Below are 144,179 nucleotides of genomic sequence, written 5' to 3'. Positions count from 1 at the left end.
GGGATGATAATGTATTTTTTAGCACAAAATTTGAGTCCATAGCTTTGGCACAAATCATTGGTTTGTGTAAGTCCCTCCTGAAGTATATTGACATTGTTTGGGGATTCAGTGATTGCACCTAATTTGCAGTCATCAGCAAACTTAAGTCAGCCACAACACCTCTGTTTTGGCCTGAACTTCTAAGAAGTATTTTCCATGGCACCTCACCGGTGAGAGGTTTGTTGGCTTGAGGTAAATTAGAAGAATAACCAGTCAACAAAGCTGAATCCAATAAAGTAGCAGTTCCAAAGTTTAATAAAACAGCATAAAAAATGTTAAAAGCATCCAAGAAAAAGACAAGCACTTTGACACCTATCCAGGTGCTTCTTCAGATCTAATAAAACAGCTATAAAATGCTGCTTAAATACCCACAGTTTCAGGTCTACCTCTTAAGATCATGTTGCCTAAGCAGTGGTCTTAAAGGAACATAATCATGTAGGCCCTTCTCTCTGTCACTTTGCAATTCTAAAATCCATTTAGTTTCAATAAATTATGTTTTAGTGCTGACATCACCACTTCTAATGCTGACATTAAAAAGTTGTAGCACAATAAACTTAAACTTATAGGTACTTCCAGCAACTAAAATATGTTTTGGCAGTGCATTTCTTTTATCTTTTCTAGACACATCAGAAATGTGTTCATGTCCACAGTCTTTCAAAGCCCTGTTAGTTTTACCAACATAAACACTTTTACAAACAGTGCAGCTAGTTAAATAAACAAGTTTGCAGCTCTTCCAATTTATTGAATTTATAAACCTGCTTAGTCTCAGGATGCTCAAATCTATCAGTAGTTTCAATAAACTGACGCATATTACAGTCTCTACAAGTGTGAGTTCATATTCTGTCAGTAATCCTTGTTTTTTTTAACAGGTTTATATATAGCACAACATTTTCCTCAAAGAAGTATTGTTCTTAAAACAAAAATTAGGAACCTCACCTAAAATAGTTTTGCTTTTATTATCACATGTAAGGATATGCCAGTGTTTTTTAATAATTTCACAGAGCTAATGTCCTATGAGAAGATAATGCTCATGCTCAAGAGTATCTCCTTGTGACATCCTAGAACTATTAGTCTCTGGGTCTTGATGAGAGAAACAAGGTTTGGACTGGGCATTCCTATTATATAGAACCCCTTGTCATACTACATCTATTTCATGCTGCTGGTAGCCTCTATTACTAAAATTATTATTTAACATTTTTTAACCGGGAAAATACGACTTGGAACAAAGCCAATTTTCAGCGGAGGCCAGGGGAGAAACACTTCAGATGCATGTCTTTGCAACTTGGGAGGAAACTGGAACACCCAGAGAAAACCCACAAGAATGAGGGAGGACATGCAGACTCCACACAGAAGGCACTCCAGCCGAGAATCGAACCAGAGAACCTCTTCTTGTGAGGCAACAATGCTACTGCTGCACCACTGCATCATCCAAAAAATCATGTGCCAGTTCATCAAAAGCAGATACCATACATTCATCATCTGTACTGAGCCTGGCATACCTAAGAGATTGTCCTTTCAAAACATTCCTAGGAATATGTTGTCAGTGCATACTTTGCCTATGTAAAATACTCCATTTTTAACAAGATTTTTGTAAACTTCAGTTTCTTGATGATATTAACATCTAAAAACTCAGTATTGTCAGCAGAGAAGCTAGGGGTAAATCATAGGAACTTGGTTGTCTGTTGCAGGTATTCAACAAAATCATGTAGCATAGAAACAGAACCTGCCCATACAAAAAATATGTCATCCACAAACCTGGCAAAGTATGGAATACACTGTTTAGAGAGGTATTCCTTAGGTATGCCAGGCTCAATGGAGATGATGAATGCATGGTATCTGCTTTTGATGAGCTGGCACATAATTTTAGTAATAGAGGCTACCAGCAGCATGAAATAGATCCAGCACAACAGCGGGTTCTAATAGGAATGCCCAGGCCAAATCATATTTCTGTCATCAAGACCCAGAGGCTAAGAGTTCTAGGGTGTCACAAGGAGACACTCTGAGAATGAGCATTACCTTCTCAAATGATGTTAGCTCTGTCTGTTCCTTACATGGGATGATAGAAACAAAAATATTTTAGGTGAGGTTCCTAAATTTTATTTTAAGAAAAATACTTCTCTGAGAAAAAATGTTGCACTATAAAGCTGTTCAAAAGAAAATAAGGATTACTGACAGAATTGGAACTCATCCTTGTAGAGACTGTAATGTGTATCAGGTTATTGAAACTACTAATAGATTTGAGCATCCTGAGACTAATCAGGTTTATAAATTCAATTTATTTGCAAATTTTAAGAGCTGTAATCTTGTTTATTTAGCTAGCTGCCCTGTTTTTAAAAGTTTTTATGTTGGTAAAACAAACAGAGCTTTGAAAAACCATGTATGTGAACATATCTATGATGTCTCTAGAAAAGATAAAACAAATGCACTGTCAAAATATATTTTAGTTGCTGGAAGTACCCATAAGTTTAAGTTTATTGTGCTACACCTTTTAAATGTTAGTATTAGAGGTGGTAATGTCAGCACTAAAACAGAATGTATTGAAACTAAATGGATTTTATAACCACAAAGTGACAGAGGGATGGGTCTAAATGACTATGTTCCTTTAAGATCACTGCTCAGGTCACGTGACCTTAAGAGGTAGACCTGAAACTGTGGATATTTAAGCAGCATTTTATACATGTTTTATTAGATCTGAAGAAGTACCTGGATAGGTGTGAAAGCACTTGTCTTTTTTGGATGTTTTTAGCATTTTTATGCTGTTTTATGAGATAGAAAACCTTTTCCATGTGCTAATATATGATTGTAGCAGGCTTTCTTGCCTCCATTATTATCTGCTGCATGTCCTCAGTAAATACATGCCTAAAAGAATTAAGACCCTATCATCCAGGCAGTGAGTTGAAGTTTATTGATGGGGAGTATTAAACTCCCCCATTCTGAGAGCAGATTGAGTCTGTGATGGAAGCTTGTGGTAACTACCCCTGACCATTTCTAAAAGAAGGGAGAATCTCAGTTGTCTGGGCCAGAAGGGAGTCACACAATGATCTTGAGAGATTCCTTTTGAATCTTCAGAATTACCCTGGATATTAGTAGAAAGGGTGGAAAAGTATACAAGAAAATTCCTGTGCAAGAAAAAGAAAAATCATCTGTCTTCCAGTTCTAATTGCATGGAGTCCTGAAACAGAATCTTGCCAGTTGATTATTCAGAGAGGAGGCAAAGAGGTGTATTCAAGGAACTCCCCACAGATGGATCAAATCTCAAAAGACTCCCTGATCTAGTTTTGTGAAGGTCTGCCTAGGTCCTTCTCAGCTTGTCTGCCATGCAGTTTTGATCTGACAGAATTTAGCCTTCCTGTAGGGTCATTCTTTGCTGAGAAAATATATCTCAAGCTAAAATGACTATTCTGCAAAGGGGATGCAAACTGGTTCTCCCTTGCTTGTTGATGTACTATGACTGTTGTATTGTCTGTAACCATTCAAAAAGATCCTGCGGACCAAAGATGGTTCAAACAGTTGATTACCATGATCAGGACAAGCATGTCCTTGCTATTTGTGTGTTTGTATCTGTCCTTAGTGTCCCACACCCCTGCACTTTTATCTCTCCTGAAATTGCTCTCCAAGCAAAGTCTTAGGCATCTGTGGTCACTGACTGCTTTGAAGGAAGGAGAGTGAAGGGTGCACCAAGATTTAATGATACCTGTCGTCTCCACCAAAAAATGTTTCTTCTGAGAAACCCCACCATTGGAATTTGAAAAAATAAAGTGTAGTGATGTTGAGATCAAAGAGATTTCAGATATCATTGCTATCTTACTCATGTGGATTCTTGCCAGGAGTATCAAGAGAACCATAGATGCCATCATAACCAAAATCCTGAGATATTCCCTCGCAGTGACAGACACCTGATTGGTAAACCTTAGAAATAGATTTAGATAAAGATCTACTTTTTCCAGTGGAAAAAAAAAGCATTTTGAACTAAGGTGTCTAGATTTCATCCCAGAAACACAATCCTGTGTGAAGGAGTCATGAAAGACTTTTGAATATTCTCTTGGATTCCCAGGTTGTATAAAAGATCTTTCAACCAAGACAGTGAGAGAGAGAAAAACAGACAGAATGATTCCTGACACTTTGCAAAAATAAGCAAGTCATCCAAATATGGAAAAATGTGGATACCCTGTAGCCTATAATGAGCTATAACTGGAGCTTGCTGCAGCAGATAGTCCAAAGGGTAAGGCAGAGAACTGATAATGTGATCTGAACACAAAAAGACTTAAGCGACTTCTGAGGTCTGGATGAATAGGGATGAGATGCAGCATCTTTTAAGTCTAGTGTTGCCAGGAAATTTGAAAGAGGAAGAAAAGGTAACTGGTTATGATGTGACATCATTTTGAATTTGGGCACTATTACAAATAAGTTTAGGAAAAATAGATCCAAAACATTCTTTCTTTGGCACTATGAATATCCTTGAGTAAAACTCTTCCCCACCTGGGAAAGGCTTGGCTCTGTCACTCCTTCGGACAGCATGTGATGAAGAACTGGTCAAAACACGATGAGTAATGACTTCCTGTAAAGGATGAATTTCCTCCAACTGCCATCTGCAACTTTGATGAATCATTTTCAGAACCCATTTTATCTGAAACTGTCTGTTGTCAAAAATGGAGATTCAGACTTTTTAGAAGAAAAAAGGGGCCAGGGTGGGAGGGGTTCACAAGGTCTCTTGAATAGTCACTCAGCACTGTCCTTGGTTTTGAGAAGTTCATGACTTATTTTTGGAACCCCTTGCCATTTCTTCTTAAATGTCTGTTTACTGTAGTTTTGAGAAGTTCAAAACTTAATTTTGGAACCCCTTGCCATTTCTTCTTAAATGTCTGTTTACGTATATTTTAGTGAGGTTCTTTATTCTGTTATTTTCTCAGAATTGGATGAGGAGATAGAAAACTCTTGTAGATTTTGAAAAAGGAGGGCTGAAAAGAGATTCCCTGGATCAGTTAGTTCCTTTCGTCACATTTTTAAACACCTCTATAACCGAGGAGCCAAACAATAAATTTCTATGCAAGGGAGAATTTAAAATCTCATTTTAACATAATCTGGGAGGTCCTGAGAATATAGCCATGCAGAACTCTTCAAAGCTGTACTGGCCATAGTCCTGGAAGAAGTATCAACAGAGTCATACACAAAGTGCAAACAATGAATAGCGACCTGTGCAATAGAAGAAACTAAGTTATTTTAAGATGATTTTTCCTCAAAAGAAGATATCGCCGATAAAATATTGTTCATATTGTTACAATTTGCCAGAAAAAATTAATATATAAACCTTTCAGTTCAAAATTCTCAAAATCGAAGTTGCAGAAGTATAAATTTTTCTCTCATACCTATCAATAATTTTTTCATCCTTTTCAGAAAAGTTGGATTGGAATTAACTAAGTGCTTAGCATCAGTGGGATCAACTAAAGCTACAACTGCTGGATCAGGTTTGAAAATAACATAAACATGTAAAAAGACTGACTAACTGTATACATCTTGTCTATCGTTTCAGGGACAGCTGGCTAACTATCAGGAAATTTGCAGGCAGTAACACACACACATAAACACATACAAAGGCTCTAAAGCAGACAGAAAAGTAGGAATGGGTATAGGTTCTGGAAAAGTGTTTTGTAACAAGTCATAGTATTTTCTTACAGACTGAGAAATGTTGTGTTGTCCCAGTGAAAACACAGGCATATTCTAACAATAGTCTCAGAGAAACAGATTGCCCCACAGGGAGAATCAGACACTGAGCTCTTTTCTGAGTCTAAATCAGGAATCTGAGGAAAAAAAATCACTGTATCTGTCTCTGCATCTTCTTGCTCAGATTCAGAATCTTGAATCTCTTCAGTTAAAGAGAATCCCCTCCTTCCTTTACTAGAAGCCACTTTACAAGAAGAATCAATAGCTTGAATTAAACCCTGAGCCAGATCCAGTAAACTACTCCTAACCAAAGAAAACTGAGGAGGTGTGGATGCATTCTTGTTTTTCTGTTTATTTTTAACAGGAGAAATGGGGCCAGCTGTGTTATTAATGGCAATAGCAGCTTCTCTAGGGATGGACACAGCATTCTGATACATCAGGAAACCTTCCCAACAACAGTGTTTCTGCCTTGCTCACTGAGGAGACCCCACAAGCTGCAAAGGACATGGCTAAATCCAGGTCCATAGTGGCTGGAGGTGCTACACCAGAGGGATCTAGGGTTAAAGATGAGTGGTCTGAGGTAAAATAAATGGCCACTGCAGAGTCACCCACCTGTAGCTGAGGCAAACTGCTAGGCTGCTGTGGTGACAAAGGTTGTTTCCTTTATTTTTATTTTTTCTGGCTAGAAGAAGGACTAATCATGGGACCAGTAGTCAGTTCTATGGTCAAGCTGAAAAATGGTGCCTTTTCCCAAGGGAAGATAAGCAGCAATTGCCAGTAAAAGCTATCAATCCACAACAAGTTATTTTTTTGATAGAAAAACACAGTAAAAAGCACTTTAATAACTATGACAGCTCCACAAAACTAAAATAAATACAATTTCTCCACAGAAAAAAATGTTTTCAGTTGCTTTACACCACTCTGTTTAAAAGTATGCTGCAGTCTTGAGCCACTCCATCAAAACACAACACTCCTAGCTTTAAAATAGTTTTCCTGAAGAGGAAAGTGATAAAACATCAACTTAATTAAGAAAATGGAAGCTTTTATTCCCCAAAGGGAACTTAATTGGCCAGAAAAGGAAATCACAAGCTGACCATTGATCCTCAAAAGCCTCAAGGAGCACTTCCAGGCCTGGAAGTGTTTACATAGGCATTTCTATACCCCAAGTAGACTCCAAAGAATAAAGCAGGAGGTAGCAGCCACGGCTATGTAGAATAACAGCTTTATTAGTAAAAGAGGTGAGCGCTTTGTTTTTACTGTTGATTTTATTGTTGTTGGAGGTAACTCTTGCCAGCACCATTTGGTTTTTACTGCAGACTCCAAAGAATGTTTCCTCAGTTGGATAGCAAGTGTTGGGCATGTGATGGGCAAGAAAGAGGTGGCTGGGAACATATTTTTGGTGAGTATAATATGCTGGCAGATTTTAGGGATTCCCTGCAGACTGCTCTGTTGGAGATGCTGGGCGAGCAGATTGGATTGACTTGGGAAATTATTTTTTTGAGTTATGATACAGAATCGAAATTGCCTAGATATAGTAAAGCCTTACTGAGTCTAATTATGGTGGTCACCAAAAACGCAATTACTAGAAAATGGAAATGAAAGTCTAGACCAACTTTACTAGAAGTAGTGAACATAGTAACAGAGATACATCAACTGGAATTGGGATTTTTAGGAAAGGGAGGGTGCAAACTACATAGGAAAGAATGGGAATTGTGGGAACAATATATACAGAGCAGGAACAAGGTTTAAGAGGTAGGATTTGAATGAGCCATATAATGCTTAACTGACAATGACTGGATAGATTGTAAGTGATGTATGATGCTTGCAACTACAGTTGTTTCAATGATGTCTATGAGGTATACTGTTTGCAACTAAAGTGGTGTCATGTTGTTTGCTTTTCATTTGCATAAATGTAAGTTTGCCTATGTCATGTGTGAAAATGTAACAAAGATGTTTGTTGGAAAAAAGCCTCAAGCTCAAGGAGCATACTGTTCTGTGGCAGTAAAGCTCTGAAGGGTTTTGTGGCCAAACTTGTCTTTTATTCAGCTCAGCTTGAGCTGCTGACAGTTTGGGTGCATGGAAGGTGCACTGAAGCTTTAGATACTGGACAGCTATAATATCCTTTGCAGGATATAACCCATAAAAGCTAAAGTTACTGCAGCAGTTATCAATATAATGGACATCCACTGTTGCCTGGGGCAGAAAGTAGTCAACACAATGAACCTTCAGAAGTGCCCAGGAAACAATTGAAAAGGGTAGAAAAGCATACAGGAACATTAATATACAAGAAAAAGAAAAGGCATCTGTCTTCCAGGCCTTCTTTCATAGAGTCTTTAAAACAGAATTTTGCCAGTTAATTGTTTAGTGAGAGGCAAAAAGCTCTACTTCCAGACCTGAAAGTCTGCCATAGTCTTCCTCATCTTGTCTGCCACACAGTTTTGCTCTGCAAGATGCATAGAGAGTGAGATTATGCTGTAATGGTATGTCCTAGGCTAACATGACTCGTCTGCTCAGGGTGTAAGATCTCGCTCCCTTGTGCTTGTTTATTTACCTCATCACTGTGGTGTTGTCTGTAGACACTTGAAAAGGTAATGGGGACCACAGATGATTCAGAGAGTTAAGAGGATTTGCAAGCATTAACATCTCTTTCAAACTTATTTGTTTTTGTCTGTCTTTTTTGTTCCAAAGACTCTGCCGTGTTATGCCCATTGATACTGCTCACCAAGCAAAGTCTGGGGTGTTTGTTGTGACTGACTGTGCTAGAGCAGAAGGGGAGAATGGGAGACCTGAATTCTGATAAATTGGACATCTCTGCCACATGAACTCCCTTTTTCTACATTCTAAGACTGGAATTTGAAAAGTTAATGGGTGTTGATGTTGGTCCATCAAGATTTTAGATATCATTATACATTTGTCATGTGGATTCCTGCAAAAGGTATCATGGGTATCATTCAACCCAGAATCCTGATTAACGTCTTTACTGAGATGGAGGTTTGAGTGGAAAACCCCAGAAATACATATATAGAGCTATGTTTTCCTGAGCAAGTCTCTGTCCAACTGGCACCACAGAAAAACCAATCTTGTGACAAAAAGAAAATAACTTCTGAATTTCCTCTTGGAATCCCAGCCTATGTAGCAGATCCAAGAGGTTCCTCACACTTTGAAAAAAGACTGCAAAAATAAGCATGTCATTTAAATAAGGAAATGTGGATACCCTGAAGTCTACAGTGGGTTATCACATGGGCTAGACATTTTGTGAATGCTTTTGAAGCAATATATAGCACAGAAGGTAAGAATGATAATGTTATGCAGACACCCAAAACCTTAAGAAACACCTGAAATCTGGATGAATGGGAATGTGATAATAGGCATCTTTTAAATCTAACTTCACTAAAGTAACCCAAATGAAGAAGAAGGGGTAAAAGATTCTGAAGTGACAGCATTTTGAACACTGGCACTATCACAAACTGGTTCAGGAAGGACATGTCCAGAACTAGTCACCAAGAAGAGTCTTCTTCCTGTGCACCAGAAACATTCTTAAATAAAACCCTTTACCTGGCAGAGTAGGAGGAACAGCTCCTATTATACTCAGAGACAGAATGTAATGTGAGACGGGAGGGAAAAGAAGAGTTCCGTCTGGTAGATGAGGAGGAATTCCCTGGAAGGGAGGGGGAGCCTCCCACTGCCATCTATAGCCAAGATATGGATCACATTTATGATCCATCTGTCTGAAACAACCTGTTGCCAAAAATAGGGGGAGAGAGAGAGAGAGAGAGAGTGAGATGGAGATTCGGTCTTTTTGGGAGATTAAAGGTTAAGGGATTGCCATTGTGGAAGAGGGGGCAGGGTCCTTCATATAGTCACTTTGACTTATTGGCTGTCTCTTGGCCTCCATTCTTCCAGATTATTTTTAGGAATCTCCCTGTCATTGCATTTTCAATGTTTGTTTACCAGCATTTTGCTGAGACTGTTCATTTTGCTTTTACTAAAGTTAGACAAGGGAGCCAAGTACCCATTGGAAAACTTAGAGAAGGAGGGCTGAAAAATCAGAGAGATTTCCTGAATCAGCTTTACCCTCCCATCACACTTTTTGATTAATTCTGAAGCAGAAGGTCCAAAAACTAGATCTCTGTCCAAGGAAGAATTTGAAATTTCATCCTTGACATCTTCTGGGAGGTTCAGAGAATGCTACCAGGCAAACATTCTCAAAACAGTGGTATCCAAGGAATCATAGGCACATTTTAAACAACCAGTAGTGACTTGCAATATAGAAGAAACCAAAAAATACAAAGCAGATTTCTCCTCATAAGAAGAAACTGATGTGAAAACATTCCTCATACTTTCATTTAGCCAGGATTAACTGCACATATGAGTCTAACAATTGAGAATTCTAAAAATAAAGATAGCAATAGCATACACCTTTTCCCAAACTTGTCAAAAACCTGTCCATCCCTGTCATAAGGAGAGAGATTACTATTAACAAAATGTTTACAATCAGTTGGATTCACTAAGGAAATAGCTTAAGGTGGACAGAACTGGAAGAAAAAGAAAAAGTTCTTGGAATTCCAGTTGTAACAATTGATAATATTTTGTGAGGGACTGAGAAACCTCATTGCTTTACCACTGGGAAAAAAAAGATTCATCCTGGAAATAGACTCAGAGAAAGAGAATCCTTCACAAGGAGAATCTGAAAACATGCACTCCTCACAATCTGAATCAGAAACCAGAGGAGAAAGAACTGCATCTGTCCCTTCACAATCCCTACAAGTTCAATCTCTTGAGCCTATAAAGAGAAAGAGTCCCTGTTTCTCTTAACAGAAACGGCTTTATAAGGGTCAAGAGCCTGCACTACACCTGGATCTTTTCCTGTTGTTTCTTCCAAGCCTGACAAGAGTGCCTCTCCCATGTTCGCTAAGAAGACTTTGACAGTCAAAGAGAATATGATTAACTCTCTTTTCTGTGATGACCGTAGGGGACTACTCCAGAGGGATCTGAAGAAAAAGATGATAGTCTGTGGAACCAGCTTTGGCCAAAGCAGAGTCACTCACCTGCAGCTAAAGAAAAGTACCATCCTGCTGTGTTGGCAAAGGCTGCTTAACAATCTTTTTCATTTTGTGGGTGGAAGAATGACTGACTGAAGAAATGGTATGTTGCTACATGGTCAAGACAAAAATGGTGCCTATTTCCTGTGGATGCCTAGCAGCAATAGTTGTTAAAACAGTTAAGTTGTAAAAAGTAAATTTTTTGCAAAAAAAAAAAAAAAGTAATAAAAAGCACATTAAACACTTAACCCAGCCACAAAAAGTAAATAAAATAACAGTTTATCAACAGTAAAAGTAGTTTTAAATAATAGTAGACATTAATAGTAGACATACTGTGTGTCACGAGATACTCAACACAAAACTTTTTCCTATCTTAAAAGTGCATCTTTTACAAAAAAAATAACTTTTCACTAATAAAAAGTAATGTGGAAGTTTTTAATCCCTGAAAGGAACTTACCTTCCCAGCAACCGAACAGCATTAGCCAACCATTGATCATCTAAAGCCTGTAGAAAATCTCTCTCTCTCTCTGGCATGATGAAAGCTCTGAAGTGCTGACTAATGGTTTGGGCACATGGAAGGTGCCTTGAAGCTGTGGAAGCTGGCCTATTTATCTTTTGTAGGCTATAATCCATGTATTTACAGCAGTGACTGTAATGATGAACATAGATTTGTCATTATATTTCTTCTTTTAAAAATTAAATTAGAAAATATTGTGCATAATTAATTCCTCTTCTCAAAAAAGGGTAAATATATACATTTTAAGTGATGTTGAGATGATATGAATATGACAATTGTTAATAATCTATGTGACTTGACAGCCTCCACAGATATGGTGGAGGATTCTGGCTAGGGTGTGAGAAGTTGGACAATGTAAATCTAACTGTGAATAAATGATCACATGACACTACTGATGGACAAAAAAAAGTATTGCAGGAGGTCTTGGAGGTTTTGGATGGTTTAGGGGATGTCAAGGTTGGAGTTTCATCAAAGGAAATTAATAACTATCCTTACAAGTAGGAAGGGGATTTGGGAATTAAGTCAAAGAGCAGACAGGGGCAAATATTTGAGGTTGTAACTGTACACTGGAGAATATTCAACAGAAAATTGACAAGAGTTTGAGGAAGGGGTCATGCTACAGTTTGAGAAGCAGACTGAAGGGTACTGATCTTACCAGGGAAGATCACTTTGGTGAGAATAACAGTTTTACTTAACTGTATATGCTGAAGCATATTATAGCATCCCCAGACAAATAAAATAATAATGAAAATACAAAGTCACATGACAATTTTGTGTAGAACCACAAGGGGAACTGGATGAGAAGGATAGATTAGGAATTAGGAAGGAGTGATGGAAGGGCTGATGGATGCCTGATTTTAAAAATACAAAGCTTGAGTTAGACACTGAGTCCTCTGGATATGTTCCCTGAAACTCCATGCTTCGCCCTCATCCCTAGACTTGTCTGGACAGTTATAGGTACTGTCAGGCACTCACTCTGTAAGTAGTAGTTGGACCTATAAAGGCAAAGGAAACTGTGCTCAGCTCCCTGTCTCACTCCTGAATAGTTCTCAGTATGATCATGAATGTGGAGCCATTGCTTTTCATTTTAATTAGTTCATCCATTTCTGAGAATATACATATACATGTAAAGAACTCTATGCTGTATCGCTTCTAATGCTGAATGGAAAAAAGTCCTGTACAAGGTATGGTGGGAAATGAACCTGTATCCTCTATAAAAGAAATTGTGATGTTGAGTATGGTGTGCTGTGGCAAGCCTGTCATTTAATCTAAAATATCTCACATTCTTAATTATCTGAAAACAAAATAAACAGCCTGGAAAGCAATCCTGTATTCAAGACTGAGAATTTCAGTAGCACCCAAGAATTTATTGGATATGTCAGAACAAAGGAAGACTTAGTATAGAGGAACAAAAAGATTGGAGTTTAGACTTAAATGGACTATCAGTTTTACTTTTTACGATTTGATCACTGTGCATTAAAATTAATAGAAGAATTAAATTAAGAAAGGATTACAAACAAGATGCTCACAGGAATTTGAACTGTGTCCACCTATAGTTTCTTTGGCTGTTCTCAGGATCACATATATGCTATACTGCAGTTACATGGACAGGCCTTCCCTATCCATGTGCACTAGTCAAATCCCCACAACCCCTTCCTTATTCAGCAACTGGAGTAGTATATTGTGATTTCTTTTTCATAATTGTTGCCTTCACTGTAGGCTGTAAGAAAATAGACAGAGAGTATCTTCAACATATCAGAATCTGTAACGTGGTCCTTGTGATACAGACCATGAAGTGCATGGACAGCTAGAGGTTTTCATTATGGTGGACAGTAAGTAAAAAACGAAAATAAAAGGCAGCTGCCATGAATAAAAGACATTCAAGTGCTACCATGCACCAAGCTACCTTTGCTCTCATTGATACTCAAGCTTCAGACAGCTCTTACCTCTCACAACTGCACCCGGTAACCTTCACCTGCTCTGTCAGTTTCTGTTTTTTCCAGAGACATTTTGAGGTGAAAATTGACAAGTCTACACAGGCATTGTCATGGGTGCAGCAAATGTGATCCAGCCAGAAATGCAACATGGACCATTCACCAATGTAATGCAGGCCTTAGTGACTATGGCTACTACAGTCACACCCACAGCCATGGCCACTGACCAAGTCTCCTGAGGTCTTGTCATTCAATATCCATAATGTTTATGTCTGTCAGTCCAAGAAGTGGCAGACAAACAGCTTCTACAAAAAGTGACACCCTGTTGTCTAAGTCTGTTATGCAGTGTGCCATTTTTTTATATTCAAGAAATGTGAAAGCAGTTACCTGATACAAGCAATGATGAAGAGATCTTCATTGCCCTCTCCCCCTTTATTTTAGTATACTCCATCTCAGCAGATGAGTGGGAGGAAAGTAAACTACTCTTCCAGAAAGTCTTAATCATGGGATTGTTTACTGAACTTAAACCTATCACCCAAACAACTGGTGTGATGTCATAGTAGACTTTTCTGTCCCTGTATAAGGTAGTGGTATGCAAACCATATTCTGGTTTCCAACTACAGACTGATCCATATATAAATGTTTAATTTATTGCATTATTCACTACAATAATTAAGGTATCATTTGTTTTAAAAAAGTATAGCTTGAAGCAGTAATGCTTTTAGTCATGGTACATCTGCAATTCTACCTTACTTGCATATTTTAAAAGATAGCTTGCATGTTACTGCTGGCAGACTTTAGGCTCCATTCTTTAACTTTCTAAATTAAAATACTTTGATTTCTACCTGTAGTTGGTACACAAATGACAATTTGAAAGTTACATCAACCTGTGCTGACAGTATTCAGTGGCTTAAGAGCAAAGTATATGGAATATTATGTTGCTTTATCAAATAAACTTTGGAGTTGATGCATGAGAATCTTTGGTTTACAAAACATCAGATAGTGCTGTAAAGCATAGTTTACCAACTACTTGAACAAGGTCATGTTAGGCCTGAGAATCCCCTTACTCTGAGGTGTAGTAATATTTGAGGTACAATATAATGTAAAGGAGAAGAGGAGGATAAACCCAAGAGCATGGGGTGTGTGAGAATTTTTATCTCCTCCCCCCACCCCAGAAAGCATGTCTTAAAATTAATATGCACTTTGATTGCAATGAAATGGGATCTGCAAACTCATTTTTGAAAAGATGATCTGCAACGGGTCTACTTCGTAAGAACGAAAGACCACAACACCGAAACCCACAACACTGAGACCAGTATCACAAAACCCCGGAACACCGAAAACCGCGTAACTGCAAAACACACACAACTGCCCCAAACTACCAAACACACAACCCTACACTAGAGATAGGCAAGGGGGAAAGCCCCCCTGCACCCCCTACACCCCCTACTTTAATGTTCTAACTCCGAGATCGCACAGATACACAAGGCAAACTCACACCCACACATTACAGTCCCACACACACACACACACACACACACACACACACACACACACAGTCACAACACCCACTTACACACAGCAATATCCCTCACAAATACACTTACACATACATACTTATCTACAGTAGAACACCAAAAGAGCTAAATCAAAAACCCATAATATCGGGATTTTGAATTTCGCACTTTTCGGTGTTCCGGGGTTTCGCCCTTCTGGTCTCAGTGATGTGGGATTCAGTGTTGTGGTCTTTTGTTCTTACGAAATAGACCCTCTGCAACACAAATGTGGGTCTATCTTCATTGGTGGTTCTAAATCTGAGGGTGCCTACAGGCCTTTTCTGGTAATGGTGTCCAGCTTGTTCATATACAGTGACTGGGTGAAGACACATTGGTAATACAGGTACTAAACTGGTTACTAGACATGAACTTTGCTCCTTACTTCCACACTGATCAGTTCGCTGCACTGCTAGAATCATTCAACATGTAAATAATTTACATGACTGTGAAAATAAGGTGCCCTGTTTCCTTATTAACAAACATTCTGAATCACCTTTTTATAAGAATAGTACCAATGACTAAACTAGAGGCCATCAGTTTTAGAACCACTTGAAAAGCCAGCTGGTCAAAAAACTGTTAAAACTAACACTGAATGGGAAAATTATCAAATAGCATTGGGTTTATAAACATCCTTCACAAAATACTGCTCACCACACACATAGAACTTCTAAAGCTGAGGCACTTAAGATAAAACTCTCCGAACCTGAAAGAATCCCTAAGCCATCAAACTGCAACAGCTACACTCAGCAATCACCGAAGCACACAAGCAACTCCTAACACCACATATAACCCTACATCCAATGACTCCCCCATGATCAAAGCCCATAAGGCAAGTAAACACTTCACCTAGTACTGTTGTTATAGGGAATCCTACTGTATAACACAGAGATACTCCTCTCACCAAGATGGACAAGAGGAAGATAATGGTTAGTTGCCTATCTGGAGCTACAGTACATGCACTCAGGTCACTGCACCACAGGTACCAATAGGATTCTATCATAGTCCATGAGGGTGTAAATGACCTGAGGTGTACCTTACTGGACTATTTAAAAAGAAACATTATGGATTTCTCTGAATCTGTGTCACAGACACGTACATGCCTTGCATAGAGTAGCATTCTACTTTCACCAAAGACGATGCCACAGTATAAAAAGCAAATGATTGATTTGAATAATTGGTTTAGTTTCTGGTGTCAGTCCAAGGGAATCCAATATGTATCTGCATGGGATGACATTGCTGACAGACCTCCTTGCTTTGCCAAGAATGGTCTGTATCTGTCCCCCCTGAGTTTCAGATATTGGCTTAACTTTATCCATCCTCATAAAGCCTTTTTAGTCAATGTCAAAATAACAAAAGCATCAGCAAAGCAAAAAAAAAAAAAAAAGCAATTTTAAGGAGTTACTGCTTGATGCTAGGAGCCTAAACAAGAAATTTCACACTCTATAAGCTCTCCTCACTCTGTGCTGTTACAACAACTTGGTTTAAAGCCACACAAAGTACTCTGGCAGTGTAAGGCTACAGTGCCTTACACACATTTAGACCAACAGCAGCACAGTTAGGCACTAAAGGTGGAGGTGTCTCTATCTACATTAGCAGCAAATATAGATCTAGGTTGGTTAAACAAGATGACACTCTGGAGTTCATCCACGTCCAAGTCTCCATAGACAAGGTGCCTTACTATGTCCTTGCCAGTTAAAGGTCACCCTTTATGACCTGTGAAGCTCACAACTATTACATAGACCTACTACAACTGTTCACCGTCCAACCAAATACTCTTTCATGGGAGACTTTATCTACTCCTCTATAGACTGGGAAATGTACACTGCCTCTAACACACAGGCACAATGTTTCCTGGACTTGGTCAACACAAACACCCAGGACCAGGCAGTGAACTCCTCAGTGAAAGGATCAAACATATTGGACCTCGTACTCACTAACATGGGAGAGCATTGAACCCCCCTTGTCACCTCCTTATTGGTGAACTCAGACCAAAATGCTGTACCCCTTGAAATTAAAAGGAACTCTTACTAAGTTGACCAGTGTTGTTTCACTTCACCAGTAGATTATACTGTACGTGCCAGTTACTTAGTCTCTCTAGCTGCCATGTTTCTGCATTCAGAAAATGAAAGAAAACCTGTTCTACTTTGTACCTCTCTGTTAATTACATTGTTCTGGCTATAAACTGATTACCAAGTGTTATAATTTGATGTGAGGGTGGAAGGGCACTACCCTACTCCCAATTCCCACCCACCCATACTTACTGTACTATTATAATTCCCACATACACATTTCACTTGTGACTTTTTTCCCCTAACTCTCACCAAACAACCTTACTACCATTATACAAACACTCCTGTTTCTTTTTACCTAATTCCAAACTTCCATTTTATCTTTTAGCACCATTCTCAACCACCTTTCTACCTCCTATACTGTGTTGCGCTATATTCATTCTTTGTCACACTCCTCCTTAACAGTGCCTATCTATTCTACATTGTATCTTCTACTTTTCCCAAATAAACCTTCACTACTTCCTATTTTAAATACATCCTCATACTCTAGCCTTTTAAACCTCCTATTTTGTACATTCCAGAGAAGACACTAGGACAGGCTTACTCTCTTCCTTCACAGAAAGTATTTATTTCCTACCTACCCACTATCAACTTTCAGACTCCATCTACACTAAATCCTACTGCTCTGCGCCTTCTCTTTCCTTCTTGATCTCTACTTCCCACCTACCTGCCAACAATAGGTTTCACTTCATAATCTCGAATTACTGAAATCCTGAAATTCAGTAACCCGAGACTATAAAGTCGAACCATTCACAATACCGAAATCTACAATCCCGAATCACACAATCACAAACATACATACACCATGCACCACATAACACACACACACCATTCCACCCACAGCACACAAACCACACAACCCTACACTACATATAAGCAGGGGGGCTGTGCCTCCCACATCCCCCCTACTTATATATACCAACTCAGAGGTCGCACATAACATATAAAAAAAAACTCACACCACGCCATCCTCCACTTGCTCGCACACAAATACACATCACACATACACAAACACCAACATATCCAACACTCACACTCACACATACACCTCCTTACCCTTACCTACACATAGAATGTACAAAAACACACACAAACACTCACTCACCTGCAATCTCAGGCACCATAACACTACACGCGATCTAACGGAAATGCATAAGCGCGGATTTGAGATATTCGAATTTGCTCTTATGCATTCTGGTTTTCGCCTTCATGGCTTCGGGTTACTGAAGTTTGGGATTTCAGTAATTCGAGATTATAAAGTGTAACCAACAATAACATATAGATCCAGTTACTTAATCATGCTACTCCTCAGGTTATCCTCTTTTCCTCTACTCCTACTGGGGCATGTCTCATCCTACCATGGCTCTATAATAGCTCTCAACATCTCTTCAACTCTGTCCCATCCACCTGTTCATACTTCCTCCCTGTACTTTCATGCATCACACCAAACCTATTTAATGAAGCCCCTCACCTTTAATCCAAATATAGACTGACAACTTACACCAAAACAAAATTAAGTGGAAAATACTCTCCAAAAACAAGTGTCAGTAATCTCTCAATATATAAAATCCTTCTAGCAAGAGAAAGTCACCTTAATTCTGTCCCCACCTATCATAATGAACATTAAGACAATTCTCTTCCACACACTACTCTAACCCTACAACAGTCAAAACCCAACCTCAGTAATATAACTTTTGCTGAAAGTTAGAAGCATTAGAAATAAAATTGTTGAACAACATGCTGGATTACCCAACATAAACTTGATATTCTTGTTGTAACTAAAAAATGGCTTAAATGCAGCATAAACTACTCAGAAATTATACTTCCCAGCTAGAATATAATCCATAATGACCATATAAAAAGGAAAGGTGATGGTACTGCTTTAATACTTCCCAACAGCTGCCACATTTCCCCTTACAACAAACCAATACCAAAATTCAATTCAGTGGAGCTTCTTATTACTTTGCTGAAACTAAAAACAATTATAAACAAATATGTATTACTGTCCTTTATATCCCTCCTGGTAACAATTCAGCTGTACTGGAAGATACCCTACATTGTATATGCATGACCATTCCACAAGAAAAAATACTACTAGGCGATGTAAATATCAATTGGTTAGACATAAGCTCAAATTACATCGAGCATGAACTTATATGGTCTCACACAACTAACTGATAATGCCACACATTATAGAAAGACATCAAATTCTGTATTAGATGGGATCTTAGTATCAGACCCTAGCAAATACACCACCACAGGTACAATGTCAGACTGTGTTAGTGATCAACTCCCAATTTATACAACCTGACAATCTGCATTGAGAGATGATAATATCATCAAGCAAAGGCGAGTACTATTACTGGACCTGAATTCATCATGAAGTCTTCATGAGTACCTTCACGAGATGGATCTTGTCTTTTTACAAAATCTCACCAAGATGACACTGATATATAGACTGTATGTCATTGAGTAAATATCATGGACAAAAGTAGATCTAAAAATAAAAAGACAGCTGGGGGCACAAGTCCCAAGATAAAGACCCCAATCCTGGAAGTCACACTGGTGCCAGGACTAGAAAAAATGATGGTGTAGAATCCTCAAAACACAGAAACATTCCTACAATGGGGTTAGGCCAGGCTCAGGGAGAGGATGCCCCCCCCTGTTATAAAAAGTAGTAGTCTACAATGAAAAAAGACAGACCAAACAAGATAAATAAAGATGATAGAGAGGACTTCTGAGGATAAAGTTTAACCCAGTAATGTTCATTACTATCCTATCATCTATTAAGTGGAACTTCCTAAAAATCTTATTAGAAATCCTTCAATAGAACCAATTAACCAATTAAACATAGCAAACAGAAATAAAGCAACAGTAACTAGATGTTACAACTATAGTACTGAATATAATAGATGCTTCATATACTTTAAAATATATGTATTGAAGGTTTCAAATAGGTGTGTCTTTGTATTGTATTTAAAAGTTTTTACTTCACTATTTGTCTTGGTTCTGAGGATGTCTTAATGTAGACAAAAGCGCTTAACCAAGTGGATTTGTTACTTAACCAAGTGGATTTGTTACTTTCAAGATTTTTAGATTAAAACTGTGTTTTAGCCTCCTGGCTGGCTTCGTCATCTTTATTATACTTTTATTAAGCAACAGTTTGTCAAAATTCATGGCTCCCCATACCCTGAGAACACAGCTACCTGTGCAGAATTATTTACAGAAACCACGTACAAACATGTAAATGGCTGCACTGAGACTGCTGTACCTACCAGAAGTAAGCTCATATCGAACACCAAAAACAAACCACACTGATGTAATGCTTACCTTAACAGGCTATATAACAAAGAAAAAAGTCATGGCCAAAATCAGAAAGAACAACTCTCACAGAGACAAGAGCTCTCTGATTCAACTAAACAAGAAACTAAGAAGCCCAATAAAGTCAAGCAAAGCCAATTATAACATCTGTATAGCCTCCTAGCATATGGATAATCACAAGGCCTTCTTCAGCTATGTCAGGAACCTTAAAGGTAATACTCAAGAGTGCACAGAACTGATGGTAATAAATAACTTCACCCCCACTAGCCACGTGAAATCTGTTCTAGCATATCCCCTCAGTTATCAACAGGGAGCAGGTCCTGGAGGTACTTGCTAAGGCCAAAAATACTGCTACACTGAACCCAGCAATATCCCATTTTTGCCTTCTAAGTAGCTTAAAACATGATCTCTCAGGACCACTTGAGGCACTCTTCAATTATATCCTTAAAGAAGGTTACATGACAGTTGAATGGAGGGTGGCAATGGTCATCCCTTTTCATAAGTGTGGACCATCAAATGACCCCATGAACTTACAGACCCATCAGTATGGCAAATCTAATATGCAAAGCTATGGAATAAATTATCATGGAAATGATCAACAAGGACAGTGGCAACCTACAGAATATGGATCCATCCCAGTTTAGCTTTAAGGGAAGGTCTTGCCTACTTAACCTGATAGACTTCTTATACATGGTCAACATGGTTATAGATGAGGGGAAAAAATGATGCATACCACCTACCTTGACCTGGTCAAGGTATTAGATAAAATACCATACTCAGGTATTGTTGACAAACTCTCAGAACTTGGTGCAAATCCCTAAATAACTCACTGGATCGCCAGCTGTCTCACAGATAGGACCCAAGAAGTCAGGATTGGTGAAACCACCTACAAGACACCAGTCATCAGAGGAGTACCACAGGGTTCTGTGGTGGTTCTGCTCCTCTTTGGCATCTACTTCTCAGAAGTCAAGGCTAATGTCAAATGCCTCTGGCTCACCAAGTTTGCATATGACTGTAAATTGTGGGCTATCACAGATTGCCCACACATCAACATCCTACAAGAGGGTCTAATATTAACAAATGATTGGTGTGAAAGCTGCAGATTAAAACTCAATGTAAAGAAATTCATTATACTGTTCTTTGGGAAACTGTCTACCCATGCTAATTACTTCATCAATAAAACACCTCTAAGAGTTGACCAGATAGTTAGGGATCTGGGAACATATATAGACAGTAATCCAGCATTCGATCAACATGTTGCCAACAGTGTAAGAAAATCATTCTATGTTGCCTAACTCATAAGCAAGGATATGGCATCCAGGTCCAAGGAAGTAACAGAACAACTCTACTCAGTCCTTATCAGACCCATGATTGAGTACAATGCCCCTTTGGCATGTCCCTAACCAGGTACTTGCAGCAGTTGGAATGCCCTCAAAGGTTTCTCACCAGGTGAATCCAGAAAGCTGGTCATCGTAAGGTCCTATCGGTGTACTCAGTCTCCTACAGGTTACTGAGAGTCAGTCTATGCTTAGCATATACGGCATCATCAGATCTAGCTCTGATAAATCTCTTACATAGCCACAAGACAAACAGCACCAGAAACACTAGATCCAAGGACCTACACTTTGTCTGTGACATAAATAGAACCTGCTTTAGGGATTAATGTGTGTGTGTCAAAGGATCTTTGTACTATGGAATAAGCTCCACATCCACATGAAGCAGAGTTCATCTCTGACTCTGTTCAAAATAAACCTTGATCATTGTATGGAAAATCCTGAATTCACCCCCAGGCTGGCCCCATGTCTCTGAAAGACACAGGTTGACAGTAAGTAAATTAATCCCAGACTAACATACCCTCCCCACATAACCCTTAGCCACATCATTACTAACATACCCCACCATATAGGTTTTCCAAGAAACTTTGGGATAAAACTGTGCTGGGTTGCACAGCTAGGCTTGTAGAGACACTGATGGTCATTAACCTAGTATAAATCTATGAACCTATGTATCAAAGGAAACAAATACCTGCTTTTTTATCTATATCCAACAAAATACCTTCAGACAGTGACAAATCCAGTGGATTTCAATAGAAGAAATGACCAAAAAACAAAAAAAACTACTGGCACCACTGCAGATTTGGAGAAAACTTTAACAAAAACTGCTAAAAAGACGCTAGTAAAAACTTTTGCCAAAAGGCTTCATCAGGGTCATATCAAACATAAAACAAACTGTGCTTTATGGTAAAATCATGTCACATGATCACATAATTAATTAAATTATATCTGTTAATGTAACGCTTGAAGTATTGGTTTTAAAGTGATACCACAGTTCAATCCCAGTTTAACATGACCTCTCAACTTCAAAATCCATCTAAGCTCTACATTGGCAGTTAAACATTTCATGTCCCCTCCATGTGGGGGTTCATAAATAACCTATGAAATCATAAATGTAAAAATGTGTAATCTGTTTCAGCTATATGCCTATGTAATACATTCATTAAACTCTTTCTGCTAATATCTGATATATGATTACTAATACGTTCTTTGAATTTCCGGTTAGTCATCCCTACATAGTATGCTTCACAAGAATTACATTTAGCCATATAAATATTTTGTATATTACAATTTCCATATGCTTGGAGAATAAACTCTCCACCATTAATGGGATGTATGAAAGATTTTTCAGTATAAATATAAACACATTGCATGCAGTTATTACATTTAAAAGTGCCCCTCTTGTTACTTTTAAAATATAAAAAAATGTGCTGTTCCTTATAACATAGTCTATGTTTTAAATTAGGGGCACTCTTATAACCAAATCTAGGTTGCTCAGTAATAACATTATCTAATTCAGGAATACCTCTTAGTGTAGAACAACATTTCCTTATAATGTTCTTCACTGTGCAAGTGTTTTTATTATATGCTAACATACATCTTTGTAACAGTGTGTTTGCTCTTTTTGCCCGAATGTGTTATTAGATCTAAAAGAAGGTCTAGCTAGTGTGCTACATGATTCCTTTATTAAATGTCCTGCATTTTGCACCTTTGTAATGTTATATCCTCTAGCATGAAAATCATGAGCCATCATATATAATTGTGTATCCATATTATTGTCAGATGTATTAAGTTTAGCTGTTCAAAGCATCTGATTCTTAACTACAAAGGACGGGTACATGCTTATCCTATGAAGGTATGAATTTCTTTTGATAGGCTTTTTGTATATGAGAGTAAGCTAAATAGCATTGCTCAATCTTCTTCAACTTTATATCCAAAAGTTAATTTCTTGAGATGACAGTTCACACTTGAAAAGTAAACTGTCTTGGATACATAATCAAAAATAGATTACATTCATCCTTGTTACCCAGTCAAACCAAAAATAAATCATCAACAACGTCTATAAAATACAACATTATCTCTGTAACAAATTGAAGGGACTTATTGTTTCTCTTTTTTTAATTCTCTCCAATTCTTTTTGGTTTCTAATACCATGATGAATGGACCCCCCCTAAGTCAAAAGTATATGAAAAGCTCATGAAATTAGTATATATTTTTTCGTCTTTGATGGCCGAAAATGCTGCATCCACAATGTGCAATGCCCTGTAATGACCACAATTATGCAAGTGTGCAGCACTTATGCAACTACATTGGTAATGTACATACATAATTAGTTTTGTAGAATTTTTTTATGAAACTATACTATTGGAACAATCTATACTTCTTTTTTTATCGATTGCTCCATTTCTTTCTGCCAAATCCTGATATTGTGTCTTTTGTCTCTGTGTGTACACAACACACAGTGTACTGGTGGCAATTGATCAATGCAACTTTTGTCTTCTTTTCCTGGACCACTATATTTGTTTTTTTAGTATCTATCTTTTGAACTGTTGATAATGGGTGATCCCATGTGATGTAGACTTCATCATTTTCTATGATGCTTTGTGGCTCATATTTCCAGTGTTTTTCGGCCACTTCAGTACCATAATGTTTGCACAATCCCCAGTGCAACACTCTCACCACATTATTATGCCTTTCAGTATAGAGTAATTTTGCCATTAGTGTCGTATTCTTTTACCTTAGAACAACTCCAAACTTTATTGACCGGCCAACATACCTTACAATACACCAACTTCCTGTCTCACAGCCCTTGCGTCATGCACTTTCCCCCGCCCCCAAAGAGCACTAGCTACGGCAAGACAACACAGTCCATTGAATACACCACATCTCCTTTTCCATAAGGCCCCTTTTCACTTAACACAAAACCCAGATCTATTCAATTTCTTCCACTTCACTACGAACTTGGTACATTGACACAAAATGCTCACTTAGCCACATTCAGATTACTATAAACCCCAATGACATTGTTATTTATACCCTGATCTTCACAGGTCCAAATGGTCCGGCTTGTTAATAACTCTTCCTGATCTGGTCCTCACAACATCACTATGTGCCTGGGGTTCGGGGAACCATCGCAAAATGGCAAGGCCTCATCGGTCTTACTTAGCACACTTTCCGGACACCCAGGGTTTGATTCACAGTCAGGCTCAAAGGAATCAAATGCAGCAACCCCCATGCCCCTTGATTATACCCCTTTTTCCCATGAGCCTTCTCCGGTCAGGCAGCACAGAGGTCCAACTCGAGAAGGATGAATCGGAAGAGGTCATAGCTGCCCGCGGATCCCATAGAGACCAGGGCTATAACCATTCTGCAATGGCAAAGAGATATCGCCAAGAGAGGCACTTTTTTAGCAGGTTTAGCAGGTTCTTCACCGTCTGCACCGTTCTGCCTCCCCTCCGTTACTCTGCGGGAACCTGGGGCTGCTTGCTTTTATCATTCGAAGCCATACAAAGAAAGACTGCCCTGAAAACTTCCATTATCAGACACAAGTACCTCTGGGATACCATTGACCTCGTTGGATTTGCTATGCTTCAACAATGCGATCTCAAGAAACCTGGATAAGTAGTCCACAGCAAGAAAGGTAAGTATGTCCTTTTAGTTCAAATAAATCGGGGTCAGGACATTCTGTTGGTTCCTTCTCTCTGAGATGCACGTCCTGCATCTTAAAACCATGTCATTTATCCTCTGGCTTTGCACTTCACAATGCCTTGATGTCCCTCATGCAATTTCAACAACACCTCATTCGCATGGCAATAACAAAGCTGAATCTTGCAACCCATCTTTCACTGTTAGTCTGGGTAGCTCTTCAGTAAGGGTTCTGGTTAGTTAGCGCCGGCCACCCAGGCTGCACAAGTCCCTCCACCAGCACACACACTGTCAGCTTTCAGCTGCTCCGTAGTGTTTGGAGGAAAGGATGGCCGCCTGCATGTTTTTTCCAAAACACTGTTCACGAAATATCCGGTCCCCTCATTACTCTGTTTCCTCCGGGGTTAGCAACTCATCAATCTCATCCTAGAAGATCCAGTCCCAACAATGAAACCAGGGGTTTGTGATCAGTCTCTAGACAGAGCGATTTGCCTAATAGGTAATCTCGCGTTCACATAAACCTCTTTCACACTTCAACAATCTCTCCCACAACCCTAACCCAAAGGATGATGCATCGCGGAAACCTTATCCCTCTTCATACACAGCCAAAACTGGAGGTGAGGTGATTGCCTCTCATTGAAGACCTTCTCCTGGCACTCCAGTACCAGCTGTTCTTTTTGATAATAATCTCTCAAAGCTCTGTCCCTCTCAAAATGAGGATGAACTTTCCCACCTGATTCACCATGCAAACTGGATCCTTGTGACCAATCACACCCTCTAACTTCAACCTCTCTAAACACCTTCCCAGCAAGCATCCAACCTTTCCCTGCAGTATTCATTTAGCTTAGATCCTTGTAGTCACACATCATCCTCCCCTTTGTATCTCTCACCACCACACAATTATATTACCACACGCAACCACAAAATTTCAACCCAACAACATTTTCAGATTCTTTAAAAGCAATCAACTGGAACACTCTTAGGACACTACCCTTAGAAGACGCTGTTTCTCACTTTAACTCTACATTCTTAAGAATACTAGATTCCCAAGCCCCCAAAGGACAAAACGAAAAAAATAATTCTGCTCCATGGCTTACCAGAGATACATTAGCAACCATGCCTTAGAGACAAAGCCTGGGCACTTTATCAGAAAAGAAAGTCCCTGATTCCCACATTGAATACCGAACCCTCCAAATAAAGTCAAAAAGCTTATTATCTCTGACAGACAAAATTACTTTTACCCTCCAAAACAATAATAATACAAATCCACAGAAATTCTGGAAAGGAATCTCCACCCTCCTTAACCCCAGCAAACCACACACCCTTCCCCGACCCAAATGCCCCAGATCTAGACCTGGCTAATGAATTCAACTCCTTCTTCATTGATTCTATTAGCAAACTAACTTCCTCTTTCCCTACTTCTACCATACCATCCAATACCCCTCACCCTCTCCTGCCAAAAGCCCACCCTGCACTTCTCTTCCTTCCTCATTCCCATCTTCTCTAACTACATCCCATAACTCTTCTCCTCTCTAACATCCTCATCATCCTCACCAACATCAAATACTTTCCCTCTTCACTCAGCTCCATTCTCATTAAAACCTATACCCATTTCTACAATAAAAAAACTACTTCATAAACTGAAGCCCGGCACTAATGCACCTGATGATATCCCCTCATATTTCCTAAGCGTTGCTGCTGATGCAATTGCCTATCCCATAAGCATCCTCATCAACCACTCAATCCTAGAATGTACAGTGCCCCAACTCTGGAAACAAGCCTTTATCATCCCCTTCATAAAGGCGGTAATAACTGCAGTGTTAACAACTTCCCCCATTGCTATCTTGTCCCCCATCTCTAAACTACTTGAAAAATGTGTTCAACTTCAACTACTACCACATCTTTTAGACAATAACCTTCTCACACCTACACAACATGGTTTTAGGCCAAATCATAGCACCATGACAGCCCTCCTCTCCTATCTAGAAACTGTAAATAAAGCTCGTGATTCCGCCATATTGTCTCTACCCTACTACTTGACCTTTCTAAGGCTTTTGATACCATTTCACACAGCCTGCTATTAACTAAACTTTCCAAACTTAACCTTTCTTCCTCCTCTGTGAACTGGTTTTCCAGCTACCTATCTAACAGACACCAAGCTGTAAAATGGAAAAAGGCCACTTCCTCTTTCTTAGTACCCCACCGGGTTCCCAAGGCTCCATACTTGGTCCTCTTCTCTTTAACATTTTTATAAACGACTTTCATAAATCTATTCCATTCTCTAACATCATCCAATATGCTGACGATTCCACCATTATCTGCTCTGCCTCATCTACTCCTGAGCTTCTAAAGCTCACACAAGCAGCTTTCTCAATTACTGAGCATTGGATGGAAATAAACCACCTTGCTCTCAATGCCTCCAAAACTAAACTCATGGTATTTACTCCCACTAAAACTACTCCCTTTGATACAAACACATTCCTGATCACTAGTCAAAACAATTCAACCCTAGAACTCGTATCTGAAACCAAGTTACTTGGTGTTCAAATTGATAACCAACTTAATTTCAATTCCCACGTACACCTAAATATTAAAAAAACCCACCAAAAGCTGGGTATGCTCTACCGTCAAAATCAATACCTCACAAAGACCTCTAAAATCACTCTGTCTTCTTCCTTTCTAATTCCCTCCCTTCTCTATGGTTCACCTCTCCTTACTAATATTCAGTCCTCTCTTAAAAAACAACTTTCCTCATGCTACAACAAAATCGCCAAGTTCGCCAATGGCCACAGGTCATTCACCCATCACTGTTCCTCTCTCCAAAAACTACATTGGCTTGAACTTCCACATCAGCTCAATTACATTCAGCTTACCCTAGCCCACAAACTCATTAACAACCCCTCTCTTTGTCCCTCCCTGTCTTCTGCTTTTAAGTTTCACTTACCTGATAGAATCTTAAGGTCAAACAATCAAAACCTATTAGAAATACTTAAACCAAAGCGCCCAGGCAAAACCTACTATCCTTTAACATAGCTCGTCTTTGGAACTCACTCCCACCATCTATTCGTACCATCTCTAATCTTTACTCATTCAAAAAATCTCTTCATACTCATCTTACGTCCCAATGGGAATGCTCTTGTTCCCATCCATCATAAAAATCTGGAACCCTTATCCTTCATCCTTCATCCTCCATTCATTCTCTTCCTACTCAACAAAGCCTGTATACTTATTACTTTCTTGAATTCTAACCACACCATATAACAATATAATCCTACCTCTTTAATGCCCTAACTCACCTCTCATTATTTGTATTTTATCTAATATTTCACATTTTCGAATGTACCTCAAATGCAAAAGTTATGACTGTATTTTTTTTTACATTGTATAAGTAGCTTAGCTCTGTTGTTTTCAACTTGTCTGTTAGTTTGCATTAAGAGCTTTTTTCAAGTGTATGTACTTATTCTGTTTGTCTGTTCTTTTTTGGAGCTTTTCTCCCCAGGACTCCATTGAAAATGGGTTCTTTTAGGCCCAATGGACTATCCTGGTAAACCAACTGCAAATAAATAAATAAATGATTACTAATACGTTCTTTGAATTTCCGGTTAGTCATCCCTACATAGTATGCTTCACAAGAATTACATTTAGCCATATAAATATTTTGTATATTACAATTTCCATATGCTTGGAGAATAAACTCTCCACCATTAACGGGATGTATGAAAGATTTTTCAGTATAAATATAAACACATTGCATGCAGTTATTACATTTAAAAGTGCCCCTCTTGTTACTTTTAAAATATAAAAAAATGTGCTGTTCCTTATAACATAGTCTATGTTTTAAATTAGGGGCACTCTTATAACCAAATCTAGGTTGCTCAGTAATAACATTATCTAATTCAGGAATACCGCTTAGTGTAGAACAACATTTCCTTATAATGTCCTTCACTGTGCAAGTGTTCTTATTATATGCTAACATACATCTTTGTATATATGAACAGTGTGTTTGCTCTTTTTGCCCGAATGTTTTATTAGATCTAAAAGAAGGTCTAGCTAGTGTGCTACATGATTCCTTTATTAAATGTCCTGCATTTTGCACCTTTGTAATGTTATATCCTCTAGCATGAAAATCATGAGCCATCATATATAATTGTGTATCCATATTATTGTCAGATGTATTAAGTTTAGCTGTTCAAAGCATCTGATTCTTAACTACAAAGGACGGGTACATGCTTATCCTATGAAGGTATGAATTTCTTTTGATAGGCTTTTTGTATAACGAGGTCTCTAAATAGCATTGCTCAGTCTTCATCAACTTTATATCCAAAAGTTAATTTCTTGAGATGACAGTTCACACTTGAAAAGTAAACTGTCTTGGATACATAATCAAAAAATAGATTACATTCATCCTTGTTACCCAGTCAAACCAAAAATAAATCATCAACAAAACGTCTATAAAATACAACATTATCTCTGTAACAAATTTGGGTTGAGAGGACTTATTGTTTCTCTTTTTTTAATGTCTCCAATTCTTTTGGTTTTCTAATACCATGATGGGAATGGACCCCATTTCTAAGTCAAAGTATGATTAAAGCTCATGAAATTAGTATTGTTTCAATCTTTGATGGCCAAAAGTGCTCTTTGCAGCATCCACAATGTGCCCTGTAATGACTCCTTATGCAATTTGTATGGCGGTACATACATTGGTAATGTAGTTAAATAGGATTGTAGACTATTTTTTATAAGACCCAGCCTACTGTTGGAACTATCTGGGTATCTTTTTTCCATATTGCTCTCATTTCTGCTTGCAAATCCTGATATTTTATGACTTTGTGTCTCTCTGTACACAGAGCACTGTAGTCACTGGGTGTGGCCATTGATCAATGCAACTTTTGTCTTCTTTTCCTGGACCACTATATATTTTTTTAGCATCTATCTTTTGAACTGTTGATAATAGGTGATCCCATGTGATGTAGACTTCATCATTTTCTATGATGCTTTGTGGCTCATATTTCCAGTGTTTTTCAGCCAATTCAGTACCATAATGTTTGCACAATCCCCAGTGCAACACTCTCACCGCATTATTATGCCTTTCAGTATAGAGTAATTTTGCCATTAGTATGTCACAACCAGCAACGAGGTGTGAAACTATTTCCAGTTCTGGTTTATAAAACCTACATTTGTTTCTCTCACATGTTCAATGGACTTTGCAAACCAACATGTACATAGCCCACTATCTTGGGCTGCCAATATTAACCTTTCATCTCTTGGTTTAAATTCACCTCTCCTTAACCATTCCTGCATTCGTTCCTGATCAACATGAGGTTCTTCCAGAACTTTTCTATACTTGCAACTATATTTATACTTTTTCCACATTGCTTGCCTTCTCATCTGGTCCTTCACCTTATATTCTTTCTTTTGTTTTTTGGCACATTCAGATGCTGCCTGATTTTTATCTCCTTGTGGTTTGGTTTCCATTCCTGCTTGACACTGATATACTTCTGCTAGCCTAAGCAGAGAAGTCATCTTAGATTTATTCTCCTCATGTTTAAAAACATTCACTACATTTGAGTCTTGTGAGGTCAGCAGATTGTAGAGTGTATACATGTAATCAGTTTTAAGAAGCCCCATCCCCCCTTCAGAATGGAGAATATATAATCTTGGTATGCACTGACTTTTATAAATCATTGGGTGAGCATGAAGCATCCTTCTTGTTTTCCTAGCCAATCTATCCAGCACATTTTGGGGACAGTCAATCACTCCAAATCATTAAGTTAGGATAGGAAGAGTAAATTGGTTTATACCTTGAACTTTTTTCCTAGATGTCAAAGCTGTTTCAGGGTTAATTTAAGTCTTCTAAAATATTCTTTACTGAGTTTTATTCACGTTTGTTCATATGTTATTGTTGATCCTTCATCAATTCCCAAATATTTATACACTCCCTCTTGCTCAAGTTCTTTTATATCACATTCTTGTCCAAACTGTTTTCTTGTGGTAGTTTTTATTGCATTGCCCCTTCACCAGGAAAGATCAGTCATGACTACATGGATTATTCCTCACAACAGTTTGACAGAAAGTAATTTGCTGGTGCTGCAGGTCGTGATACACAGAGGTACTGAATGCACAAAGTTCTAAATTTGTAGAAAAGTGTTACATAAACAGTGGAAAACTATTAGCGATTATGTGCACAAGTACACAACACTCACTTAAACTGGTATCAGTTATCATTTATTTCAAAATACATTTTTTCAAATACTCATCCTTTGTTTACTGTAGTGATTTTTTTTCTTTACTAAAGTAAATGCAAAATTAGAGAGTGACACATAGCTACACTTTACTCCCTTAAAATTTACTAAGGTAAATTCCCTGATGTTTGAATCAGCTGAGCCATAGTAGTTGAAGATTTAGTTTGAAAAAAAAAACACAAGAAAAAAACTTTTTACAGAGGGCAAGTCATTTTACTCTCAATCAGTGGTAAGGAAACCCCTTCTCTTACATACAGACAACAGTCACTCACTCTTATCAAGGTAGGCAGACTTAGGTAGGAAAAATGGAGCTTATAAAGCATATTTTCTTACTAGTTCCATATATATTAAGTAGATAAATCATTTGTGATAATGTTCAGTAGTAGAATTGTATTATCCTTTGAGGACCAGTGTGTATATCAAAACTTTAAGAAACTTTAAGACTGTATCTGTACTGCTAGAGCATTCTGTACTGATTTTTGGATAACAAATTATACAATATCAGACAGTATTCACATAATGTGTCACAGTATTACATTAAGACACAAGCACACTTTGATTAACAATAAATAAGAAAAGGATGGCCTCTTTCAAGATAACTCTCATTGTTGTAACAAAGTCCTTTGTTGCACGACTTGTAAACAAAGGGATTGTATCTAGATCTAAAGATGTCATTGTTCATAGGTTCATAGGTTCATAGGTAGGTACTAGGCTATTGGCCCTAGGGCCTATATAAGCCTAGACAAAAATGTACCCTGGCTTTCACCACCCAAGAAAATAATTTTCCTGTGCCCCTGTCGAGCAGAGCCTAAGAAGTGATCCCTGGGGTGAATTTCCTATTTCCCATCCAATCATCAAGATTTTACTTTAAGAGTGCTAATGAGGAGCTCTGTTTGGCATAGATAGTCTGTTCCAGACAGGAATCTATCCCTCCAGCATGTTCTGTTTATTGTGGTGACAAGGTTTAGGTCCCTAGAGTGTGTAGTTCGGTGGGATTGGGATTTCTTTAAGCAGAGCATGTCCAACAGCTCTGGGTTTGACATAGCTTTGTATGTTAGGCAGAGATCGTCTCTGAATAGGCGATAAGTGACAGAGTAAAGCTGGAGCTTTTTGAGACGGTCTGCGTAGGGCATCTGTTTGAAGCCAGTAATCCTCTTTGTGAGGTATTTCTGTGGCCTTTCCAGTTGTTCTAGATGTCTTGTGAGGTACATACTAAAAGGGGCGTTGTACTCTGTAATGGGTCTAATGAGTGATGAGTAGAGGGGAACAATGACCTCTTTTTTTCTGGATGAGAAACCTTTTGTGATGAGGTGATCTATGTAAAAGAATTTTCTGAAAACTGTGATGATGTGATTATCAAAGGAGAGACTACTGTCCACCTGTGTCCCAAGGTCTCTTATCACATTTTTGGCATTAAGTAGACTACCAGCTATGTGGTATTTCATGGGTACAGTGTTTTTACCAAAGGGGAAGACAATGCACTTTTTGGCATTGAGCTTCAGGCCATGGCTTTGACACCAGGCATCTGTCTCAGTGAGGCCCTTTTGTAGTATGTCCACATCGTTAGGAGTTTTGATTATGGCTCCTAGTTTGCAGTCTTCTGCAAACTTTGTTAGCCAAAGACCTTCTGTGTTAGCCTGTACTTCAGAGAAGTAGATACCAAACAGGAGAGGACCCAGGACTAAACCCTGTGGTACTCCACTTGTCACTGATCTGAAGTCGGATTTGGAGTCTGCTACTTTCACAGTGTGGGTTCTGTCCATGAGCCAGTTGGCAACCCATCTTGTGACATAGGGATTTATACCTGGTTTAGTGAGCTTATCTATAATTCCAGCATGGAGGATGGTGTCAAAAGCCTTGGCAAGATCTAGATAAGCTGTGTGAACCACCTTACCCTCATCTATGGCTTTGGTGACTGCTTCAAAGAAGTCAATCAGGTTTAGGAGACATGATCTGCCTTTTACAAATCCAAATTGGGTAGGGTCTAGAGTTTGGAGATTACTAGTGTCTTTGTTTATGAGTTCCATGATGATACGTTCCATGGCCTTGCAGACCAGGCTCGTCAGGCTAATGGGTGGTAGTTCCCAGGGTTCATTGTGGCTCCCCCTTTGTGGAGTGGGATAACTGACATGGTGCGCCATTCAGTGGGCACAAAGCCTGAGGTGAAGCTATGATTGAACATGGTGCTTTGGTAGGGTGCCAGTTCATTCTGTAGTTCATGTAGAATGCAGCCTGGGATATTGTCAGGTTCCATGGATGCTGTGTTCCTGGCTTTGGAGAGTGTGTTTTTTACCTGTGCAGCTTTGATTACAGGAACTTTGCATTCTTCCGGTAAAGAAATGGGCCCTCTAGGGGGTGAGAGGGGGGTAAAGTTAGCACTGAACCTATCTGCCAGAATGTTGGCAATATCACTTGGTTCTGTATATTTAGTGACATTGTGCTGTAACTCAGAGCAGATCTGAGTGTTGCCATTGAGATTCTTGACATAGCTATAGAATGCTTTGTGGTTGTCTTTAGAGTCAGTGGCAATTTTATTACTAGTTTTGGACGATTTTATGAGGGATCTCAGCTTCTTACTGAGGTTGACCAGGGAGTTCTTCCAGACATGGGATTTTACTCTTTTTTGCAACAGTTTATTTCTTCTGTTGTAGAGTTTGTTTATGGCAGAGGACCACCAGATTTTCTTCCTTTTTTGGAGGATAGCATCTTGGTTCTATTAGGGATAGCATGATCCATGCACTTGTGTAAGTACTTATAAAGTGCATTTGTGTAGGATTCAGCAGCCATTCCTCTATTGTCTGTCTGCATGGGTGTCATGAGGTTTGCCACTTCTGTCTTAAGAAGTGTGAAGCTGGCTTTGGAGAAGTTTTTTCTGGTGGTTTCCCTAATTGGGGGAGGGGGCGGGATGTGGATGTCTAGGGTGATTAGCTTGTGGTCGGATCTGATCAATGAGGAATTGACCCTCTGGTGTGGAACATCGGTTGCCCATGTTGGTAATGACCAGGTCTAGGATATTGCTGCCCCTGGTGGGGGTGTGAATAAGTTGATACAAGGCGTTGGAATTTATGAATTCCAGAAAATGTTGCGCAAAAGAGTTGGTACATGAGTAGTGTTCCCAGTTAATGGTGGGGTAGTTGAAATCGCCCATTATTAAAGTGTTGGGTTGTACCCTAATACTTTCCAGTGTATCAAGAAATGAGGAGGGGGAAACCTGGGGCATGGTGGGGGTCTGTAGCAAGTTACAATTTGGACTGTGGTCTTGCCCAGAGTTAGTTGCACTTGGATAATCTCGGATGCATTATGCTGTGCAACTAGCCTGGAGGTGTGGATATCCTTAATGAATATGGACACGCCTCCACCTTTCTGGGTTAGGTGGCCAAAAGGTGTGGTATGAATTTTAGCCTGGTAATGCAGGGGTGCTCTCTGGATCTTTGAACCAGGTCTCTGTCACTGCACAGATGTCTATGTTCTCCATTTTAAGGAGTGCCTTGAGTGAGTGCATTTTGAGGTTTAGACTTCTAGCATTGAGTAGCATTACCCTCAGATTTTGCTTGCTTGTACCTGTTACAGTGGTGAATTTGTCGTTTGAACCTTGCCTAAAAAAGGCACTATAGGGGTGGCAAGAGCTTAGACAGTATCCGGAATCCAAAGGGCGACAGCTGCAGACCATCTCTGGCAAAGCATTCTGGTCTGTCGATCATGTCGTCCCAGGCAGACAAATACTGGATCCCCTTAAAATGACACCAGAAGCTTAGCCAATTGAAGTCAATCATTTTGTCCTTGTACTGTAGTATCATTCTGGGTGATGGCAGGATGCTACTCAGGGCTAGGGTCATACCTGCCTAGGCTACAAGATCAGAGAGCTCCTCCATGTCTCTTTTCATGTAGTCCAGGGAGGTACGTCTCAGGTCATTCACACCAGCATGGACAATGACAGTGTCATATTTGTACTTGTTGTGGAATGACCTGAGTGCATGCATTATGTAGCAGATCCTGACACCTGACAGGCAGCTGACAGTAACTTTCTCCTTGTTTAGCCTGGTGAGTGGAACATCAGTGTGCCTGACTATAGAGTCACCTATGACTAGAGTGTTGGGTATGTTGTTATGCCTTATGGGCTGTGGTTGAGTGGCACACTGAGTTTGTAGGCTATGTGTTATTTGGGTTGTTTTGGGGGGAGGAGTTTGCTTGCCCCCTTGTCCCCCCTTTACACAGAACTTGTTAGGTCAGTCATTGAATATAATGCCCTCTTTGGCATGTATCTGTCCAGACACATGCAACAACTGGAACACCCACGAATATACCTTTCTAAAAGGACACAATGCCTAAACACATGTCTTACATGGACTGACTTAAAGCCCGGCCACTACACTCACTATTCTGCAGACTGCTAAGAGGTGACCTTTGTCTGGCATACAAGGCATCCTTCAACCCATTACTGATGGATTTACTGCATATCACTAAGTCAAATGGCATCAGAAATACTCAGTTTGGGGATGTAAATGTCTTCTGCAGCATCAACAGAAAGGTTTGGAGGGACAGGTGTATTTCTCAGAGGATACCGCTGCTGTAGAATAAACTCCTCATCCACATAAACCAAATTCATCACTGTCCATTTTCAAGTGCAACTTAGATGTATGGATAGGAAACAGAAAATTTACCCCAGGACTGCCCCTGTACTAATCATGGACAGAGGGAGCTCTTAAATGCTTTATCCATGCATGGGTTCCCCAAATTATCTTTGGTATGATCCCAGTTATTCTTATTAGGAGTGCTATATAATTATCAACCATGCAATGGGTAAGGCCAGTCTATAACCAAATGTGATAGGTTATTTCAAGCAAAAAAAGGAAAATTGGCTGCCCCAAAAGGGCAGTTAGCCTAGTTCTTACCTATGAACCTATATATTATTTACTTATACAGCTGACAGTGCACTGAAGTTGTTCTAGAATGTGAAGATGTGCATTTATGATGTCAATATCTATGAGATTCTAGAATATACTACGTAAGAATTCAGTAGGATCGCAAAGATCCATCACATTTAAGAGAAATACAAAAGCAGATGGGTGCTGGCTCTTTCCTCAGAAAACTTTCTATTTGTGCATCCCTGAAAGACTAAGGCATGGGAGAACCATCAACATCCCAGCTTCAGAAGAAGCACATGAAACAGGAAAATGAGTGCTGCATCTTGTAGCATCTTTAACCAACACAGACTTGAGGGTAAATTCTGTGATGCGATTATCAAAGTCGATAGAACAGAAATGAAAGTTTGCAAGATCATTATGGTTAGCTGCAGTTTCTATTTTAAGTAAGTATGCCTAGAAGTACGACTAAGAATTAAAACTAAATATTAAAAAGGTATGAAAGATTAATAAAAAGGAAATAAGTAAAGTTAATTCCTGACAATGTCAATTTTACACTATCTGTAACAAAGAGTTATATAAAGCTGTCACAGTGCCCCTATGACTAGGTAGGTGAGATTTTAAAACTCTTCATGTATGGGCATAGTAAATGAAACATTAGCAGGTGAACTTGCAACAGTTTTTTTCTTTGGAAATTGCTAAATGTATATACACTTAAGATATGGAATCTAGTATCCAGACAACTTGTACTACAAAGCTAATAGCTGATCTGACTAAACGTTTCCTATGTTAAATAAATTTAGTGGTGAAAGCAATTCGTTAAACTGCAGTGACTACATTTTCTTCACTTATTGCTTATTTCTTCTTGTTTCTGACCGATAAACTATATAGAACTAGTGACACCGATAAACTATATCGAACTAGTGACACCAATAAACTATATAGAACTAGTGATGAAGGATGTTTTAATTTGCTCACTTTGATTGCTGTTAAGGTTCAGAATGACAACAGCTGGAAATCTGATTAGTAACATTAGGCACGATAGATAAATTTAGAACTATGTTACAAACAAGATGATATTAAACAGTTCTTGGGCATTTTACAAAATTCTGGATAAGGCTTTTAGGAAGCAATTTTAGAAAACTGTGAAATGATACATGTTCTGAAAATGTTTAAATATGGGTTCATTACATGCACTTATTAAATTCATAGTTGAGATGGATTTTTTCTCTTTACACTCTTGTTTATTTCTTGCAAATGTAAATTATCCTTTTTAAGAAGTAATGTTGTTTCTGTACATGTCTACATTACTAGCCTCGAGACTACATTGTCATTTATTTATACTGTATGTAATGCAAATTACACAAACACTTAATGTATTCTGTCCAATGAAATAGGATACAACATTCCATATAAATTGTTTAATGTTCCTTAGTTTATACTTCTCACTGCATTTTCATGTTACTTTTACAGAGACTGTAAAAGGTTGTCTGGCAAACAAAATACATTTCTATATTTTTAGATGTCAACTGCTCTAGTTGTTCCTTATTCAGAGGAGTTAAAATTGTGAAATTTTATCACACTGAATTACCCGCCACAGTGCTAAAGGTCAAACTAATATATGCATATGTGTGTTCAGACACACACACACACACACACACACACACACACACACACACACACACACTTGCATGAAATTATAAATACACACACATTCACACAGATATTTCCATGAAATTATAAATACACACAAAAGGTATGTCAGCAGAGACATTGGCTAGGCCTTGCATACAATACAAGGATGCTCCGACTCCTAGTAACTGAACCAAAGCACTGTTCCAGGAAGCAGTAATGGTTTTAAACTGATATGTAAATACAGTAGTCTGTGGGGGGGGTATACTAATGTGGCTCTTTTAGCAGGTTAGTGCACTACTTAGGTTTGAGAGTTAAATAGAGGGAAGTAGGGTATATTTATATTATCCAAGCCATCCATCACTGTAGCACATAAACTATTTAACTGTTCAGCTGTATTTTTCAGCATTCTGCTATGCATTTCAGTAGGAGATAAGCTAAGCAGGGTGAACAAGAGCAGCTTCTTCTTGTATGAGTATGTGTGCACATGTGGGTGTCTGTCTATATGTGTGCATGTCAGTTTGTGTGTATACATGGACTCTGTGTGAATTGGTCTGTGCCTCACTGCATTGTTTGCATTGAGGTGTGTGTGTGTGTGTGTGTGTGTGTGTGTGTGTGTGTGTGTGTGTGTGTGTGTGTGTGTGTGTGTGTGTGTGAGCATGCCTGCACAAGCATGTGGAAGATGACCACTGCCTGACATATTGCTGATGTTATGAACAGGAAGATTGTGGATTCAGAAAGCGCATGTACTAGGTGTACCTATAGGTCTGTCTGTACGCATGTTTGTGTATCTTTGTGTGTCTGTGTGTGTATCCGTATGCATGAATGTGCCTGTGTACCTATTGTGATGACCTGCCACTGAACCAGTAATCAAGTAGCCTCAATCCTCAGCACTGGCAACAGTGGGGGACGTACACTAGGAGGATGACAAGGTACGCACATGATATTTCCAGATGCAGCTCTCTGCAATCTCTGCATCAAGTGCAATTTCCCTTAAGAGCACACAGAGACCACAGTCAATCCAGGGCTGGTTTCTCCCTCTTTCTCCAGCTATTTTTAAGGTCCTTAACAAAGGGTGTCTAGTCTTACTGTGTAATATTAATATTAATACAAATGGTAGTTTGAGTGCTCTCAAAACTTAAATATCTCTAGACAGATCAGCCACAATGAAATGTCTAAATATATTTAATAATAAATAGTAAAACAATTACTCAGTATATAATCACAGTGACATCAGAGTTCAAAATCACAGGAAATATTTAAAACAACATTGCAAGACGGTCTCAAATAAATAAAGAAAAGTATCTAAACTAAGCTTTGCTGTATTCCTGACTAATTAATCTTCTAGTTGTTGTCAGGTCAAAGACAGAATACAGAATGCTGTGTCTCTCTAAGAGACTTTTTAAATTAATATCTCAAATATTACTGGTGAGATATCTTGCAGAAAGACACCATTTTTTGTCATCTGACTCTATCCCAGGTGAAATGCCCATGGCTGGAAGCTACCAGTATTTAGCATCTACCTGTGAAAATACATAAACCTCAGATTTTTGGCAGATGCTGGAAGTCATAAAACAATTGTAGTAATTATTTCACTCCAAAAACAATAAAGAAAGCTTCTCAGTACAGACCTGTGTCTTGCTGCCATAAAGTACTTTAGTTTTAGCTATTTTTCTGAAGTTTTGCTGGACTGAAGTTACCTACCTACCCTGCTGAAAATCTCTAACAAGGCATTTACCACCTTTTTGCCTCTGTGCAGGACAGGACCACTGCTCAGGGTATCTGGTAGCATAATCTGCTACCACTAGGATATACCTCTCTCCTGTGGAATTTGGAGTACTCAGAGGCCCTACAATATCCATAGCCACTCTCTGAAATGGCTCCTCAATAACAGACAAATGCATCAAAGGAGCCTTGACTTTGTCTCCAGCCTTGCCTACTTTTTGACTCTGCTCACAGGTCCTGTAGTACCCTGTTACATCCATGGAAATCTCAGAACAATAAAAGTTCTGCATAATATGTCTCTTTGTATGTTTTATGCCCTTATGACCTGCAAAGGGAATGTCATGGGTTGTGGCTAGAAGTGCCAGATGGTAGGCACTGGGCACTACCAACTGCTAAATTCTCTCACTGTCTAGCCCTCTCTCAGGGGTCCACTCTCTAAACAGTAACCCTTTGTCCCAGTGTACAGATTCTACTTTTCCTTGAGAATCAGGTGCCTCTTCGGCTACCTTCCTTGAGCCCTGTAATGTAGGGTCTGAGAGCTGAACCTGTCTCAACTCTCTCTTTGTAACCCTTCCCAGTTCCCCTTCCACAGGAAGTCTGGTATTCTTTGACAGTGGTGCCTCACAGTCACTTTGTCCAAGGGTACATCAGTACTCACCAGCAGCTGTGGTTCACCTTCAGTCTTGCTGCTACAGGGTAGCTCCCTCCGTGAAGTAACCACCTCACCAGTCCTGGCTTCAAGTGTGTGGTCTGTCTGGGTCCCATCCAGGCTACCAGACCCACATGCTTGTCTCTAAGACTGACTGCATGTAACTGCATGCACACAAGGCATTGCATTATCAGAATCAGTCCCTGTCAGGACATCTGCAGGGATATCCTCAAAGACACCTACTTGTTTGCTTCCTTTTCTACCCTCTCAATCAAGGTGAACCCTAGCCAAAGGTATTTGGAATGGGGTCTCTCCTAAATCTCTGACTGGAGTAGACTGCCCAAGCAAGTAGTGCTCCTCTTTAATCATTGCAGGTTTTACAATGGTTATGTCAGAGGCTATGTCTGTCTTAGCAGTGACCTCTTTCCCATCTACTAAGATAGGATATAACCTCTTGTGGTAGTTTGGTACCCTTGCTGTCTTCAGACAACTTACTGCTGGCATTCTGTCATTCTCACTTACTGGCTCTCCCACCTTTTGTTCCCCACCTTGCCTCTGTGAACATCTATATGTTACATGGCCCCACTGGTTACATTTAAAACATTTAACCCTTGATCCTGGCCATGTACCTGAACCAGTGGCTTTCCCTGTTACTGGTGGACTCTGTTGGGGTGGTATAGGCTGCCCACAATAGGTTCTCTTAGACTCATGTCCAGCACTGGGTATCTCTTTCCTGCGCAGTGATACCCTGATTGCTAAGTATGGGTCACCCTTTTTCCCCAACTAATTTGCGTTGTGGTGGTAAATGCCTTGTTAGAGATTTTCAGCAGGGTAGGTAGGTAACTTCAGTCCAGCAAAACTTCAGAAAAATAGCTAAAGTTAAAGTACTTTATGGCAGCAAGATAGGATTCCCTGTTATCCAGATTCTCATGTCCTGAGACAAAGTGCTAAGGGCTTGTTCCCTCAACAAAAGGTCTGCCAGCCCTTCAAAAGTGGTGACCAGACACCCACTCACACATCTATGAAAATTAGTGCTTAACTCAGCAATATATCCACACACACTTTCTAACCAGATTCTCATGTCCTCAGACAAAGTGCTAAGGGCTTCTTCCCTCATCAAAAGATCTCCCAGACCTTCAAAACTGGTGACCTGACACCCACACACCCATCTATGAAAATAAGTGCTTAACTCAGCAATATATTCACACACACTTGCGTCGATGTTCACAAAACCTTTTTCTAAGCCTCAGGTGTTAGCTTAAAACACTCTAATAAATCATTTTTAACTATATTATAATTTAAGCAGTCAGTATCAGACAATTTAGAAACAGCAGTTACAGCTTTACCATGGAGTAAGGGGGTCAGGAACCTTACATTATACTGTTTACACACCCTTTCAAACATATGAATAAAACTATCAAAAGTATCACCCTCTGTAAACTGTGGAAGAAATTTACTGACCTTTATTGCTTCTGGGGCTTAGATGCTCCCTTCCCCATTACCTCCATGACCCTGGCAAAGAGTCAGCATCTCATTTTCATGTTGGCTCTGCACTCATTTTCTTCAGCCTACAAACATCTGTTTCTCCTTTTCTTCAGCCACCAAATGCCACCGTTTTTCATTTTCTTCAATCTTCAAATGCCGCAGTCTCTCTGCTGATTCTCCTTCCAAATGTTTGGTCTCCAGTTCAAGTCTCTTTATCTCCAGACAGATCTTTATGTCCTCTGTGGAAAGGTTGAACTGTCCATTTTCTGAGAGCTGTACATCCCCAAAGCCAGTCTGGTTGTCCTCCTGGTTGCTGGTCTGTGATGCAGCTGTGATTAAGGCTGCAACCATTTCTGCTTTAGTCATATTGGCATGCACCAGTCCTTTGGCATGGCACATCTCAGCCAACTGGCTTCTTGTCAGCTTCTCCATATGCTTTTGCTGACATCCTTGCCTGCTCTCCCAGACTAGCTAAGCTAACAAAAAATAAATAAAACTATTGTGTATGAAACTCTGAATGTTCACCATGTGGCTGCTTGAGAGTACAAACACCTTCTTTAGTGACCACAGTTTACAGGCTACAGGAATTCAATATCCACACCACTGAATCCCAATATGTGGATATCCCACCACTGCCAACCAATAAATGTGATGACCCACCACTGGACCAGTAATCAAGAAGCTTCATTCTTCACCACTGACAGCAGTGGGGGATGTACACTGGAAGGATGGCAAGGTACACACACAGTACTTCCAGATGCAGCTCTCTGCCTCAAGTGCAATTTCCCTTAAGAGCTCACAGAAACCACAGTCAGTCCAGAGCTGGTTTTTCCCTCTTTCTCCAGATCTCCAACAAGACTCCCCACTGGCACAGCTATAGAGTTGAGATCTCAGCTGAGTGGCCAAGCCAAGACCTCCAGCACCCTTTCTGTCCAACCAGTGATTTACACACACACACACACACACACACACACACACACACACACACACACACACACACACACACACACACACATATGGGAAGGGCTAGCACAGGTTTACTAACTATGTCCCATTTTGTCCATACTATAAGGTAATTATTACTGCCACCAAACCAACTCCTTATCAGCTACTTTAAAGCCCTTAACAAAGGGTGTCCAATCCTACTGTGTAATTTTAATATTAATACAAATGGTAGTTTGACCAACAGCAAGGCTATTAGGAGTGGCCTACACAGTGTAACCAAGTAAAGATGCAAGTACTCACAAAACTTAAATATCTCTAGACAGATCAGCTGCAATGAAAGGTTGAAGTATATTTAATAAAAGAACAAGAAAATACTCAGCATATAATCACAGTAACATCAGTGTTCAAACTCATAGGAAATATTTAAAACAACATTGCAGGACAGTCTCAAATAAATAAAGAAAAGTATCTAAACTAAGATTTGCTATATTCTTGACTATATCTAAGAGAATTATACTGTTCCCTAGAAACTTACTTCATCAGAGCAAGGCAAATGTGGTGAATGGATCTTCTAGTTGTTGTCAGGTCAAAGACAGAATACATAATGCTGTATCTCTCAAAGAAACTTATTAAATTAATATCTCAAATATTACTGCTGGGATAGCCTGCAGAAAGACATCATTTATTGTCATCCGACTCTATCCCAGGTGAAACCCCCACAGCTGGAAGCTAGCAGTATTTAGCATACATAAACCTCAGATCTTTGGCAGATGCTGGAAGCCATCAAGCAATTGTAGTAGTTCACTCCAAAGACAATAAAGAAAGCCTCTCAGCACAGACCTGTGTCACTTGCTGTCAAAAAGTAATTTAATTTCAGCTATTTTTCTAAAGTTTTGCTGGACTGAAGTTAACTTCCTGTATTCCAGTTTCCACTGTTAAAATATATACATTTAAATAGTTACAATAGTGCATGTGCATTTCTGCTCTCTTCCAGCAGGGCTCACTGTGGTTACATTTTAAACAGCACTTTCCAAAAACATTTTCAACACACACTTCTGTACCAGCAGTGGACATACAGTTCTAATACAGTTGTAATACAAGCATCTTATATAAATCATGTTGATATGCACAGTATCTCCCTTCATCACATGTATATTCTTGTGTGTGTGTGTGTGTGTGTGTGTGTGTGTGTGTGTGTGTGTGTGTGTGTGTGTGTGTGTGTCCACTTACATTTGTGTTTATCAAGAGACTAAATATGAATAGGTATGTGTATTTGTGTAGGTACATTGTGAGAGCTAGTATGTGGGCGGGGGGCACAGACAAGCATGTATAGTGGATTATCACTGCCTGACATGATTGTTGATAAGAATGGAGAGATGTGGATGCAGAGAGTCCAGGTACTTATATGTGTGTATGCCTGCATGCAAGTGTGAGGCTGTTTGTATGTGGGTCAGTGTGCATGTATGAGCATTGGGTGCCTAAATGTTTGTATGTGTGCATGTGTTTGTGCACTGGAAATTATCAAGAAAGGGGTAGAGAAGGTTACTGAGCCATTAGACCACCAAGAATAACTTCCCCTCCCACACAATGTGCTACATCTAAGGGGAAAGAAGCATTGGGATTTGGCAAGGGGTCAGGAAGGGATACTGGTGCAAAACACAGGACTGCTAGGACCATATCTATTTCATATTGATTCTATCCCTGCTTGTCTGGCTAGCCATTGCAGTGATGGTGGTGGTGGCTGGGCTAAAGATTTCAAGGATTACCACTTTGCTGTAACACTACCTATACACAGTGACTGTGGTATGTGTGTGTGTGTGTGTGTGTGTGTGTGTGTGTGTGTGTGTGTGTGTGTGTGTGTGTGTGTGTGTGTGTGTGTGTGTGTCTGTCTGTAAGGCTGTCTGTCTTGGCTGTGGTGGACAAATTCTGTGCCTGTGTGTGGTCTGCCAGTATCTCTACTGCTTTGTAGCATACATTGTAGGGCCCTCAACTGATTAATGCAAAACTACTCCATTTTACTAATTCCTAGTTATGCAAATTCCAGCTCAGTGAGAGGTTGCTGTAGTGGGAATATGCATAACTATAAATCGCAAAAAAGACAAGTAGCACTGCTTGAACTATTCAGTGCAGAACAAGTTGAACTTCTGTTTCAGTGTCTATGAGTCCCACTAAGAAGTACACACAAATGCACCACACAGACACACAAACACATGAGTGTATGTATGGCTATTCTGTATATTAACACACACTAATCTAGGGGCTATAATTCCAGAGGAGAACCAAATGAATCCCTAAGTACATATCTCATTATAGCTTGTTTTACATCTTAAAATATGTGCATTCTTCTTCTCAGACACACATATACATACACACACATACATGATAAATAATGACAAATAATATACACAATCAAGCACACATTGCTTCAGTGTCAGGATCTTGCTGACACCTGCCCAGTACAGTTTCAGCTTGAGACACAAGCAAAAATTAAAAAACATTTTTTTGCGGAGGGAGATACTCTACCCACAGACAGGTTTTGCCCTTACAATAATGTTCTTTACATCAACAAGGAAGAAGTATATTTAGTTTGGGGAATGTATTTGAATCTGTTCAGATCTGAACACACAGCTGAACACCATGTACGAGCAGTTAGCCAGTAAGAAGCCAGAACAGACTCATCTCAAGTAGCACCTAACAAATTTCAATAAAATAGAGCAGTAAAAAGGCAAACAATTCATTAATAAAACAGTAATCGTCAGGATTTAAATCATGACATCATTGTATACAAGCTCAAAGGTTGTTTTTAAAAGCTAAGTATATGGCTGTTACTTAAATGTACTCACAGAGGTGAATAGTTTTAAAGAGTAGGAACAGTGTATTAAAGGTCTGCATCTTCTCTCTGATCTTTGAGAACTCTATAAAACAAACCCGCTTTGTAATAGCAAGGCTGAATAATATATGAGACATTATTTTCCTCTCTTTAAATTAATAAAATGCACTGAAATATTCCAAAGCCACCAATGATCAAGTACCAGACTTAAAAGAAGAAAAAAAGCCACCTCTGAAGCACACAGCCCATCACTCCGCAAGTATCTGTTCCACTAAGTTTGCCATCTCAGCACAATTCTGTGATGTGCATTCACAATAAACAAGAAATAAAAATACATACATATATATATATATATATATATATATATATATATATATATATATATATATATATATATATATATATATATATATATATATATATATATATATATATATATATATATTGTGACAGACCAGTACTTTCTGTTCAGAAATACTGGAAAGTTATTTGTCCTACTAACAGCTATCAGACCCATTCTTGGTCAATCAACATATTCATTCCTACCGCTAGCCAGGAGCTGATTGAGTGGAGTCTTCATTCAGGTACCTATCACAGGTGCTTTGAACATGTTTTTCCTCCCAGTCCCTAACCTCACATGTGTGATGATATGAGGTAGTGCCATCTGTGCCAGCGAGAGTATGGCAGTGCATGTGTAACATATGCCAGCATAGCTAGCTGGAGTTTTGTAAAGAATTTTATGTCATTTCATTTAACTATTACACTAATTTGTACAGAGGGTTGTGTTAAAAATGTTTTTGGAAAGTTGCTTGTGTTAAAAATGCATCATCAGTGGGTCCTGCTGGGCAGAAAAGAGATGCACATGTATGGCAGACAATATTATTATAATTGATTAAATGCATAGGTTTTAACAGAGAATTCTGGAAGGGAAGAGGCTAATCTCAGCCCAGCTAATTTTGAAAAATAGGTTGAAAATTAAATGGGTTGGTTTAGGACATAAAGATTTTTATCTTACAGGTCTGACTGCAGTCAGAGATGAAATGTCTGGGAAAACCACATCTAGCAATCTTACTGTATTGCCCTCAGGGGAGAACTAATTGCTACCCTGGGAAGAGTGGAAGCTTTTGAAATTATTTTATAGCTTTCAGATGTTGCAACAGATCTTAACAAAGCTCTGGGTGTGTATTGTACCAGAGTCATGTGACCAGATGTGATGTCATTCTATAACCAGCAATGAAAGGATTTTTTAGATATTAGTGAGAGATATGACAGAACTCCCGCACCAGCATTTCGACTTCTGGAACTTGACAGAAAAGATCTCTCACAGATATCTTACACAACCAGACACCTCATCTTGCTTTGCTGTAGTATGCAATTTGACACTCAATATCTTGCTTTGCTATAGTAAGCAACTTAACTAGGGAACAGTAATTCTTTTCTCAGTCAGGAAAATATAGTGAGATTAGTTAAGTATTGCTTGTCTGCATCTGTGTGAATCTTTCCAATTGTGTTATTTTTTATATGTCCTGTGATTGAAACTGTGGTGTTTATTGTAACTAGATATTCAGTATTCTCATGTTTTCTATTTTATTATTTACTGTTAAATATTTCTATACCTTTCATTGTAGCTGGTCTTTTAGTGAATGCTTTTAACATCTTAAGAGTACTTATGCTTATTTTAGTAACACTGTGACCACTCCTGAAAGCTTTGCTGCATTGGTCAAACTCTACCATTTGTATTCACATTAATTTTACTCAGTATAATTGGGTATCATTGTAAGAGCCATAGAGTAGCTGACTGGTGGCACTACAGTCTGGGCAGAGGGGGCACAGATGGTAAATCTGTGCCAGCCTTTCCCGTGTGTGTGTGTGTGTGTGTGTGTGTGTGTGTGTGTGTGTGTGTGTGTGTGTGTGTGTGAAGATCAAATATCCAAGTGTGTGCATCAGCTACTTGGAACAGGGACACAGAGCTCCAAAGTGGTCAGTGTGGAGTCTTATTTGGGGCCTGGAGAGAGACACAGAGTCCAGCTCCAGCTCTGGATTTTGCTCCCTGTGTGTTCTTAAGGAAAATTGTGCTTTATGCAGAGAGCTGTATCTGAAAATACTGTGTGTATCCATTTTTTCTCCTAGTGGCCATCCCTCACTGGTGTCATTGGTGAGGACTGAGGCTTCTTGATCACTGGCCCAGAGTAGGGACCATCACATATTGCACCCAGCAAGGTGGTGGGAATGGATATGCAATAGGCTGTTTGAGAAGGTCATCCTTTCATTTCTGCAAGGGCCATATCTTTCAAACAGCCATGCCTCTCTCCCTCCCCAATAGCATGAGCAGTGATTTCTCCAGTCTCTACCAAGAAGATTGCATTACCTTGTATGCCTTAGTATATGCAAACCCTCCTTTCCCTTGGGAGTACAGAATGGGCAAATACATGGCACCCGACTTTAAAAACAAAATAAAAACAAGAAAAATTAAAAATACATTGTGTCATTCCTAAAAAACAGCACTTAATTACACATAGAGTCTCTTCTTTAAAATAATTTCTTGATCTTGGTCCTAAGCTTCTGTTTATTTAAAACACATTTAAAATTAATATAGGGGGAATTTAATAAAGCCTACATGGTTATTTTTTCCATGTAAACTTTGCATCACCCTGCTTACACGGAAGCATGCAGATTTTAGATTCTGTAAACGCTGCTGAGTGGCACACATGTACTCACCAACATGGAAGGTTCTGTGGCATACAAATCACCTCATAAGCAGGTGAATCTCATGCAAATACAGCAGGTAGAGCAATCCAGAAAACAGATAGGCAGGTCTTCAGATCCCATGTCAGTATCTGTAGTGTACATGGAAAAATTCAATGCACAGGAGTGCAGACAGATAAAAGGGGCTGTAAAAATGTAGCTATATGGACAGAAATGGCATACCATATACAGATATGAGTGAAACTATGCGCCTGTGTGTCTGAAAAAGTAAAGGAAATAGTTTTAATTAAAGTTTTTTTTAATATGTTGGACCTGTTAACATGCTTAATAGATAAATAAAAAAAATTGCAAAAATAAAAAAATATATAATGTGACAGAAATGTATTACAAGACCTTGAGTGAGGTCCCTGGAATGGTGCTTTGGTGCTGTTGCTAAGGTGGTAGGGCTATGAAGCATGTAGTTATTAGGTTGTGAGCATGGATCCCTATGCAAATGAGGTGGAGTTATAGAATAGCATAAAGGGGTAATTGTGTCTGCATATCCCCTTCGTGTAGGCATAGACCCATGTTGGGGTTTACAGAGGAGGTGGCTGACATTGGGGGAGTTGTGTCCACTACCTTCTAAGCTTATTTCAGCTTAGCTGTGCCTGTTTGCACACCAAGCCACCTTGATGAATGTGTCCTTACAGGTGGACATATGCACTAACTTTCAAGCTTTGTTTAGCTAAGTGGTGCATGTTTGCACGGCATGCCACCATGCTGAGCGTGTCCTTTCAGGGAGGTGTGTTTGCTCACTGCTAAGCTTTGTTTATCTACAGGGCACGTGTTTGCACTGAGTGCCACAGTGCTGAGTGTATCTAAAAGGCCAGTGACATATGAATCAGTCTTTACACCCTGTTTAACTTAAACTAGGGCCATTAAATAATGTTAATTATATATTAGGCAGGTGGAATCCATCATAGTTAGCCCATCACACATTCTGCACCTACAGTAAAGCTCTATAAAGTATGCATACACCCTACAATCAGATTTTTCCACAATACTCTGAACCATTGGAGTACACACTTGTGAATTTTAACCTGAGAGAATGCTAGGGACTGTTGCAGGTCTACTACATCTGCATGTGCTAGATGCTGAAGTCAGTGTTGCTGGCGCTGCTGACAATAGGCCTTGAAAGATAAGGAGAAGAGTATTCAGGCCCTGGGTAACCTTCCAGGAGCTACATGGCTGGAGATTGTAGATCACTACAGGGTGGACATGGACATACTACAAGAACTCACTGAGCTCTGTTGCCCTCAACTCAGACCCAGAGCCAACAGAGGGGAACCCATCCCAGTGGAAACAAAGATATGTGTAGCCTTTAGGGTACAAGCTACAGGGACTTTCCAAAGACCAACTGGGGACATGATGGGTTCTGACAGACATCATCATCCAGGATACTCCACCAGTTCCTAGATGCCATGCTACCACATGCCAGTGAGCACATTTCTTTTCCCCTCACCCCTGAGGCAAGGGCCAGCAATATGCAACAGTTCTACCATGTAACACACTACCCCGAGGTACTGGGTGCCATAGAATGCAGTCATGTACACATCAAGGCACCACCCGGTGAGGAGAGTAGAATCTACATCAACCGCAAGCAGTGCCACTCCATCAACTGCCAGGTCGTGCACAATGTCCAGGAGATTATCATGAATGTGTATGCTGACAGCCCTACCAGTTATCACAGCTTCATATCTGGCATTCATCCCAGAGGTTTGCTAGGGGGGATATCCCACATGGCCATTTACTGGAGGATGCTGGCTATGCACTGGACCATGGATAATGACACACATCAGAAATGCACCCACACCCACAGAGGAACTCCATAATGAGGCATAATGCACAAACTAGGAAGATCATGGAGCATGTGCTGGGCTTCTGAAATCATGGTTTCAGTGCCTCAATATATCTGGTGGAGCCCTGCAGTACTCTCCAGCCACATGTGCACATATGTTGACAGTATGTGCCATGCTGCATGATATAATCCTGCAGAAGCAGCTGCAGCAGGATCAGCAAAGGGAAGGGATACACAGTCCCCCCACCAGTGCCTAGGTCATCACAGCCACAGTCACAGGAGGACTTGGAGGAGGAGCTCCCTGATGATGTCCCTGTAGGCATGGAAGATTCACTGACAACCTAAGGTCCTGGGGACTGACACCTTACTCTTACTCACATACATATATTAAAATAGTTGATGCCAGGCAACCCACACAACCTGAACCTATCCATGCATTGGCTGTGTACTGCTTGCATCAGAGAGAGTCAGCCCTGAACTTCAGTTCTGCCAATTGCTGCATCTGCAAGGTAAGTCTCAAACCTACACACTAATTATAAGGATTACTATAATATGGTGTCATATGTATGTATCTGCTACTGTTATGCAAGGAAATATAGTGGGCTATTTAGACAGATGTAACATCCACATGAGACTACAGATACCAGGTCCAATAGTATGTGTTCCTTAATATTCACTAGGCCTCATGGTTGGAATATTCACTACATCAGTCAAGGAAGATGTTAAACAGTGGGCTCACATGATATTTGGACTGCTGTCTATCCCAGCAGATCATGTGCTGTTGTTCCCCCACCCCCAACACAGCAGTGTTCCCATATAACTGCTTTAACAGAAAATCAGCAATGGTATATCAGTGGACCAGGCAATCTCAGGGCTGTAACATAGAAATTGATCATACATTGTATGTCTCACTTAACGCAGGATAACAATGTACATTTTTATGCTGGTGATTGTGTGATGAATGACTCTTCTCTGTCTGGCAGCCTGTGTGACTCAGTGGGCTAGGGATGTTAGCAGGGGTGATGATGTTGATGGTTCTAATCTGGAATTATTCACATCTTTTGCATGTGAGGTATTATTATGTTGGTGTTTTCACAGATTGCCAGTCTATGTGTGGTGTAACATTTTGAACCTCAGTCATATATTAATGACATCAGACAGCTGGGGTATTCCATGGACAATTTGAGTGAAGTGCAATACTGTGGAAACAGGGACAGATGTCAATGTCTGTAACACACAAAATCCCAGACTGGAGTACAGGTATGTTTGGCCTGGAGTCACTTTATAGCTGCTGACAGTCCCACTGGGCATGCCCATACACTTAGTTAAAATAAGTGCAGTTCTGTTGCCTTCATCAAATGACCTGTTATGTGAAGATATGTCTATACATACAAACATATATGCTTACATATCCATCTGTCACTATCCCTCACTCACATACATAGTATTTCTGTCTCTATGTAGTGTCAAATAGATATATACTGGTATATATAACTATATATATATATATATATATATATATATATATATATATATATATATATATATATATATATATATATATATATATATATATATATATATTAAACTGATACATAGAATCTTTCCATGTATCTACACAACACATATATGTATCATACACACACAGAGCTACATTTATATATACATCCCTGTTATATACAGAAATTTGTGTGTGGATGTCTGTATTGTCCTACATACCCTAATAATGGTGAGTAAATCTGCACTATCCCACATCTATACTGTTGCTCAAAGGATCCAATGTAAGGACTCAACAGTATATAATCCACTTAAGTACAGACACCTGTGCCTGCTGGATGTCACCACATAGACAGAAACAGGTGAGCAGGTGGTGTAATGTATAATGTTGGCAATGCATGCATGGACAGGGCACATTGTTTCTGCCCACAGGCTTGTCTATCTAAGTGCAAACAGCCACATATGGCCATACTGTTAACTGTACACACATAGCTAGGATAATAGTTATTTCATTGCTAGGATACTATATACAGATAACAGTACTAAGCAATATCACACTGCAGGCCACAGATGCTGTTCCACATGAGCCTAGTTTGTGTAATCCACAAGTACTGTGCCTGCAATCGCATATGCAACAGACAAGCTGGTGATCTAAAGTGTGTAAGACTAGATAGGTCAGGGTTCTAATCTCACTCCAGGCTACGTGTGTGTGTGTGTGTGTGTGTGTGTGTGTGTGTGTGTGTGTGTGTGTGTGTGTGTGTGTGTGTGTGTGTGTGTGTGTGTGTGTGTGTGTGTGTGTGTGTGTGTGTGTGTGTGTGTGTGTGTGTGTGTGTGTGTGTGTGTGTGTCCCTCTGCAAAACAACTGACATGCCCTCATGGGCTATCAACCTGCAATGCTTATACACTTTTTGTCCCTGTAAAATGCTGCTACCATCTAAACTGTCCTCTTCTACAAGGCCTGATGATGCCATCCACCTTAAGACTGCCAGCTGCCAGTGCAGTATCATATTTAAGCCATAGCATGTACAATGACCACTGTGATCTATAGTGTGCAAGACTAGATAGGTAGGGGTTATAATCTCACTTCAGGCTACTTGATGTGAGTGTGTGTGTGTGTGTGTGTGTGTGTGTGTGTGTGTGTGTGTGTGTGTGTGTGTGTGTGTGTGTGTGTGTGTGTGTGTGTCCCTGCAAAATAAATGACATGCCCTCATAGGCTATCAACCTGAAATGTGTATGCACTTTTTGGCCCTGTAAGCTTCTGCTAATGTCCAAACTGTCCTCTTTTACAAGGCCTGATGATGTCATCCATCTTAAGACTACCAGCTGCCAGTGTAATATTAGACTTAAGCTGTGGTATGTGCTATAAGTACTGTGATCTATAATGTGTAAGACTAGATTAGTAGGGGTTTTAATTTCACTGAAGGCCACTTGTATGTGTTTGTCTATATGGCATAAATATGATCACCTCATTAACTTAGAAATAGGTAGGGTTTCGTAGTATGACTGACCACAACAAGGCCTGCTGATGTCATTGAGCATTATATGTCATAAACTCATAGTACTAGCAGACATGAGGTGTGTTGTGTGCCTCATGTACTGTAGTGTGTACCATTACATAGGTAAGTGTTCTAAACTCCATACCACCAACTTGCACTAAGTGTGTGCCTTGGCATGTCCTGTGCACAGTAATTGGAGGTGGTGCTAGCCCCAATAAAGCCTGTTTGTGTGCGAGGCTGTTAGAGCATTTTACATCATCTTATAGAACCATAGGATTTTTTAACTTCACTAGCATAATGGCTGCATAGCCCTCACAATCCTACACAACTTTATACCCATAGTTACAGGATTGGCATGTATTGCCCCAGTCCAACAGGGAAACAAGCAAATGTGTCCTGTGTTGGGATGACAGTCGCCCAGCCAGTCATACACATAGTATGTGCTGAGGTGCACTGAGATGCTCTGTTTGCCATTAGACTGGGTTCTGTTCCAAGGGTGTGTTTATATCTGCTAGAAAAATTTCCTCCACTCACCTCACATACGTGGTTAATGTCCTTACAGTGCTTTAGCCATGTACTATGCCTATTACAGATAGGCAGCATATGCAATCAAGCAGGGTCACACATTGCCCCATATGCAAGGCGCAGAGCACCTCTGAGTAGTCTATATGCCACAGGCTAAAATGACACTCATTGCAGACGGTCTCCATGAAACACATACTGAATATGTGAGGTGCCCTTGTGAGGGACAATGCTGTTATGTCCAAGTGCCAGCATTGTTTGGGAAGGTACATTACCAAATAGCCATTGCACTCAGAAATTGGCGTGCTGAGGTAAGAATACTTAGAAGTTATGAGTATGTCACTTACAGGTGACTGCACCCTCAACTATGCCATATGATTCTTGCCATACCACTGTAGAGACATGGTGAACTGAGGCACATTTGGTGCAGACCTGTGTGGCCAGGTCTTTGTACCTAGTTCTTTCACCCAAGTATGTACAGCACATGTTGCAACTGATGTGCTACTTACCAGGTACATAGGTCTTACTGATGGAAATGATACCACATATAGATATGCATGGAGTTCATGGCCATTAGTATGTCAACAGGCATGTGCTCAGCTATACCCCTTGCAGGGTAGTGACATAATACCGAGACCCTATGAGTGCTCACAATTTGCAGGCATCAACCAACCTTGTTGGGTACAGTCATTCAGTAGCCAAATGTATTGTGGTTAAATGTCTTCCAAGCAGTGAAGGACCTAGAGCTGCACCCTGTTGAACACTGCTGCATATACATCAGCTATTGGAGGTTGATGTCCCTATGTTGAGTATGTGTGCCATCAATGGGCCACTTAGTGACCCCTAAAATGACAGTATCAGGGATGCCTAAGTGGTGGTTTTGTAAATGTTGCCTGAGTAGGGAATATAGACAGGTGGCTTGACTCAATCTTGGGGGTTGTACGCCCTGACATAACCTCACGCAGGTCCTTGATGAATGCCTCGGACATGTCCACCATGTGTAACATTCATGCTTCCCTATCACACATACAAACTGTGTACAGTCAGCTGTGTGTAAATCACATATATGTGTGCTGATCAGCTCCATGGTGATTGTCTTTATGGGCATACATATATGGATACTTAGACAAAGAGGTCTATGATTATGTTGGTCAGTGGATGCACCACCTCTGTGCAGGGGCATAACAGTTGCTCTTGTCCACTCAGCTGGGGTGCAGCCAGTCGTTTTAGTATGATTGCAAGGTTTTTTCAATGGAGTTGTGAATTCTTTTCAGATCACATGTGGGATGCAACCTGGAATTTTAGCATGTGCAATAGATGCTGTGTATCCTCAATTGAGAGGCCAGTTATGAACTGCTCTGTAAATATGGAAGTTATGGGACAGGTTGTAGGAATGTCATGTGTCACATGTGTTGGGGACAGGGGAGTGCAGTTGACACAGGCAGTGTGGGACTACAAGTTAGCTATAAGTACAGACCCATCATATGTGGCAGCATTATGTATGATTTCACAGACAATCTGAGCCTGTCCTTTGAGGTCACACATTATATGCATTATAAGAGATCTGGGGACACACATTGACTGCAACCTCTCCTTCAACCACCACATTACCACTGTGGTCAGAAAGTCCTTCTATGTGGCACATCTCATTACCAAGAGTTTTGCATCCAGGAAGAAAGAGGTCATCATCTCTCTCTACTCTTCCCTCATTAGGCCAATCATCTAGTATATGCCCCATTTGGCATGTACCTCATTAGACACATGCAACAGCTGATAAGGCCACACAAGTACCTCACAAAGAGGATCCTGGTTCTTAAACACATGTCCTTCATGGACAGACTCAAAAATCTCCCGCTATTCTTTCTCATATCATCTACTAAGAGATGATCTTTGCTTGACTTACAAAGCCATGTCTGACCCAGCTCTGCTAGAAATGCTACATCTAAAGAAATCCAAATCACACCACATGCTCCAGAGACCTCAACCTCATTACCAGAATCAGCAGAACACGCTGGAGGGACAAGTTCATAACTCAAAGACTGCCCATGCCCCAGAATAGACTTCCCATGCATGTCAAGCAGAGCACCTCACTGACCCTCTTCAAGAGAAATCTTGATGAGTGGATGGGAAATAGAAAGTTCACACCATAGATCACTGCAGTGGCTCTGCTTGATAGAAGCACTGGGAATTAATGTTGGGTAGCACAATGCTAGGGCACTTCTATAGGCTAAGCTTCTAAAGGCTCCAGAGCCATTAGCCTAGTACACACCTATGAACCTATGAACATGTAACTACACTGTACGTTGTGGTTCTGCATTGTGTGGGTGGCGAATTTTGTCACTTACCATGTCTACACAACATTGCAACAACACTATGTGCATCTTTTAGCTGAGAAGATTGTGCCTCCATGTTAGGGGGGCACCCTCACCCTAACTGTCACACAGCACTGTCCACCTGTTATTGTACAGCCTGCTAATGGCAGTTGTCCACCAGTCAGGTTTGCTATGCCATGATGAATCTGTGTCTCTCCTGTCACATACAGATGAGTTCATGCAGTTGTAATGGTGCTGAGAAAATCATAGGTCTAGAGCTCTGCATACTTGCCTGTTCCATCTGAAGGGGGAGGTACAGTCAAGCTATGTCAACCATCCCGCAGGAGGTAATAAATGGCTTTGTTAACATATATGTTTATATTGTCTGTAAAGGGGGTTCGTGCTGGTAGGTCTAAGGAGACTGATATGTGGCCAGATCCCACCAAGGAGGACCTCACATTGGGTGGACTGTGGTGGTCACCTATATTGGTAAACACATGGTGCAATACGTTGGTTCCCCATGTGGAGATATCATGGCACTGCTCCATGACATCATAGGTAAGGACCTGGACTAACCTTTAGACAAGTGAGCTGCAACACTACTAATACAGTGTATACATATTACACTTCCCTAACTTGTTTGTCTGTGCTCTATACAGACACCTTGCATGACTCCCTTCTTGCAACATGCTGGAGGTAACTGCAATATGTATGTGCACAGAGGACAACTAGTATGTAGTGCCAAGCAGTGCTCCCAGATCTCTGATCCATGTCACCTGCAATTCCATGAAAGGAGTTAGCATGAATACGAGCACTAACACTGTCATAAACCTACTGATACTGAACCAAACACTGTTACTTTTTCTCAAGGCCAGGGCATGCCTACCAACTGTAACTGGCGGAACACATTGCCTGTTACACTATGCAATGGATGACAGAAAAATGTCTCACGCCACCAACTATGGGTTGACAAGGAGTTGTTTGACAATAGTAAGCCAGCAGACCTTGCTGGAAACTGTGCATATTATGTACAGTGTTATGGCAGCTGGTGGATAGGCAAGTGTCTGACAGTCATATTCTGGGAAGATAGCATTGGGAGACCTATGGTGCAATGATGCCACTCACCAGTAAAGTTCACCATTCTTCATTATTGCTGTACTCCTTTTAGCCATTCCCTCCCTGCAGTCATGGGCACTGTCAGTAACCTCTGACTGAGTACATTAGCAGGTAATTGCATATTAGGAGCTGTCACCGAATCCCACACAGAACCAATGGTTATCCAGGATGGCCTAAGACATATATTCAGTTATTGTCTGAGCCACTGACAAAGACTACATGCCAACGACTGCACAATACTATCCTTTGGGAAGACATACACTCCTAAAATATATTGTAGTATCTGCACATCACACACAGTTGAGCCAGTACACATGGAGTTATGGACACTTAGAGTAATGTAACCTTTCCCTTTCAATGGTCAGTCAGATGTGAGGATGCAGTCACTGTTGTACAACCTATACAGACAGGTATGGGATGGAAATCCCAGACTGTCACTGCTATACTGAATGTGGCAGCCATCACACCTATCATTGTGTGCAATGTCACCCTTGCTATGTCACTACACAGCAATATCATACAAGTGTTACATCCACACAGGTTTCATGGTACACCAGTACACAGTGCAGATAACATGTCCTGTGGAGTCTGTGTCAAGATTGTACATTTGTAGTTTGTCACCAAAATGCATTGGAGGGGATGTGTATGGCTGCAGACAAGGACGTGTTGGATCCCACTTTATACCCCCCCCCCACATATCAATGAAAGCACTAACATGTGTCTCACCTGTTTGACACATCTATAACATTACTTTGATATGCATAGTACATGCTGGAGAGACAGGTATGTAACACAGACCATACACCCTACATGAAACATGCCCCCATGCATGTGAAGCACACATCTGCTGCAACACACCTCATGTTCAAATCATGCAACGGGATGCAGAGCATGACAATCATAACTGGTGTCAGACAATTGTCTGTACTGGACACAGGATATTTGTAGATGGCTCATCTCCATCACCACATTTGTAGATGTGTTAGTACCTAAAACCTTGGTGACACTTACCGAGGGAATCAGACCTTTTCACAGATTAGGGATGCATGAGTACCCTGACTGATGCCATTGCCCTTGTTAGCCTGTTATACACATATGAACTTATGTAGCCATGCAGTTATAGTGCTGCACTTTGTAGAAGACATATATCTGCTGTGCTGACATGCCATCCTGTGCTGCTGTATTGCCGCTGTGTACCCATAGGTTCTCCCAACAGACTCTTGTAACAAAAACATACACAGGTCTGTGACACACCTCTCATTGTGTAAGTATACAGCCATTACAACATCATGCAACATAAGGTAAACAAAAGTATGTGGCATATTCATGACAATTGCCAGCATGCAGTATCTGTCAGTAACAACTAAAAGTGGCTTGGCAAAACAGCATTGCATTACACAAGTACATGTTAACTAATGTAGTCACACTGTGCATCAGACACATAACTAAAATTCTCTGCATCGATGGTGAGGATGACAGGAATGCAGCACAGGTATCATCACTTGCAGAGGGTGGTTGTGTGGGGTTGCAGTGGACCTAGGCTGACCCAAGCACTTGACAGCATGTGTGTGAGTCAGGAAGGGAAGCAGGTAAGATGGACCATGGAAACGTGCCTTGTGTGTCTATAGGTTGACCTGCATTTGGCAGTCGTGTGTGAGTATGTGCAAATACACAGTCAAGCTCAGTGCTAGCCCTAAATGTGTGTATATTGGACAGCTTTGCACCATACATGGTAGAGCTGTAATTTCACCATCTCCAGCCCAGAACAAGGGAATTGGCTCTGCCAGGAGTTGCACTGGTACCACCATGCCCAAAGTCAGAAGCAGTGCTAGTACCTGATGGTGACTGCTGTCTGCTGGGACCCAGTCCTCCACAGAACGACCCAGGACCATGAGCCCATGGCCTGCAAAGTCTTGGTGTGGACAGCACATTCTCTTCTGTAGCACTGGATGTACTGCCACTAAGGGAGCGTGCTCTCAAAAGATGGGGTTGCTGACCTATGTCCATGAGTCTGATGCTCAACTCCAACCAGACATTCCAACACACTGTGTGTTCCAAGACAGACATTGTCTCAGCCCACATTCTGCCCACTGCATCAGTGAACCAATCCAGGGTGTCACCAATGTGGTAGAGGCAGTCACGGATGTCAGACTGTGCTGTATCCATAACCATAAGCATACGTCTGGAATTTCATTCAGAAAGTGCCTGTGTCTCCATGATGGCCCAAAACATGTGCCAAGTAACCCATCATGTGACACCTGCAAACTATCAATCTGTGTATGGAACCTCGCCAGCTCTCTGGCTATGGCCAGTATCTACACTCACTGGAGTCATAGTTGCCACATTGTCCTGTTCAATGACCCCACCCTCTGAATGTCCAGTATCTGTGGCCTCTGGGGACTGGGTAAGTGTGGGCATACTGACTGTGTGCAGTGACAATGAGGTCAGAAGAGGGATGTCAACCTCTGGAACAGATTCAGCATCTGAAACCTCACCTGTGTCTCACTGTGGCCACCATCATCATCAGAGTCAGTGGTGACATTGATATCAGTTTGTGTAGGGGACAGACACCAACCCCTGGTCACCTGTGATAAGAAAGGAAAAAGCAGTACATTAACACCTGCACTATTATGCTCTATGGTACAATGTTGTGATATATGTAAGGCTCTATACACTGTTGTCACTATGACAGACCTATTGAAAACACAACCTCATATAGTAGGACCTGAATACAGTACTCTTCTCACTAACAGCTGTAGTTACTTATAAATAAAATTTCATTACACTGCAATCTCATCAGCAACAGTGAGGTACACTGTTGACATTAGTGTAGGTTCTACACAGCTGACACATATAACACTGTGTAGTGTCCTGAAAATACTGTCACATCTATCAGTGTGGTCACAACTGCAAGGCATTGGTATGAGTATAACGTGTACAGTCAGAGCATATGTGTGCATTTGGCAATCATGCCAACAGTACAGCAGTGCAGGCAGCAGGCTTGGGATAACAGTCTAGAGATTACAATGCTGTAAACCTACATCAATAACAAAACAGTGCCATGCTTACCAGGAACAGGACCACAGGCTTGTGCAATACCTGATGGATCTATGAAAAGTTGAGGGAGATATAATGTCAGTACCACTGCATGTTCCACCACATAGTAATACATCCATATATCTCACATTTACAATAGTTGCTGTGTTAATTGTTATAGTGGTCAAAATCTGAGCATGACAGTCAAACTGCAGTTAAACCCTTCTCCCCCCAAAAGCAGACAGACTTGACACCCATTTAAGACTATGTACCTCCTGACACACTGCATGCTACAGTACCCCAATGCTGATCAAACTGAGCTTACCTGCATGCTCCTCTGCCAGGAAATTGTGGCACCTACATCCACAATATAGGGTGAGATGGATGCCTGGAAGCTGTCATGTGTGCCTAGATTTGCCAGGAATTCCTCTGTGGCTGAGAGTGGTTGTTCCACTGCAGGCCCTCCACTGTTGGCACCATGATCCCTGGCTACATCTGCCATTCTTCTACATGCAGCATTCGTCATGTCTGTTGCGTGGTGTCGAACCTGTTTATATATCCTGTTCTGATGACCTGTGGCATTGACATCATGGATAAAGTCAGCCCACAATGCCTCCCACTGTTCTCTGCTGTGCCTCCCCTGGACAGTAGGACTTCATGGTACTGACGGAGCCCTTCCCATATCAGCTCATTCTCTGCATCTATGAAAACTGCACAGCATCTTGCATACATATTTCCTGAAAGACAACAACATGGGAACACATGTCAGGATCGCATACGTGGAAATACACTAAGTAGAGATACAGCAAGGACAAAATGGCTGGCAATATCCACTGCTTGATCACACATGTCATATTCCGCAGTGTGCAAACATACTAAGCATGTGGATACAACTAGGATACTATTGATAGTCAGGTATCCCCATATGTGCCATGACAGATACTGCTGTACAATCATACGTCCAACACAGGAGTCTATTGCAGTGTGCCCCCAAGGGGCAATCCCCCTGATAATATGTCAAAACATCTGTGCCAAACAAACAGCAGTGTGTAATTACAACCACCATAACAGGAGAGTCCCACAAGCCCAGTGTGCCACACTGACAATATATATTCTACCTTTGAGGTATTGCACATCCTCTGTATGTGTAACAAATCTTGAGATCATTGATATGTCATTATCACAGTTCTAAGAGTGGCTTATTGCTGTGATCCCTATTCCCTGTAAGTATATTCACACATCTGCATCCTGATGTAAACAAAATGGTTACATACCAGATGGCATGCCGTACTCCTCTGCTATGTGCTGATAGTTAATATTTTGCATGTACATGTTCTGTGTGAGGAAAGCCTCATACAGACTGGTTCCCCTTAGCCAGGTGCTTGTCTTTTAGCATGCTTCTCATCAGCAGGTGCTTGAACCTTGACCAATCTGTGGTTCTGAAATGCTAATTGCAGCCAACATATCTAATCTGAACTATCATCAGCTAATGAGATGCAACCACTGTACAATATATAAGGCCATCCTGTAGATTAGGGGCATTTTCTGATATGTTGTGCTAGACATTACTGGGGTGAGGAGACTACATCATCACAGACGGTAGGTCTGTAGCAGCAACTTTTACATAGTGATGTGTGTGCTACAGGCTGCTGCTGCAGATAATAGGCATAAGCAGAGAGTGTAAACACTTTGGAGGAGAACAGGCTGTAGTAGTAACTGTGGGAGCTGTGTCAGCCTTGTTGTAGAGGCAGAGCAAGACTGAGGGTACCCTTTCCAGTCCAATCAAGGCATGTGATTAAGGTAAGTATGTTAGTCAATGGTATTATTAACAGAGTACTAGGCCACATGTTTGTTGTGTCCTTAAGAGCATGGGGGATAAATATAAGAATATTTCTACCATTTGGGTGACTGTCAGGCCATGTGTTACAGTCTGGTAGTAATTTGGAACAAGTGTGAGGCCAGTCCTTGTTACAAGTAGGGACTTCAGATTTGTATGTTAGCTATGCTAATCATCACTGTCAGTCTGACAGGATTCTGTGTTGCACTCTGATACTAATGGCCCTCATTTGTAGTACCTAAGTTGAACTTCTCTGTGAATGCATATTAATGCATGACGTGACACTTTATGCACTTATAGTTTTGCTATAGGGATATGTGAAGCATGTTTCTATCTACAGGCCTGTGACTTCCATCAGTGAAAATCAGACATTTCCTTTGAAATGCATGGTGTGGGTAATGAGTGCATGACTCCGTCATTAAATACTGGCTTCATAATACTGTAATTTCATTGCTACGCACTGCTGGATTTGAACCAAGGACTCTGTGTGGAAAAATGTACTGTTTGCAAGGCATTTAACAGACTGAGCTACTGAATCACTGCTACAGAAGGAGTATTGTCAAAATATATGTGCACACATACAGGCTGTGACAAACATTTTTACATCCAACAGTATGTGCATGGCTTTGTATGGATGTATATCTGAACCAGGGTCCCAGTGGAACATGTATTTTGCCATTAATGCCTTAGCGGGTGTATTTCTACATGTTGCTGGTAAAGGGGCACATGTACCTGCTATCAGAGGCCTCAATTACATGCATTATTATGTGTTTGGCTTTCCAGTGGTGTAGTGTTGCACCAGAGTCCAAGGTACACTCCCAATTTTTCCATTACTTTTTAACCAAGTTTGTGAGGTGCAGCATGATGCACAGCTCTGCTGAAACACATGTAATGACTGTAAATGGCAATTACTATGATTTGTTTAAACCACCTGGTTTAATTAAGAGTTGTGTGGCATAGCAGGTTAATGTAGTGGTCTGCAGGTGCAATGGTCTTGGGTTTGAAATATGGGACAGGTGTTTATTTTGTACATGTTTATTATGATTTTTAAAACACATATAGTCAATATAGCTCCATTTAGCTGAGCTTAGTGAAGCTGCATGGCACAGCACATCACACAGTCTCGCTAAAAAATATAAAGAAAAGAAAAATGGAAAGACAGGAAAGTAGTGAAATGGGGGTACAAGCAGGGGGAAAAACATAGTGAAAGGCAGGTAAGGATGTGCAGGAAGGGTGTACCAAAAAAACATAGCTATCTATTCCTTGTACAGCAACAACTGTGCATTTTGACAGAATTTGTATATGACTTTGTACTCTTACCTCCAGAAAGAGGGGTGAGGACAACATAACTACATTGTCAAGCCAATCAGACCAAATTACGTGTCTAGTGGACACTCATGTGAAATGGAAAGCTATGTATGGGATGATATTTTTTTTGTAGGACAGGTGCCCTTTTTTTTAAGGTGAGAGTGGAATGTTGGGGAAGAGGCAGAGGTATGTGTGGGGAAGGTAAGTTGGATAGGTGAGGAGGCATTTTCAGACAGACAAGACAACAGACCGGTGCGGTGTGTGACACACGAGGGGAGTGAACACCTTGGATAAGGAGGGTGTTGTGGAATCTCAGTCCCATGTACCTCCACAAGGCAGCAGTATGACTCACATACCCACCCATGGTGCTGTCAACACTGCTCCATCACTGCCCTGGGGGTGCAGTGGTGGAGGCTGGGCACCAGCATGAGGCTGTCCCACCAGGTAGGCCAGCCTGTCCTCGATCTGGTGCAGGCAGCAGTCAAAACTATGGTACAAAATGCTGCTCTCCAAAACCACCAGCTCAGCCTGGGTGACAACGCCCCCTCCATCACCGCTCCCAGAGGGGGCCCCAGCCCCATCCTGTGGGGCAGAACTACCCAATCCTACAGGTAGTGCAGGGCTGGCAGATAGGGCATCACTGGTCTGGGTCCCAGACTTGCTGGGACCCAGTGCTATGGCCAGAGGAGGTAAGGTAGGCAGATCAGCCAGAACTGGCCCACCTTGATGTGCTGTGGTGAATGAGTTATAGCAATAAGTTAAGGTTAGTAATAACCAAACCATTGTTAGTATTAACAGGATGGAACATCATATTTATTAGTCCAAATACATATTATTGTATAGTATGTGTAACACAACATTATGTAACATAACAGTCAGTATATTAACAGCATGTAGTACAGTTTAAACATTAAGGGCAACAAAACAGTTAGTTTAACAAAAAATGTTCATATTGAATCATAATGAAACATAACAATAATAGAACACATTTTAACAAGATGTAGTTAGCTTAACAAAATATGTTAATATTGAATCATAATAAAACATGACAATGATAAAACACATTTTAACAAAATATAGTTAGTTTAGCAAAATATGTTAATATTAAATCATAATAATAAATAACAATAATAAATAAATGAAGATCATGGGTGGAGAGAGAAAAGCATTCCATTATTGACATTGCAGATTATATCCCTGAAAACACTGGTACTAAATACTACTACAGGTGTGTAGTGTCAGTTTTGAGTACAGCAACTACAATTTTGCTATCGCTGATGTAGCACATACATATAGCTCAAGCTGATAGCTTGGGTCAGTATGGGCCAAGCAATAACAAATGCAGGTACACAACTACACAGAACAGTTTCACATAATGTGGACTTGTATAACTATTAAGGTGTTCTGTAAGTGTATTTGGTAATACATTGAATTCTAGGTAATCATTTTTCTGGTAATCATGTAACAGACAGATTAGGCAGTTTTAATTATATTATTAGAAATTGCGACACTTAAGAGGCATGTCTGTATACAGTAAGTAAACTAGGCAGCCATTATGCCTTAGTTGGCAGACATGGGAATAGAACCCAATAGCTGTGACTGCAGGGACATATACAAATAAAGTAATAATTGACTGCAGAAACTTAGTACAGACATGCTAGGGATACAGCTCTACTGCATATATTCAGACAGATTTAGCCAGGTAAGCACAATGCTGCTAACACTTTATTGGTATTGCTAACTTGGGTTACCTCAACAGTACACCTTTTGTTCCTGGAGTGGGAGAAAATTATGTGACTGAACATGGCCTGGAGACAACCTTGAATCAAACTATGAGTGGAACAATGCATGTTACAGAACATTTGTTTTGCATTCTAGAGCTATTACACTGTTATACTTGACTGCAGTGACAGTAGAACACACATGCAAGGAATACAGCCATGCTGCTAATATCTAGACAGAATTATTTAGGAGTCAACAATGCTGCTTAACACTTTATTGGCATTGCTGATAATTCTCTGTGAAATATACAAATATCTGCTCATGACATGGGCTACCTCAACCACATACCCTTTGTTCCTGGAGTGGGAGAAAATGAGAACATTAGGTGACTGAAAGTGGCCTGGAGACAACCTTGAACCAAACTATGAGTTGAGCAATATATGTTACAGGAAATTCATCTTGCATTCTAGAACTATTACACTGTTACACTTGACTGCAGTGTCAGAGGAACACATATGCATGGACTACAGCCATACTATATATACTAAGACAGATTTTAATTAGGAATCAACAATGCTGCATAACACTTTATTGGTATTGCTGATAATTGTCTATGAAATATACACACACTCAGAGTGGGCTACCTCACCCATATACCTTTACTATCTGGAGTAGGAGGAACAGAGAGCATTGTGTGACTGATACTGGCGTGAAGATAGCCTTGGACCATAGTAAGAGTTGAGCAATAAAGTTTGCAGGTCATTAGTTTTTCATTCAACAGCTATTACAGTGTTACACTTAACTGCAGCAACCTTACCATAACCAATCAATACATACAGCTCTACTGCAATGGTTATGACAACACAATCCAGCTATACACCATTTTGCTTTATGTTACTGGTATTGTTTATTGTGTATTGCAATACAGTTGTTATTGTTCATTTATTGCACTACAGCTCTAATTTCTCATTTATTGCACTACAGTTTTTATTGTGTATACTTTATTGCGGTAAACTTTTTACTCTTTGTTGCTTATTGCACTACAGTTAGCATATTAAATCCATACTTACCATACTCACGGTACAACCTGGCTAGGTGCCAAGCATGGGACTGAACATTACAAGTCCTCTCAGATGCAGCTGTTGGGAGGGAAGCACACCATTATGCATACCAGTTTAGCAGACATTCAGTTTGCATTTTGATAAAACAGTAGAACACATAGTTACATATTTGTGGGGCATTCCCATCCCTACCATCTTGGACCCAGGTGTCCAAGGTTCCTCTCTTTCTCCTCTTTAGGTCTTCATAATGGTGACAACACTGCTCCCCAGTGCGGGGGATACCAGTAGCACTGGCAAGTTCCCTAGCCAACTGGCCCCAGTCCTCCACCTTAAATTCTAAGCCCTAGTAACTGCCCTGCATCATTCTGGGTTCATAATTCTGTACCAGGAGCACAACAAAAACCCTGGACTCCTGCACACCTCATCTCTGTGCTTGAAAGCATGCACCCTCTCCAATACCGCCTGGCATATCAGTAGATAAGCAGACTCCAAAGAATGGTGCAGTATTCCTACCTATTGTGCCTAATATAGGCTGTTTTCCCACCCTTATATATCATTGAGCAACATTCAAAAAAGTCTCCCATCGCTTAACAGCATGCAATCCAGCTAAGCAAAGCTAAGCAGTGTGAAAACTCACACAACCATGGTTTTAGCAAAGCTTATCACCACGTAAACAGTATTAGCTGTTAGCATGTTTAAGTAGTGCTCAGCACAGCGCAGCAGTGCCATGTTTCAGAATTTTTTTTTTTAAATTAAACATAAATACTAAATTAAATTACAGACATGTTATGACTGCTACAGACTCGAACCCACAACCTACTAAGCTTTACGCCATAACTCTACCCATTTAACTACTTGGATAGTATGAAAACGAGTATACCTTCACATATTCTACTAGTCCACCTGTTAACATTGCTGAGCACTGTGCCACACTGCACAAACATGCTTAAACAGGACCATAAATAAATAAATAATTACATCCAGTTTCTATTTTTTAGATATCTGGCAGGTGTTGGCTATGTATGGATAAGCACTGCTTGGCTCTGCTGTGCTCCGCACTGCGCAAATGGCATAATAACAGAAATTTAATTCTGAAATTAATTACATCTGGTTTCTATTTTTAGATGTGTAGCAGGTGTCAGCTGTCTATATGTGAGCACAGCTTGGCATTGCTGTGCTCTGTGTTGTGCCTCGCAAACATACAGCAATTAAAAAAAATTAATTTAGTTTACATAATGTTAATATTATAACAACAAACATATCATAAACATGCATCATGAACATTAGACACTTTCACACCATTTCAACAGTGGTGGGGAACATTACAGGGAACCTCACCCTGTATATAACATCTGACCAGGCATCCACAACTACGTAAAGCCTCTACACTTCTCTCTACATGGATTCAATATCCCTGTTCCTATGCTCTCCCTCAGCAGCACGCCATCATCAATATGCATGGTGCGCTGCTGAGGGGGGAACCATGGCCATGTACACAGATACATTCCATGTAGACTCTACACGGTGCCTGCACAGATTCTATTAAATCCTGGGGATGGTCATTTCAAAGATGGGACATGATCGGATGTATCCTGTAGGTTAAAATCAAGTAAAAAATATAATTTTAGAGATGGGACTTGACTGGATGTGTTTTAGATGATGTCATGATTGTTTTATTATTTTATGAGCTGAATTTTATCTTGGAGTCAGAGACTGTAGAAGTCTGAATGTGAACAGATAAAAGTGTTCAATTAATACTGCATCTCTTGGCAACCTAGGTAGAACTGTTATGGAGGGCCCACCTATCCCTTCAGGAATCAGTACTTCTACTAGTGAACTGTTTAATGATGGATATGTGGAAAGTATTTTAAGTATACCTAATTTTGATATCACTATGTGGTCATACATAAGGAGTCGGAAAGTAGATGACATGTTTAAAGAAATAGAAAAAACTGCCATAAATATAAACTGGTAGTGTGGGATGTTCTATTTTTCTAGTTAAGCATAAAATGTAAAGGGTCCCAAGAGGACTAAGAATCAAAAAACTGAACACAGGCCTCAGCCCTGACCCCAGACTAAAAAAATATTTGGATGGCATTTTGTAGACAGCAGGTTCAGAACTGGTTTCTTTGTTGCTGAGACATAAAGAGCAGCAAATGATTGAGTTAAAAATGAATTGACAAGTGAGTAAAAATACTTTAAAAATACTGTTTTTTCCTCAGAATATAACAGTTATATGCATACATTTCTGGGCTGCAGTTGACAAGGAAGTTTTAATGCTGAGGACATATAAAACAAAGACATTTATTAGAGACTTGAATGATTATAGTGATATCCAATCAGAAGATGAGAATACAAATCCCAGTCAGGCAACCAATGATGGACTTCATCCTCAGGAGGAAGTTTTTTTTAGCGTGGGTAATAAAGTGTTGGTTTGAAGGAACGACTCACTGGAGTTTGTATTTTTTCCTTTTTTTCCCACTTGGAAGTGACAAGAGGGCCATTTCCCCTTGATCCTCACCCACCTGCTTTCTCCACTGCTAGGCCACTAATCAAACCCCAGTCACCTGAGTCATAGTGATCCATCTGTCTTTGCCAATGAGCCATGCTGAACTGGAATCTTAATGTCACTAAACTGATCTTACTATCAGTACCTAAAGTCATAGAATAACAGAGTAACTGCACTATCACTTAAGATTTATTAGACAGGCAAATGGAAGTTGCATTTCAATATTTTTCTCAAACAATTCAACATCTCTCTAGCCTATTTAATGATCTGCATGCAGTGCCCAGTAAACAAGTTGGAGTCCGAGTTTGCAGTACTGCCCTGCTCTTCAGGCACTTAGTAGGTAAACTGAATGTGCACATTCACAATGTGCTGCCCAGAATGTCTGGCAACGTCCAGTGCAAACAGAGCAGCTCACCTCAGGAAACTCCATAACCTTGTTTTCATCAAGTCAGTCTTACGGAAGAGACAACAAGGTAAAATAAACATGACCTTCTTACCTGCTAACAGAAGTCCAAAATTACTAGAGGTAGAACTTAAAAAAATTACACTACACTATTCTACACTTTCTAGTAAGTAAAGGAGTAGCAGCCTCTGTTCTCAATGTACCAGATGAGCTTTCAGCTTTCTGTGTCCATAACAATCAATGTCCGTATGTGTTATGTATACAAATTTCAAGAATGACAGCAGATTGTTATAATACACTATTGCAGAGAATGTTCGCTTAGAATACATTATTTGCACCAGTTAAAAAGTGAAGCAATGCAACATTCAGTGTATGTTTTCTCTCTCTCCAACTGTGTGTATTCATTTGTTCGAACTTTCAAATGTTTGAAACTCATATGGCCGACACCATATGAGCGAACGTTTGAAAGGCTGACAAATGATAGCAGAGATCCCGCTACAGTGCGAGACTGGGACATTCCACTTTCCTGCACTGTAGTGCGATCTTGGAGTGAGAATATTTAAGTAGCAGGGGATGTTTTACTGTGTTTACAGGTAGATAAATGGTGCTATTTCAGGATGTCTGTCTTTCGGAATGTCGATCATATGGTGTCGGCCATATGAAAGTCGGCATTCTGAACAGTCGACATTCTGAAGTAGGCCTATATATATATATATATATATATATATATATATATATATATATATATATATATATGTATATATATTTATATACATATATATTTATATAAATATAGGAGTGTTGATTATTGCTTACGGTTGACAAAATTTGGTCGACAGGTGTGTAACACACAATATTTGGGGTAGAGGAATATGCCTTTACCCAGACATTATGCACTCTTGGAGTTAGCATATACAGTAGCAAGAGATATGAGGGGTGCAGGGAGATTGCCCCTGTACAAAAAACATATTCTGTATGTTTTTTGTTTTACTTTTGCATGCACCGAGGCTGTTGCTCAGTCATTTGTAGTAGCGTGTCATTCTTTGCAATATCAGCATTCTGAACATCAACATTTGAGTCATTCAAAAATAGTCAGTAGACCAATATGTGTATATATGGATTCCCTTCACAAATTCAAAGTTTAAAAACTTTGAACTGCAAATGGTCAAGGCCAAAAAATTAAAGTTTTGAAACTTGAAACGTTTTGACTGGAGATCACCGTACAGTGTGGAATGAGATATTTACCATTTTCCACAGTGTAGTGTGATCTCGGAGTGGGTATATTTATTTATTAGAGGATGTGGGGGGACAGAATGGGAGGACTTGCCCTCCCCCCAAAAAAACATAAAAAAATGTTTCTTTTTCTTTTTCTTTTTAATTAGAATTTCAGAGTTTCAAATCTTCAGTCTTATGGTCTCGACCATTTGCAATTCAAAGTTTTCAAACTTCAAGTTTGTGAAGTAGAACCATATGTATATGTATATATATATATATATATATATATATATATATATATATATATATATGGGTCCCTGTCATATAACCAAAATACCACTTACCCGACTTTCAGATGACTGAGTTAAGAACACCGAAAATACAAAACACCAACTGCTTGGAACACCAACGGGTAACTAATGGTAAGTAATTGCTTGGCCAGCAAGTTGACCTTTGCCCCTTACCTCCATGTTAGTGCAATCTCGGAACTGGTATATTTAGTTAGGGGATGTGTGTGTGTGTGTGTGTGTGTGTGTGTGTGTGTGTGTGTGTGTGTGTGTGTGTGTGTGTGTGTGTGTGTGTGTGTGTGTGTGTGTGTTGAGGGGGCACAGCCTCCCACATAGGAAGGCCTCCACATGGGTGCATTTTCTTTGCTTCTGTTTTACTGTGCTTATCAGGTTGGCAAATGAGTTACTTAAACATGTCGGTGTTCCAAACGGTCAGTGTTTTGTACTTTCAATGTTCTTAGCTCGATCATCTGAAAGTCTGGTAAGTGGTGTTTTGGTTATATGAAGGGGACCCAGATATATATATATATATATATATATATATATATATATATATATATATATATATATATATATATATATATATATACTTATTTATATGTGTGTGTGTGTGTGTGTATATGTATATATATAAATATATCTATATATATATATATATATATATATATATATATATATATATATATATATATAGATACACATACATATACACACACACACACACACACACACACACACACACACACACACACGCACACATATGGTTGTAATCCAGAGGAGTGAGTAGTCATATAATTGTATGATTTTAGTGATGTAAAAAAATGTTCATATGAGAAAACATTCTTCTGTATGCATTTTTCACTGGTAACTTTTTTAATGAGATCATGGTACATTGGGTTAAAAGAATTTGCCCTCCACTCGTTATACAGTCTCACAGTTGGTATATATAACAGGTGTGTGGGGGTACAGTCCCCATATGGGGGGGGTACATGGGGTCTTGCCCCCTGCAAAAATTTAACTTTTAGTTTGCACAGTTTTTGAGCAAGATTGATAGACGTGTGTTGAGTCTGGCAGTGTGTCTGTGTTTGCACCCATAGCAATCATCATAAACTGTTAAGAAGAATAAACTTGATAGGTGCTACTGTTATGTTTTGTCTATTAAGAACCAATCATACATTTTCTTATTTGCAGAACTTTGTTTTCTGGTGCTTGGAGTAATAAGTAAAAAATGATACACAACATTCCGGGAGTTTCTACTGACATAATGGAGTTGATCATAGAATATGCTTATATCAGAACAACATCGATCACTGCAGATAAGGTGAAGCAGCTTCTCATTGCAGCAGATCAGTTCTGTGTATCTGGCATCATCAAGGCTTGTTGTGACTTTCTTAAGTCATTTGTCCAGGAAACAACATTGGAATTTGGATGCTTACAGACTGCTATTACTGCCCTGAACTGAAAAACAAAGCAAGCCTTTTCATATTTCAGAACTTTAAAGAAATAGTGTGGTGTTTGAAGCCATTATGAAATGGATAAATCATGATCCCAAGGAGGGAATGAAGTGTCTTCCTCTTTGGCTTCCCAAGGTAAGCCTTTATGACTTTTGTTCACACAGTTCAACTAATCCAACTTTCTTGGTAATCAGTACTAACCTATATCAGACACCAAGTATTAAGTAGGGAACTTTTGCATTGACACACCCAATGGATTATTTTATACATAGCATAATGTAACAATCTATTAAAGTATTGATTTTTTATTTTAGACTATGGAAAATAATAGAAAAGACACATTTACAAAATAGAGGATCGTCATCAGGTCTCTGATTGTAACCATATTATCTTGTGCTAAAGACATGGATTTTAAGAAATTCACTTCAAAAGTGAAGGACAATAAGTGAATCTTGGCAGCCATGTTGAAAACAAATAAAGGTAACCCACAGTGATTTGATAATAATTCTTGTAGTGCATGGAGCTATATCTTTAAAAGCCAGTAAAGCCCTTAAAGAGTGCTATCAAACTGGCTATTAGTGGGTGAGACAAAAAAAATAAAATGCAGGGAGACCTCTAATTCACTTAAAATATTAATAGAACTAGTGCTTTTTATGTAAACAAAATGGTGGCATACTCATACGTTGTATTTGGGTCAACCCCATTCCACTAAGCCCTCTCCCCCACGCAGCCATTCCAGCATCCCATTACTTGGGTATTTCTCCCCAGTTACCATAAACACTGTTCAAAACTCCTAAGTGTGCATACTGTTTTCTGCTTTACTTCTGAATGATCATAGAAATTTAGATTTAATTTAAAACTTTTATTTCAAATTTTATAGTGCAAACACTGATAGACATTTGCTAAACAAAGCAATACATTTTCACAATGAAAACAGCATTAAAACTTCTCTGCCTTTGAAACTCACAGTCACTAAAACAGCATTGAAAACCACATTCAAAGAAAATGCATCTGGCCAGTGGTGAATTAAGTTTACCTTTAGGGCTGTTTTCAAATCCTAGGCCCCTTGCACACATTTTTAGGACCATGCAAATGTTCTTTGATTCACCTTCCTGACTGTATTAAATTATAATATATAGTAACTTAAATCCCTTGTATAATACAGCACCACTTGTTAGAGCATGTTTTAAGTTTATAGTTTTCAAACTTTTTACAGAAAGCAATGAAACAAAACATATTAAACAATAATGACAAAACTGCCCAATTCAGAACATTTCAACCATAAAAGGCCACTCAAAAGTCTGGCAATACAATCCACCAGTATCAGTCAATATGCACAATCTCAACAGAAGTAAAGTCATCTGAATAATTTCACATTAAAGAGATCTGTAACTAATGAAAATGTTGCTGCTAATAAACAACTTTATATTTCAGTGTTTCAGCTACAAATTTAGTGCCTACTGCCCGTGGAGAATAATTTACTTATGTTACATTAAAAAATGGTAAGCTGGTAATATTGCAATAGAGAATTTATGGCAAACTGAAAACAGGTTCATAGTCACTAGGCATATCATCCAAAGGTGGGCATACTCAAGACTGTAGCATCCGACTCGCTTAAAATACAACACTGTATAAGAAATTTGTCTACATATTGCGGGAGTAGAATCCACACCATTCTGCATAAAGGCACAAGTATTCTACTTGTTGTGCTACTAGTACTGCTTTAAAAGTCACACAAACACACCTACCTCTCTCTTACACACACATCCACACACTCACACCATACCTCCCAACCTCTTAGTGCAATAAATCTGGACAAAGCCTGTCATAATGGGGGGTAGATAAAGGCCCAAAACTAGGGACACATTTTAAATATTGCTGTTATAAACTTAAAGTTTCTAGAATACCAGGATTTGTGTTAGAATGCATTCTCTGAGGGATATGAAGTGTGAAACTCAAATGCATATCATTACTTATTAACTTTAATCATTAAATCATCCCAGTGATTTGTCAAAAAAGGCAATTTTTATAAGGAACAAACCAAAAATATTAGGCAAAAATCTGGACATTCTGTGAAAATCTGTATAGTTGAGAGGTATGACACACTCATATACCTCCTACCTCCCTCTTACACCACCATACCTCTCAACCTCTTACAGCAAGAAATCTGGACAAAGCAACAAATAATGGGAGGAAAAATGCACAAAAGTAGGGACACTTTTTAAATATTGCTCTCACAAACTTAGAAAGTTGAAAGAACACCAGTCGTGAATTAGTATGAATTTTCTGAAGGATATCAAGTATAAAGCTCAAATGTCTGACATTATTTTCTGACTTTATTCCTTAATGATTTGCCAGAGATTTAACAGAAAAACACAATTTTATGAGAAACAGGTCAAAATATGAGGCACAAATCCAGACAATTGAGAGGTATGACCCCCATATCTCTCTCTTACACACACATATGTACACACCCCTACTGCCCTGTTACACACACACACACACACACACACACACACACACACACACACACACACACACACACACACACACACACACACACACACACACACACACACACATACACTTACCTCCCTCTTACACACACACACACCCCTACTCCCTCTAGGAGTTTTGTGTCTGGTTTGCCTGTCACTAGAAGACAATTTGATAAAGAGAAATGGCTTGGAGAAAGTGTTTACTGAAAGCATTCAAGTGTTTTCTCAGCTGGGAGAGCTACAAAGATAGACAAACTCAAATAGCACTTACTAATAGCACAAGCTGTACCATGAGTTTTAGCATGACTTTCGATAACCACATTGCAACAACAGTCAGGAAATCCTTCTATGTGGCACACCTCATCACTAAGGGCTTTTCATCCAGAAAAAAGGAGGTCATTGTCCCACTGTACTTATCTCTCATTAGACCCATTATAGAGTATAATGCCCCATTTGGTATGTACCTCACAAGACATCTGCAACAGCTTGAAAGGCCACAGGAATACCTCACTAAAAGAATCACAGGCCTAAAGCAGATGCCATATACTGACTGTCTAAAAAACTCCAGCTATACTCTGTGGCATATTGTCTACTCAGAGGCGATCTCTGCTTAACATACAAGGCCATGTCAAAACCTGAGCTGTTGGACATGCTCCACTTAAAGAAATCCCAATCCCTCAGAGCCACATGCTCCAGGGATCTAAATCTTGTCATCACAATGAACAAAACATGCTGGGGGGATAGGTTCCTGACCCAGAGACTCCCCATACACTGGAATAGACTGCCCATACATATCAAGCAGAGCGCCTCTTTGGCCCTCTTCAAAAGGAACCTTGATGATTGGATGGGAGATAGGAAATTCACCCTGGGGATCATGTCAGTCACCCTGCTAGACAGGGGCCTGGAGAAGTAAATATTGTGGAAAGAAATATCCAGGGAATTGTTATGGCTAGGCTTGCATAGGCCCTAGGGCCGATAGCCTAGTACCAACCTATGAACCTATGAACTAGCCTTTCCTTTTGGTTAACTCTAGCCTGTCTTTGTGGCCATAAACTTAGAACTTTTCTTATTATTAGGAAGCAAAAACTTCAATATTTGAAGATGCACATAGTTTTGTATGTTATTATTAAGTTAATAGGTTTTGGGTTTTTTTGGGGGGTTGTTTGTCCTGTTTGAGGGCTTTCAAAAAAAACAAAAAGTTATGTAAGTTGTGACATGGGCACAAATGGATATGACAAGAAACAGCTGTATAAAAGACCAGCCTACCGAACTGTATACGCATGTAACATAAAAGCTGGAACTAGACATTTAACAAACAAGCGGTTATACATAAAAGGTAGTAATAACTATATACAGTGGATATAAAAAGTGTATACACCCCTGTTAAAATGCCAGGTTTTTGTGATATAAAAAAAATGAGACCACAATAAATCATTTCAAAATGTTTCCCTTCTTTAATGTGACCTATAACCTGTACAATTCAATTGAAAAACAAACAAATCTGTTAGGGGAAAAATATAAAAAATAAAAAATGTACAATACACTGGTTGCATAAGTGTGCACACCCTTAAACTAATAATTTATTGTGTGGGCACAACCATAAACTAGTACTTTGTTGAAGCACCTTTTGATTTAATTACAACATTCAGTCTTCTTGGGTACACACCTGCCATCAATTAAAGAGTCTTTGATTAACCCCAAATAAAGTTCAGTTATCCTAGTAGGATTTTCCTGACATTTACTCTATTGCCTCCTACAGCAAAAGCCATGGTTCACAGAGAGCTTACAAAGCATCAAAGGGATCTCATTGTTGAAAGGTATCAGTCAGGAGAAGGGTACAAAAAAATGTCCACAGCATTGGATATACCATGGAACACAGTGAAGACAGTCATCAAAAAGTGGAGAAAATATGGGACAGCAGTGATGTTGCAAAGAACTGGACATCCTCCAAAACTGATAAAAAGACAAGACGAAAACTGGTCAGGGAGGCTGCCAAGAGACATACAGCAACCTGAAGGAGCTGCAGGAATTTCTGGCAAGTACTGGTTGTGTACTACATGTGACAACTTCTTCTTCTTTTGGCTGCTCCCATTAGGAGTCGCCACAGCGGATCATCTGTTTCCATTTCTTCTGGTCCTTTGCATCTTGATCTGTCACACCAACCACCTGCATGTCCTCTCTCACCACATCCATAAACCTTATCTTAGGCCTTCCTCTTTTCCTGTTACCTGGCAACTTCATCCTTAGCATCTTTCCCAATATACTCTGCATCCCTCCTCAGCACATGTCCAAACCAACGTAATTTTGCCTTTCTGGCTTTGTCTCCAAACATTCCAACCTGGGCTGACCCTCTAATATACTTATTCCTAATCCTGTCCACCCTTGTCACACCCAGTGTAAATCTTAACATCTTTAACTCTGCCACGTCTAGCTCTGACTCCTGCCTTTTTGTAAATGCCACTGTCTCCAACCCATATAAAATAGATGGTCTCACTACCCTCTTGTAGCCCTTCCCTTTCATTCTTACTGGTACTCGTCTGTCACAAATCACTCCTGACTCCCTTCTCCACTCACTCCATCCTGCCTGTACTCTCTTCTTCACCTGTCATCCACACTCACCATTACTCTGAACTGCTGATCCCAAGTATTTAAACTCATCCACCTTCACCACCTCTACTCCTTGCATCCTCACCATTCCTCTATCCTTCCTCTCATTCACACACATATATTCTGTCTTAGTCCTGCTGACCTTCATTCCTCTTCTCTCTAGAACTTATCTCCATCTCCCCAGGGTCTCCTCCACCTGTTCCCTACTCTCACTACAGATCACAATGTTATCTGCAGACATCATAGTCCACGGCCTATCTGATCTCATCTGTCAACCTATCCATCACCATTGCAAATAAGAAAGGGCTCAGAGCTGATCCTTGATGTAATTCCCACCTCCACCTTAAACTCATCCGTCACTCCCACCACAGACCTCATCGCTGTCACACTACCCTTGTACATATCCTGTACCACTCTTACATGCTTCTCTGACACTTCCGACTTCCTCATACAATACCACAACTCCTCTCTAGGCACCCTGTGATATGCTTTCTCTAATTCCACAAAGACACAATGCAACTCCTTCTGACCTTCTCTGTACTTCTCCATCAACACTCTCAGAGCAAACATTGCATCTGTAGTGCTCTTTCCTGGCATGAAATCATACTGCTGATAACTTCATGCTGTGACTGATCAATTTAGTCCCTCTGTAGATACTACAGCTCTGCACATCACCCTTATTCTTAAAAATTGGTACCAAAACACTTTTTCTCCATTCCTCAGGCATCCTCTCACTTTCCAACAATCTAGTTAAAAACTCCACTGCCATTTCACCTAAATACCTCCATGCTTCCACAGGTATGTCATCTGGACCAACAGCCTTTCCATTCTTCATCCTCTTCATAGCTGTCCTTACTTCTTGCTTGCTAATCCATTGCACTTCCTGATTCACTATCACCACATCATCCAACCTTCTCTCTCTCTCATTCTTTTCATTCATCAGCCCCTCAAAGTACTTTTTCAATCTGCTCAACACACTCTCCTTGCTTGTGAGTACGTTACCCACATTATCCTTTTTCACCCTTACCTGCTGCACATCTTTACTAGCTTGGTCCCTCTGTCTAGCCAGTCAGTACAAGTCCTTTTCTCCCTCCTTAGTGTCCAGCCTTTCATACAACTCTTCATACGCCTTATCCTTAGCCTTCGCCTCTTCTCTCTTTGCCATGCACCTCATCTCCTTATACTCCTGTCTACTTTCTTCATCTCTCTGACAATCCCACTTCTTCTTTACCAGCTTCTTTCTCTGTATAATCTCCTTTACTTTCTCATTCCACCACCAGGTCTCCACATGTGACAACAATCTCCCATATTCTCCATTTGTCTGGACTATGGTATAGGGTTGCAAGACAGAAGCCTTTTTTTACACAGAAAAACATCCGGGCCCAGCTAAAATTTGCAAAACAATACATCAAGTCTCCCAAAAACATGTGGGAAAATGTGTAATGGTCTGATGAGACCAAGGTTGAACTTTTTGGCCACAATTCCAAAAGGCATGTTTGGCGCAAAAACAACACTTCGCATCACCAAAAGAACACCATCCCCACAGTGAAGCATGGTGATGGCAGTATCATGCCTTGGGGTTGCTTTCCTTCAGCTGGAGCTGGGGCTTTAGTCAAGGTGGAGGGAATTATGTACAGTTCCAAATACTAGTCACTTTTGGCCCAAAACCTTCAGGCGTCTGCTAGAAAGCTGAAGATGAAGAGGAATTTCACCTTTCAGCATGACAATCACCCCAAGCATGCATCCAAATCAACAAAAAAATGGCTTCACCAGAAGAAAATTAAAGTTTTGGAATGGCCCAGCCAGAACCCAGACCTAAATCCAATAGAAAATCTGTGGGGTGACCTGAAGAGGGCTCTGCACAAGAGATGGCCTCCCAATCTGACAGATTTGGAGCACTTTTGCAAGGAAGAGTGGGCAAATATTGTCAAGTCAAGATATGCCATGCTGATAGACTCCTACCCAAGAAGACTGAATGTTGTAATTAAATCAAAAGGTGCTTCAACATAGTATTAGTTTAAGGGTGTGCACACTTATGCAACCAGCTTATTGTATGTTTTTTATTGTTTATATTTTTCCCTAACAGATTTGTTTGTTTTTCCATTGAACTGTACAGGTTATATGTTACATTAAAGGTGGGAAAAGTTTTGAAATGATTTTTTGTGGTCTAATTTTTTATATCACAAAAACCTGGTATTTTAACAGGGGGGGGTGTACACTTTTTATATCCACTGTAAGAAAATGATGCTGTCTGCAATGTTTTTCAAGCTCAATGTTCTTACAGATAAATATAAAAAAAGAAAGAGTAGTGAACTATATTAAAAAATGTAGAGTGCAGATAACTGGGCTACAGGAGACACACCTGGAAAGAACTGAACATGTGAATTTGATAAAGAAAGGTTTTCAAGATGTTATTCAGTGGAATATCTGGGGCAAAGAAAAGTGGTGTACTTACACTAATTGCAAGGGGAGCTCCAATAGTGATAGAAGAGGGTGAAAAAGATAATAATGAATGATACATAGTAGTAAGGGGCTACTGGCTACGGAGGAGGATTACACACTGGCATGCATTTACATTCCACCTAAAACTGCTATAATGGAGCTTAAGAAAATTCTGGGAGAAATAATCAGCTTTCAGCAAGGAATATTACTTATGGTTTCTGACCCAGAAATTGTAGTTTATTAGCCATTTGGGCAGTTATTCCATCTCTTTCAACTTTCTGGTTTAAAAGCTTGTGTTTGCATGAGTTTGCACTTGTTTAAGCTCCATTGATCTAGTTTTGGCATCCTGCAGACTACAAGAGCAACAGAAAGGAGAAAGAGATACTCTAAATGCTTCCATTTTGATGTTTTCATGATTTACTGCTCTCTGCACTTTTTTTTTGTCGTTTTTAATTTATCTGCATTTATTTAAACTGTATTTGCCTTACTATTGCTACACACTCAAGTATGCTAGCTTCTACTGCATTTAAAGTGTTTTTGCTACTGTTTTAACTGCTTTTCTGCAAAAAAAAAAAAAAAAAAGCAAAAGTTATAAGCTTGTTTCCTGCCTTTCCTGTAACTAGTCTAGTCCAGATACAGATTTGCTGTATCCAGGACTGTTTTGTAAGTTTCTGAGCCCCCCCCAGACCTTTCTGTGTTAGAGGGAAGCCTTCTAGCTTATCAGTGGGAGTGGTAAGCACTAGGTAGCCTATCTACCACAAGAGGAGTGGTTTCTGGCCCAGAAATTGTAGTTTATTGGCCGTTTGGGCAGTTTTTCATCCCTTTCAACTTTCTGGTTTAAAAGCCTATGTTTGCATGAGTATTCTCTTTTTTAAGCTCTGCAGATCCAGTTTTGATGCCCCACAGACTAAAAGAGCAACAGGAAAGAAAAAGAGATACTCTAAGTGCCTCCATTTTGATTTTTTCATAATTTACTGCTCTCTGTGTTTGTTTTTGTCATTTATAATTTATCTGCATTTATTTATGGTAAGTAATAAGTAGCCTATCTACCACAAGAGGAGTGGCTTCTGACCCAGAAATTGTAGTTTATTAGCCATTTGGGCAGTTATTCCATCTCTTTCAACTTTCTGGTTTAAAAGCTTGTGTTTGCATGAGTTTGCACTTGTTTAAGCTCCATGGATCTAGTTTTTGCATCCTGCAGACTACAAGAGCAACAGAAAGGAGAAAGAGATACTCTAAATGCCTCCATTTTGATGTTTTCATAATTTACTGCTCTCTGCACTTGTTTTTTTGTCGTTTTTAATTTATCTGTATTTATTTAAACTGTATTTGCCTTACTATTGCTACACACTCAAGTGTGCTAGCTTCTACTGCATTTAAAGTGTTTTTGCTACTGTTTTAACTGCTTTTCTGAAAAAATAAATAAATAAATAAATAAGTTATAAGCTTGTTTCCTGCCTTTCCTGTAACTAGTCTAGTCCAGATATAGATTTGCTGTATCCAGGACTGTTTTGCAAGTTTCTGAGCCCCCCAGACCTTTCTGTGTTGGAGGGAAGTCTTTTTGCTTATTAGTGGGAGTGGTAAGCAATAGGCAGCCTATCTACCACAACAGAAGTGGTTTCTGATCCAGAAACTGTTGTTTATTAGACATTTGGGCAGTTATTCCATCTCTTTCAACTATATGGCTTAAAAGTTCATGTTTGCATGGGTTTGCACTTGTTTAAGCTCCATGGATCTAGTTTTGGCATCCTGCAGACTACAAGAGCAACAGGAAGGAGAAAGAGATACTCTATATGCCTCCATTTTGATTTTTCATAATTTACTGCTCTCTGCACTTGTTTTTTGTCATTTATAATTTATCTGAATTTATTTAAACTACATTTGCCTTAACATTGCTACACACTCAAGTGTGCTAGCTTGCACTGCATTTAAAGTGTTTTTGCTACTGTTTTAATTGCTTTTCTGCAAAGAAAAAAAACAAAAAAAAATGTTCTAAGCTTGTTTCCCACCTTTCCTATAACTAGTCTAGTTCAGATACAGATTTTCTGTATCCTGGACTGTTTTGTAAGTTTCTGAGCCCTCCTAGACCTTTCTGTATTGGAGGGAAGTCTTCTTGCTTATCAGTGGGAGTGGTAACCAATAGGCAGCCTATCTAACACAAGAGGAGTGGTTTCTGGCCCAGAAATTGTAGTTTATTAGCCATTTGGGTAGTTATTCTGTCTCTTTCAACTTTCTGGTTTAAAAGCCCATGTTTGCATGGGTTTGCACCTGTTTAAGCTCCATGGATTTAGTTTTGGCATCCTGCAGACTACAAGAGCAACAGAAAGGAGACAGAGATACTCTAAATGCCTCCATTTTGATTTTTTCATAATTTACTGCTTTCTCCACTTGTTTTTTGTTGTTCTTAATTTATCTGCATTTATTTAAACTGTATTTGCCTTAATATTGCTACACACTCAAGTGTGCTAGCTTGTACTGCATTTAAACTGTTTTTGCAACTCTTTTAACTGCTTTTCTGAAAAAAAAAGAAAAAAGTTCTAAGCTTGTTTCTCACATTTCATGTGACCAGTCTAGTCCAGATACAGATTTGTTGTATCCAGGACTGTTTTGTAAGTTTCTGAGCACCCCCAAACCCTACTGTGTTGGCGGGAATCCTTCTAGCTTATCAGTGAGTGTGGTAAGCACTAGGTTGCCTATCTACCATAAGAGGAGTGGTTTCTGGTCCAGAAATTGTAGTTTATTGACCATTTCCATCCCTTTCAACTTTCTATTTTAAAAGCCAGTGTTTGCATGGGTTTGCACACCGCTCAGCGGAGGTAAACTATTACTGGTGACAGAAAGTCTGGTCTTCATTTTTTCCCTTAGAATGTGCTTGTTCTTTTACTTCTTGCACTTCAATTAGCTTAATTAGCTAGCACTTTAACAGGCTTTTGTAGCATTTATTGTAGCACACTTAGGTGCTATCAGCACTAGCTTTTCCTACACAGTAACAGCACCAGTACTTATTAGTTATGACCACCCCTCCTGGAATGGTTGTAGGGCAATTTCCTGTGCTTTCTCCTGCTAACCTGGTGCACTTGGGCATTTCGAGACAGTGTGGTAACTGTCTAATGTACACAGACAACCCTCTCCTCTTACCTCCCAACATGTATACATGTGAGAGATGCACTTATATCACCAAACTGGAAGCAGTGCATGCTCCAACCAAGACCAGACTAGCTGCAAATCACTACATAGAGCACATAGCCCTCCAAAACACCAACCATCACAACCCACACATAGAAACACAAACCATACACCCACCTTTGTTGAGGCTCTCAATAAAAAATTACCCAAACTACAGAGACCCCTGAGATAGAAATGCACTCAACAACCACAACACAACACCAATGCCAGAACACATAGCTTACCACCACAGTGTGCCCCTCAACCTAAGCCCTTAAGGCAAAATACTTTGCCCAATGTACTAATCATAGGAGACTCAATTGTGAGGCACACTGATGTCCCACTCACTAGGCTGAACAAGGAGAAGGTGACAGTCAGTTGTCTATAAGGTGCCAGGATCCATCACATAACACATGCACTCAGGTTATTCCACAAAAAGTACAAATATGACTCAGTCTTTGTCCATGTGGGTGTGAATGACCTGAGACGTACCTCCCTGGACTACATGAAAAGAGATGTGATGGAACTCTCAGATTTTGTGGTCAAGGCAGGTATGACCCTAGCCCTTAGCAGTATTCTACCATCAACCAGAATGATACCACAGTACAGCAGAAAATGATTGACTTCAGCAACAGTTTCTGGTGTCATTCTAAGGGGATCCAGTATCTGTCTGCCTGGGATGACATGAATGACAGACCTCAATGCTTTGCCAAAGATGGCCTGCATCTGTCACTGTTAAAAAAATATATAATAGTAATAAGCATTCGAGGTTTAAAAGGGTTAATACATTTATTCTGTTCACACTGCATGAATTTGTACAGCTATTAGAAACTTAACAAGAAGCATTTCATTTCTGCTAATGCCATGAAAATAACAAGAGACATTTCATTTCTGCTAAAGTCATGAAACTTAACAAATAGATATTCATTTGTGCTTATGCTATGAGAAAGTATGCAGCTGCTAGAAGCATTGATAAAGAAAACAATAGATGCTTGAAAGTATAAACCATAGTCAGCATTACTTGTACTAAAGTTAGAAATGTACCTTGAATCCAGACTAAATGTAACACATGTATTAGAACAGTACAATTGAAGAATTGAAAAGTTAAAATGGGCTAAAATAAGCCCAAGGCCAGGTTGTTTTTCTCAAAATGTTGTGCAAGCTAGCAAATAATCTAACCTAGTCAGTAATAAGTCTAGTAACATTTTCTGTATTACATACAGAAAGCTGTGTCTAACTATGTCAGCGATAGAATAGTAACATTTTCTGTGTGACAGGAAGAGAACTGTATAAGAATAACATACTAATCACCAGTAATTCAGACAAACCTTGTGCCTACATGCTTTGTCTCCTTGCTGCAAGTAATAAAGGGTGCCTTACTTGAACCTAACATTTATTGGTCTTTGAAGTTTTTTCCTTTGACAGTTTGCTCCTTCGGACCGGAACCCTCTCTTCACCTCGGATCAGACAGCCATGTGGTTAAAATCGTACGGGGAAGAAACCAAATCAGTTCTTCTTATATGGAAAGTCCTCCGACTGAATTGTCATTCAAAAGAGGTCAGCCACTTTCTGATCTGTGACTGAAGGACGGGTCTCCATGAATTGGTGATCAATTACTTGGGCTCAGGTAAGGTGAATCTACTTTTTTCTGTTTTAGATCAGGGACTAGATGTGTATTGTTTTTGTCAGACTGTATTTTTCTTACAAGTCAGGGACAAAAAAGATTACTGTCTTGTCATAGATCAGGAGAAACAGAATAACTAGGCAGTCATTCTGAAGAGACTATAACAAAATCCGTGGTACCACGTTAAAAAATTAAGAGAAGTTAAGTAACGATCAAAGGGTAGAACAAAATGGGTAATAATTGCACCAAAAGACCCCAAAATTCGCCTTTAACAGAAGAAGCAAAATATATGCAGTCGCAGTGTGCCGACAATATTAGATATTATTCAAAATGGGATAATAAATACGAATTTGATGGAAAATTAGAAAAATCCTCACTTATCAAACTTATCAAACAGCTCAAAACTGATTCCAAAGATCGGGGAAAGAAGCAACATCGATTAGGAATTCCTCAGGCACACAGGTGGCTTGAGGAAGTAAACCATCGGGAACAAAAGAACAAAAATTCAAAAGCAATGTTTTTAGATAAGGATGACAATAACTTAGTAATAGCATCAGCACCTCTGCCTCCCTTACCAGAATATGAAGCAAGTGAACAGGTTAGTCCACCCCCACGATATCCTGTAGTCACTGAAGATAGAGATATTATGAAACTAAAACTGACTAAAATTAGAGATCCCATCAGGACCAGGTCCCAAACAAAGGCAGGTAACTCAGATGAAGGCATCGAGTTATGGCAAATGGTTAAGAATTCACAATCTATACGTGAAGAAGAAGAAATATGCCCACTTACAGAAGTACCCAATCCTCAGGCAGGCCAAGACAATCAGGACCCAACTATCATAGTGTATAGACCTTGGACTCCGGAAGATATCCGGAAAGCCATTGAGGGAATTCCCCATCCAAAGATTAATTTTAGAAAATTCTCAGAAGATTTACAAGGAATGAGGCTGAGTTATAACCTAAATGGAGAAGAAATAGAAAAAGTAGTTAGATTGTAGGGCCAGATTGGTACATGATTAGTGGGAACTGGAATCCCTGTGATGCTACACAAAGACCCCTCCCACATAGCAGAGCAGAATTAGACACCAGAGTAAAAGGTCTTACAGACCGCATCTCTGAAAAATGGAAACCTAGGGCAGACTGGACTTGCATTAATCAATGCATCCAACAAGAAGGTGAAACAATTGACCGGTACTATGCCAGATTATTAGAGTGTTTTAATAACCACTGTGGAATGCAGGTTCCTGAAGATCAAACACAAGATTTCCCATATGAACAGCAATTAAAGAATGCATTCTTAAATAGCAGTATTGCACCTATAAGCAGTTTTATTACAAAACATATGGTAGACCATCATACAAGCAGGTTACAATCATTACTTGAATATGCTAGGCATGCCGAAAGGCATTTTAATAGCAAAAAGAAAAAGAAAGCTCAAGTATTTTCTGTAGAAGATGGAGCAGAAGTTTACGTAGTACAGTCCAGGAAAAAGGGCAAGAGAAACGCGCAGGGAAACAAACAATCTGATCAAAGATCAGAGGACTTTGAAGGGTGGAAGAAAAGGGGAGAGTGTTTTAAATGTGGTAAAAAGGGACATTTGGCAAGGGATTGCAAGAAAAACAAGACGGCAACAATGGAAGACAAGGAGGTGAGGACTGACTATATGGTAGTCAGGAATCACTAGAAGGGGCTAGTGAAGAAAGGACAAATGAGAATGTGATAGAGGGAGTAGAGGAAGTGCAGGAAGTTAGTGACAATGAAGAAAATGAAATATTAGACCTAGCTTTATTGAGCTTGGAGCTCTATTTAGCAGACATGAAACCAGAAGTTGCACTCTTGGTAGAAGGGAGGGAAGTCAAATTCTTGTGTGACTCAGGGGCATCATGAACCCTGATACACCCCTCCAAACTGCCAGAAAACACAGAGTCACCTGATTACATACTGGTCAAAGCAGCTAATGGACAGCTGTATCGGGAGCCTCTCTCCCATAACATTGCAATCACTGATCCAGTTTCAGGATTGACACAGAAAAGCAAAATTGTTGTTTCTGCAAAATGCCCAGTAAACCTCTTGGGCAGAGACCTCATGCAGCTATTTGGTATAGCAGTAGTCCCAACCATGCAGGGTATGGAAGCACAGTGACAAATTAATACCTTTGCAGTGCAATCAGAGGGTGAAATGTTTTATTGTTACAGCCAGGACTTGGTTACAACTGGTCCAGGGACTGTGACCAAAGAGTTAATGAATGTAGCTATCAGCAAGTTCCCCTCCCTTGACACTGATAAGCAGCACCTGTTGCACTGTACCCTGTATTATTGTAACATCCCAGGACCTGATAAAGAATATGCGCAAGAATTATTTAGGAATCATGCAAACAGATTGGTATTGCGTAACCTGTACTGGGACAGAGAAGGGAACAGTGTAGCCAGCTGTTCATTGCCCCAGGAGTTCTTTGCACTTTATAAATCTAATCAATTACCACATGTTAGCTTAACAAAAAACAGAAATATAGAATGGGCAGACCTAGGAGAAAAAGTCACAAGATGGGAGAAACAGACAGAACTAGAACTGTCAGAACAGGGAATACAAATACAGAAGTTGAATTGGATAACTCAGACCAACCCAGCTGTGCACTTGCAGTCTAGCGAGGACAGCTGATTGACACTCCTGTTAGAGAAGGAATAGAATGCCTTGTGAAATATACCAGAGACCCTCTGGTCAACAGGAAAATCAGATATAGGACTCATTTGTACAGCAGGACCAGTTACTATCATGCCAAAGTCAGCATTCAGACCACAAAAAAGACAGTATCCCTTATGAAAAGATGCAGAGGCAGGGATAAAGCCTATTATAGCAGCCTTACTTAAAGGAGGGATACTAGTAGAATCTCCCAATTCACCATGTAACACACCCTTATTTCCAGTTAAAAAGGCCAATGAAGTATGGCATATGGTCCAAGATTTACAAGCTGTAAATGTGCAGTAATACCAAGAGCACCTACGGTGCCAGACCCACACACCCTGTTGAATGATCTGAAGCCTCAACAGAAGTATTTTTCTGTGGTAGACATCAGCAGCATGTTCTTTTTGATACCAATACACCCTGACAGCCAGTATTGGTTTGCATTCACATTTCAGGGGAAAAGGTATACATATATGCGACTACCACAGGGATATTGTGAAAGTCTGACAATATTTTCACAAGAAATGGCAAGCAACTTGGCGGGATTCACCCCACCAAGAGGCAATCAGATTTTACTTTATGTTGATGACATCTTGCTGGCAGCCCCCACCCAGCAGGAATGTAGAGAAGATACCATAGCACTTCTATGATTTTTAGCCGCTGAAGGACATAAGGTAAATAAAAGTAAACTGCATCTTTGGAAAAAAAAGTCAAATATCTGGGATATGTAATATCCAAGGAAGATAGAACATTAGATGAGGACAGAAAAATAGCAATTTTGCAAGCACCAAAACCCACTACCAAGAAGGAAATGATGTCCTTCCTGGGTACAACCAATTTTTGCCGGAACTGGATTTCAAACTATGCCTTGGAATCTGCACCTCTGACTGACCTTATATATAAAAAGCCTATGGCAGTGCAGGATTTGTTACAATGGACACCAGAGGCAGAATCTGCCTTCTGTAAACTAAAGCAGTTAATAGCATCCTCATTAGTTCTGGGATTGCCAAACTACCATAAACGTTTTTTCCAAACTGTAGATTGTAAGCAGGGTTACATGACATTGGTATTAACACAACAGCATGGGGATAAGCAACGCCTCATTGCTTACTATTCATCACAACTAGATCCAGTGGCATGATACTTACCCTACTGTGTACAAGCAGTAGTTGCAGCTGCAATGGCAGTACAGGCTTCAGCTTCAATAGTTTTGTTCCACCCTCTCACTTTGAGAGTACCTTATCCAGTCGCGATTATTTTACTACAAGAAAAGGTGGCATATCTTTCCCCTGCTAGGCATATTTCCTGTATGACTATATTGTTGAGCCAACCTCATATGACAATTGAATGATGCATGACTTTAAACCCTTTTACTCTGCTCATGACCCCTGCAGACAGCACACCACACCACTGCCTGCAGGTAATTGAGCAAAAGACACTACCTAGAAAAGATCTCATGGATGTCCCCTTGGATGATGCCGAGGTGACATACTACATGGATGGTTCATGCAAAAGGGGTCCTGCAGGACAGAACCTAGTAGGATATGCAGTAGTTTCTGATAGTGGGATTATAGAAGCAAAACCTTTACCACACAACTTATCTGCACAGGCAGTATAATTGATTGCCCTGACACGGGCATGTACCTTAGCAAAGAGTAAATGTGTAAACATTTTTACTGATAGCCAATACGCTTTTTCTACTGTACATGTTTTTATGCAACAGTATAAAAATCGGGGAATGATAACATCTACTGGCAAACCTATAAATCATGCACAGTTTATTTTAGATCTTTTAGAATCTATTCAGTTACCTCAGAAAGTAGCCATTTGTAAATGCACAGCTCACACCAAGCAACAAGATAGGATTTCAAAAGGTAATGCGAGAGCTGATACAGCTGCAAAACAAGCAGCCACAGAAGTATTTCTTTTTAATGAGGAATTACAACCCTCTGAGATTTTAGATTTAGATATGTTAAAAACGATGCAGACATTCACTACACAAGCTGAAAAACAACGATGGATGAAACAAGGAGCAATCCTCGAAAAGGGGCTGTACATCTCTAGAGATGGAAAACAGATACTACCCTCTAATTTGTTTTGATATGCAGCTTTGTTGAGCCATGGGCAGTGCCATGTCTCAACAGGGGGGATGGTACAGCTGGTGAACCAGGTGTTCACAACGTATGGATTTACAAATTACTCTAAAAAAATTTGTTTGATGTGTCAGATTTGTAACAAACATCATGCACAGGGGGCGATAAAGCCCAAGCAAGGGAGTTTCCCTATACCACCATATCCATTTCACACTATCTGTATGGATTTCATAGAATTGAACAAATGTGAAAATAAGAAGTATTGTCTTGTCATTATAGATATGTTTTCCCGATGGGTGGAAGCCTTTCCAACGAAAAATCCAGATGCAGCTACAGTGGCAAAGGTACTTGTCAAAGAAATCATTCCTAGGTTTGGTATTCCGGAAAGGATCTACAGTGACAATGGTACACACTTTGTAAATCAAACCATACAGCAGTTGAGTAAGCATTTTGGTATTTCTTTAAAAAATCATTGTGCATACCATCCACAATCTGCAGGGCTAGTTGAAAGGCATAATGGTATACTAAAAAACAAATGAGAAAATTAATAGCTGAGACAGGAAAAAACTGGTTATACTGTTTGCCCCTGGCACTGTTGAGCATGAGAACTGTCCCTACAGCAAAAGGATTGACTCCTTTTGAAAAATTATTTGGAAGGGCTTATTATACACCCCAGTGGAAACTTCTCATGGCATCAGACCAGAAAGCTGATTTCACACTAGCTGAATATATGAAAAAGTTGTTGAGTTCTAAACATCTGTTGCAGTCAAATTCTGTTTCAGATAGAAAACAAACTGAGACATCAGAAGTGGCAGTGACGCCCGGAGATTGGGTGTGGATCAAAAACATCAAGAGGAAGAATTGGTCATCACCAAGGTGGGAAGGTCCCTACCAGGTGCTTCTTTCGACACCCACTGCAGTTAAGATAGCAGAACGAGCTTTGTGGATACACCTGATGCACTGCAAGCTGGTTAAGAACTTTGAGTTGAACAAAAATCTTACCTCTCCATCAGGGCCCTCAGCATAAAGTCTGGCTACAAAGGGGGGTCAGATCAATAGGACTGATACGTCTCAACCCCAGTGAAGAAACCATGGGTGCTGAAGGTCCTATTAGGGCAGAGAGTAAGAGCACGTGTCCAAAGAAAAGATGACGGAATCCAGTAAGATCCAAAACCTACTCGGAAGAGTCGGAGAAAACAGAAATGCAGAACAACCATTTCCACAAATGTATTGCATAACCATCCTATTGACTGTACTAGTGACAATAATCTGTTTGTTGTGGCCATTCCTTTTCTCAGCCACACAAATTGAACTGAACAAGCGTGCAGAGTGGCACCCGAACTTTAACACTTACCAGCCAATCAAATATGTGTATGCTGAGACCTTCAATGTTTCGAATTGCTGGATTTGCACAGCTTTACCAACAGCATATGGGGGTTACTGTTAACTTCAGTTCCCCTAGGAGCCAACAAGACCTGGGAAAACTTAATTCATGATACATTAGATGTCACATCACAAGATAAAGTAGCATTGCACTTTTCTGTTCGACAGAAGGAACTGTGTGCTTTTACAAGAATGATACAGTTCAGGTGAGTTGGAGCAATTGCAATGTGACTATTCCCTATAGATGCTACACTAAACCTGATAACACCAGATCCTATTGCAACACAAACTATGATACATTTTTTGAACTGATGCATAAGACAACTGAAGAAGTAATACATAATGCTGATCTCTATAAGCAAATGTCTATAATCGACAAAAAAATGTTTTATGCAGAGCCAGGGCATAGTAAAGTTACTACTAAAGTCGAAGATTGTTACTTTGTATGTGGTAGAAAAGCATATAAATGGTTACCTGAGAATTGGTCCGGCAGTTGTTTTTTGGGTTACCTGGTTCCGGCCATGCAACACACAGCAGTTTTACCTCAAGGGAAAATTCGGAATGTTCAAGAAATCAAGAAACCTATCAATCCAGTGGGACAAATCAATGTGCACTGGAAAAACCATCATGCTGTGGGCAATGGACTGGCACACATGGACTTGAGTGATACTGTTATATCATGGGCAGGTATAATGCCAGCATATGGAGCAATGAAATCAATCTGGGAACTGAGAAAATTGTCTAAGCTTCTCGAAATAATGAGCAATGCAACCTTTTCTGCCCTAGAACTGGTGACTGATGAACTGACGGCCATGAGAACAGTGGTGCTTCAAAATCGCATGGCTCTTGACTTCACCCTAGCGGCGAGAGGAGGTGCGTGCGCTTTAATCCAGGAAGAGTGCTGTTCGTATATTCCTGACCACAAACACGAGATAGACAACCATCTTGAGGGAATTCAGCAGGTGTCAGCCATGACCAAACCAGGACCAAATCCATTGACTGGCTTTTTCCAGAAATTGTTTGGGGGTTGGGGCAGTATCCTGATGAACATTCTGATTGCCATCTGTGTAGGAATAATCCTACTGGTGGTATGTGTGTGCTGCTGCATCCCCTGCATAAAAAGACTGATTAAAGACTTTATAGACATTTCAGTTTCAGAAACCTTATACCAAGACACTGAACTTGAATTGCTGAAAAACTGAAAATGCTTTCATAAGTTTAAACTGAATGACTCTCTTAGCTGCAAATCCTGAGTAGGAAGAGGTTAGGGGAAGAAAAAACTGTTTATGCTTATCTTGAAAGTAGAATAAAAGTATTAAAAGGGGGGAAATGTTAAAAAAAATATATAATAGTAATAAGCATTCGAGATTTAAAAGGGTTAATACATTTATTCTGTTCACACTGCATGAATTTGTACAGCTATTAGAAACTTAACAAGAAGCATTTCATTTCTGCTAATGTCATGAAAATAACAAGAGACATTTCATTTCTGCTAAAGTCATGAAACTTAACAAAGAGATATTCATTTTTGCTTATGCTATGAGAAAGTATGCAGCTGCTAGAAATATTGATAAAGAAAACAATAGATGCTTGAAAGTATAAACCATAGTCAGCATTACTTGTACTAAAGCTAGAAATGTACCTTGAATCCAGATAAAATGTAACACATGTATTACAACAGTGCAATTGAAGAATTGAAAAGTTAAAATGGGCTAAAATAAGCCCAAGGCCAGGTTGTTTTTCTCAAAATGTTTTGCAAGCTAGCAAATAATCTAACCTAGTCAGCAATAAGTCTAGTAACATTTTCTGTAGAACGTACAGAAAGCTGTGTCTAACTACATCAGTGACAGAATAGTAACATTTTCTGTGTGACAGGAAGAGAACTGTATAAGAATAACATACTAATCACCAGTAATTCAGACAAACCTTGTGCCTACATGCTTTGTCTCCTAGCTGCAAGTAATAAAGGGTGCCTTGCTTGAACCTAACGTGAACTGGTCTTTGAAGTTTTTTCCTTTGACAGTCACCTCTGGGATTCTGGCTACTAGCTAAGGCTCTTGCCACCCCTATAGTGCCTTTTTAGGCAGTGTTCCAAAGACCAAAATTCCACCATAACAGCTACAAACAAATTGAGGGTCATGCTGCTCAATGCTAGACATCTAAATCTCAAGATACACCCTCTCAAAGTGCTCTTCAAAATGGAGAATGTCGACATAGAGATCTGGCTTAAAGAGGCAGAAAGCACCACTGTGATCCCAGGCTACAACCTATTCCATACCTTTCGACCCCAGAATATGGCCAGAAGCTCCAAAGGTGGTGGTGTCTCCATATTCTTAAAGGATACACACACCTCTAGACTGGTAGCCCAGCATAATGCATCCAAGATACTTCAGGTACAACTAACACTGGGTAAGACAGTGATACAAGCATAGCTTGCTACAGAACCCCAAACATGTCCCTAGACTATCATTCCAAGTTCCTAAGCACCCTGGAATCAATCAAGGTCCAACCCAATACTCTCATACTGGGTGACTTCAACTACCCTTCCATCAACTGGGAAAACTATTCAAGTACCAATGTACAAGCTCAATGCTTTCTGGAGTTTATCAGTTCCAATGCCTTGGACCAGCTCATTCTGACCCCCACTAGAGGAAGCAACATCCTCAACCTGGTTATCACCAACATGGGAGACTGTTGCTCCATGCCTATAGTCAAATCCTCGCTGGTAAATCTGACCACAAACTGATCATCATGGAAATCTCCATCTCACCTACAACCCCCACTAAGGTGACCACCCTGAAAAACATCTCTAAAGCCAACTTTGGGCTCCTAAAAACAGAGGTGGCTAACTTCTCGGCACCCATGCCAATGGAAAATAGCTCCATGACTGCTGAATCATACACCAATGCACTGTACGAGCACGTACACAAATGCATGGGCCTTGCCATACCAAATAGAACTAAGATACTCTCCTCCAAAAAAAAAGGAAACCAATCTGGTGGTCCCCAGCCATCAATAAACTCTACAACAGAAGGAAGAAACTGTTGCAGAAAAAATAAATTCAAAAGACTGGAAAACCTCCCTTATCAGTCTCAACAAAACATTGAGATCCCTTATCAAATCCTCTAAGGCCAGCTATGAAGGCAGAATTGTGGCTGACACCCAAAACAACCACAAAGCCTTCTATAGCTATATCAAAAACCTCCAAGGCAATACCCAGATTTGTTCTGAGTTATTGCACAATGGCACTTCCTATACTGGGCCAACAGATATAGCCAAAATACTGGCCGACAGATTCAGTGCCAACTTTACCCCTTCCCCCCAAGGGCCCTATCACAATACCAGAAGGAAGCCTGGTACCCACCATTTCTATGGCACAGGTAAAAGCTGCATTGTCCAAAGCCAAGAATACAGTGTCCATGGGACCTGATAATGTCCCTGGCTGCATCCTACATCAGCTACAAAATTAACTGGCACCACACTCAGGTATCATTGATAAACTCACCAAACTAGACATCAATCCTTACATCACTAGGTGGGTTGCAAATTGGCTCACAGACAGGGCCCACAGAGTGAAAGTTGCAGATTACAAGTCAGACTGTCGACCAGTCATGAGTTGTGCACAGGGCTCGGTTCTGGGCCCTCTCCTGTTTGGCATCTACTTCTCAGAAGTCCTGGCCAGCACAGAAGGACTCTGGCTGACCAAGTTCACTGATGACTGCAAGCTAGGAGTCATTATCAACTCCCCAAGTGATGCAGACATCCTACAAAATGGCCTCTCTGAGACCAATGACTGGTGTTGGAACCATGGCTTGAAGCTTAATGCCAAAAAATGCATTATCATCCCCATTGTAAAAAAACTCAATTCCCATGAATTATCACATTGATGGGAGCCCACTGAACACTGAAGAGACTATAAGGGATCTGGGCACCCAGGTCGACAACCACCTGACCTTCGACCATCACATTGTCACTGTGGTCAGAAAGTCCTTCTATGTAGCACATCTTATAACCAAAGGTTTCGAATCCAGGAAGAAAGAGGTCATCATCCCTCTCTACTCATCCCTCATTAGAACAATCATCTAATATAATGCCCCGATTTGGCATGTACATGACCAGACACCTACAACAGCTGGAGAGGCCACAAAAGTACATCACAAAAAGGACCCTAGGCCTTAAACACATGTCCTACACAGACAGACTCAAGAAACTTCAGCTGTTCTCACTCTCTTATTGACTACTTAGAGGTGATCTCTGCTTGACTTACAAATCCATGTCCAACCCAGCTCTACTTGAAATTCTACACCTAAAGAAGTCCCAATCCTCCCACACCACATGCTCCAGAGATCACAACCTTATTACCACAATTAACAGAACATGCTGGAGGGACAGGTTCATCTCCCAAAGACTGACTATACTCTGGAATAAGCTTCCCATCCATGTCAAGCAGAGCACCTTGCTGGCCCTCTTCAAGAGAAATCTTGACGAGTGGATGGGTAAGAGAAAGTTCACTCCAGGGATCACTCCAGTTGCCCTACTAGATAGGGGCACTCTGAACAAATATTGGGTGGCACAGTTTCAGGGCAATTTTTTTGGGCTAGGCTTATAAAGGCTCCAGGGCCATTAGCCTAGTACACACCTATGAACCTATGAAACTATAAGTTGGTCACCAGCTCTTACTTTAGCAAATGTTTCTGTTGACATCACATTACACTTTAAACCAGTATCTACTTTGATCTCAATAGATTTACCATGGATTTGGACAGTACAAAACACATCACCCTTGGCTAATGAATCAGTTGCATTGACCTTTTCACCAATTACAGCTACACCATTTATGTTGAAACTGACTGTAACCCTACTTGATTGATTTGCTTTGTTAAGGAATCTTTCTTTGTAATTCATCGAAGTTCACTTGAATTGTAAAACCTTTGAAAAGGGTTCAATTTTTTTACACTTCTGGCATTACAGACCAAATGCTAAACACATTTATCTTCTAGACTCATGGTTGGCACAACAGTTGCAACAGTTAACAATAAAGCTTGACTTGGGTTTTGCTGATTCACCCTGGTGCTTTTCTGAGCAACCTTTGTTCTTCATGGAGCATGCTTCTTTAACTGAACTGGTCTTGGAACATGCTAGAAAACTCTGGATTTTACTTGGAGAGCCTGCAGGGATAGTAGGTGTCATGTGCCTAGACCTGTTTCGGCTTGCCACGTGTTGCATGCTGTCTATGTTTGCTCTGGAGCTTGTTGAAACTATGCGCTTATCAGTTGCAAGCATACCTGTGCGCCTTTCCATAACCTCATGGATATGACAAATCTCAATAGCTTTGCTCAACATTAAGTCTTTGTTCCGAAGCAAAATCTTTCTCACAGCAATATTATTGATACCACCTACAAGCCTGTCTTTATTAGCTCATGTTTTAGATCACCAAACATGCAAGTTTTAGCCTTGTTTCTCAAGTCAGTAATGTAAGCTGCAAATGTTTCTCCTGGCTTTTGGTCTCTTGTGTAAAACAAATGCCTCTCTAATGTAACATTGGTCTGGAGGTTACACATTTCTCTGAATTTGTGCTTCAAACACTCAGGATATTCCCTTGATTTAGTCTGAATAACAATATGACGATTTTCACCTTCACCTTCAAACACTGCTGAGGCATACACAAATAAATGATCTCTATCAATGGCCTCTGACCCATTTAGGTTTAGCAAAATGAATGCCTTGGTGCATGCATCTTTATCTGAGTAAGCTGCTCGTACAAAAATATTGTACGCTTGCTCAAATATTCTCCAATTCTCTGCAATATTCTGATCAAATGCAAGTGGTGAGGGTCTTTGAAATCCATATGCCAGCAACTTACAGTCAAACACAATGCAATCCAAGTCCATTTGTAACTGTACGAACACACACACACGCGCATATGTATATGCCAGAAATTTATGCCAGTACTTGTAAATATGCCCAATAGCACAATAAACCTTTTGAGTACTTGAATTCTGCAAAATACTTTTGAGTAATGAAATTCTGCAAAATGCTTTTGAATAACGGAATTCTGCTAAACAGTTTTGAGTAATGGATTTGGAGCAAAATACTTTTATGAAATAACTTTCTCGGGCACTGTAATATTCTCAAAATTATTATGCTATAAAGTAATTTATCATCATTTTAAGAAACATTTCAAAGTAACTGCTCATAGCGAGTAAAGTGGGCAGTAGAAGAAGTTCAGTGTGAGAAACACTTCAAAGTAACTGCACATAGCGAATAAACAATGCACAGCACACTGAAACACTTCCAAAATGGCTGCACTTTGTTAAGTAATTTTTCACAGTGCAAGAAACTGTAATGGCGGGCCCCTTTGCAAGCAGACACACCCAGCACAAGAAACGTTTTGAAATGGCTGTATATTGACTGCACCTCATGAAATAGTTGCACTTTCCACACAATAAACTCTTTGGAATAAATGCACAGTAATAAACACACACTGTAAGCACTTTTACACACTGCGATGCTTCAAATAACTCTAGTTATGTCAGGAAGAGCTTTAGTTAATGCAAAATAACTGCTTATGCCAAAACACTAATGTGCCAAAAAAGGATGCAGTTGCCTTGCTTTAGTTATGCTTAGCATGCCCTTTGTTATATTAGTTTTGCCCATGTAATCTCTTTTCTTGAGCTCGTTTTGCTCTAAACATGCTCATTTAGCAATTCTGAGGTAACTCTGAACCTCTTATGTACTTATCTGGCAATAGTTTTATCAAATATCTTAACTTCGAACATTTCACTTAGCTAACAAACTTTTTATGCCTTTTGTTTGCTTAATAAACATTTCTGTGCTATTTGTTTGCTTAGTAATGTTTTTTGTGCCCTTGCAATGCTCTGTTTTACCTCTTTTAACAAAATAAGTATTTGTGCAAGTTTTCATTACCTTTAACTTATTTCTGGCCCTTTTTTTTTCCTCTCATTTCACTTACTCTACCGTTATCATTGCTTTTGCATCTCGAACCCCTGAATAGCAGTCGCTGGTATCCTGGTTCTGGCACCATGTTGTTTATCTCACTTGTCTTGTCAGGATGGAAGAGACGAACCAGCATGGGTTATGTATGTATTATGTACAAACACATCAGGAAATGAGGTAAATAACTTTAACTTAGATAGACTTACAAACAGACTATTTCTCATTCATATTCACTCTCTGGCTGCACTCTCAAAATGGCACTGAAGATAGCACGTGCCTGGTATTTATATGCCCGTTCAGTCATTGAAATATTTCTTAAAGTTACTACACATATATATTCTACAAGTAAGTTTTACATCAATATGTGTTTTTGAACAATAGGAATTGTGACACTCTATTTCTGGCATTTTTAATAGGGTGAAATTCTCATTGATTTATCAAAAAGTCTAACACATTTACTAGGAAGGGCAAAATATATGATGAACTTGGGGATAACTGAAAGGCACATACAGCAGGTGGAAACAAAACCATTTTTACTTTTGCTGCTGTCATTTGTTGGCTGACAGTGACAGTATTTTAGTCCCTACCACAGCACTTGATATTAACAGGGCCTTTAAAGGTGCTTAACAACTGTAAAGTGCCTTTCTAAGCCATGTTAGTATCAGGGCTTCTGCTTCTGCTAAATGAGCTCTTAAATAGCTTGTCTTTTTTCCAATATTAAAACATAAGCACGGCACTCCATGCAATAGCACCCATGTTAATGACACTTGCAAATACTTATTCTTGGTTTACTGAACAATTGGTTTAGTCAGTAGGTTCATAGGTGTATACTAGCCTAATCACTGCTAGGGCATCCCAAATCTCTGATGAGTTCTGGTACCACTGGACTCCAAGAGGCAGGGGTTTGGGAGATGAAACATTTACAGGCTGCCTGTGTGCTTTAGAGACCTAGGTGTCAAACCAAGGATGAATTCATTGTTCCCGGTCCAGTTCTCCTATTTACACTTGAATTGGTTTTGAGAGGAACTTTGCTTTACATGGATGGGGACCCTGTTACACAGAAGCGGTAGTCTCTGGGATTTATACCTGTTTCTCCAGCAGGTCTTATTTATAACACAGTTAAGGGTTAAGTCTTTAGAATAGGTAATTCTGGTACTTTTTGTTTGTGGATATGCAGGGGGTCTATCAGGGTGAAGTCTGACAATGCTTTGTATGGGGTCTATATTAGAACATTGAACATTTAGGTTGTGAAATGCTTAAACGTCGACATCTAAATGCTGAACACTGAAAACAGTGACCGGCCAATTACACAAATTTTTTCCTTGTAAAAAAAAATTGCTTGTCCAACAAAAAAAAACATACTTTAAAACCCTAACCAAGTGGGGAGCTTCACCCCCCACACTCCCTGATGTGGGGGGCAGTGCCCTCCACACCCCCCTAACTAAATATGCCAAATCTGAGATCGCTCTTCATTGGGGAAAAGGGCAAATCCCCGATGACGGTCAAGCAAATATTTTCCCTGGGAAAAAATGTGTATAATTGGCCGGTCGCGGTTTTGAGCATTCGATGTTTAGGTGTCCATGTTTAGGCATTCGACAACCTAAACTTTTGATGTAATAGGAACCCTTTGTATGCCATGCATAGATCTCCCCTCAACAGCCTGAGGGAGACAGAAAACAGGAATCGGACTTTGAGGAGCTCTGCACAGGACATGTTACTTATACTCAGTATTCTTTTAGTGAGGAACCTCTGTGGACATTACTGTTTTATTTATTTATTTATTTATTTATTACATTTGTTAACTGGGTGTGTCTGACTGGGGCAGAAGCCCATTTTCTGTGAAGGCCTAGGGAGAAAAGCTCCACATACATACAGTAATACAGTATTTAGCAATAATAGTAGTTTTATAATACAGTATTTAGTTTATAATATGTACAATATAAACAGTATACAAACAGTATACTGAGTCTCTAGTGTGGGACACGCCATTGTTAAACTTATACAGAAATATAAAGTACAAAGACAAGTGTGAACAGTATACATTCAGAGACAGTATGTATGGGTAACAACAGTCAAATAATGACAGAGTTAAATTGCTATTTTAGATGTGAGTACAGTAAGTCAGCAGAGGTAGCAGATAGATGGAGGGAGTGTAGTTGAGGATTGGAGTAGAGGTTAAGGTAAGGTACAGGGAGGAAAGAAAATTAGCCTGGTGAGTAGCAGGAACAGATCTAGTGTTTGGATAGGTAGTTCTTAAGGAGTTGTTTGAATTCATGATGGTTAGGATTTTGAGTTATGGGTTGTAGAAGAGTATTCCATAATTTGGCAATTTTGTGTGAGTAAAGGGAGTTGCCATGGTAATTGTGGGTGTGGGATACCTTTAGCATTTGCTTGGTGGAGGATCTGAGGGAATGGGTATTAATGCTGAGTTGACAAGGTTGGAGAGAGCGGGGCAGTTGCTGGGTTGGTAGATTTTTTTTGTGAGCCATAGCCATTTGGTTGAGGGATAAAAGATTAGAGAGAGGGCTGAGCAGTGGTGTGTCCTGTATGGCTGATTGGCAGCAAACTTGGCTATTTTGTTGTAGCAGGATTCCAGGTTATTGAGCTCAGTCTTCCGTAGGTTTGTGAATATGTGAGATCCATATAAGAGGGTGGAAAGCAGATGTGAACGAGCAGTGGTTAGTCTTGCATTCTGACTAAGGTATGGTTTAGCTCTATAGAGGGTGCCAAGTTTGGCATGAACATTTTTGATAGTCAGAGAAATATGCTTGTCACATTTTAGATTCTCGTCAACTGTAACACCTAGAAGTTTGGTGTGGTTAGATGGTTCAATTATGGTTCTGTTAGAAAACAGGATTGAGAGAGGGGACTGATTAGGATTGGATATTTTGTTTTTGAGGACTATAATCTTAGTCTTGCTTGGGTTAAGAATGAGTTGATGCTCAGAGAGGTATTTTTCTATGTCTTGAAAGGAGTTTTGCATTTTTAGTTGAAGTTCTTGTGGTGAGGGGGCTGAGCATATAAGTGTGGAGTCATCAGCATACTGGACAATATGTGCCAGTTGAGTTGCTGAGCTGACGTTGTTTGTAAATATGGTAAAGAGGAGGTGTCCAAGGATGGAGCCTTGAAATACACTTACTGAGATGGGGAGTAGGGGGAGAGACTGTTTGCCCATTTAGTTGCTTGCTGATGATAGGAAAGATAGTGATGAAACCAGGTTAGGGATGAAGTGATGAGGCCATGGGATGCAAGCCTGTCTAGAAGTAATTGGTGAGAAACAGTGTCAAAGGCTTTGGACATATTGAGAAAGTTGGAAGACACATAGTGACCTTCATTTAGGAGATGATTAATGCTGCTGGTGAAAGATATTAGAGCTGTGCTAGTACTGTGTTTGGGTCAAAAGCCATGTTGGGAGCTAGCTAGCAAGTTGTAATTAAGGAGGTGATGAAGGAGATGATTGTGGATGCATTTCTTTAACATTTTTGCAAGAGGGGAGAGCATGACTATGGGGTGGTAGTTAGTTAGTTCCCTGAAGGGTCCACCTTTGTGAAGGGGGATGATGTGGGATATTTTCCAGAGAAGAGGAATGTATTGCTCTGTGATGGAACTATTGATCAGGATGGATATGGGGGTAAGCAATAGAAGCTGCAGCAATCTTTAGAAATTTGTTTGGGAATTGGTCAGCTGCCAGACAGTAGGGTTTTAATTTGGTTAGGAGTTTTTTTTATGTAGCTAGTTTGGATGGTATGAAAAGTTAGGGGGTTGGGTTTTCTGGGTAGAAGTTGGCAGGGCAAGAGGCTGGGTGTTCTGGGAGCCCAGTAGGGTGGTTATGAACTTGATAAAGTGAGAGTTGAATTGAGTAGCTATAGGGTTGGTGTTGCTGGAATAGATAGGTGCTGGGGCTGGGGTGTGACTGGGGCTAAGTAGGTAGTTTATGCTTTCCCAGAATCTGTGGGGATTAATTAGATGCTTTTGTTGACTGGTTTGGAAATAAGCTTGTTTGTCCTTTTTGATTTGTTTCTTAGCCAAATTCTGAAGTTGTTTATATGCTAAGAGGTTGGATGCATCTTTGGTGGTATAGTAGGTTGACCAAGCTCTGTCTCTATGTTTAAGGAGTAGCTTGATGTCATTTGATAACCAAGGTAGTTGCTTGGCTATTTGTCATGCTTTTCTAGTGGGAGCAAGGTTATTGAGTATGTTAAGGTAGGTGTCATTAAAATATTGAACAGCTAGGTCTAGTTGGAGGTGTTTAAGTGGTGACCAGTTGCATTGTTGGAGTAATAGGTTGAAGGTAGTGGGTGAGAATGTTCTTGTGCTATGGATGTATTTATAGGAGATGTTGCTTTGAGATTGTATGTGTCTTCTGTAAAGAAAGGTTGGAGAGTGGTCACTAAGGGAGTCTGGCAGACATCCAGCTAGGTTAGGTAGGTAGGTTTTGTAGGTTGGGTCTATTGGTCAGAATCCAATCTAGTGCAGATTGCTTTTTGGAGTGTTTATCTGTGTTTATCTGTGTGAGTTGGACATGTAATGGTTTGAATGAAGTTGAATGGGTTTATGAAGTTTGAAGGAGTGTTAGATGAGCAGGATTGCCAGTCTAGATTGAAGTCACCAAGGACTATAATTTCTTGGCTGAAACTTGTAGATGCCCAGGATAATAGGATTTTGATGCTAGGGAGGTTATTACCTTGAGGGAGATAGGTGGCAATGATAATTATGCTCTTATTGGGGTTTATTTCAAGGCAAGATGTTAGAATTTCAGAGTTGGGTAGGTCTGGGTAGTTACAGTTAAGTTGTTCAAGTTTGAGGGTGTCCTTAAACATGATGGTAACGCCACTGCCTCTATTTTTTAATCTGTCATGTCTAATGATATCATAGCCAGGTGCGGTGACTTTGTTATCTTTAATGTGCGGTTTTAGCCAGGTTTCGGTTATCACGGTTATGTCAGGTGAGTAGGTGGCTAGGGCTGCACGGAATTCAGTAGTTTTATTTGTGAGGCTGCGAAGATTGAAATTGGTAAATAGTAGATCAGTGGAAGAGGTGTCTGGTAGAGGGGGGTAGGGGTGGGAGTGAGAAATAGATTGGGCAGAAGATGTTGGGAGAGCTGGGAGGGAGGACTGTTGGTAGGGTGACATGTTGTTGTTTGGACCTGGGTTAGAGTGGATGTCAGTTTGGAGTTAAATTTGTGTTAAGGAGTTAATAGAAAATGCCTTAGCTTGTTTATTAGTTTGGTATATATTGTGGTATGGGGTTTTGAATAATGTGTCTGGATGTGTCTGAAGGGTGAGAGCATAGAGGCAGAAAAATTATAAAGGTGTGGGCTGATAGTGGTGTAAGGGTGGGATTGAGAGTAGTGGGAGGATAGTGGGAGAGTAGGAGAGTGGTATTGTCTTGGTATGTATGGAGAGAGAGGTGGATTTATAGGTGGAATAGACAAAGTATAGTAGAAGGGTATAGGCAGTTAAGGAATAGTAGGTATGCATGACTGGTAGGTATGCAGGAGGCCGAGATCTAGGTGGAGGGGAGGAGTGGAGTGAGTTAGAGTTGAGTTGAAATGTGTATATGTAATGTATAGGGTGGGTAGTGTGGAGAATGGATTAAGACAGAGCTGGTAGGAGTGGATTGGTTGAGTGGAAAAAAGGGTGTGGTTTGGATAGGTATAAGTCTAATGAAAGTGGGGGTGGGTGGGAATGGGGGTAGGGTAGAGAAGCGGAGTAAGCCCGAGCATAGCAAGGGCGAATGGAGCAAGTTGACCCAGCAGGAGGAAGCAGGAGAACACAAACAACAATCAGTGAGTTAGTAATGGGGACAGTAAGCTTTTTAGGTATTAGTATGGTCAACAACCATAAACTTAAGATGAAATGTAAAATAAAAATTTAAATTGCACGGAATGAGATAAGTAATCAGCTAGCACCAAGCAAACAATAAAGTAAGGAGGGTATGACAGAGTGTAGTCATGGGGTTTGAAATTCCTACACCCAGGAAAGTAGAAATAAGTTAAATGAGAAGTTAAGTGTTGCTCTTTGTGCTGGTAGATACAACAGGTAAGAACAAGACAAGGGAACCTCATTCCTATCCTGCCGAGCACTTTTCAGCTATTTATTCAGTTAATCAGAGCTGGCATGAGCTAAGTTACAGTGCTTGCCAATCAATTTGGCTCAAGGGGCTGTAGCGGCTGGGAACTGTTATGGCTGATACAATAGTTATAGATGTACCTGGTTAGGTGCATACCAAAGGGGGCACTCTACTCATTGATAGGTCTTACAAATGCAGAATTTAGTAGAACAATGACTTCCTTAGAGTGAGATGTCATACCTCTGTTTATAAATTGCACAACATGGAATGATTTCCTCACTACTTTAGACATATGATGGTCAAAGACTAGATTATTGTGTATGTGTTCCGCAAGTCCCAGACTACTAGGTCAACTCTTACTGGTGTGTTGTCAATATGATAATTACCAGGGATAAATAACTTCCCAAAGGATTCTATTATGTATTTCTTGGCATTTAGTTTTAGTCCAGGACTCTGATACAAGTTATTTGTCTGTGTCAGCCCTTCCTGGAGAACATTAGTGGCAGTGGAGGATTCTATGACTGCTCCAAATTGGTGGTCATCTCCAAATTTGGTCAGCCAGAGGCCCTTGATATTGGCCTTGACTTCAGAAAAGTAATTGCCAAAAAGGAGAGGTCCCAGGACTGATCCCTGTGGGACTCCATTTGTGACTGGCTTCTTTGTAGAGGTGGTCTCCCTACTTCTAATTTCCTGGATACTGTCTGTGACCCGGCTGGCTGTCCACAAGGTGATATAATGGTTTATACCTAACCTCCTGAGTTTATCAAAAATTGTCTAGGAGGTCTTTGGGGTTTAGGAAGGTTATATGTAAGTGTCTCATAATATGTGGATCTATGTATCTGCTTTTTACTGTGTGTGATGGGTGCAGCATGTCTACTACTGACAACCTGAACATAAAACTAAATATTAAAACAAGGATATTTTATTAGTATTTTGAATGACTCCCACCATCAAGATACCACTGTAAGTAGTTTTGTTAGGTTCTTAGTGTGCATTCAGTAGCAGCCAAAAGACCATCCTTAATGTAGGAAGTTACACATCTTCCCACAGCTGGTAGGTTTTGAAAGGGATATGAAAGGCTGTGGTTATTTTAAAGCATGCACTTTAATTTCAAAGATGAGAAAAAGAGGAGTAAAAATCGCTCCTTGAAAAGCTATAAAAGTGTATCTCCTACTGCTGCAGCAAATACACCAAATCAGTACAAACTCACTTAATAAATTCTATGAAAAGAATGGGAAAAGAATGATATTTTATCACACAACTTCATCTAACAATAATTACTGAATGGAATGAAGAATAAAACTCTGGGTTTATTCCATGGGAAGTATTTAATTTACACACTGTAAGTAGTACAATAATTCAAGGCAGGTTCAGTTCCAGTGCAAGCCACAGCAGTTCATATATTTCTCTGCTGAAGCAGCATTATAACTGTAAGAGTAAAAGCTTTTATGAAGAGTTATAAACCATTTTTTTATTTTTATTTCAGGTGAGATTGTACCAAATGGATATTGACTATTTTACAAAGAATGTGAAAAATCATGTCTATGTCAAAGGCAATGATGAATGCAACCAAACTATCAAGAATACCCTTAAAATTATGTATGCTCTGAACAAAAGTCCTTCCTGCCAACAGTCCAGGAAACTGCTAAGTAGACCCCAACTTCCAGATGTAGTCCTGTTTGCCATTGGTGGAGAGAGTGAAGCTATCCCAACAAATGTCATTAAGGCATATGATACTCATGCTGATATGTGGGTGGATGTTACATGTGAAGGAGAAAGCCCTCGCGCAAACCATGGTGTAGCGTATCTAAAGGGATACATGTATATTATTCGTGGAACTGATGGTGAGAATTACCTCAACAGTGTTAGGCGTTTCAACCCTGTCAAAAAGATATGGCAGGAAGTTGCCCCCATACATTCAAGACACTGCTATGTTAGCGTAACTGTACTAAACAACTTCATTTATGCCATGGGGGGATTTGATGGGCACAAATACCTGAACACGACAGAGCAATATGACCCTGAAACGAATCAATGGACTTTGATTTCTCAGATGCATGAAGTTAAAAGTGATGCAGGTGCTACAACTCTACAAGGAAAGGTAAATAAATGTATAACGTGAGAATTACTCTTATCAGGGCTAAAAACAGAATAAACTTGTCATCTCATAATCCATATATGCAGGACAACCAGGCTAAACCTTATACAGCTTAAGTGAGTTCATGCATGCTCAGACTAGTAACAACACATTAGATTAGTATCAGGTGAAGGCTGTAACCAGTGTATTACTTTGTTTTTACTTCATTTGATAATAATTAATTACTGATAATTATCAGCTTTATTCAGTTTTGGACTTTTATTATTTTTTTTTTTGGTTTGTTTTGTTAATTCAGGTGTACATATGTGGAGGCTCCACTGGTGATGAATATGAATGCTTACAAACAGCTGAGATATATGATCCAGAAACCAACCAGTGGACCCTGATTGCATCAATGGGAAATGAACGAAGAGGGGCAGGAGTGATTACATATCAAGATCGCATTTATGTGGTAAGAAATTGTGGCAAGGAAAACAGTTTGGTCATTCTTTATTATTTTGCATTCTCCCGATATATGAAGTTTGAAAACTAATAACGTAACTGGAAACATATCAAAGGCAACTGAATGAAAAGAAGCCAACAGCTGTTTAAATTGGGAAATATTTTATAGTGATTTTATTACTGAAGTTAAGAAACTGACAAGCATAAACAACTAGAAAACTCTGTGTATTACTCTAAAATGATTCCTCAGCACACTGAGGGAAGAGCTGCTAGGGATATCTTAATTCTGGGGGGACCAAGAGTTGAGGTAAATGAGAAATATAACTACCTTTACACTAAATCACTTTTCGCCCAGGCAGAGTGAAATAGTAAAAGTGATCTGGACTCTGAAAGGTGTAGATAGGGAGTGGACTAAACAGAAGTCACTATCAAAATCTCATTGTAAAATACATTATCAAGGCTACATCTACAGTTCTTCACAAGGGTGGAGAATATATGTGTTTGCATGCAAGCATGCATATGTGTGTGTGCAATCTGTCTATGTATTTTTGTGTATGTCTGTGTGTATGTGTATAAATGCATCTGTATTTGTATATGGGCTTTGAGGCACTAGCTATGAACATCTGGGCCTAGTTCACAGATGGTGAAGCATACTGACTCGAGTTGGCATATGTTTGTGTTTTGTTGCTTAATCCTCTGTACAACAAATTTGTATTACACCCACAAATTAGCGAGTTCTGAATGTTCTAAGGCTGTTGCACTAATCAGACAATCAGAATTCTGAGGCTGATATACTAATCAGAATATACAATCTTTTCTTTTAGTAACATTACTGCTTTTCCTAAAAGTTATGTATTGTCAGTTTCTGCTTTATATGTGCAGCTATATAGAATAGGCCAATGGTCTCTTTCGAACAAAGCCTGGGTGAACGAGCATTGAGAGAGTAATACAGCATAGTAAAAATCCAGAACAGAAAAATAAAAGAATATTTTAAATTTAGAGATGGGCCACATTCTTTTAATATGGTTATTAGAAAGTCACTAACCACAGAGCTCCCAACTTTGCTGTATATAATTGTTTTGCTCTGTAATGTACAAATTATGAGATGGTAAGAATCTAAACCAGCTGTTGTAGAGCAACAAGCAGTATATTTCAGTTTCATTTATCATCTTTTCATACATTGTACAAAATTTAATCTATTTATGCTGTATTTACCTCCTCTGGTTTTGTATGTGTAAATGCTGTACTGATTGTATATGTAACTACTTCATTGTTTTTGTAACAACTTCTTTGCTGTAATGGAGCGTTTCACCTCAGTTGTATGTGTAAATACTTTGATTGTAAAAATTCTTAACTATTAGGGAGCTTTTCTCCTCGGGTCTCTGCTGAAAAAGGGCACCTGGCCAGCCAGACCAACCCAGTTAACAAATGGCAAATAAATAAATTACACACCAGTCTTGAGTTTACAGGCTGCCTATATATCTGCCAAGTACTGAATTAATTGAGTTCCTCTTTCTATAATACAGGTCGGAGCATTTGATGGATTTGATCAACTTAGCAGTGCTGAGGTCTGCAATCCAGTTACTAACACTTGGCGCACCATTTCCAACATGCTAACCCATAGGAGTAACTTTAGAATTAAGGTGTTGTATGAGCAGCTGTTTGTTTTTGGTGGATATAATGGCTTTTCTGCCATTCTAAAAGCTGAGTGTTATGATATCAAGACTGATGAATGGCACAATATCCCTGATATGAGGACTTCAGGCAGTGCACTGAAATGCTGTGTCATTAGAGGATTACCAAACACTGCAGACTACACAGTAGCAAGGAAGAGTTTTCCTGAGTTATCTCTTGAAAACAAAATTAAGTTTTCAGATTGTATTAGGATATTAGCTGCCTGATTAGTATTTTTTATTCTGTTTTAGAGAATTAAATAAAAGTTTTATGGAAAATGGATGTCAGGTTTCTCGTTAAAATATATAAGCCATCTTAATCATTAACTATATAGGTCTAATAAAACATAAAAATAAAAACAACAAAAGTTTTTATTCACCATAACAATGCATCTGTGTTGTCCATTTTCATTCTTCCACAACTGATAGGTCTAGGATCTGCCTTTATTAGACTCATGGATCCAGCTTTCTTACTCTTCCCTTTACCCATAACGCCCCACCATCCCTGCATACCTCAGATTGAGTTTGTTCCCCCAACACTAACACATACGTCATATTGTATTATTATGAAGAAACGAGAAAAAAGCATGCAGAAAGATGGAGCTCAAACAGGGAAAAGGTAGGTTCCAAAAGAGACATCTCTTATGTCACTAGGAAGAAAAGGGGGTTGGAGGGTGAGGAGCTGAGGAAGAATGAAAATGGACAACACAGGTATATCATTATGGTCAGTACATAACTTTTGTATCTGATGTTGTCACTTTTCATTCATTCCTCAACTGAAGGGACAGAGTCCCCAGCTAGATGAATCTTGGATTACCCTCATGGAAGGACATTCTGGAGTACACAGGAACTAAATGCTGCCCTAGTTCTGGGTAGTATGTCTAACCTGTAATGAACAATAAAGGTATCAGCATTAGACCAAGTGACAGCTGCACAAATATCATCTATGGACACCTTGGACTGTCCTTCCCAAGAAATGACCCCACCCACCAAATTTGGGAGGCATCCGTGGTGACTGCGGCTAATGGCTGTGGGAGAACAAAGAGACAACCTTGACAAACTTTTTCAAAATGAATCCACCACAGAAGATATCCCTTGCAGACTTTGGAAATCTTGACTGGAATACTTAAAGGTTGCTGAAGAATAGACCAAACACTATAAATGAAGCACCGGGAGCCCCAAAATATACAAACTTCAACTTTATTAATAAACCAACAAATAAAACAATAAACGCTTAACTTATTCACTGCGTTTTTTGTTATCTATGTAACTTCCTCAGCAAAACCTTGTATTTGTTGGTTTATTAATAAAGTCGAAGTTCGTATATTCTGTGGCTCCAGGTGCTTCGTTTATAGTGTTTGGTCTAGTTCGTATTGAGGTGCCTTTTCCCTCTCATTTTTTGCTATGCTGAAAAATAGACCACTGTATTAAGAGTCCACTGCAGGACCTTCATATAAAATCTGGCTAACAGAACTACAGTTATCGCTGCTGCCATCAGTCTCAATGCTTGGAGGCCTAATCTTGCTGTAAGATAAGAAAGAGAGATCACTTTCATGTCCTCTAATGTGAGAGTATGAATTCTTGTTAGAGGAAATGAAACTATATGGCTACTCATGTCTAGATGAGCACCTATGAACTCCAGGGTCTGCATAGGTGTAAGCTGTTATTCATGTAATTGACCATAATGCCCCATTGATGACATAACTGAAGCAAGTAATCACTTTTCTGAATCAGTAGATGCCTGGACGGGGCAGTCAGGAGCTAGTCATCTAGGTATGGAAACACACACAGAATCAGGTAAGACGTTACCAATGCCATCCATTTGGTGAACACTCTGAGGGCTATGGTAAGACCAAAGGGCAATGCTCTGAACTGGTAAAGGCTGGTTCCCAGCTGGAATAGCAGGTATTTTCTGGAGCACCAGTTCATTTTAATATGATAGTATGTATCCTGAAGATCTGTTGAGCACATCCAATCATTCTTTTGCACTAGAGGTAAAATGTACTGAAATCCAGCATGTTGAATATTTTACATACCGATTTAGTTGGCTGAGATCCAACATTTCAAGCCCCCTTTTTTCTTTGGCATTAAAAGGAATCTTGAGTAAGTTCCAGATTCTTGCTGGACTGGGGGGACTTTCTGGATGACCTTTTTTTTCTAGCAGCTTTAGTGTTTCCAAGACTGCTGTTTTCTGATTAGGTGGAACATCAGGGATGTTTTTCATTTTTGTCAACACTGCTCAATTTGAAGTAGTTAATTTGGCTGACATGAGATTCTTAACATGGAAAACTGATTGTTTTGACCTCTGCAGCAGTGCTCATAGACTCGCATATAAGGTCTTCTACCAAGAGCAGCACTTGCTTTGTATTCACCCTCCACCCCTACAATTGCTTTCTACAACAAAAGTCATGGCTATGGACAATATAAGCCTTTAGCACTGCATACAGACCTATACCTGATGTTCATCATATTGATCACTGCTGTAGTAGCCTTGGCTATATGGGTTACATCCTGCTAAGGATGCAACAGCTGGTCAGTTTCCAAAGCTACAGAGCACCATCCATGTGCCCCAACTATCAGGCAGCTTGAGTGAGCCAACTAAAAGATGAGTTTGGGTGGAAAGCCCTTCAGAGTTTTACTACAGTAAGGTAGAGTTTTTTTAAGCATCAATGGTTTACTTGTGCTTCCCTTTTCTAGGCAGATAAGTTCCCTTTGGGGGAAAAAAACTTCCATTTTCTTAAGTCTGTTGATGTTTTATTACTTTCCTCCAAGTAAGTTATTTTAAATCTAAGAGTGTTGTGTTTTAATGCACTGCCTCAAGACTATAACATATTTTTAAAGGGAGCATTCATTTTTTCTGTCAGTTAAAAAGTAGTGTAAAGAAACTGAAAAGATTGTTTTTTTCTGTGCAGAAATTGTGTTTGTTTTACTTTTGTGACATTGGTATGGTGTTTTAAAGTGCTTTTTACTGTGTTTCTCTGTCAAACAACAACTTTTACAGACTGTTGGTGTTTACTGGCAATTACTACTTGTCTTCCATGGGAAAGAAACACCATTTTCAGCTTGGCCATGGAACAAGCTACTAGTCCTATGATTGATCCTTTTTCTAGCAACAAGAAGAAAAAGAAATAAGCAAACAGCCTTTGAAACCACAGCAACTTATCAATTTGCTTCAGCTGCAGGTCAGTGACTCTGCTGTAACATTTGCTCTACGTCAGACCATTCATCTTTTACCCCAGATCCCTCTGGTGTAGCACCTATAGCCACTATGGACCGGGGTTAGCCATGTCCTCTACGTCTGTTAGGGTCCCATCAGTGAGCAAGGGAGAGCCACTCTTATTGGTTCTAGGAGAGTGAACAGGGAAGTTTACCTTGTGTCAGAATGCTGTGTCCCTTCCTGGGGAAACTGCTGCTGCTGCCATCATTAACACAGCTGGCCCAATATTTCCTGTAAAAAAAAACAGAAAACCAAGCATGTATTTACTTCTCCAAAGGTTTCTTTAGATAGGAATAGTTTACTGGGTCTGGTTCAGGATTTAATTTAGGCTATTGATCCTTCGTGTAAAGTAGTTTCTTGTAAAAGAAAGATGTATTCCTGTTTTCCTAAAGAGAATCAAAATTTTGAATCTGAGATGCAGGGACAGATACAGGGTTTTTCCTAAAATGTCTGATTCAGACTCATTGGAGAGATCATTTTCTGATTCTTCCTGCGGGGGTTCTCTTTCTCTGAGACTAGTGCTAGAATATGCCAGTGTTTTCAGTAGGAAAACACTGATGAAATGTCTAAATCCCTCAGAAAATACAATAAGTTGTTAAAGAAGTATTTTCCAGTACCTACACCCACTCCTGTTCTGTGTGCTTTAGAGGATGTGTGTTACTGCCTGCAATTATCCTGATAGTCAGCCAGCTTCCCATAAAAAGGCAGATAGGATGTATAAAGTTCCTCCATCTTTAACATTTTTATACCTTATTCCCAAATCTGACCCAGTAGTTATAGTTTTAGCTGATCCCACCACTGATAAACACTTAATCCTACTATTTCTGATAAGGATGGGAAATTATTGATAGGTATTGGAAAAAAGCATATACTTCTGCAGCTTTAGTTTTCAGAATTTTGAATTGTCAGATTCATATGTTAAATTTTTTTCTGGCAAATTGTGAAATTATGAGGAATGTTTTATCACAAGTTTCTTGTTCTGAGGAAAAATCTGCTTTAAATTGTTTACAGTGTGTTTATGAATTTGTTGATACTTCTTCCAGGACTATCATCACTGGTACTGTTTTGAGGAGGTTTGCATGGCTGCATTCTTATAACCTCCCAGATAATGTTAAAAATTAGATTTTCCAAGGAGTGACAGAACGGGTTCCTCCATCCCAGGTGGGGAAACATTATTATTCAAGGATGTTTCTAGTACCAAAGAAAGAAAATTCATGGAAACCATGATCTTTGTTTCAGACACCTCTTTGCATTAGTGCCAAAATTCAAAATGATTTCACTTCACAATCTATTACCTCTTTTTCCTCTTTCAAGTTTCCTGGCAATACTAGGCTTAACATAGGCTTGTCAACACATTGCTATTCACCCAGACTTCTGACATTTCTTAAGGTTTTGTGTGTCTGGAAATACATTATCAGTTCTTTGACCTATCTACAGCACCAATAGAGTTCACAAAGTGTCTAGCTCATTGCAGGCTACAGGGTATCCACATTGTTCCATACTGAGACAACTTGCTTATCTTTAGAGTCTTTTTCAAAGTGTCAGGAATCTCTCGCTTGGGTGAGAGACCTCTTATACAAGCTGGGATTCCAAAAGTACATTCAAAAGTCTTTATTGACTCCCTCACACAAGACTGTGTTCCTGAGAGGCCAACTAGACACCTCAGTTCAAACAGCTTTTCTTCTAGTGGAAAAAATAGATCTTTATCTAAATCTATTTCTAAGGTTTTCTACTCAGACTTCAATCACTGTAAGGGAATACCTCAGGATTTTGGGTGTCATGGCATCTATGAGTCTCATGATACCCCTGGCAAGACTCCAAATGAGAAACATACAATTATATCTGAAATCCCTTTGGTCCTCCCATCAACACCCTTTATCTTTTCAAATCTCAGTGCTGAGGTTTGTCAGAAGAGAAATCTTTTGGTGGAATTAACGGATATCCTTAAATGCATGTCTCTCCTTCTCCCTCCCTGCTCCAAAGCAGTTAGTCACAAAAGATGCTTCAGACTTTGCTTGGGGAACCATTTTAGGTGGAATAAAAGTGCAGGGGGTGTAGGATATGAAGGACAGATGCAAGCACATAAATATCAAGGGAATGTTTGCCATAATCAAGGGAATCAACTCTTCTGAACCATCTTTGGTCCCTGGGACCTTGTGGATACAGACAATACCACAGCCATGTGAAACAGCAACAAGCAAGGGGGATCCAGGTCATACTCCCTTTGCTGACTAGCTATGTTAATTGAGATATAGCTTCACAGCAGAAATCACACTCTGCAGGCATCTTGCATGCCATTAGAGCAAAATTGTGTAGCAGACAAGCTGAGTAGGACCAGGGTAGACCCTCAAGAATGGAAACTAGCTCCGGGGGTCTTCCAAGATTTGATCCAACTGTTGGGATTTCCACAAGTATACCTCTCTGCCTCCTCTCTGAACAATCAATTGGCTAGATTCTGTTCCAGGACTCCATGCAAGAAAACCTGGAAGACAGATGCCTTTCCTTTTCCTTGGAGATGAATGCTTGTCGTTGTCTGTATGTTTTTCTATCCTTTTTACTAATATCCAGGATACTTCTGAATATTCAGAGGGAATCCTCCAAGATCATTGTGGTGACTCCCTTCTGGCCCAGGCAACCATAGTTCTCCCTTCTTTTAGAAATAGCCAGGGGCAATTACCACAAGCTACCCTACACACTTGATCTACTCACACTAGAACAAGGGTGGTTGATACATATCATGAGCGATCAGCTTTAATTAGTGGCTTGGTTGATAGGGTCTTAATTCGCACCTGTTTACTGAGAATGAGCAACAGGAAGCAAGAAAGCCTGTTACGAGAAAAGCACATATTAGCATATAGAAAACTTTTTCTAGTTGGTGCCAGCAACTTAACCAGCACCATTCAAGGCTAGTTGCTCTCTTGTCCTTTCTCTGAATTACTAACCTATTTGTCTTTCTTATTCCTCTGTCAAGATTCATTTTAAGCAAGTCTGCCATGGATCCTCCACTTTCAATACAGTCTCATGTGAAAATGTTCTTAAAAGGGGTTTGGCATAACAGTCCTTCTTGGGATCTTAAGTTTATGTAAAAGAAGTTAACACTGCTCCATTTGAAGTAGTTAATCTGGCTGACATGAGATTCTTAACGTGGAAAACTGATTGTTTTGACCTCTGCAGCAAGGGTATTTGAGTTGCCAGCTTTTATACTGAGTCATACTATCTCATTTTCCATAGGGACAGGGTTTCTTTGAAAAAGAAAAATCCTTTTGTGCCTAAAGTGGTATCTAAGTTTACTTTAAGCTAAATTATGCATCTCCCTGGTTCTTTCCTAAACCTAAAAATCAAGGAGAAAGAATACTCCATAACATGGATGTCCACAGACAACTCAGGTACTATCTTGACAGAACTAAATCTTTCAGATGTTTTGATTAATTGTTCATTTCTTTTGAAGGTAAGAATTTACAACTTCCATCAAAACAGGCTGTTTCCCAATGGTTAACTAAGGCTATTAACCTTTGTTATACTCACCATAACAAATCTATTCCAGGCAGGGAAAAGACTCACTCTACCACAACTGTGGCTTCATGTATGGCTTTTTGCAAAGGTTTGGATTCTAGAAATATTCTAGAAGCTGCAACTTGGTCATCTGTGCATGCTTTTATAAAGCACTATAAGCTTGATTCCTTCTCTAGGTCCAGATAAAGCTTTGCTATGACCATTTTCCAGCTCCTCCCACCTCCCAAATGTAGTTAGCTAAGGTAACATACCCACATTGCTAAGGCTACTGTAGCAGTGATCAATATGATGAACATTGTACAGAGGTAACTTACTATAACAGTCAGTGTTTGAATGATAACTGCTAGATTATCCACTTCATCCATGCATCCCCCTTGTTTTTGGTGTGTTTTTTTTATGCCAGTGAGTGAGCATTTATTTTTTGTCATTCCTAGCATTGTCCTTTTTGGGCTTAGCCTCTTTCTGTCTGCTGACAGAAAGCTCTGAAGAGCTTCACTCTGGAACGTGTTTTTAAGTCACCTTAGCTCAAGCTGTTTGACAATTTGGGTGCATGGAACATGTCCTGAAGGTTTGGAAGTTGGCCCATAAAACTAAGGCTATTTTAGCAGTGATTATTCAAGCATCTACTTTTATGGTCAGCTTTACGTATACCATTGTACTGTCACCTGCCAGCATTTGCTTAACGTTCAGCCTGAGAAGAGAAAACTAACCCTGCAGTTCTGAGCATTTAGTCCACTAAGTGGTCTGTCTGTGACTTACTATAAAGTACTAGATAAGCATTCGTGTTAGCTGCATGTGAAAAAAAATGTCATTGTTTGTGTGTCATGGATGTAGACAATTGACTGGCTAAACATCATGACGTGTTACTATGTGGCAGGACAGAAATGCATGTAACTATTAAACTGCAGTCTAACTGCTAAGTTGAAGGAAGGGTCTATTCTTAAATTATTTTATTGTAAATGTTTCATTAGCACACTAATATGAATTAAGAAAAAGTTAAAACCTTGCCATTTTCTCAATTAGAAAAGGGTATGAATAGTAAATCTTGCACCTCTGTAAGATAACAGAAGATACTCAGAAGCATAGGTTAAGAAAATTGCTAACTACAGTAAAAATTGAAATCAATGCAAACTCTTTTGAACCTTGACACAGGAATGTCATGACCCTGGCATTGTTAAGAATGAATGTCATATCCCTTCTGTCCCTTGGTGTTCACTGGTAAGTGTACAATGGTTGGGTGACCCCCATGTCATAGCCAGACTCAGCCCAAACAAAAACGGTGTGTCAAGCCACACTGTGAGTTCACCTCCCATTGCTGCTACATATTGCACTTATTTGCTGCCTGCACTTAAACTAAGTCATTTTTGTGTTTAAATAATCTGTTTAACTGTTGTAGGCTACACGCTAAAGTGTAATAGCCATTTCTGTGTATTTAAAGTGGTGGTTTTCTGATTGTATCTGCTTTATTTTCTGAAAAAAACAAAAAAAACACAAACAAAAAAATATATACTTGTTTCCCGCCGTTCTGAACTAGTATAGTCCAGTTTTCATGTTATTGCTGAATTCAGGGCTGTGTTACAAGTTTCTGTGTTGCCCATGCCTTACTTGAATAGAAGGAAGTTTCTCTGTTCACCCCTAAGAGAGTGGAGCTTTGAACAGCCTATCTGTCTCTGGAGGAGTGGTTTCAGCCCAGAAGTTAATAGTTTATTGGCCATTTTGGGCTAATTTCTATCTCTTTCATTTCCCTGCTATAAAAAATGCATTTGCATGGTTTTGCGCGTCTGGCAGCGCCGGTTAGCCAGGGATAAACTATTCCCAGCTCCATGAAGTCTACTCCAATTTTTCCCTTGGAACTAGACAAACATTCAACTTAAGCACTCAAACCATTCATTTCACAGCCCAGCACTTACTCAAAACTCATAACAAGCACTAATTAACCCTAGCACTAGACCCCCTACACTGTCCAGAAGGACAAGGCTCTCTATTCATCCCTACCAGCCAATCAATAAAACAGCTCACTTTACCTATTCAGGCATGTCCAAAGAGCAGTTTCAGGTGTACTCTCCAGTCCAACTGATGAATCTGTGCATTTTGAGGCAATGTTACAACTGCCTCATGTACACAGACAACCCTCTCCTCCTACCACCAAACACTAATATATGCGAGTGATGCAATTATACAACCAAACTGGAGGCAAAGCTCTCTCAACCCAAGACTGGAACTGACAGTCAAGAGGAGAAGGGAAATACTTGCAACACACCACCAGTCTCACATACACCTACTAAACCAACACCGGCAAATAACAGTCATAAATACAAGAAAACATACTCGGAGGCTCTAAATAAAAATCTGCAAAAGCAACAGAGACCTCCAAAGCAGACACCCAAGCAACCTCTACACCCCATCACAAACCATGAAACACATACTTCACATAATCAGTGTGCCATGCAAACACAGCCCTTAAGGCAAAGTAACATACCCAACACACTAGTAATAGGTGACTCTATAGTCAGGTCCCACTAACTAGGCTGGACAAGGAGAAGGTTACAGTTAGCTGCCTGTCAGGAACCAGGATCTGCCACATAACACAAGCACTCAGGTCGCTCCAGAACAAGTACAAATACGACTCTGTCATTGTCCATGTTGGTGTGAATGACCTGAGATGTACCTCCTTGGACTACATGAAAAGAGACACGGAAGAGCTCTCTGATCACATAGCCCAGGCTGGTATGACCCTAACCCTGAATAGCATCCTGCCCTCACCACAAAAGATGCCACAGTATATATAAAAAATGATCAATTTCAACAATTGGCTAAGTTTCTGGTGTCATTCAAAGGGGATCCGGTATCTGTCCGCCTGTGATGACATGCTCGACAAGCCATGTTTGAAAGAGATGGTTGCACCTGTCACCCTTAGGCTTTTGAATACTGACCAAGGCTTTTACCGCCCCCATAGTGCCTTTTTTAGGCAAGGCTCAAAAGACAAACCCACCACCGTAAATAGCACAAGTAACCAAAAACTGTGGGAAATGCTACTCAACGCCAGAAGTCTAAACCTCAAAATGCATACACTCGAGGCACTCCTCAGTATGGAGAACATCGATATCTGTGCAGTAACAGAAACCTGGTTTAAGGCTCCAGAGAGCACCCCAGCACTACCAGGCTATAACCTCATACCATACTTTTCAGCCATAGAACCCAGACCGAAACACAAAAGGCAGGGGTGTATCCATATTCATCAAGGATACCCACACTCCAGGTTAGTGGCGCAGCACAATGCCTCAGAGATCATCCATGTGCAACTAACAATGGGCAAAACTGCCATGCAAATTGTAGCTTGCTACAGATCACCTACCATGACCCAGGACCCCCATTCCGCATTTCTGGAGACACTAGAAAATATGAAGGTCCTACCAAATGCCTAATATTGGGTGATTTCAATTACCAAACATTAACTGGGAGAACTACTCAAGTACCAAGTCCCTTGCCCAATGCTTCCTAGAATTTATAAACTCGAATGCCCTGGATCAACTGGTCAACACCCTCACCAGAGGTGACAACATATTGGACCTGGTCATCACCAACATGGGCGTCCGGTGTTCTACACCAGAGGTCAACCCCTCGCTGGTTAGATCAGACCATAGACTAATTACTCTGGATATCCACATTCAGCTCCCACCCCTAATAAAGGAAACCACCATAAAAAACTTTTCAAAAGCAAACTTCATGTTACCTAAGACCAAGGTGGAAAGGTTCACAGCCCCCATGCTAAAGGACAATGCTGTCCAAGCTGCTGAATCCCTTACAAAGGCACTCTATGAGCACCTGCAAGAATGCATGGATCATGCTATCCCAAGCAAAACCAAGACTCACTCCTCCAAGAAAAGGAAACCAGTCTGGTGGACCCCTTCCATAAATAAGCTATACAATAGAAGGAGGAAACTAGTACAGAAAACAGTAAAATCACAATTAAGGAAAGACATCCCTGATCAGTATCAGCAAGAAACTACAATCCCTCATAAAATCATCCAATGCTAGCTTCGAAAGAAAAATTGTCAAGGACTCCAAAGATAACCACAAAGTGTTCTTTAGCTATGTCAAGAACCTAAGTGGAAACTCTCAGATCTGTTCTGAGTTAGGGCAGAATGGCACAAAATACACTGAACCGACTGATATTGCCAAAATTCTGGCAGACAGGTTTAGTGCAAACTTCACCCCCCTTTCACCCCCTAAAGAGCCCATAAACATACCAAAAGAATGTAGAGCCCCAGCAATCACTAACACACAGGTTAAAACAGACCTATCCAAAGTCAAAAACACAGCTTCAGTGGGACCGGATGGTGTCCCAGGCTGTGTCTTACACGAGCACCAAAATGAACTAACCCCTCACCTAAACACACTGTATAAACTCAGCCTCTCTACAGGCTACGTACCCACAGAGTGACGCACAGCAACAATTATCCTGCTCCACAAAGGTAGAGCCACAATGGACCCCAGGAACTATCGCCCTGTAAGCCTGACTAGCCTGGTCTGCAAGGCTATGGAGCGCATCATTATGGGACTCATTAACAGAAACATTGCGAACCTCCAAACATTGAACCTTACCCAGTTTGGCTTTGTTAAGGGCAGATCATGCCTCCTAAACCTGGTGGACTTCTTTGAGACAGTTACCAAGGCCTTAGACGAGGGAAAGGAGGTCCACATAGCCTACCTAGACCTCACAAAGGCTTTTGACACCATTCCCCATTCTGGTATTATAGACAAGCTCACCAGCCTGAACATAACCCCCTATGTCACGAGATGGGTTGCCAATTGGCTCATGGATAGAACCCACATGGTGAGAGTTGCAGGCTCTAGGTCCGACTCTAAACCAGTTACAAGTGGCGTCCCCCAGGGCTCAGTCCTGGGACCCCTCCTGTTCGATATATACTTCTCAGAGGTACAGGCAAACATGGGAGGACTATGGCTGACCAAGTTCACAGATGACTGCAAACTGGGGGCCATAATTGACTCTTCAGCTGATACAGACATCCTCCAGAAGGGTCTCACTGTGACAGATACCTGGTGTCAAAATCATGGCCTCAAGCTAAATGCCAAAAAGTGCATAGTCATCCCCTTTAGAAAAAACAAAGTACCCATGAACTACCAAATACATGGTAGTCCCCTAAATACAGAAAATGTAATAAGGGATCTGGGGACCCAAGCAGATAGTAATCTCTCCTTTGATAATCATATTGCCAAGGTGGTTAGAAAATCCTTCTATGTAACCCACCTAATCACAAATGTGTTTGCATCTAGAACAAAAGAGGTTATTGTGCCCCTCTACTCATCACTCATCAGACCCATCATAGAGTACAACGCTCCATTTGGGATGTACCTTACAAGACACCTGCAACAGCTGGAAAGACCACAGAAGTACCTCACCAAGAGGATTACTGGCCTCAAACAGATGCCCTATGCAGCCCGACTGAAGAAACTCCAGCTGTACTTGGTTGCATACCGCTTACTCAGAGGTGATCTCTGCCTGACATACAAGGCCATGTCCAACCCAGAATTGATGGACATGCTCCACCTAAAAAAAAAACAAATCCACGAGAGCCACACACTCTAGGGATCTAAACATCACCACAACAATAAATAGGACATGCTGGAGGGATAGATTCCTGGCCCAGAGACTCCCCATGCCTTGAAACAGGATTCCAATCTACATTAGGCAGAGCCCCTCACTAACACTCTTCAAGAGAAACCTTGACGAGTGGATGGGAAACAGAAAATCTACCCCGTGGATCACTGCAGTGGGTCTGCTGGACAGAGGCACAGGGAACTAATGGCTCTGCTGGACAGAGGCACAGGGAACTAATCTAAGGGGGCGGCGAAAGCCAACACATTCTGGCTATGCTTATAGATGCTCTCGGGCAGATTGCCTAGTACTTACCTATGAACCTATAAACCTAAAATGTAGGGTGGGATCAGGTTTGATCCAAATCAGGTGAAACAGAAAGATGGATTGAGACAGACTGGACTCTGTCAATGGAAATTAGCCTTTCGGACATAGAAACTCATTGATGATGAAGGAGCTTCTCAGACTTACACATACAACAAGCTCTGGAAAGAAATTTCCTTTGCAAGACAATTTCTTTCCTTCCAAGAAGCTGGCCCTCATGGAATTCCCCTCATTTTTGTGAGAATACTCACAAGTGGTGTCCATAGTAGTTCCAACTCCTGAAATTACAAGTGCCAGGATCTCTAAAAAGGTGTCTCTTATTTTCCCCTTTCCTTGAGGTGCAATAATATCAGAAGTAGTGTACTTAAAATACTGGGTGTTGGGGTGATTTACAATGATGTAATGTACTTAATCCACCCCAACCCCTTTCACAATTCACAATTCAGGGCATAAAAGAGTGGTAGGAAGCTTGTAGAAACTCCCTCTTGGATGCCTTTCAGTTGGAGTTTGCATCAGTGACTGAAATGGTCATCGCAACATGATTGTAAGTTGCAATGTGAAATCCTGTCTGTGTACTTGTATATTTTCAACATAGCTTCCAAACGTGTGACATCCATGCCACAGATTCCTGAGTGCTTGGCTTGAATCTAGTGCAGTCCTTGAACAGATAATTACTTTAAATCAAAATGTACACTTTTATAAGTTATGTAATATTACTCCTGCTCTGTTTTTGAAATGTTTATTGCATTTTTTCTGCACTTGAGCATTGTAAAGTGCTGTTGCTTTACACTGACCTTACCACTAGTTTCTCTGCACTGTAGTAGTTTAGAAAGTGTGTGTTTCCTGACTAGTTTGTTGCTTGCTCTGTTAGTAGCTATTTCTTGTGTAGTTTCACATTAACCTATAGTGCTACTTCTGCAGTTCACAGCACAACACGTACAGCACCAAGTACTTTTTATTGTCCTTCATTCAGCACCTCCAGTGCATTTATGCATTTTCCCAAAAAGCAAAATAATAAAATATTTGTGAATTCTCTGCAAATACAAATCAAGGTTGCTAGATGCAATGCTTTTGTATGCACAGTGCCTGCCAGATTTGTTGCCCCACTGGATTAGACACATATTCTTGGTTATCTGGCTGATCCTGTTGCTAAAAGACAATATTGTGGTTTTATAACGAATTTTTTTTTTTATTTTTCATAACTCCTCAAAGACACAAGAAGTACTGACTGTAAGGGGGGAATTCTCTCAACTGTCCCTGGTTTTGAAGAATGGTCCTGATGGTGAATGTCCTTATGAAGCTTGTGTTTTTTTCTACCCGATCACCGAAGATTACAGTTAGTAATTAATGGCACTATGCAGTGGTATTGCCTCAGGAGATTTGATTGCTTAATCCTGAACCAGAAAAGTTAAGAGAAACTACTTCATGTTATTGAATGAAAGGGTACATAATGCTGAAAAACTGCACTGATAATTGTTGTTTGACTATTACCTATTTGCATATATGTATATAATAATACAATATAAAGAAATATTACATTTATATTAATATTTTAGGCAGTGTCCACTTGGAAGCACTGTGAAACAGCATTTCATAGACCCCAGTCAGCACAAATGTTTATAAACGTCTTGAGACAGAAACTACATAGTCATTAAGTGTCTTGAGGTACATATTACGTTGTCATTAAATAAGAATAGTAATTTGTTTTAATTCAGAATTATGAATGTGTGTAATATTAATAGCTGTATTCCTGCTTTGCCATACAAGGAGTTTATATGGTACTTCATGGTATCAAGTAAAAGATACGGAAACTTTGTACTGACACCTGCTGTTTAACTACCAGCATGTTACTGATACTTATGCTTTTTCCTCAACAAATATTTATGCATATTTCCACAGTTTATGTAAGTATCTCAGGCAAGGTCCACCCAGTAGCACGATGGAGCAGCATTTCAAATGACACACAGGTCAGGAATGTCTGCTGACACAAACAGGACAGTAAGTAAGTAGGAAAGTGTGATTTCTTTTTTAAGATAAATTAAGAATTTGCTCCTTATTAGTATTTCTTTTAATAACCCAATCCAGGTTGAGCATATATAGTAATTTCTGTTATCAAATGAAAGCTTATTTAATGCTACAAAAATGTTCACCGATACCTGCTCTCATACCTATTACTAATTTGTCGATATTTATACTTGTTTGTTAATAAATGTGCAGATATGAATAAATATCATAAATATCATATTTTTTGCAAACATACTGGACTTTGTCAACTGGGATTCATTGTGGAGCAGTATTTCATTTTCCCAGTCACCTTAGAGTTAAGGAATATCTACCCAGACAGGTGTAGTAATTGGGACCATAGGCAATGTAGGTTATTTTCCAGAAATATTATGAACATTTCGTATATTAATAAATATGGTAATAATCTAAACCAGGAAGCTTTTGTATAATAGTCTATGGAGTCAAATGAAAACTTGAAAGAATGGTATAAAGCTACAAAAGCTATCACTGATACCTATTATCTGCCTGTTACCAATATACTCTATATATTATCTATAAGATATTTATAGTCTTTTATTAATATATGTATAGTTGCATAAATATCATACTGTGGTGGTGGTGCTGCGGTAGCGTTGTCGCCTCACAGCATGACGTTGTCCCGTTCGATTCACAGCTAGAACGTCTTCTGTCTGGAGGCATACGTGAATGGGGCATGCCTTCATTGAAGGTTGTGCGTCAGGGCTGGTAACCCAGTACGTAAAAATCCACTACCAAACATTAACGGACCGGAGTTCCACTGTGGCGACCTCTTACCAAGAAAAGCCGAAAGACACAAACAATTTGCATAAATATCATATTTCTCTAAATATTTAAAACAGAGTCCACCTATATGTATTGTAGAATATAATTTCACATGCCCAATCAATTAAGAGCTTGTAAGTTGTCCCTCAGATAAATGGGGTACTTGGTACTGTAAAAAAAAAAATTAATTATTGTCCTGATATAATATGTAATCTGTTAATAATCATACTAATAATTTACACCAGAAGGTGTTTGTATAGTACTCCATTGTATCAGATGAAAGCATTCAAAATGCTCTAGTTGGCAACTAGCACTGCTTTGCAGATATTTACATTTATTTGTCCATTAAATATGCAAATATGCATATAAAACATAACGATACAAATATCTCAAAAAATGGAGTGTCATCTACAAAACTGCTTTGTAGCAAATTGAAGATCACATCTGCTCAAACATAAGTCACACTGATAGGGTATATTTACCAAGATTACAGAGATATTAATAGTTGTTTGGATAATTATAATAATAAAACGTGCATATTATCAAATTACTTTCTCGATATAAAATTACAGTCATGACTGTCTGAGATATTATCATCATTGTAAAGGAGTGTCTGCTGAATAACTTTCAATTTTTGGACTTTTTTGCAACTTTTATATTTTTTAAGATATATACATTTGTTTGCAGGTAAGTCGAAAAACTGCATCTCAGAATTTTACTTGGGTGAAAGGCATCTAAGCAGGAAATCGTCAGGTGTCAGAAGGTGTGAAATTCCATTCAGGTTAGGTGTGAAAAAGTTAAGAGGGCTTGAGATTGTACTCTGGTAGCTTTAGAGGGTAGCTTAGTCTGTTCTGAGCTGAAAAATCACATACAGGCTTCTAGCATGATTCCTTCATTGGACAGAGGGCTATTATAGCAATAACCCATGCCTGGGTGTGGGTAATGCTGGATTTACCCACGGTTGGCATGGTTTGGTCACGAGGGCGAAGCCCGAGTGGCCAAACAAAGCCAATCATGGGTAAATCCAGCATTACCCACACCCAGAAGTGGGTTATTGCTATTATACAATGACATTATTTAAGAAAAAAATTACTTTTCTTAAATAATGGCATTGTATAATGCCTCCTTGCTGCCATTCCGCAGCTGTCTGGTATTCTGTGGCAGTTCTGATGTGCTGCGCATGCGTATGGTTACTCAGTACATCAGAACTGGGGGCAAAAACAATGGAGAAAGCAAGCTCTCCGTTGCTTTTTACAAACTGTTTTCGCTATGTTAAATGGGTTTAACATAGCGAGACAGCTTTAAAAAAAGCAACGGAGAATCTCCGTTGCTTTTTTTAAAGCTGTCTCGGTATGTTAAACCCATTTAACATAGCGAGACAGTTTTGAAAAAAGCAACGGAGAAAGCAAGATCTCCGTTGCTTTTTACAAACTGTCTCGTTATGTTAAAGGAGTTTAACATAGCAAGACAGCTTTAAAAAAAAGCAACGGAGATTCTCCGTTGCTTTTTTAAAGCTGTCTCTCTATGTTAAACTCCTTTAACATAGCGAAACAGTGAGAAAAAAAGAGTTATAGTAATACAAAAAGTCCGGGCGACCGACCAATCAGCGTGCACGTTTTTGAATATTAATGGGGGGGAGACATCTGTTTAGTCAGTTTTCTCTGTCTCTATAAAGCTGTTGCACTTGCAGGGCTCTTGGCTCATTTCCAAAGAGATCACAAACACTTGGCATCCATTCCACCAATTCCTAAGTATTTGGCTTCATCTTAGCACAGATAAATATTTCATAGATCAACTTTTTTTGCACTTTTACAGGTTATTTAAAATTTCTGCTGCTGCATTTTGAGTTATTTATTACATTTTTATAGAGTTTATCATTGTAAAGTGTCATTGCTTTGCACTGACCTTGCTGCTGGTTTCTCTGCACTGTAATAGTTCAAAAAGTGTGTGCTTCCTGTTCAGTTTGTTTTTGTTAGGGTCCAGTTTGGGGTATTTCTTGTGTGGTTTACAGTAAGAAAGCTTAGGACTGCACACTAGTCTCAGCAAAGGGTAACCTGAACTGTTCTGAGCTGGGAATCACTCATGAAAGCTTCAAGTGTGATTTTTTTCACTGACCAGTGGGATATTTATTTTGTTTAGTCAGTTTTCTCTACCTTGATAAAGCTTGTGTGTTTGTGAAATGAGCAGTGTCACACAGCAGCAGTTTACTTTGCCCTGTACAGATGCAGGTACTTAGAACTGGCATTTCCCTTTTAAAACTACCCTTAAAATTTCTTCTGTACTCAGCTGCGCAAACAGCAGTTAGTTTACTCATTGACAAGATGTGCCGCGTGAGGTTAGTATGACACACGCCTGACTATAAATGTTACTCTTACCCTAACCTTACAGATCATGACAAAAGGTTTCTAAGCACGGATATGAACTCTCTTATTATTTCTTTCTACAGCCAAGTTGGTGAATATAAGCATCCTGAGACAATATAGCAATTCATCATCATCATCATCATCATCATCATCATCATCATCATCCCCCTTTTTTCTACATTTTCTACATGGGGTCAGGGTGTCATATCAACTGTTGCCATCTCTGTCTATTTACTGTCATTCTCCTACCTTCTTCAACACTCAAGCCTGACTGGTGCAGGTCTTCTCGTACACACTCCATCCATCTTTCTGCTGGCCACCCTCATTTCCTCTTGCCTTCTTCCTGTCTATCCCAAATCATCTTCACCAGATTGCCTTCTGCTTTTCTGCACATGTGCCTAAACCACAGTCATCTGTTCTCTTTGACCTTGTCTATAATTGGAGCTACTTTAGCTTCTGCTCTGATGTTCTCATTTCTTTGTCTGTCCCTCAGGGTGCATTCTACCACCGATGTCAGGCACTTCACCTCCATGACCCCTAGCTTTTTCAACTATTCTACCTTTACTGCCCAGGTTTCTGTAGCATACAGTGGTACATGTCTCACCACTTTTTTGTACACCTTACTGTTTAACTTCTTTCGCATTCTACTGTCATAGATTACCCCAGACACTCTGTATCAATTGGCTGCAGCCCCTCTAATTCTAGCTTTGACCTCCTCATTCAGATTTCCCTTCTCCTCAAGCACCCCTCCCAGATACTTGAAGCTGTTAACCTGTTCCACAACTTTCCCTTCTATCTCAGTTCTCTAATTTTTTCTGATTTCCCCCATTTGCTGTCATTGCAGCTGTCTTATCTGTGTTTATTTTCAACCCATGTCCTACCACCAAGCACTACAACCTGTGAGAGATGCACTTATCTAGCCAAACTGGAGGTAGAGGTCTCTCCAACCAAGACTGAACTTGACAGTCATGAGGAGAAGGTAAACATTTGCACCACACCACACTCATCACATAGTCTCACTAAATCTGCACCACCAAAATCCACACATAGTAACACAAAAACATTCGCAGAGGCTCTCAATAATAATATGTCTAAGCAACAGAGACCTCCAAAGCAGAAACACAAGCAACCTCCATCCCCCAACAAAACCCAAATGACACATAGCCCACAGATTCAGTGTGCCACTCAACCACAGTCAATAAGGTAAAGCAACGTACCCAACACACTAGTCATAGGTGACTCTATAGTCAGGTCCCACTAACTAGGCTGGACAAGGAGAAGGTTACAGTTAGCTGCCTGTCAGGAACCAGGATCTGCCACATAACACAAGCACTCAGGTCGCTCCAGAACAAGTACAAATACGACTCTGTCATTGTCCATGTTGGTGTGAATGACCTGAGATGTACCTCCTTGGACTACATGAAAAGAGACACGGAAGAGCTCTCTGATCACATAGCCCAGGCTGGTATGACCCTAACCCTGAATAGCATCCTGCCCTCACCACAAAAGATGCCACAGTATATATAAAAAATGATCAATTTCAACAATTGGCTAAGTTTCTGGTGTCATTCAAAGGGGATCCGGTATCTGTCTGCCTGTGATGACATGCTCGACAAGCCATGTTTGAAAGAGATGGTTGCACCTGTCACCCTTAGGCTTTTGAATACTGGCCAAGGCTTTTGCCGCCCCCATAGTGACTTTTTTAGGCAAGGCTTAAAAGACAAACCCACCACCATAAATAGCACAAGTAACCAAAAACTGTGGGAAATGCTACTCAACGCCAGAAGTCTAAACCTCAAAATGCATACACTCGAGGCACTCCTCAGTATGGAGAACATCGATATCTGTGCAGTAACAGAAACCTGGTTTAAGGCTCCAGAGAGCACCCCAGCACTACCAGGCTATAACCTCATACCATACTTTTCAGCCATAGAACCCAGACCGAAACACAAAAGGCAGGGGTGTATCCATATTCATCAAGGATACCCACACTCCAGGTTAGTGGCGCAGCACAATGCCTCAGAGATCATCCATGTGCAACTAACAATGGGCAAAACTGCCATGCAAATTGTAGCTTGCTACAGATCACCTACCATGACCCAGGACCCCCATTCCGCATTTCTGGAGACACTAGAAAATATGAAGGTCCTACCAAATGCCTAATATTGGGTGATTTCAATTACCAAACATTAACTGGGAGAACTACTCAAGTACCAAGTCCCTTGCCCAATGCTTCCTAGAATTTATAAACTCGAATGCCCTGGATCAACTGGTCAACACCCTCACCAGAGGTGACAACATATTGGACCTGGTCATCACCAACATGGGCGACCAGTGTTCCACACCAGAGGTCAACCCCTCGCTGGTTAGATCAGACCATAGACTAATTACTCTGGATATCCACATTCAGCTCCCACCCCTAATAAAGGAAACCACCGTAAAAAACTTTTCAAAAGCAAACTTCATGTTACCTAAGACCAAGGTGGAAAGGTTCACAGCCCCCATGCTAAAGGACAATGCTGTCCAAGCTGCTGAATCCCTTACAAAGGCACTCTATGAGCACCTGCAAGAATGCATGGATCATGCTATCCCAAGCAAAACCAAGACTCACTCCTCCAAGAAAAGGAAACCAGTCTGGTGGACCCCTTCCATAAATAAGCTATACAATAGAAGGAGGAAACTAGTACAGAAAACAGTAAAATCACAATTAAGGAAAGACATCCCTGATCAGTATCAGCAAGAAACTACAATCCCTCATAAAATCATCCAATGCTAGCTTCGAAAGAAAAATTGTCAAGGACTCCAAAGATAACCACAAAGTGTTCTTTAGCTATGTCAAGAACCTAAGTGGAAACTCTCAGATCTGTTCTGAGTTAGGGCAGAATGGCACAAAATACACTGAACCGACTGATATTGCCAAAATTCTGGCAGACAGGTTTAGTGCAAACTTCACCCCTTTCACCCCCTAAAGAGCCCATAAACATACCAAAAGAATGTAGAGCCCCAGCAATCACTAACACACAGGTTAAAACAGACCTATCCAAAGTCAAAAACACAGCTTCAGTGGGACCGGATGGTGTCCCAGGCTGTGTCTTACACGAGCACCAAAATGAACTAACCCCTCACCTAAACACACTGTATAAACTCAGCCTCTCTACAGGCTACGTACCCATAGAGTGACGCACAGCAACAGTTATCCTGCTCCACAAAGGTGGAGCCACAATGGACCCCAGGAACTACCGCACTGTAAGCCTGACTAGCCTGGTCTGCAAGGCTATGGAGCGCATCATTATGGAACTCATTAACAGAGACATTGGGAACCTCCAAACATTGAACCTTACCCAGTTTGGCTTTGTTAAGGGCAGATCATGCCTCCTAAACCTGGTGGACTTCTTTGAGACAGTTACCAAGGCCTTAGACGAGGGAAAGGAGGTCCACACAGCCTACCTAGACCTCACAAAGGCTTTTGACACCATTCCCCATTCTGGTATTATAGACAAGCTCACCAGCCTGAACATAACCCCCTATGTCACGAGATGGGTTGCCAATTGGCTCATGGATAGAACCCACATGGTGAGAGTTGCAGGCTCTAGGTCCGACTCTAAACCAGTTACAAGTGGCGTCCCCCAGGGCTCAGTCCTGGGACCCCTCCTGTTCGGTATATACTTCTCAGAGGTACAGGCAAACATGGGAGGACTATGGCTGACCAAGTTCACAGATGACTGCAAACTGGGGGCCATAATTGACTCTTCAGCTGATACAGACATCCTCCAGAAGGGTCTCACTGTGACAGATACCTGGTGTCAAAATCATGGCCTCAAGCTAAATGCCAAAAAGTGCATAGTCATCCCCTTTAGAAAAACAAAGTACCCATGAACTACCAAATACATGGTAGTCCCTAAATACAGAAAATGTAATAAGGGATCTGGGGACCCAAGCAGATAGTAATCTCTCCTTTGATAATCATATTGCCAAGGTGGTTAGAAAATCCTTCTATGTAACCCACCTAATCACAAATGTGTTTGCATCTAGAACAAAAGAGGTTATTGTGCCCCTCTACTCATCACTCATCAGACCCATCATAGAGTACAACGCTCCATTTGGGATGTACCTTACAAGACACCTGCAACAGCTGGAAAGACCACAGAAGTACCTCACCAAGAGGATTACTGGCCTCAAACAGATGCCCTATGCAGCCCGACTGAAGAAACTCCAGCTGTACTTGGTTGCATACCGCTTACTCAGAGGTGATCTCTGCCTGACATACAAGGCCATGTCCAACCCAGAATTGATGGACATGCTCCACCTAAAAAAAACAAATCCACGAGAGCCACACGCTCTAGGGATCTAAACATCACCACAACAATAAATAGGACATGCTGGAGGGATAGATTCCTGGCCCAGAGACTCCCCATGCCTTGAAACAGGATTCCAATCTACATTAGGCAGAGCCCCTCACTAACACTCTTCAAGAGAAACCTTGACGAGTGGATGGGAAACAGAAAATGTACCCCGTGGATCACTGCAGTGGGTCTGCTGGACAGAGGCACAGGGAACTAATGGCTCTGCTGGACAGAGGCACAGGGAACTAATCTAAGGGGGTGGCGAAAGCCAACACATTCTGGCTATGCTTATAGATGCCCTCGGGCAGATTGCCTAGTACTTACCTATGAACCTATAAACCTAAAATGTAGGGTGGGATCAGGTTTGATCCAAATCAGGTGAAACAGAAAGATGGATTGAGACAGACTGGACTCTGTCAATGGAAATTAGCCTTTCGGACATAGAAACTCATTGATGATGAAGGAGCTTCTCAGACTTACACATACAACAAGCTCTGGAAAGAAATTTCCTTTGCAAGACAATTTCTTTCCTTCCAAGAAGCTGGCCCTCATGGAATTCCTCATTTTTGTGAGAATACTCACAAGTGGTGTCCATAGTAGTTCCAACTCCTGAAATTACAAGTGCCAGGATCTCTAAAAAGGTGTCTCTTATTTTCCCCTTTCCTTGAGGTGCAATAATATCAGAAGTAGTGTACTTAAAATACTGGGTGTTGGGGTGATTTACAATGATGTAATGTACTTAATCCACCCCAACCCCTTTCACAATTCACAATTCAGGGCATAAAAGAGTGGTAGGAAGCTTGTAGAAACTCCCTCTTGGATGCCTTTCAGTTGGAGTTTGCATCAGTGACTGAAATGGTCATCGCAACATGATTGTAAGTTGCAATGTGAAATCCTGTCTGTGTACTTGTATATTTTCAACATAGCTTCCAAACGTGTGACATCCATGCCACAGATTCCTGAGTGCTTGGCTTGAATCTAGTGCAGTCCTTGAACAGATAATTACTTTAAATCAAAATGTACACTTTTATAAGTTATGTAATATTATTCCTGCTCTGTTTTTGAAATGTTTATTGCATTTTTTTCTGCACTTGAGCATTGTAAAGTGCGGTTGCTTTACACTGACCTTACCACTAGTTTCTCTGCACTGTAGTAGTTTAGAAAGTGTGTGTTTCCTGACTAGTTTGTTGCTTGCTCTGTTAGTAGCTATTTCTTGTGTAGTTTCACATTAACCTATAGTGCTACTTCTGCAGTTCACAGCACAACACGTACAGCACCAAGTACTTTTTTATTGTCCTTCATTCAGCACCTCCAGTGCATTTATGCATTTTCCCAAAAAGCAAAATAATAAAATATTTGTGAATTCTCTAAAAATACAAATCAAGGTTGCTAGATGCAATGCTTTTGTATGCACAGTGCCTGCCAAATTTGTTGCCCCACTGGATTAGACACATATTCTTGGTTATCTGGCTGATCCTGTTGCTAAAAGACAATATTGTGGTTTTATAACGAATTTTTTTTTTTATTTTTCATAACTCCTCAAAGACACAAGAAGTACTGACTGTAAGGGGGGAATTCTCTCAACTGTCCCTGGTTTTGAAGAATGGTCCTGATGGTGAATGTCCTTATGAAGCTTGTGTTTTTTTCTACCCGATCACCGAAGATTACAGTTAGTAATTAATGGCACTATGCAGTGGTATTGCCTCAGGAGATTTGATTGCTTAATCCTGAACCAGAAAAAGTTAAGAGAAACTACTTCATGTTATTGAATGAAAGGGTACATAATGCTGAAAAACTGCACTGATAATTGTTGTTTGACTATTACCTATTTGCATATATGTATATAATAATACAATATAAAGAAATATTACATTTATATTAATATTTTAGGCAGTGTCCACTTGGAAGCACTGTGAAACAGCATTTCATAGACCCCAGTCAGCACAAATGTTTATAAACGTCTTGAGACAGAAACTACATAGTCATTAAGTGTCTTGAGGTACATATTACATTGTCATTAAATAAGAATAGTAATTTGTTTTAATTCAGAATTATGAATGTGTGTAATATTAATAGCTGTATTCCTGCTTTGCCATACAAGGAGTTTATATGGTACTTCATGGTATCAAGTAAAAGATACGGAAACTTTGTACTGACACCTGCTGTTTAACTACCAGCATGTTACTGATACTTATGCTTTTTTCTCAACAAATATTTATGCATATTTCCACAGTTTATGTAAGTATCTCAGGCAAGGTCCACCCAGTAGCACGATGGAGCAGCATTTCAAATGACACACAGGTCAGGAATGTCTGCTGACACCAACAGGACAGTAAGTAAGTAGGAAAGTGTGATTTCTTTTTTAAGATAAATTAAGATTTTGCTCCTTATTAGTATTTCTTTTAATAACCCAATCCAGGTTGAGCATATATAGTAATTTCTGTTATCAAATGAAAGCTTATTTAATGCTACAAAAATGTTCACTGATACCTGCTCTCATACCAATTACTAATTTGTCGATATTTATACTTGTTTGTTAATAAATGTGCAGAGATGAATAAATATCATAAATATCATATTTTTTGCAAACATACTGGACTTTGTCAACTGGGATTCATTGTGGAGCAGTATTTCATTTTCCCAGTCACCTTAGAGTTAAGGAATATCTACCCAGACAGGTGTGGTAATTGGGACCATAGGCAATGTAGGTTATTTTCCAGAAATATTATGAACATTTCGTATATTAATAAATATGGTAATAATCTAAACCAGGAAGCTTTTGTATAATAGTCTATGGAGTCAAATGAAAACTTGAAAGAATGGTATAAAGCTACAAAAGCTATCACTGATACCTATTATCTGCCTGTTACCAATATACTCTATATATTATCTATAAGATATTTATAGTCTTTTATTAATATATGTATAGTTGCATAAATATCATACTGTGGTGGTGGTGCTGCGGTAGCGTTGTCGCCTCACAGCATGATGTTGTCCCGTTCGATTCTCAGCTAGAGCATCTTCTGTGTGGAGGCATACGTGAATGGGGCATGCCTTTATTGAAGGTTGTGCGTCAGGGCTGGTAACCCAGTACGTAAAAATCCACTACCAGACATTAGCGGACCGGAGTTCCACTGTGGCGACCCCTTTCCAAGAAAAGCCGAAAGACACAAACAATTTGCATAAATATCATATTTCTCTAAATATTTAAAACAGAGTCCACCTATATGTATTGTAGAATATAATTTCACATTCCCAATCAATTAGGAGCTTGTAAGTTGTCCTCAGATAAATGGGGTACTTGGTACTGTAAAAAAAAAAGTTAATTATTGTCCTGATATAATATGTAATCTGTTAATAATCATACTAATAATTTACACCAGAAGGTGTTTGTATAGTACTCCATTGTATCAGATGAAAGCATTCAAAATGCTCTAGTTGGCAACTAGCACTGCTTTGCAGATATTTACATTTATTTGTCCATTAAATATGCAAATATGCATATAAAACATAACGATACAAATATCTCAAAAAATGGAGTGTCATCTACAAAACTGCTTTGTAGCAAATTGAAGATCACATCTGCTCAAACATAAGTCACACTGATAGGGTATATTTACCAAGATTACAGAGATATTAATAGTTGTTTGGATAATTATAATAATAAAACGTGCATATTATCAAATTACTTTCTCGATATAAAATTACAGTCATGACTGTCTGAGATATTATCATCATTGTAAAGGAGTGTCTGCTGAATAACTTTCAATTTTTGGACTTTTTTGCAACTTTTATATTTTTAAGATATATACATTTGTTTGCAGGTAAGTCGAAAACTGCATCTCAGAATTTTACTTGGGTGAAAGGCATCTAAGCAGGAAATCGTCAGGTGTCAGAAGGTGTGAAATTCCATTCAGGTTAGGTGTGAAAAAGTTAAGAGGGCTTGAGATTGTACTCTGGTAGCTTTAGAGGGTAGCTTAGTCTGTTCTGAGCTGAAAAATCACATACAGGCTTCTAGCATGATTCCTTCATTGGACAGAGGGCTATTATAGCAATAACCCATGCCTGGGTGTGGGTAATGCTGGATTTACCCACGGTTGGCATGGTTTGGTCACGAGGGCGAAGCCCGAGTGGCCAAACAAAGCCAATCATGGGTAAATCCAGCATTACCCACACCCAGAAGTGGGTTATTGCTATTATACAATGACATTATTTAAGAAAAAAATTACTTTTCTTAAATAATGGCATTGTATAATGCCTCCTTGCTGCCATTCCGCAGCTGTCTGGTATTCTATGGCAGTTCTGATGTGCTGCGCATGCGTATGGTTACTCAGTACATCAGAACTGGGGGCAAAAACAATGGAGAAAGCAAGCTCTCCGTTGCTTTTACAAACTGTTTAAGCTATGTTAAATGGGTTTAACATAGCGAGACAGTTTAAAAAGCAACGGAGAATCTCCGTTGCTTTTTAAAGCTGTCTCGTATGTTAAACCCATTTAACATAGCGAGAAAGTTTGGAAAAAAGCAACGGAGAAAGCAAGATCTCCGTTGCTTTTACAAACTGTCGTTATGTTAAAGGAGTTTAACATAGCAAGACAGCTTTAAAAAAAAGCAACGGAGATTCTCCGTTGCTTTTTTAAAGCTGTCTCTCTATGTTAAACTCCTTTAACATAGCGAAACAGTGAGAAAAAAAGAGTTATAGTAATAGAAAAAGTCCGGGCGACCAACCAATCAGCGTGCACGTTTTTGAATATTAATGGGGGGGGGTTGTATAATTAATCTGTTTAGTCAGTTTTCTCTGTCTCTATAAAGCTGTTGCACTTGCAGGGCTCTTGGCTCATTTCCAAAGAGATCACAAACACTTGGCATCCATTCCACCAATTCCTAAGTATTTGGCTTCATCTTAGCACAAGTAAATATTTCATAGATCAACTTTTTTTGCACTTTTACAGGTTATTTAAAATTTCTGCTGCTGCATTTTGAGTTATTTATTACATTTTTATAGAGTTTATCATTGTAAAGTGCCATTGCTTTGCACTGACCTTGCTGCTGGTTTCTCTGCATTGTAATAGTTCAAAAAGTGTGTGCTTCCTGTTCAGTTTGTTTTTGTTAGGGTCCAGTTTGGGGTATTTCTTGTGTGGTTTACAGTAAGAAAGCTTAGGACTGCACACTAGTCTCAGCAAAGGGTAACCTGAACTGTTCTGAGCTGGGAATCACTCATGAAAGCTTCAAGTGTGATTTTTTTCACTGACCAGTGGGATATTTATTTTGTTTAGTCAGTTTTCTCTACCTTGATAAAGCTTGTGTGTTTGTGAAATGAGCAGTGTCACACAGCAGCAGTTTACTTTGCCCTGTACAGATGCAGGTACTTAGAACTGGCATTTCCCTTTTAAAACTACCCTTAAAATTTCTTCTGTACTCAGCTGCGCAAACAGCAGTTAGTTTACTCATTGACAAGATGTGCCGCGTGAGGTTAGTATGACACACGCCTGACTATAAATGTTACTCTTACCCTAACCTTACAGATCATGACAAAAGGTTTCTAAGCACGGATATGAACTCTCTTATTATTTCTTTCTACAGCCAAGTTGGTGAATATAAGCATCCTGAGACAATATAGCAATTCATCATCATCATCATCATCATCATCATCATCCCCCTTTTTTCTACATTTTCTACATGGGGTCAGGGTGTCATATCAACTGTTGCCATCTCTGTCTATTTACTGTCATTCTCCTACCTTCTTCAACACTCAAGCCTGACTGGTGCAGGTCTTCTCGTACACACTCCATCCATCTTTCTGCTGGCCACCCTCATTTCCTCTTGCCTTCTTCCTGTCTATCCCAAATCATCTTCACCAGATTGCCTTCTGCTTTTCTGCACATGTGCCTGAACCACAGTCATCTGTTCTCTTTGACCTTGTCTATAATTGGAGCTACTTTAGCTTCCGCTCTGATGTTCTCATTTCTTTGTCTGTCCCTCAGGGTGCATTCTACCACCCATGTCAGGCACTTCACCTCCATGGCCCCTAGCTTTTTCAACTATTCTACCTTTACTGCCCAGGTTTCTGTAGCATACAGTGGTACATGTCTCACCACTTTTTTGTACACCTTACTGTTTAACTTCTTTCACATTCTACTGTCATAGATTACCCCAGACACTCTGTATCAATTGGCTGCAGCCCTCTAATTCTAGCTTTGACCTCCTCATTCAGATTTCCCTTCTCCTCAAGCACCCCTCCCAGATACTTGAAGCTGTTAACCTGTTCCACAACTTTCCCTTCTATCTCAGTTCTCTAATTTTTTCTGATTTCCCCCATTTGCTGTCATTGCAGCTGTCTTATCTGTGTTTATTTTCAACCCATGTCCTACCACCAAGCACTACAACCTGTGAGAGATGCACTTATCTAGCCAAACTGGAGGTAGAGGTCTCTCCAACCAAGACTGAACTTGACAGTCATGAGGAGAAGGTAAACATTTGCACCACACCACACTCATCACATAGTCTCACTAAATCTGCACCACCAAAATCCACACATAGTAACACAAAAACATTCGCAGAGGCTCTCAATAATAATATGTCTAAGCAACAGAGACCTCCAAAGCAGAAACACAAGCAACCTCCATCCCCCAACAAAACCCAAATGACACATAGCCCACAGATTCAGTGTGCCACTCAACCACAGTCAATAAGGTAAAGCAACGTACCCAACACACTAGTCATAGGTGACTCTATAGTCAGGCACACTGATGTCCCACTCACCAGGCTAAACAAGGAGAAGGCTACTGTCAGCTGCCAGGATCCACCACATAACCCATGCACTCAGGTCACTCCACAACAAGTACAAACATGACTCTGTCATTGTCCATGTTGATGTGAATGACCTGAGATGTACCTCCCTGGACTATATGAAAAAAGACATGGAAGAGCTCTCCAATCTTGTAGCCCAGGCAGGTATGACCCTAGCCCTGAGTAGCATTCTGCCATCGCCCCAAATGATACCGCAGTACAAGGACAAAATGATTAACTTCAACAATTGGCTAAGCTTCTGGTGTCATTCTAAGGGGATCCAGTATCTGTCTGCTCAGGATGACATGGTCAACAGACCACGATGCTTTCCTACAGATGGCCTGCACCTGTCGCCACTGGGATTCCAGATACTGGCTAAGGCCCCTATAGTGCCTTTTTTAGGCATGGTTCAAATAACAAATTCACCACCGTAACTGGAACAGGCAAGCAAAAACTGAGAGTAATGCTACAGTGCTAGAAGTCTAAATCTCAAAATGCATTCACTCGAGGCACTCCTTAAAATGAAGTACATCGATATCTGTGCAGTGACTGAGACCTGGTTCAAGGCTCCAGAGAGCACCCCTGCACTACCAGGCTATAACTCATACCACACTTTTCAGCCATGTAACCTGGACCGAAACACCAAAGATGGAGGTGTGTCCATATTCATTAAAGATATTCACACCTCCAGGCTAGTTGCTCAGCATAATGCATCCGAGGTTATCCAAGTGCAACTAACTTTGGGCAAAACTGCAATCCAAATTGTAGCTTGCTACAGATCCCCCACCATTCCCCAGGATTCCCACTCCTCTTTTCTTGATGTACTGGAAAACATTAGGGTTCAACCAAACACCCTAATAATGGGCAAATTCAACTACCCCACCATTAACTGGGAAAACTACTCATGTACCAACTCCTTAGCTGAATGCTTTCTGGAATTCATAAACTCCAATGCCCTGGATCAACTTATCCACACCCCCACCGGGGTCTACAATATCCTAGACCTAGTCATTACCAACATGAGTGACCGGTGTTCCACACCTGAAGTCAACTCCTTGTTGGTCCGATCCGACCATAAGCTAATCACTCTTGATATCCACCCCCATTAAGGAAACCATGGTAAAACATTTCTCCAAAGCCAACTTCATGCTTCTTAAGACAGAAGTAGTGAACTTCATGATACCCATGCAGATGGACAATGCAGTTACAACTGCTGAATCCTACACAAATGCACTCTATAAGCACTTACATGAGTGCATGGATCATGCTATCCCATACAGAACCAAGACGCTATCCTCCAAAAAAAGGAAGCCAATCTGATGGTCCCCTGCCATAAACAAACTGTACAACAGAAGGAAGAAATTGTTGCAAAAGAGAGTAAAATCCCATGAGTGGAGGAGCTCCCTGGTCAGCCTCAGTAAGAAGCTGAGATCCCTTATAAGATCCTCCAAAGCTAGCTACGAAAACAAACTCGCCACTAATTCTAAGGATAACCACAAAGCATTCTATAGCTATGTCAAGAATCTCGATGGCAACACTCAGATCTGCTCTGAGTTACAGCACAAAGGCATGAAAATTACAGAACCAACTGATATTGCCAACATCCTGGCAGATAGGTTCAGTGCTAACTTTACCCCCACCCCCTAAAGGGCCCAAATCTATACAGGAAGAATGCAGAGTCCCTGTAATCACAACTACGCAGGTAAAAGCTGCACTCTCTAAAGCCAAAAACACAGCATCCATGGGACTGGACAACATCCCAGGCTGCGTTTTACACAACTTCAGAACAAACTGGCTCCCCACTTAAGCACCATGTTCAATAATAGCCTCGCATCAGGCTTTGTGCCCACTGAATGGTGCACTGCAACAGTTATCTCACTCCACAAAGGTGTAGCCACCACTGATCCTGGCAACTATCGACCTATTAGCCTGACGAGCCTGGTATGCAAGGCCATGGAACGTGTCATCATGGAACTCGTAAACAAAGACATTGGTAACCTCCAAACTATGGATCCCACCCAGTTCGGGTTTGTGAAAGGCAGATCATGCCTCCTGAACATGATCGACTTCTTTGAGGCAGTCACCAGAGCCGTAGATGAGGGTAAGGTGGTTCACACAGTCTATCCTGACCTCACCAAGGCTTTCGACACCATCCCCCATTCTGGAATTATAGCTAAACCCACTAAACTAGGTATAAATCCTTACATCACAAGATGGGTTGCCAACTGGCTCACTGACAGAACCCACACTGTAAAAGTTGTAGACTCCAAATCTGACGTCAAAGCAGTGACAAGTGGAGTATCACAGGGTTCCATCCTGGGACCTCTCCTGTTTGGTATCTACTTCTCTGAAGTACAGGGTGACACAGAAGGCCTCTGGCTAATAAAGTTCGCAGATGACTGCAAACTAGGAGCCATAGTCAAGTCCCCAAATGATGTGGATATCCTACACAAGGGCCTCACTGAGACAGATGCCTGGTGTCAGAGCCATGGCCTCAAGCTCAATGTCAAAAAGTGCAGTGTCATCCCCTTTGGTAAAAACTCTGTACCCTTGAACTACCACATAGGCAGCAATCTACTTAACACTGAATGTGTGATAAGAGACCTTGGGACCCAGGTGGACAGTAGTCTCTCCTTTGATAGTCACATCACCACAGTAGTCAGGAAGTTCTGCTACGTGGCACACCTCATCATAAAAGGGTTCTCATCCAGGAAAAAAGAGGTCATTGTTCCCCTCTATTCGACACTCATTAGACCCATTATAGAGTAAAACACCACTTTTGGAATGTACCTCACAAGACATCTGCAGCAGCTGGAAAGGCCACAGAAGTACCTTACAAAGAGGATTACTAGTCTCAAACAAATGCCCTACTCTGACCGCCTAAAAGATCCAGCTTTACTCCATAGCATATTGCCTACTCCAAGGTGATCTCTGCCTAACATATAAAGCTATGTCAAACCCAGAGCTGCTGGACATGCTACATCTAAAGAAATCCCAATCCCTCTAGGGACCTAAACCTTGTCACCACAATAAACAGGACATGCTGGAGGGATAGATTCCTGTCCCGGAGACTTCCCATACTACCCATCTATGTCAAGCAAAGTTCTTCATTAGCACTCTTCAAGAAAAATCTTGATGAGTGGATGGGAAATAGGAAATACACCCCGGGGATCACTTCTGTGTCTCTGCTCGACAGTGGCACAGGAAAATAACTTTCTTGGGTGGTGTAAGCCAGGGAACCATGTTGGCTAGGCTTACGTAGACCCTTGGGCCGATAGCCTAGTACGTACCTATGAACCTATGAACTTATGTGCTTTCAGTTTTGCATTCCATTCCTCTTTCTTTTGAAGTTCTTGCTCAGAGTGAGTCTGCCTGTAATGAAACATTGTCTGGTCTGCACACAGTAACATTGTTAAGTTGTCCCATCTGACCTGTATGTTAACATAGTCCCTAAGCAGTATGAACAGCAGTGAGTTCAGAGGTGAACTCTGGTGCATGCTTACTCCCAGTAAGAATCCCCTCTGTGAGTCTAAACAGTGTTCGAACATGAGTTATTGGGTCCTTGTATATAGCCTATAAAATTCTACCAATTTTCTGGGACCTCAAATCATTGCTCACTTCCCAAATCAGCTTTCTTTGGACCTACTCATGCACTTTCTTCAAGTCTAGGAATGCCCAAATGGACTCTTTCCTCATAGGTTCATAGGTGTGTACTAGGCTAATGGCCCTGGAGCCTTTACAAGCCTAGCCCATAGAAGTGCCCTGGCATCGTGCCACCCAAAGTTAGATCCCAGTGTCTCTATCAAGTAGAGCCACTGCAGTGATCCCCGGAGTGAACTTTCTATTTCCCATCCACTCATCAAGATTTCTCTTGAAGAGGGCCAGTGAGGTGCTCTGTTTGACATGTATGGGAAGTCTATTCCAGCACATAAGCAGTCTCTGCGTTATGAACCTGTCCCTCCAGCATGTTCTGTTGATTATGGTAATGAGGTTGAGGACTCTGGTGAGTGTGGTGTGGAGGGATTGGAATTTCTTTAGATGTAGCATTTCTAACAGAGTTGGGTCAGACATGGCTTTGTAAGTCAAGCAGAGATTGCCTCCTAGTAGATGATATGGGACAGAGAATAGATAGAGTTGTTTGAGTCTGTCTGTGTAGGACATGTGTTTTGGCCTAGGATCCTCTTCATGAGGTACTTTTGTGGCCTTTCCAGCTGTTGCATGTGTCTAGTGATGATTGGCCTAATGAGGGAAGAGTAGAAAGAGATGATGACCTCTTTCTTCCTGGATGCAAAACCCTTGGTAATGAGATGTGCCACATAGAAGGACTTTTTGACCACAGTGGGAATGTGCTGATCGAAGGAGAGGTTGCTGTCAACCTGTGTCCCCAGATCTCTTATAACGCCTTCAGTGTTCAGTGGGCTCCCATCAATGTAGTAATTACTGAGTTTTTCCCAAAGGGGATGAAGACACATTTTTTGGCATTAAGTTTAAGGCCATGGTTTTGACACCAGTCATTGGTCTCAGTGAGGCCTTTCTGTAGGATGTCTACATCACTTGGGGAGTTAATAATGGCTCCCATCTTGCAGTCATCTGTGAACTTGGTCAGTCAGAGTCCTTCCATGTTTGCCTGGACTTCTGAGAGGTAGATGCCAAACAGGACAGGACCCAGGACCAATCCCTGTGGAACTCCACTCATGACTAGTCGACAGTCTGACTTGGAGTCTGCTACTTTCACACTATTGGTTCTATCTGTGAGCTGATTTGCAACCCACCTAGTGATACAGGGGTTTATGCCTAGTTTGGTGAGTTTATCAATAATTCCTGAGTGGGGAATGGTATCAAAGGCCTTGACCAGATCGAGGTAGGCTGTATGAACTGCCTTGCCCTCATCCACACCTCTGTGACTGAATCAAAGAAGTCAACCAGGTTGAGCAGGCATGATCTACCTTTCATAAAACCAAATTGCGTGGGATTGAGAGTTTGGAGATTCCCTATATCCTTGTTAATTAGGTCCATGATGATGCACTCCATCTGTTGACACTCCCCCTTTATTGGAGAGGGATGACTGTAGCAGTGCACCATTCGCTAGGGACAAAGTCTGAGATGAGGCTGTAATTGAACAGGACACACAGATGTGATGCCAGTTCACTTTGTAGTTCATGTAGAACGCATACAGGGATATTGTCATGTTCCATGGAAGCTGTATTCTTGGCCTTGGACAATGCAGCTTTAACCTGTGCTGCAGTAATGCTGGGTGCCTGGCATTCCTCCGGTATTGTGATTGGTCCTTTGGGGGGGGTAAAGTTGGCACTGAATCTGTCAGCCAGTATGTTGGCAATATATGTTGGGTCAGTATAGGAGGTACCTTTGTGCAGTAACTTAGAGCAAACCTTGGTATTGCCGTGGAGATTCTTGATATAACTATAGAAGGCTTTGTGGTTATTTTTAGTATCTGCCACAATTCTGCCTTCATAGCTAGCTTTAGAGGTTTTGATGAGGGATCTCAACTTTTTGTTGAGGCTAATAAGAGAGTTTTTTCCAGTCTTGGGACTTCACCTTTTCTGCCACAATTTCTTCCTTCTGTTGTAGAGTTTATTAATGGCAGGGGAGCACCAGATTGGCTTCTTTTTTATGCAGGAGAGCATCTTGGTTCTGTTGGGTATGGCTAGTTCCATGCATTTATGTACATGTCCGTACAGTGCATTGGTGTATTATTCAGCTGTCATTCATCTATTTTCCATTGACATGGGTGCCGTGAAGTTAGCTACCTCTGTTTTTAGAAGCCCAAAGTCAGTTTTGAAGAAGTTTTTCATGACTTTGCGGGGGGTGTGGGTGGGATGTGGATTTCCATGGTAATTAGTTTGTGGTCATATCTAACCAAGGAGGAATTGACTATTGGTGTAGAGCAATAGTTGCCCATGTTTGTAATAACCAGATCAAGGATGTTGCTTCCTCTAGTGGGAGTAAGAATGAGCTGGCCCAGGGCATTGGAATTGATGAATTCCAGGAAGTGTTGGGCCAGTGTATTGGTGCATAAGAAATTTTCCCAGTTGATGGATGGGTAGTTGAAGATACCTAGTATGAGAGTGTTGGAATGGACCCTAATAGCTTCCAAGGTGCTTAGGAATGTGGAGTGAGAGTCTTGGGACATGGTTGGGGACCTATAGCAGGCTATGACCTGAATCATCGTCTTACCCAATGTCATCTCTAGCATCTTCTCAACCATCTGCTTCACTGAAAACATTGGGTCAGTTGTGCTGTATCTTGAGCTGAATCCAAATTGCTCACTTCCCATCTTACTTTCTACTACTCTACATATTTGTGTATCAGTCACCCTCTCCAGGAATTTCATGCAGTGTGACAGGAGTTTGATACCTCTGTACTGTTCACAGTCATGAATGTCCCCTTTGTTCTTGTGTACTGGCACTAGTATACTTATTCTTCAGTCAGCTGGGATATGCTTTTCATTCCATGCTGCTTTGAGTACCCTCAGGAGCCATTTCAACTCATTACTCCCAATATCTTTATTATATCATCTTTGACCTCATCTGAGTCTGCTGCTCTCCCTGATTTAATTTCCCTCACTGCAGTTCTTATTTCTTCTAGGGTGGGCTCCTCCTCTTCTTTCATTGTAGGCTGTGTCTGGGGCAATACAGCTTCTGGGGGGGGTTTCTTTTATTCAGAAGCTGTTGGAAGTACTCCTTACATCTGCCATTGATGTCCTGTGGGCTGGTGAGCAGGTTATCGATGGCATCACTTATGAAGAGTGTCTATCTTCTTTATCTTTCTGTCTTCAAATTGCAACCTGGTAGAGTTTCTATGTGCCATTTACTGACTCGTTTTCCTGAGGCTGGCATAGTGCCTCTGATGCCTTGTTCTTTGTTACTTTGTTATTCCAATTATTCTCTTAGCTTCTTTGTCAGCCAACCAGTATTCCTTCCTAGCCTGATCCATCTTTTCCCCTCCTACTTTTTTCTGCACTCCTTCTTTCTTTTGATGACTTCCTGGACTTCTGCATTTCACCACCAGATTTTCTTATGTACCTAGCCTCCATATCTGGCTAGGCCATATATCTGTTCTGTAGTCACCACACATCCTGTCTTGCTACCATTCTTCAACTCCACCTATTTCCTCTTCTTCCTGAGGTGCAAGAGCCCTGAGTAATTCCTTGAACTGCTGTGCTTTCTCTCCAGTCAACTTCCAGGTCTTCAGCCTAGTCTCTGTTAACCTTAGAGCCTTCTCTGAGCACTGCTTGCAGCTGATTGTAGCAAACAGTGGTTTATGCTGTGGACTGACTGTTTCACTGGTGATGACTTTGCACTCACTGATTCTACTGCAGTGCCAAGAAGAAGTCTACCTAAGTTGCATGTTGGCCACTTTGTATGTGATCTTGTGACTGTCTGTCTTGCTGAACCATTTTTTGGCTACCATCAAGTGATTTGTCAGAAAGAAGACTAGAATAGCTTCTTCTTTCTTTCTGTTACCCCACCCATGTGGACCCAGGCAGTGCTGATATCCTGTTCTTTCTGTACCAATATGTGCATTCAGGTCACCCATTATCAATACCAGTTCATTTTGCCTTGCTTTATCTAGTAGGTCCTGCAACTGCTGTCTGAATTTACTCTTTTCCTGTTGTGGGGCATATGCTTACATTATGAATAGTA

At 40.2% G+C, this 144,179-nt stretch overlaps 1 pseudogene; it reads left to right on the top strand.

The window, feature by feature from the left end:
* The first annotated feature begins 36,482 nt into the window (after positions 1 to 36,482).
* Positions 36,483 to 107,771, top strand: LOC122816199 (annotated as a pseudogene).
* Positions 107,772 to 144,179: the final 36,408 nt, after the last annotated feature.

The sequence above is a fragment of the Protopterus annectens genome, chromosome 12.part0 (assembly GCF_019279795.1).
Source record: "Protopterus annectens isolate FY-2018-M chromosome 12.part0, PAN1.0, whole genome shotgun sequence".
NCBI classification, from domain to species: Eukaryota; Metazoa; Chordata; order Ceratodontiformes; family Protopteridae; genus Protopterus; species Protopterus annectens.
Note: the sequence above shows the minus strand (reverse complement) of the source record. Positions and strands in the feature narration are given on the sequence as shown.